This window comes from Schistocerca gregaria, chromosome 2 (genome assembly GCF_023897955.1).
Source record: "Schistocerca gregaria isolate iqSchGreg1 chromosome 2, iqSchGreg1.2, whole genome shotgun sequence".
In the NCBI taxonomy this organism is placed as follows: domain Eukaryota; kingdom Metazoa; phylum Arthropoda; class Insecta; order Orthoptera; family Acrididae; genus Schistocerca; species Schistocerca gregaria.
In genome coordinates this window covers 832008086-832152264 of record NC_064921.1, presented here as the reverse complement: position 1 = coordinate 832152264, position 144179 = coordinate 832008086, and the positions used below count along the sequence as shown (strand labels likewise).

The following is a 144179-nucleotide window of genomic DNA, read 5'->3' as shown; positions in this document are numbered from 1 at the left end:
AGAATCATAAATGATTGAACTAGGAAAGAACTTCAGATACGAAGTAGTACAAATGAGTATCATACCGAATTAACAACTGCAGGGAATGGCTACAGAAAAGAAATCTCAACACAGCAAGAACGATATGGAAAGTAACAAGCAATAAATGTCCTAATACGGAAAATGAAGAGGAATGACTTCGCTGTTTCAAGGAAAGTTTTTGCCGTCCTTTGCAAAAAAATGTTTCCCGTCCATTCCCAAGATTAAGTGCATTTTTCACAATCGGCTTCACTGATTGTTAATTATTACTGCGGAAGTAACATTTGTCAAGCTTGCGGCTTGTTCTGTATTTCTAGTCGCTGTGTGTTGAGCCGTCTGACCACGTCCAGCTTACGGCAGGAAATAAATAAAAACTCCAGGTCGCGCCTGTATCTCACTGCAGACGCTCCGCCGTTAAACAAACAGGTTCGTGGCTGCGCTTATAAATGTTCGCACAGATGTTTGATAACACGACGAAAGCACGGCACGTCGTTAGAAATATGGCCAGGCATACAGCAGGAATAGCGAGTCATCTGTTGGGGAGCTGTCGGTTTGCGGCATCGTAAATCTTTGGTGAGAAAAAGGATAGCCTTAGGTGTTCGTTTTACACCATCTGTGTTGAGGTAATACATCGGCACCTACTGAAAAAATACTTGCGTAAGGATATCCAAACGAATGAGGCTGAAGCAGTGTGTTTAATCACTTTCGTTGTCAGTTCAGTGTTTTCGTGTCAAACTTGCAAATGGCTCAAATGGCTCTGAGCACTATGGGACTCAACTTCTGAGGTCATTAGTCCCCTAGAACTTAGAACTAGTTAAAGCTAACTAACCTAAGAACATCACACACATCCATGCCCGAGGCAGGATTCGAACCTGCGACCGTAGCGGTCTCTCGGTTCCAGACTGCAGCGCCTAGAACCGCACGGCCGCTTCGGCCGGCTCAAACTTGCACAAAAGCGTTCCGGATAAGGAGATAGATTGTACTGGAATGCAGGCTGTCTCACTTTCACTCATGAAATCTTCTCGAGTTATTAGTTTGAGTAGCGGCGTCGTCCTACCGCAAGGTTTCGATGAGTTTCCTACTTGTCATCCTCAGGCAAAGTCTTCTTGTGAAGATGACGAGAAGGAAATCCATCGAAACATTCCTGCAGCACGACGCTACGACTCGGCTAATAACCCGAAATGACTTCGTTAGAGAGATGGCTGTTGAATAAAAAAAATACTTATTTGTGATGATAATTAATTTCGAATGGTCACTTAAGAGCATGACTCGGGTTCCATTGTACAAATACTCATTTATTATGGGTTGACACGGCAGTCTCTCCCTATTAGCTCATTTGTTATTGTTCCGTTCTGCCGCGTAGTTTGCAATGTCGCAAAGTGGCGCAATAGAACTGACACCACCTTCGAATGCGGTCATCTCTGACAGTTCAAAGGGTCACAAGACATTGATGATCTGCGACATATTCTAAGTACTGTTGCGGATATTACAAGATAGATCGAGGAGGAGAACCGCGTAGAATCTGTCCCTCTAAAATAGCAGCTGAGGTAACGAGACGATTAATATACATCTACATCCATATGCCGCAAATCACTGTGAAGTGCATGGCAGAGGGTACATCTTCACATTCCATTCACGTAGAGAGCGCGGGAAGAATGACAATTTAAATGTCTCTGTGCAGGCTGTATTTAATCTAATCTTCTCCTCACGATCCCTAGATAGGTAGATTCATAATTTAAAGCCTGAAACACTGAGTATTCTCGGGACACTTAACGTCTATAGTCGTGTGTTTGCCAGTCCTGTTTCGATAACATCTTTGTGAGACTCTCCCACAAGTCAACAAACGTGTGACTATTCGTACTACCCTTCTTTGCATACGCTCGATACCCCTGTTTCTTCTATTCTGATGGGTTCTCCACACCTGAGTAGTATTGTAGGATGGGTCGCACCAGTGATCGTAAGCAATCTCCTTTGTGGACTGATTGCATTTCCCCAGTATCCTACCAATGAATCGAACTCCCTCCCCCCCCCCCACCCCCCACCCCGCTTTACCTGCCATTGAGTGTGTGATCGTTCCATTTCATACCGCTTTAAAATATTTCAACCAGGTATTTCCATGATTTAAATGATTCCAAGTATGACTCCTGGGCACTGTAGTCATAGGATACTATGTTTTCTCTTGTTTCGTGAAGTGCACAGTTTTACATTTCTGAACATTTAAAGTAAGTTGCTAATCTTTGCACCCCTCTGAAATCTTATCAGGGCTCGACTGAATATTTGAGGACCTTTTTCGTACAGTACTTCGGTCACACAATACTACATTATCTGCCAAAAGTCTGAGGTTACTATTTGTACTGTCTGCATTAGTACTGAGCGTGAACACCAACGGCACCAACACACTTCTCTGTGGCACACCCGAAGTTACTTCTACATCTGGTAATGAGTCTCCGTCCCAGATAACAAGCTGCGTCTTCCGTACCAAGAAATTCTCAATCCAGTCTCGAATTTTGCTTTATACCCTAGAAATGTCGATCAAGTTAATCTAAAATTACAATACATATTCTGTAAAATAGTGGTAAGCAAGTAACTGAATCAGCCATCTGGAGGAGTTTCAGAGAAGAACGGCACGACTAAAGAGAGCCATTCTTATGCGAACAAAGTTCGCAAGGAACCAAGTTGTTAACTCGCCAGAAGGGCGGAATGATGTTAGTTTTCTGTTGAGGTCAAATTCAACGTCTTTTTGCCATATTGAAGAAGTATGGTGTGGCGCAAGACAAACGATTAGGTGAAGGCCACACAGTTTCAACGTACTGGGGGTGGGGGGGGGAGGGGGGAGGGGGGATTTAATTTTAATGTGTATTTCGGTATTTCGGCATCTGATGTGAAAGGGACTAATTTCATTGCCAGAACGTTAAACAGGGAGCTTAACACACGGCAGCAGCGTCTGTACAGAACTACAGGAAAGGTGACGATTAGATCTCGGTTAAAATACCTGCAAGAAATGCCCCAAAACTTACACTACATCTTGTAAAAGAGTCTGTTCCTTGCCACTGTTCTGAAAATACTCGACACACAGTCACTAACAACAGCTAAGAGCCAACAGAGAATTTTTCAATCCGAAACATAATCCGCGGCTTCACAATTAGTCAGTCCTGCTTTACTGGCTCGTTAAGTAAGATGATATTGGAGTCGACAAGAAAATAGGAAGGTGAACTTTAACTTCTGACAGGAGCAATCTGGGACTGGCTACCACGTAGTCGGAGGAAGCTGCAATTCTATGTATCGCCTGTCCCACAATTATCCGTGACTCTGGAGGCCGCTCGGGGTTCTCATCCAGCTGCAGCAACAACAGCGGCAGCTCGGCACTGTCGTCGGCTACATCCTTCGGCGTCCCGCACAGCTACAACGTCGTAACACTGTTAAGAGAAAAAATATATACTTACGAAGGCATTACCCAGCGACACTTCTTTCACAAAGTGTGACAAACTTGAATAATAACCTTCAGTAGTTAAAACTTGTAGGGCACCTGTGTTGTCACCGTCTCATTATTACCAGGCAGGGTCCCTTTCCTTTCCATGCCATCACCTAGTGTCGTAAAAATATGAAAATTGCTTAACTATTTACTGCCAGTTTTTTGTGTCTGCTAATGACCAGTTTCAGTCCAAATTTTCTGCCATTCACTTAAAATAACATAAAATTTCACTGGCAAAACTAATAACTAAAGACAAAGCACAAGTAAAGAGAGCGCAATTTCATTTATTCTGTGTTTAGCTTAGCGAGTGACTTCTGCTGGCTTGGTATGTATTGTATTGTTGTCATTTTAACAGTAAAACCAGTTGCTCCTTTGCTTAAAGTAACTTCAATCTTTCAGTAATCAAAAGTAAATTGCTCTCCTGTTTCTATAGTTGGCATGACGTTACACTGAGGTTACTGTAATTAATTTTCTTTACATAACAGAGTTTAAGTTAAGCCAGCTATTTATTTAACCACTAACTTCATTGAACTTCACTTTCAAAATTTAGTATTTCAGAATAAGTAACTGCAAACTCATTGCTTTCTTATTCATTTATTTTCTCGTAAACTATTGTGCAGTGAAAAAGCTTGACAACCTTCTGTTGGCACGCCAGTGATTATTTGCTTGAATTTCTTTACGCTTTCATTTATTAAGATTCTGGAGATTCATTGCCCTAGCGGGCTGGCGACCGTTTAATTATCCCCCTTGTTTTAGCTATTCAGTGTTTTATTGATATTATCAGTGAATTTTGTAGTAAATATTACGTGGTACCCTGGGACCGGACCGCAGCGACGCACGGATGCACGCCAAGACCGTAGGATCCTACGCAGTGCCACAGGGGACCGCACCGCCACTTCCCAGCAAATTAGGGACACTGTTGCTCCTGGGGTATCGGCGAGGACCATTTTCAACCGTCTCCATGAAGCTGGGCTACGGTCCCGCACACCGTCAGGCCGTCTTCCGCTCACGCCCCAACATCGTGCAGCCCGCCTCCAGTGATCAGGACTGCATACGACCGAGGCACACAGGGCCAACACCCGGCATCATGGTGTGGGGAGCGATCTCCTACACTGGCCGTACACCTCTGGTGATCGTCGAGGGGACACTGAATAGTGCACGGTACATCCAAACTGTCATCGAACCCATCGTTCTACCATTCCTAGACCGGCAAGGGAACTAGTTGTTCCAACAGGACAATGCACGTCCGCATGTATCCGGTGCCACCCAACGTGCTCTAGAAGGTGTAAGTCAACTACCCTGGCCAGCAAGATCTCCGGATCTGTCCCCCATTGAGCATGTTTGGGACTGGATGAAGCGTCGTCTCACGCGGTCTGCACATCCAGCACGAACGCTGGTCCAAATGAGGCGCCAGGTGGAAATGGCATGGCAAGCCGTTCCACAGGACTACATCCAGCATCTCTACGATCGTCTCCATGGGAGAATAGCAGCCTGCATTGCTGCGAAAGGTGGATATACACTGTACTAGTGCCGACATTGTGCATGCTCTGTTGTCTGTGTCTATGTGCCTGTGGTTCTGTCAGTGTGATCATGTGATGTATCTGACCCCAGGAATGTGTCAATAAAGTTTCCCCTTCCTGGGACAATGAATTCACGGAGTTCTTATTTCAATTTCCAGGAGTGTATTTTGCTACCGTCCATCTACATAGGGAGAAATTATCGTAACAATGTTCGAGATTGGAACGGCATAGAAATAGTGTAAGATTGGTTCGCTGAACCATCTGCCAGGCATTTAAGCATGAATAGCAAAGTAGTCACCCAGATGCAAATGTAAGGTGCTGTAGCGGCTACAGTGAGAATTTCTGAAAGAGCGGGTCGTTGCTTCGCAAGGAGAGGGGACAGTGCATAGCACACAGTGTCCCTAGCAATGCTGGATTGCGTACTGCCGGTCGCCAGTTCAAACCTGACCACTAGAAGTTAATTGTTATTTAGTTTTTATCATTTCTGAGAGGTTCTCGAAATATGTTTGTATACTCTGGAGTATTGGATGACTATAAATAGCAGCATTTTGGAAAACTCGATGTTTGCTTTTACTGTTAAATCTCGTAGTTCAGTGATTGTCGTGCGTCCGGATTTTGACTTGAGTGTGGGAGCGACGCGACAGTGTTCTGACCGGATAATATTTGTCTACCTGTTAAGACCAACAGTTGAGCTACCTCCGTCAGTTTCCTGTAAACTATCCCGACAGAAACCTAGGTAAATTCTAGGTAAACGGTGCAACAGAGGCTGCTCATTATTAAAATTAAAATTAATTTTCTGATGAAAGTTGATTCTGCCTCGGTGCCAGTGATGGCCGTACTTTTGTTAGGGGATGCGACTTGAGGACCTGCAAACTACAGGTATCTGTGTGGCTGGTTGGTTGGTTTATAAGGGAGGGGGGAGGGGGGAGGAACCAAAGTGCTAGGTCATCGGTCGCTCGTTCCGATTAAAATAATTCCACAAGGGTGGAAGTAAAATAATCGAGATATACAAAACACAGCTGGAAGAAAGGAGAAAACTACAAGAATGACAGAAGGGTAACAAACACTAAAATCGACAAAATCTGACAAGAAAACCTTAGAGAGATGCAAGAAACATGTAGAAGAGATCTAAACAAGAGAGCAGATTACCATGGCTGGCTGGCCATGAGAATAAAAAGGAGAAGCCAGCCACTCTGCAACACATTAAAACCTCCACCCTAATAGCACTAGGATGGAGGACACAGAGGTACAAAGGACATGCGCTAAAATTTAGATCAAATGATAAAACCCACCTTCACGAATATAACGTGAAACTAAAACTGCTGTTGACGCTTTGTCGCCCAACACCGAAGGTAGGTTGCTAGAAAAATTAGAAGTCAGGCGCAGAGCGGCTAAAAGTGGGCAGTCCAGCAGGAGGTGGACGACCGTCGTATGTGAGCCACAGCGACACCGAGGGGGGTCCTCTCGACGGAGGAGGTAACCATGCGTTAGCCAGGTATGGCCAATGCGGAGCCGCCAGAGGACGACTGATTCCCTGCGAGAGGACCGCATGGAAGACTTCCATACATTCGTAGTCTCCTTAATGACAGGCAGTTTTTTGTGCGTACAGTTATGCCATTCCATCTCCCAAAGCCGTAAAACACTGCAGCGTAAGATAGAACGCAGGTCAGTTTCGGAGATGCCCATCTCCAGAAGCGGTTTCCGCAAGTTAGTTGCCTGGGATTCCGACGTGTCCTAGGGTCCACACAAACGCCACTGAACAACGGGACCGGTCCAGGGCATAGATGGACTTCTGAATGGACGCTATCAAAGGATGGCGAGGGTAGCATTGGTCGACAGCTTGTAGGCTGCTCAAGGAATCAGTACACAGGAGAAATGACTCGCCAAAGCATGAGCGGATGTGCTCAAGACCACGAGATATGGCCACCAGTCCTGCAGTATGTGAGGCCTAGGTGTACACCATGGAGGTGTACGGGAACGCACCTCGAGGAGAGATGGTATCGGTAAAGACTCCAGTTCAGACAGAAGGGGCCGGATGCGAAACGCAATCGTAAGCCATTGGGGAGATGAACATCCATGGCTGGGAAAAGGAGACGGTAATTCGGATGCGCAGGAGAACTACGAACGTGTGCAACGTAAATGGCGAGGAGCTGTGCACGCCTAACTTTCAATGAAGGGACTCCGGCCTCCACTAGGACACTGGTCACCAGACTCATTCTAAAAGTTCTCATCGCTAGGCGAACGCCACAGTGGTGCACTGGGTCGAGTAAACGCAACGCTGAGGGCGCCGCCGAACCGTAAACCAGACTCCCATAGTCAAGGCTGGATTGAAAAGGGCTCTGTAGAGATTCAGCAGCGTAGAGCAATCAGCACGCCAGTTGGTGTTGCGCAGGCAGCGGAGGGTATCTGCCAGCACTTCCACTTAAACTGACGAAGGTGAGGTAGCCAAGTCAACTGGGAGTCGAAAACCAGTCCTAAGAATCGATATGTCTCCACTGCAGTGAGTGTATCGTCATTAAGGTAAAGTTCTGGTTCTGGATGAACGGTGCGACGCCAACAGAAATGCATGACACATGACTTCGCGTCTGAAAACCGGAAGCTGTGGGCTGGAGCCCATGACTGGGCCTTGAGAATGGCTCCCTGTAGGCGCCACTCAGTATCACCAGTACTGGAGGAGCACTACAAAATGCAGAAGTGATCTGGATACAGAGAAGGTGAGACCAATGGCCCTACAGCTGCTGCTAGACCGCCAATATTCACTAAGAATAGAGAGACTAGAGAGACACTCAGTACGGAGGCCTGCAGAAAGCTATTCTCCTGAATACAGAGGGAACTATGGGAGGCACCGAATTGGACACAGAAAGTATGGAGCGACAGAAGCTTTGGAGAAAACTCGAGAGCGGGACCCGGAGGCCCCACTCATACAATGTGCCTAGGATATGATGTCACCAGGTCGTGTCATATGCTTTACGTAAGTAAAAAAAGACGGCAACCAGATGTTTGCGTCTGGAAAAGGCTGTTCGTATGGCAGACTCGAGGGACACAAGATTATCAGTGGTAGAGCGACCCTGGTGGAAGACGCCGTGACATGGAGGCAGTAGGCCACATGACTCCAGCACCCAACCCAACCGCCGAGACACCATATGTTCCAGCAACTTACAAAGAAAGTTGGTGAAACTGATGGGCCGGTAGCTATCCACATCCCGCCACTGCGATGGAAAGACGCCATCGCACCAGATCCGGTTGAAGATGACGAGGAGATGTCGCTTTCAGTCAGACGAGAGATGTTTAATCATCTGACTGTGGATAGTATCTGGCCCAGGAGCTGTGCAAGGGCACTGAGGAACTCCAACTCTGTAAATGCGGCATTATAGGGTTCACAGTGGAACGTAGTGAACAAGAGGCCTTTCCTTTCCATTGAGGGTGCAAAAGGCTGGCGGGTAGCTCTCCGACGCACAGGCTCGAGCATAGTGCTCAGCAAAGTGCTCGGCAATCGCTTTTGCGTCGGTAGTTAACAGGCCGTTGATGTTAATGCCAGGGACACCTATTGGGGTATGGTACCCAAAACTACGTCTGATCTTTGTCCAGACTTGGGAAGGTGACTTATGGCACCCAATGGTCGACACGTACCTATTTCCGTCGTTTTGTAAGCTGGATAACGGGAGCACGGAGCCACTTAAAGGCTATTAGTTGCTCTAGGGAAGGGTGCCGCTCATGTCACTGTAGATCTCGCCGACTCTCTTTAATTGCGTCAGCGGCTTCTGGCAATCACCAACGGACTGTCTTTCGCCGGGGGCACCCTAAAGAACGAGGGATCGCGTTTTCCGCTGCAGAAACTATCGTTGTAGGACCTGCTCAACGACAACATCGATGGCACCATGTGGGGGAGATTCAGCGGTGACAGAAGAGGTAAAAGCTTCCCAGTCTGCCTTGTTTAAAGCCCATCTGGGTAGGCATCCTGTCACGCCAAGGGAGTGCCACGAAGATGGGGAAGTGGTCATTACCGCACAGGTCGTCATGTGCTCTCCAGTGCATAGATGGGAGAAGGCCAGGACTGCAAACTGAGAGATCAATGGCCAGATATGTGTCATGTGTCACACTGAAATGTGTGTGGGCACCTGTATTTAATAGGCAGAGGTCGATTTGTAACAAGTAATTTTCTCGGCCGGTAAGAATGGGGTTATGAGCATTAAAATCTTTCAAAAGCAGGAAAGGTTTGGGGAGTTGATCAGTCGGTGCAGCCAACACTTTCAGGGGTACCGCACCATCTGGAGGAAGATATACACTGCAGAGAGTTAGTTCCTGCGTCGTCCTGATCCTGACAGCCACAGCTTCAAGAGGGGTTTGAAGGGGCACAGGTTCACTACATCTGAGTTCAGGACACAGAAGCAAAAGCCACCTGACAACCTATTATAAGCGCTACGGTTCCTGTAATATCCCTTATAGCCGCGGAGGGCAGGGTCCGACTTGCGGGGAACCAGGTTTCCTGGAGGGCAATGCAGAAAGCAGATGTATAGCTTAACAGTTGCAGTAGCTCAGCCAGATGGTGGAAGAAACCGCCGGAATTCGACAGGAGAATTACGTGATCAAGAGACTGGGAAGGCATGAAACACTCACTGAGGCAGTCAACGCTTCAGGGTCACCTACTGACACCAGATGAGTACCTGTGCTACCGACATCCACTGTGTCTGAGGGTCCAGCGAGATCTAGGTCCTCAGTGGACGCCAGAATCTCCACTTCATCCTCAGACACAGAGCTTGTAGGTAGTGATGGTGTGGCTGCCACTGCAGTGTCTTGTTCTTGCGGATCTTTTTCTTTAGGCTTCTCTCGCTGCTCCTTAGGTTTGTCTCACTGAGAGAGCTTCACTGATTCAGTCTCAGGGACCGAGGAGGACCGTGAAGCACTACGACCAGTTACTAAAACATCCGAAAAAAGGTAATTTGCCATCATTTTCAATTTCAATCGATGTTGTAATACACAAAAAAGAAAATGGTACCTTGGGACATGGTCTATATAATAAACCCACACATACGGACCACTATCTTGATTCTATGAACTGTCATCCACCACATCAGTGCATTGGAGTTCTACGTACATTGGTCAAGAGAGCTTATGCGATTTCTGATTCAGAAAATTTGACACAGGAACTGGATCGGGTTGACGGAGGAGATAGAGAAGATCCAAAGAAGAGCGGCGCGTTTCGTCACAGGGTTATTTGGTAACCGTGACAGCGTTACGGAGATGTTTAGCAAACTCAAGTGGCAGACTCTGCAAGAGAGACGCTCTGCATCGCGGTGTAGCTTGCTCGCCATGTTTCGAGAGGGTGCGTTTCTGGATGAGGTATCGAATATACTGCTTCCCCCTACTTATACCTCCCGTGGAGATCACGAATGTAAAATTAGAGAGATTCGAGCGCGCACGGAGGCTTTCAGACAGTCGTTCTTCCCGCGAAGCATACGAGACTGGAACAGGAGAGAGAGGTAATGACAGTGGCACGTAAAGTGCCCTCCGCCACACACTGTTGGGTGGCTTGCGGAGTATGAATGTAGATGTAGATGTAGATGTAGATCTTAAGACTGTCTTAAAGCTCAACGGATATACTGATCAAATTAATCGTGCTTTTCAGTTTGGACCACCATGTGAAACAGCGCCGGATATTAGTAAATCAGTTGCTTTTCTATCCTTTGCTGGAAGTGTTTCTTCAAAAATATCTAGTAAGGCCTGTATTGGATAGACTATTCGTACTGCTAATGACCGATGTGTGGAACATCAGCGTCACATACCTTTGCTCCAGACTGAAAAATCTTCTGTCGCCAATGATTGTCTCAACGAAGGGCATAACATATCGTTTAAAGAAACGCAAATTGTTGCTCCGGCTTCTCGTTACTGGGATTATGTACTCAAGGAATCCATCAAAATTCGATTATCCGATGATATTATTAATAGAGCTTTTCCTTTAAGCAAGATATGGAACCCTATTTTATCTTATGTAAAACAACGGTCTGCTTTTCGACCCACTACATTTTAATTTGCGATTTATCACTTTCTCCCGTTTCTACCGCCGGCGGCGATGCAATTCTTCGCTTCGCAGAGGGCACCTCTTCCGCTTCTCTCGCAGGCGAGGTGGCCTGGACCCGGGCTATAAGAGAGTCGCCGTTTCTTAAGTTCATTTTCTAGCATGTCTTGTCTGAAGCCGTGGAGGCCCACGTCCCTACCGTCGTTATCCACCCTCACCGTCCCACTTTACCTCCACAGGCCGTTCTCCTCCTCTTTGAATCCCGCCGTCTCTACCGTGCTTTCTTTAAACGCGTGACTGGGACACACTACGACGCCACCGGCAACTCCAACGACACGTCTGAAACTTGCTCGCTGCTAATAAACGCCGGGACTGGCGACAGACATGCACCCCTCTAAATGCTACCCTTCCTATCAACTCGTCTAAGTACTGGTCAGCCTTCCGCCGCCTTACCGGATCTAAACCTCCCCCCCCCCCCCCTCTACTACCCTCTCCTTCATGATGACCACCCCTTTCCTGATAACCTCAGAAAGGCCAATCACTTTGCTTCCTACCTATCCGATATCTTTATCCTTCCTGACGTCGCCAGTTCGATTACTCCCTCTTCCCTGATGTCCGCGATCGAACTGACACCTCTGCCCCTCCACTCTGTCCTGGCTTCCAGTACTTGGACAACATTACACACAACGAACTCAGTGCCCCCATCACTACTCAGGATATCATCATTACACTCTGCACGAAATGCAACACCACTTCTGGTCACGACTGTGTTACCTATCACCACCTCCGTGAAGCTCCCGTCTCCTTCCTCTCCACCCTGGCCTGGCTATATAATGTGGTCTTGTCCACCGGCTTCTACCCCGACCTGTGGAAAACATCCCGGATCCTGATGTTCCTCAAACTCGATAAACCGCCATCCGCTGTCTCCTCCTACCATCCCATCAGCCTTACCTCAGTCTTCAGCAAGGTCCTGAAATCCATCCTCACCCGACACATCCACCAGCATCTCCTCCAGCACCACCTCCTTCCCTCTACCAAGAGTGGCTTTCGACCGTCCTTCTCTGCCGATGACCTTCTCCTTCACCTCACTCATCTCCTCTCTGAACAAATTAACTCCCCTTGCTCTGCCGTCTTCCTCTCCCTCGACCTTGAACATGCTTACGACCATGTAAGGCATTCCGATTTCTCTTCATGCTCCAAACCTTCGCCTTTCCTATCAACTAAGTCTGTCATATTGGGTCCTTTCTTTCCCAACGTCCTTCCTATGTCACCATCCATAACACGGATTCCTACACCTTCTATCCCTCCATCAGTGTGCCCCAAGGTTCCATCCTCTCCCCTCTTCTCTACCTTCTATATAGGGTGGACATGCTGGGGCTTCACCCCACCGGTTAACCTTCTCCAGTACGCTGATGACACCGCCTTCCTTGCCCTCGCCCACATCCTGCTACGCTCCCAACACCTTCTTCAATCCCATCTTGACCGGTTCACCACTTGGTGTAACCAGTGGTTGCTCAAGGTCAATCCTTCAAAGACCCAGGAGATCATTGTAGGCAAAACCCCTTCCTTCCATCTGCCAGCCGCCGGTGGCCAAGTGGTTCTAGGCGCTTCAGTCTGGAACCGCGTGACCGCTACGGCCGCGGGTTTGAATCCTGCCTCCTGCATGGATGTGTGTGATGTCCTTAGGTTAGTTAGGTATAAGTAGTTCTAGGGGACTGATGACCTAAGATGTTAAGTCCCATAGTGCTCACAGCCATTTGAACCAACCTTCTGTCTACTCGACTTCTATATCACTATCTATTACTGTCCTATTGCCCTCACCCCCAACCTCAAGTACCTTGGCATCACCCCTCACCGTCGCCTCTCCTGGTTCTCCATCTCCAGACAATCCAAGTCAAGGCACACTCCCAACTCCATCTCCTCAAACTCCTTTCTGGCTGCACATGGGGTCTGGACCCCTGCACCATCCTCCGCACCTACAAATCCCTCATCCACCCTATCATCTGCTATGCACTTCCTGCGTGGATCTCCGCCCCTCCTACCTTTTACAAATCACTTCAAATCCTTGAACGCCATGCACTCCGCCTCGCCTATCACATCCGCCTCCCTCCCCCATGCCGATCCTGTGTGACCTAATTCCATTCCCGCACCTCCTCCTTTTCCTCAAACAGATACAGATCTTCTACACCTCCTGTAAACTTGACCCCCCTCACCCACTTTTCTCTCCCATCCTTTCCCACCCCCGTCCACTGCTGCACCTGTTTTCCCATATCCCACCTGCTCTCAATCTCTCCACTCTCCATACCTTTGCTTCTGCCAACTCTCCCTCCCTGATGATGCCCTCATGCCCTCCATCTACCACTCCTACCAACTTTGATTCTCCCCTTCCACCCCTGTGTTTTTCCCAAGGGCACCCTCTTTCCCTTCTCTCCCTCCTCTCTCCCTCCCTCCTTCCTCTCCCCCCAGGCTTCACCTATCCCTGCCTTCTTTACTCCCCTCCCCACTCCCCTGCCACTGGCATCTACACCCTCCCCCTCTCCCACCTACCCCACCTTTTCCCCATTTGGCAGGTCCCCAAATTTGTACATGAACAGTGAACATCCGTGTGCCAGAGATCATCGCCAGTGTTTGTGTGTGCCTTCGTGTTAGTGTTTCATCGTTTATGCTCCATCGTTCACATGTGTCATTCCTGTCATCTCTGTTCGTGTCCAAGTTCTGAACGTTTTTTATTCGGACACTGCGCCTGTGAATGGCTCCATGTATTTTAATTTTGTCTGTCTACTGTTGTTTATCCACCATGTTTGTTTTTCGATGTCTCCTTATAAACCGATTGTCTTATCTGTTGCCGAAGAGCGGCGTAGTTTGCCGCTGCCGGCCTACCTGTATACTGTTTGAAAACAACAGTAAACGAACAAAAAACAAAACAAAAAAAGAAATCCATTCAATTCCGATGTGATTGTGTCTCAGCGATCGCACCTGAGGATGGCGGCCAGATGGATCGCCGAAATATCGTGTACTAAAGACGATCACATCCGGCATCATACCCGTGAAGTGCATAATTACATAAAACGACGTCGGCCGGTGTGGCCGAGCGGTTCTAGGCGCTTCGGTCTGCAACCGCTCGACAGCTACGGTCGCAGGTTCGAATCCTGCCACGGGCATGGATGTGTGTGATGTCCTTAGGTTAGATAAGTTTAAGTAGTTCTACGTTCTAGGGGACTGATGACCTCAGATGTTGAGTCCCATAGTGCTCAGAGCCATATAAAACGACGGGAATATCTACGGGATCACAGCGTTAACCGTGCCTGTATTGACCGACCAAGTACATCAGGCATGGAACTCCATCCCACAAACGGACAACCGGCACCTTTACAACGCAATGAGTGCACGTTTGCATATTTGCATTCAACATTGTGGCCGTATCTCTCTCTTACATTAACGTGCGATCTTGCAATGTTAGTGAGTTAAATACCGTATGTTACCTAGACAAATGTATTCCCGAAATGTCACCACTCTAACTTAATTATCTTTCGGTGTTGCAGCTTGTTCCCGTCAGTTTATCTTGCTGGCGTTCACCTTATAGAGAGTAACAACCATCATTTAAATATTCATTTTTCTCGCGCACAGTTAGAGAGTGGAGCGGTAGAGTAATAGTGCGATAATGGTTCGATGAACAATAAAATGTGAGCAGTCAACATTAACTGTTTTTTCAAATGGTGCTTATGACGTTGCTGTTTTAATTTCTATTGCTTGTACATTAAATTTTGCTTCTTGAAATTACATTTATTATTATGACTTTAATTTTTTTGAGACAAAGCTTCCTACTACTAAAACAGTTTTTAGCAGCTATAACCAAGGAGCTCAAATTTCTTTTTCTTCTTGACTTCTGCAGCCATGGCTCATACTCTAGTTTTTTCTTTGATTCATTCATCTGCTCTTGTTACTGCTGGTGCTAATTTCTTAATTTGTTTTAGTCCGGTTTAGATGTAGATATCGGTCGGCTCTAGTGAGAATTTCAGAAACAGAAGGATGCTGTTTCGCAGGGAGAGGGAGCACTACCATCGTCTGTGATGCAGGCAGTGAAGTGTAGTGGTTAACGTCGCCGGATTCTATATCTACATTTATACTCCGCAAGTCACCCAACGGTGTGTGGCGGAGGGCACTTTACGTGCCACTGTCATTACCTCTCTTTTCTGTTCCAGTCGCGTATGTTTCGCGGGAAGAACGACTGTCTGAAAGCCTCCGTGCGCGCTCGAATCTCTCTAATTTTACATTCGTGATCTCCTCGGGAGGTGTAAGTAGGGGGAAGCAATATATTCGATACCTCATCCAGGAACGCGCCATCTCGAAACCTAGCGAGCAAGCGACACCGCGATGCAGAGCACTTCTTTTGCACGGGTTCTCAGGCTACATCCATTTGCTAAACCACAGCAGAATACCAAATCCGTCATTTCACTTGTCGAGCAGTCTTTCATTGCTAACAAGTGGTAGAAAGAAGAAAAAGGAAATGCACTAAACCATTTTTAAGTACAAACAGCGCAATAACAGTAAATACATAAGTGAATCCGCATTTCGAAGAAGGTAAAACACTTTGATACATACCCAGGGTTGACAATACTGTACAAAAATGCACAGAAACACAACGGAAACTAACGTAGCCTATTACTCGACTCGAACCACACAACTGACTGCAGACAATCTAATGGTAGGTAGAGTATTGTAAGTTGTCGTTGTTGTTGTGGTCTTCAGTCCTGCGACTGGTTTGAAGCAGCTCTCCATGCTAATCTATCCTGTGCAAGCTTCTTCATCTCCCAGTACCTACTGCAACCTACATCCTTCTGAATCTGCTTAGTGCATTCTTCTCTTGGTCTCCCTCTACGATTTTTACCCTCCACGCTGCCCTCCAAAACTAAATTTGCGATCCCTTGATGCCTCAGGACATGTCCTACCAACTGTTCCCTTCTGGTCAAGTTGTTGTGAGTAAGACATCATAATACCCAGCCTGCATATTTGACGGAACGCCAATACAACAACTGTGCTAATACGCGGAACCAAGAGCCGCGCAGCCCTTACTATAAACAAGCGTTTACCTTGGAAAATGTGTTCCCGCACCCGTATTTATTGAACTTATTTTTCTTCTTCCGAAGAGGATTTTTATGTTTATGACTCGCAGTGAATACGAGATATTTTTTAAACAATACCCCCCCCCCCCCCCTCCTGTACAGTCCGTAGTAGGGGTGTGTATACATATACGAATGTCTTTCTATTCATGACCGGTAGTGAAATATTTTATGCAACTGGAAGAGGACGTAGATGAAGATGAAATGGGAGATATGATACTGCGTGAAGAGTTTGACAGAGCTCTCACAGACCTAAGCCGAAACAAGGCCCCGGGGGTAGACAACATTCCATTAGCACTATTGACAGCCTTGGGAGAGCCAGTCCTGAGAAAACTCTACCATCTGGTGAGCAAGATGTATGAGGCAGGCGAATTACCCTCAGACATCAAGAAGAATATAATAATTCCAATCCCAAGGAAAGTAGGTGTTGACAGATGTGAAACTTATCGAACTATCAGTATAATAAGCAACGGCTGCAAAATACTAACACGAATTCTGTAGAGACGAATGGAAAAACTGGTAGAAGCCGACGTCGGGGAAGATCAGTTTTGATTCCGTAGAAATGCTGGAACACGTGAGGCAATACTGACCCTATGACGTATCTTAGAAAATAGATTAAGGAAAGGCAAATCTACGTTTCTAGCATTTAGAGAAAGACTTAGAGAAAGCCTTTGACAACGTTGACTGGAATACTCTCTTTCAAATTCTGAAGGTGGCAAGGGTCAAATACAGGGACCGAAAGGCTATTTACAATTTGTACAGAAACCAGATGGCAGTTATAAGAGTCGAGGGGCGTGAAAGCGAAGCAGTGGTTGGGAAGGGAGTGAGACAGGGTTGTAGCCTCTGCCCGATGTTATTCAATCTGTATATTGAGCAAGCAGTAAAGGAAACAAAGGAAAAATTCGGAGTGGGTATTAAAATCCATGGAGAAGAAATAAAAACTTTTAGGTTCGCGGATGACATTGTAATTCTATCAGAGACAGCAAAGGAACTGGAAGAGCAGTTGAACGGAATGGACAGTGTCGTGAAAGGAGGATATAAGATGAACACCAACAAAAGCAAAACGAAGATAATGGAATGTAGTCCACTTAAATCAGGTGATGCTGAGGGAATTACATTAGGAAATGAGACACTTAAAGTAGTAGATGACTTTTGCTATTTGGGGAGCAAAATAACTGATGATGGTCGAAGTAGAGAGGATATAAAATGCAGACTGGCAATGGCAAGGAAAGCGTTTCTGAAGAAGAGAAATTTGTTAACATCGAGTATAGATTTAAGTGTCAGGAAGTCGTTCCTGAAAGTATTTGTATGGAGTGTAGCCATGTATGGAAGTGAAACATGGTCGATAAATAGTTTAAACAAGAAGAGAATAGAAACTTCCGAAATGTGTTGCTGCAGAAGAATGCTGAAGAGTAGATGGGTAGATCACACAATTAATGAGGAGGTATTGAATATAATTTGGGAGAAGAGGAGTTTGTAGCACACCTTGCCTAGAAGAAGGAATCGGTTGGTAGGACATGTTCTGAGGCATCAAAAGATCACCAATTTAGCATTGGAGGGCAGCGTGGTGGGTAAAAATCGTAGAGGGAGACCAATAGATGAATACACTAAGCAGATTCAGAAGGATGTAGGTTGCAATAGGTACTGGGAGATGAAGAAGCTCGCACAGCATAGAGTATCATGAAGAGCTGCGTCAAACCAGTCTCTGGAGTGAAGACTACAACAGCAACAACAACTGTGAATATCAGATATTTTTTAAACAATGCACCCCGCCGTGCTGTCCATAGTAGTTTTGTTACACTTACTCCTGCATTGCTCTTATTTGAGTTTATGTTGATAACCTGACCAGAAAACTTGTTCTTTCTGTTGTCGCACTTCAGTAATTCCCACTGTGTCTAACTGGAAGGCACTTGGTATTAGACTCTCCGACCCGCAGACCACCAAAGTTGTTTTTCCGTTGACATTATCCTCCTAGATAGTCCTTCCTGGGAACCATGCGGCTGGTGCCGGCGGAGGTTCGAGTCCTCCCTCGGGCATGGGTGTGTGTGTTTGCCCTTAGGACAATTTAGTCGTGTGTAAGCTTAGGGACTGATGACCTTAGCAGGTAAGTCCCATAAGATTTCACACACATTTGAACATTTTTTTTGGAAAGCCACATGGGGTCTATCATACTTTAGGAATGTTTTAACCAGGTAGATACTGTCATTATTAAGTCATAAATTAGAGCTGCATGCCATTACGAAACACGACGGCTGTAGGACCTTGCTTTCCACTGAGCTGTAGGATAAACACAACAAGGTCTTGCTGGGCTATGTTGCACTGTCACATAAGTTATATGTTAGTTTGGCTTTTTCACACACTACAAGGGAAGTTAATACTGGTTCCATTCCATCACTGGCTGTGTAGTACAACAATTTTTGTTAATAAAGGCAATCTCAGTTGCTATTTTTTTAAGTACCATTAGCCGTTTTGCTTTTCTGAGGCATCGTCACATTGTCTCAAGAGAAGAAAACAAAATATTTTTAATGTAACAAACGGTAACGTTATGAAGCATGGTTCTAAACTGTGTAGCCATGCATACAAGAATAGTAATATATGTCTAAACACATCTAAAAATTTAGCAGAAAAAAATTTATTCGTCAATTTCCTCAACGAAGCAAAAAATTAGAATAAAAATTATCTGGGTAAAGATCCACTCGTCAAAGGTCTTATCGACGACGAAAAGAACCTAATTGGAAATGTGAGTAATAAAGTAAAACAAATGGGAGGCAATAAGAGTGTAAAACGACTAAAATACTTGAACAAGTAGATAAATTACTAGTACATGTCTTAAGACCGGATTGGCATGGCGGACACAGCGTAGAAGCACTTGTGCATCAAGTACTCATATTCTGCAAGGTACACAGCGTTCAGGCGAAACGGGTCTGCCAACAACAGCAAAGGCTATTATGACGGATGTGACAAGAGGTACTGTACTGGAACCACCAGTGTGGGCTAGATGGCGCCAGTGTCAACCACAACTGAATACGCCAATACTTAACCACAAGCAAAATTAAAACTAATTAAAAAATATTTAATAACATTTTGCAAGGCCAAGAGACAACTTACGTTATTAACACTTCGCCGTCCGGCGACACCACAGTGGTGTCGTGCGCGAAATAGCGGTCGACGGCCGGCGACACCACAGTGGTGTCGTGTGCATAGAATCGCGCAGTGGCCGGTGACAGCACTTTAGTATCTTTTTCATTCTGTTGCTGTTTTGTTTAGGTAACAATAAGTTACACACGTCAAAAAGTTTCCTGTTTATATACGTACTTGTGCATTTCATCATGCACAATGGCAGACGAAAGAGACGATACGATTATGTAGCATGAATGCGTGGACTTCTTGTCTGACGTTCCGTACGAATTGGCCGATTGGGAAGAAGACAATGGAGATCAAAAAAATGGAAGTGAAGCAGAATCGTCGGAAGAATTCGGCGAACGCTTCGGTTGCCAACTGATTAGGATGAATCAGACCAAGAATACAGACTATGATTTACTGAGGACCAGTAATAATTTTCAAGGATCTGCGGGTCCACAAATTTCTGCCAAAGATACTCAGAGCGCCGTGGATATCGTAGAATTTTATGTTGGGAACGATCTATTTGAATATATTAGCAACGAAACCAAGAAGTATTACAGTCAAAATTGCAATAGAAGGAAACTGGATTTTAAAAAATGGCAAATTTGTCGTCGTTACGGGACACGAACTTAGAAAATGGTTTGGGCTTGCTATCCTTATGGGAACTGTAAAAAGAGCAACGATCGATCATTACTGGTCAACGAATCCGTCGATAGACACACCGATCTTTCGAAGGCGATGTCCCGCAATCGATCCAGACAAGTATTATCACTTTTACTCTTTTCCAACAGCAACGATAAACCGGATAGTGCCGACCGGCTTTTGTGCAATTCGTAATTGATTATTTTTCCAAATAGTTTAAAGAAACGTTTAATCCAAGTCAAAGCATCTCAATTGATGAAGGAATGATACCGTGGCGTGAACAGTTAAATTTTAAAGTTTACAATCATTCGAAATATGCCATACTCGTTCGGATGCTGTGTTATTCGAGTACGGGACACATTTCCTAATTCAGGATATATTCCAGCGCTGGATAACCTTTAGCAAAAACACTGATGGAACTATTGACACCTTCTTATGGAAAGTGGAATCACCTCCACATGGATAATTAGTATAACAGTGTAGAACATGCAGAGAAGTTCCTTGAAAGAAAATTCGATTTTGTGGAACGATAAGGCAAAACAGAACATTTTCTGCCGGCGCCAAGCAAATAATTTTGTACGAGACGTGCGGACGGCAAAGTGTTAAAATAATAAAAGGTTTATAAAAAATGGCTGAAAACATTTGAGAAAACATGAAGTGTGGCATCATTACCATTTACAAAACTGTTAAGAAGGGAAAATTTACAGATGATCCTGAGTATTAGCTAAGGCTATCAGAACCTAAGTGGAGTAAGTAGTACTGTTGTCAGAAAATTTTGAGGCTACCACATTGAAACACATGAAAGCGTCTGTCAATAACCAGTCATGGAAACAATTAAAGATTGCAGAAGTTGAAACGTCTCTGTTAGATTTGTTTAATACTATTTAACTGGTATTTCGTTCTGTCACGCTCAGTTATATGTTGTTCTGTACTTCGTGTTTCTCCCCACTCAGTGGAACACAGTTCAGTGGTACACAATCACATTATGTATATTGTCTACATTTTGTGCTCCCAAATTTCCTCTCTCTCTTTATCGTCTGCATGAATGAGTAATTGAGTGTGTATGTATGTTGAATTTGTCTTATATGTGGTAGCAGTACAGCATCTGGCTGCCTGCTGTGGTAGCAACAGTGTAGCCAACGTAACTCTTTCGTCAAGGCAAAGAGGTTTGTACCCTTTCGGTAGTCATCAGACAGTAGTTAAGTCGGTGGTGGAAGGACCCCTCTGGTCTCTTTCTGCTACCTGAGGGAAGTTCGCTTCAGGGAGAGCGTGCTCTCGGCATTCGGGACTAGTCCTTTGGTGACTGAAGACGGTACCCTTAAGTGCGACTTGGCGCTGGTGTGAGTTTTAATGTGGTGAGGGTGAGTAGCTATTGTATCTGATATTCACGTTTGATCTGCTAGTTCATTTGCAAGTTCGGTAGTCGGATTCTTATAATTCTCAGAGTGTAGTCACGAGTGTATATTCTGTGCTTAGTAGGTTTTTCCCATCCTTGCTTTGTGTAACCATAACACGAGGTGTAGGAAGTACGTTACTTCAGCATAGGTTTAAAATTCAGTTGTCTGACTTTTCTTTTCATTGGTATCTATGTGAGAACCATTCTCGTGTGTATGTTTTCTATTTAGTCTACTTTTCCAGTGTATATTCTGCGCTTAGTAAGTTTTTCCCCTCCTTGCTTTGTGTAACCAGAACACGAAGTGTAGGAAGTACGTTACTTCAGCATAGGTTTAAAATTCGATTGTCTGACTTTTCTTTTCATTGGAATGTATGTGAGAACCTTTCTCGTGTGTATGAGTTTTATTTAGTCTGCTTTTCATTTCGTGTTAGTTTTAAGATTCTGTATCTTTTTTCATACCATGTGGTGGTAATTTCAGTGCTATATTTCATGTGTTTTATTCTGAATTCCGCATGATATTTTATTGCTATTTGTTTCTATACGGTTTACATTTGTGTTTCTGAAGTTCTCGCGAGTCTTCCTTAGTATTCGTACTCATAATAATTCAATCATAGCGATAGGGATGAACCCCTGAGCGTTTGACTTATTGTGACAGGAAAAATTCTGTTTATCTCTATTCTTGTCTGTGTGAATCTAGCATGTTTGTGTGAACTTTCCCCATCCTCGCCTAAGATTTCCTTTACTTTTCAATTCTTATACTAAATTTTCTCAATTTTTATTAAATTGGGTGGCGACCCTGCAAAATTTTGTGGCACACGAAACTTACAGCAGACAGCAGAGTTCCATATTGGCTAATTTCCTACAGTTTCGGGTTTGCAAATCACTTTCTAGGTAACCATTCACTTATTAATAACCATTTAAAGTACGTATAATACACAGGAAAAGCTTTGCCATTCACAAAGCTGAAGCTAAAGCGTTTGAAATTACGCAATAGGATCTTAAGACAATCTACCTAGCGTAAGTGAAGCAGCTGTCAGGGGATTGCATAATAAAATAAATAAAATAATCTTTGAATGACCAACAGTACTTAAGATAAAACTAAGTAAAGAAATAAAAATAACTTCCTAATAAATATCCTCTGTACGTGCATATGTATTAAAAATATGAGAACAAAAACATGCAAGTAGCAGAAGCAAGAATGAATAAAGTATTTTGGCCCTATCCTAAAGGACACGATGTCACAGGAGAGACATTATGGTTGTAGCACTGTTATACCGTAAACATATGGTTTTTACTAATCAGCCGATCGTTCAGAAGCCTCTCATTACTATAATCAAGTGTTTTTCAGTCTCCATCTTTTCGAGCAAACTCAGCTCCCTCCCTTTGCGAGCGGTATGGGTAACGTGCGTGTTATTCTAAGTAGGAGGCTGATGGCCACTAGATTTCAGGCGTTCAACAAAGCCCAAATCATGGTTTACTTGTCCTCCCTTATTAAGTAAATGTTCATTAAGTGTGACTGAACTTCCTACCAGTCTGCCGAAAAAATGAAAATAATATGCAGGGTCGGAGGGCAATCGAAGAAGCTGCTGCAAGGAATCCTAAAAACAAAGACCACTGTAGCGTAAGTACTACAGAGGGGCCGAGCGGATGATGCCTCTGTACGATGTAAGGAATCGTCTGGAGGCGCTCGTGGCGCTACGAAAACATGATTATTCAGTGAATCGTTTATTGTGACAACTTTACGAAGGGTGGTGGACTGTTGGCCTTAGTTGCCTCCTGCCCTGGTCACGGACAGACTCTCCGTGTCGGACGCTGCGCCAGTCCTTGCGCCTGCGTCCTAGCCAGACGTCGTTCCCCTTGCGTCGATAGGGATGCTTAGCCCTGCCCGGTCCAGCATGGAGAGCTGCTACCGGCTCCGGGAGTGTACTAGAGCCCACTCCGTGACTCCTCTTCCCTGGACCTCCCCGTCCTCGGTGTGGAGCAGGCGACAGGCGTTGAACCCAGTACTCCCGGCGTGGTAGGACCCGCACCTGGATGCGCTTAGGCGTACCACACGGTTGTCCTCGAGGAACCCTGGTCGTCGACTTCCGTCCAACACTCATGGAGTACAGCACCTGGTACTGCACTGTTGCTGGTATTTCATCAGCTCTCCCATCAGTGATGGTTGGTGTGACACAGCATGAAGTTCGTCGGTGGAGTTCAGCTCTGAGGCACTCCTCGGCTGGCTGGTACTGCGCTGGTTGATCTGACACAAGACCTACTCAAACAACACGGTTATGGAACGTAAGGTTGTCGACACGGACTCCATCGTTCCTATTGACCTGAACCGTTCTCCTCTACTTGGAGCTGGGACTCCGGTATTTATACAGGGTGTTACAAAAAGGTACGGCCAAACTTTCAGGAAACATTCCTCACACACAAATAAAGAAAAGACGTTATATGGACATGTGTCCGGAAACGCTTAATTTCCATGTTGGAGCTCATTTTAGTTTCGTCAGTATGTACTGTGCTTCCTCGATTCACCGCCAGTTGGCCCAATTGAAGGAAGGTAATGTTGTCTTTGGTGCTTGTGTTGACATGCTGCTCATTGCTCTACAGTACTAGCATCAAGCACATCAGTACGTAGCATCAACAGGTTAGCGTTCATCACGAAAGTGGTTTTGCAGTCAGTGTAATGTTTATAAATGCGGAGTTGGCAGATGCCCATTTGATGTATGGATTAGCACGGGCAATAGTCGTGGCGCGGTACGTTTGTATAGCGACAGATTTCCAGAACGAAGGCGTCCTGACAGGAAGACGTTCGAAGCAACTGATCGGCGTCTTAGGGAGCACGGAACATTTCAGCCTGTGACTCGCGACTGGGGAAGATCTAAAACGACGAGGACATCCGCAATGGACGAGGCAATTCTTCGTGCAGTTGACGATAACCGTAATGTCAGCGTCATAGAAGTTGCTGCTGTTCAAGGTAACGTTGACCACGTCACTGTATGGAGAGTGCTACAGGAGAACCAGTTGTTTCCGTACCATGTACAGCGTGTGCAGGCACTATCAACAGCTGATTGGCCTCCACGGCTACACTTCTACGAATGGTTCATCCAACAATGTGTCAATCCTCATTTCAGTGCAAATGTTCTCTTTACGGGTGAGGCTTCATTCCAACGTGATCAAATTGTAAATTTTCAAAACCAACATGTGTGGGCTGACGAGAATCCGCACGCAATTGTGCAATCACGTCATCAACACAGATTTTCTGTGAACGTTTGGGCAGGCATTGTTGGTGATGTCTTGACTGGGCCCCATGTTCTTCCACCTACGCTCAATGCACTTCATACGGGATACTCTATCTGTGCTGCTACAACATGTGCCTTTACAAGTATGACACAACATGTGGTTCATGCTCGATGGAGCTCCTGCACATTTCAATCGAAGTGTTCGTACGCTTCTCAATAACAGATTCGGTGACCGATGGATTGGTCGAGGCGGACCAATTCCATGGGCTCCACGCTCTCCTGACCTCGACCATCTTGACTTTCATTTATGGGGGCATTTGAAAGCTCTTGTCTACGCTACCCCGGTAACAAATGTAGAGGCTCTTCGTGCTCGTATTGTGGACGGCTGTGATACAATACGCCATTCTCCAGGGCTGCATCATGCGCTTCAGGGATTCCATACGACGATGGGTGGATGCATATATCCTGGCTAACGGAGGACATTTTGAACATTTCCTGTAACAAAGTGTTTGAAGTCACGCTGGTACGTTCTGCTGCTGTGTTTTTCCATTCCATGATTAATGTGATTTGAAGAGAAGTAATAAAATGAGCTCTAACATGGAAAGTAAGTGTTTCCGGACACATGTCCACATAACATATTTTCTTTCTTTGTGTGTAAGGAATGTTTCCTGAAAGTTTAGCCGTACTTTTTTGTAACACCCTGTAGAGCTCTCCGTAGTTCTGTGACGTGCGATTTACTAGCGATGACCGCATGTGGCCTCTTTATTCTGCTAACCTTGCTATAATTCTCTCTAAGCAGCTAGTTAAATTGGTCTGTGAGTGTTTTCCCCAGCCGTGTCTATTGCTTCTTGCGGCATCCCGCCGTGCGAACGAGCGTGCTTGTTAGTTTGCTTAGCCGCTGTCCTTTTCTGTTTTCCCGCTGCGTGTGCTCTCTCTCACTCTGCTACTGCAGAGCTGCAGACTGCGCTGCCCATCTGTCTTGCATCACCGTGCTTCCTGGTCCGCCGCTAATCGTGGCGTAACCAGCCTGTCTGACGTCAAGGTGGTTGAACGCTGTTAAAAATTTTATGACTTAGTACCTGTATTACTCTGTGCCGTAACATATCTCTCCCCTTTCTTAAAATTCGTCCCAAAATTTTCAGCTCCACTTTTCCTTATTTAGTCTAAACATTCTTAAATATTAATGTACATTTCTCCTTGTGCTAAGTTACAATGGAATATTGAATCTTACTTAATTCTCCTGTGTTTATCTAATTACTGTGTCGTGTTTCCTGCTTCCATCTTATGACTAGGTGGTATCCATTTTACTGGCATCTGGTGGTTTGCTTTTTCACTTGAGTGTACCATCTTATGTTTCAGACAGAAGTAGATTGTACAACTAAATATCAGACCCAAGATTATGCTCATGGTTGACAAACTGTAAAAAATTGTCTTCTGCCTATGCTTTTCATGATACCGTTTCACATGCTGCAATATTTGGTTTACTGAACTTTGTTGATTTTCGGAATTTATCAAGTTGTTATCAACTGTAATAAAGTTGAATTATACGAGTTGTTGATAGAAGTAAGGTTTTGGTGGGATAGAATGTGCGGGGGTTTCTCTGGCCAATAGAACATTGGTCTGGACAAGTTAATAAGTGTTGTACTCATAATGGTAGCTGGAAAGTGAAACTGTCTTCCTGCTATTTCGCATCTAGTCCCATTTTTTAGCACTCCGTTACCTTGTAAATCTAATCGCGTAATTCCTGCAGGTTTTCCATTTTCGTAACGATTAATAATTACTGTTTCTCACGTAAATATAGAATAAATCCAGTGGTCTCCGGTTCTCTGGAATTCCGTTTGTGGAGCTAAAACTTTTTCTTATACTCTGCTGCTACTAGCTTCCCTAAAAACAGTTGCATTTCACATGACTTATGGTTGGTTTGTATCGCCCTTGCTTGAAAAATAACTCTTTCCTGAACAAAATAATTTAAATTCTCTACAGACATGTCAACATGAGCATCTCTTTTCTTAGAAACTAAAAATATTTATAGTGTTTGCAACTGTACCCATTTCTGAATTGTATCCCACTTCATTGGATATGGATGTACCGTGTAATATTGGCATTGTGCATTCATTCCTACAACCGGCAATTTAATTTTAACTTGTATCCTAGCTTGATGAGTGGTAATGTCTACAATAAATATACGATAAAATAAAGCTATATTCCTACTTGTTATTGGTACGATATGGCGCAGCCCCCAGGGAAAGTCTCTTTGTGCTTGCTGTAATGCTACGAGAATTTACAGTAAACTTACTAATGTTGAACTCAACTGCCCATGAGTAGCATGGTGTATTGCCTCATGCAATGTCTCCATCTCTACTCTTGCGTCGTCTAATGCTAGTGATGCGGCTACTAGCGTGTTATCATCTAAACTTCTCAAATGAATTTGTATAGTATCTAAATCATTATTCAAAACATTTCTGGTTCCACTTGCAGACTGCTCTAACTCAATTGTTATTTCTTACTGTTCGAGTCACATAGAATATTCCTCGCTCTAATTCCCTATTTGCATCGTGTAACATTCCACTTTTGTTCTCGTGTCCTCCTCTAATTCTTGTACACTATGAATCTGCTGTCCCAAGTACCGTTTCTAATAGCTTTTCTCCTGCATGTAACCAACCTCGCTTCCTTTGTACTGATGATCGTGATACAATTTTGGTTACCTGTAGCAAGTGAGCCCTCAGTTTTTCATATGAGCGTTTCAACTCCTGGTACTTACTTTTCATATCCTCCAACAGTTCTCCTCTATCTATCTCTTTCTGTAATGCTACAAACCTGTCTTGTAGTTTTCTTACTTCATTTCTCACTTCCCAAACATCAAATGCAAACTCAGTACTCTAATTGTGGCTTGTTAGTAGGACATCTGCTTTTCTAACAAGCAGGGTACCATTGTGCAGTGGTTGATTCTGCACTATATCTCTTTGCAACAATATAGCAGTGGTATGCACAGAAGCATTTTTTCTGGCCAGCATCTCGGCACATAACCTGAGAGAAAGATAAACGTCATCACTTCACTCACTTCTTTAAAGAACTAACTAAAGACAAAGCAGTATACTAGAAAAAAAAATTATTCTAATGTAATAACAACAATCATGATACTTGGATTCCACTGGAGAATCCTACTTTACTGACTCCTATATCTAAGTGAATGAGGTCTATGCTTCTTAGGAAGTTGCTTTTTCCGTTCTTCTGATCCTTCGGGATTGGTTGAAGAGATTTGTGGCAATGCGTCAATTACACCCTTAAGTGTTTTGACTTAACTGACACACTCTTGAAGTCCTTGTTGGTAACTGCAATTTTATGTGGACCAGTGAAGTCATTTCAACAAATTGGTACGTTCCTTGTTATTTACTCAAAAATTTCTTATTTTTGCCTGTCGAGTATAAGGATTAGTTAGCAATACCGATTGTCCTTTTCTGTGTTGTGGTAGTTTACTTGCTCTTTGCCCAATTCGCTCTTGTTTTTCTAAACAAGTGGCTCGTTCCTACGTTTTCCAGATTTCTTCTAAATTTTTCGCAAATTATTTCACTGGTTCACCTTGTAGGCCATTTACATTGAAGGACATCGAAATGTGATAGTACTTTCCTACCATATACAACTTCCTATGGCGAGACCCATTCCAGAATGAAGTTTTGCATTGTAGGCACAGACTACTAAGTTCAAATAGACATTCCAATTTAAATGTTGTGAGTCAACATAGTGGCTAACATCTTAGATAACGTATGATGAACTCGCTCATTTCGCCCGTTTTTGAAGATGAAATGGTCTGCTACCTAACTTCTTAATTTGCAATAACTGACAAAGATGTTTCAGTAGTTCAGATACAAAATTTTTACTCTGTTCTATAATAATATACTGTACTTCAATAGCCAATTGTTCACCATTGCTTGTGCTACTGTACTAGCCTTCTGATCAGGAATAGCTACCATAATCAAATAACATGGAAAAGGTCCAAAATTGTTACAACATAGTCGTTCCAAGCAGGTGTTTTGTTAAAAGGTCCCAGAATATCTAATCCTAAAAAGGAAAATGGTGCATCTGCTTCAGGTAGTCCTTATAAATCAATCTTTTGATGCCTTAAATCTGATCATTGCTTGCATGGAACACAATTTTTTACATACTGCGCTACATCATTGCAACACATCTTCCACCAGACTCTTTCAGCTACTCGTTGGTCTGTTGTACATTTACCTTCGTTACCTGATAAAACATGGTCATGAACCTGATGTAAAACTTCCTGTCTCAGCACCGCAGGAATGACAACACGTGATCCACACATTGTAATTATATGTAGCAAGCCTTCCTGTATTTCAAACTGTGGCTACATGTGAAACAATTCATACTCTCTGTCAGCTAGTTGTGCCTTTATCCAGTCCGTCCAATCAAAACCTATTACTTGTAAAGCTGCAGCCTTTATGCTTAACATGTCATCATTTTTATCTGAAGCTCCTGATTTATAAATCGCTTCATTATCGAATTAACTTAATTTCAGTGTCATTCTTGCCAGTTGGCTTGATAGATCCTTTAACCCTATAGTTCAATTCTTTTATCTTGGCGGTTCGCGCATGCCCGCCCAGAGAATGCTGCGTTGCCAGTTGTAAGCGCCAAGAGAAGCAGCGCCATAGTATAGTAAGCAAACTTACGTTTAGGGGAGAGCACGTAGTTTAGGAAGTAAAGCCCTTTCGCTGCTACAGAGACGTGCTCCCCGCATTCAGCGAAGTGCGCGATTTTCTCATCAATGCACTGCTCGCCTGTGCAAATACATGGTGTTTCGACTGCTTTGACACACTTTCTCATTCGATTTCACAAAAACTATTTGGCCCAAAAATTTGATTTTTACACATCTTCTTGACTGATACCTTCCCCCTATAAATGACTCAATTTTGTCTCAATGTTCAACGCAGTTATTGTGCAGCACTAGATACACGAAATTTTGAAGAGTTTGCAGAGGCTAAAGTCCATAGTGTATACTTTCCATATCGTCTATATTAGTTGCCACTAGAAATTTCAAAAAATTACATTCAAACGAATAAAATTCATGAAGTAAGACACTTCGATTTTGTTTTTAAATAAAGAAAATATTAAGCACAGATCAAGGGTTGAATTCAGGACCTTTCACTTAGCAGCCATATACATTAACCATTACGCTAACACAGCTCGTCTTTTGCTGTATCTCATGGAGGACTTTAAAATATCACGCAAAATACCGACAAACACTGTTGGTATGATTATTAATTACTTACGTTTCGTCGAAGTACAATAGGAAATAAACAATTACCGCTGTTCTTTATTGCGAAAAAGCGGTTAGTGAGAATGATACAAACACCTTTCCTTGCTATCGCCTGAAGTAGGAGGCTTGTTGCTTGTTTGGTTTAGTTAATTGATAGAATATGAAGCAATTGGTATAAGGAATGCTTGTTCCAAACTTTCTATAAAAGAAAGTCTGCTATCAAGACATAGCTTTTGTTCAATTACTTTATTTATGACTGAACATTTCTAAAACGTCGTTCTCTGTTCATTGGCTGACTGTGTTTTGTTACGTCAGATGCGCAGAACGATCCTAAACTCGTTCGCCGTCATAAATGACTCTCACTTTAGTAACCATCTGAGAGAAGCATGGTACATAAGGACTTTGAATTTCCTTCCATAGAAACAACAATAAATGTATGAAATTCCATATATGACAGCTAGCATTTGCTTCTCTGTTGTGGAATAATTTGTTTCTGCTTCATTCAACTACCTGGTGGCATACGCCACTGGTGTTCATTTCCATCTATATATTAATACACAATCCAACACGATATTAGATGTGTCACATGCCAATATGAATTCATGTTCAAAATCAGGAAACACTAACACAGGATCTGACACGAAAATTTTCTTAAGTTTCTCGACAGCTTCTTGACACTGTGGTGACTATTGGAAACCAACTCCTTTCTGAAGGATACAGGGTACTTCTCTGGCTCAATGTTATGTAAAGGCACTGTTTATAATGTACATGTTTACAGATTCAGGTAATTCAGCACACTTTCTAAACAGATTAGAAGTATTTTGAATATTTTTGAATCTGCATATGGTTATTAAAAAAATGATGAAGAAATTGATGAATTTTTTTCCAAAATGATTCCTCAAATTGAGGTACCATTTAATCCAATGTTATACATTTCAAGGAGACCAAATTTTTACCAGATATTTATAGCATGATGACTGAGGTACTAGACCTACTTAATTCCACCTATTATGTATATTACAAGGATAGCATGTATCGCACCTTACATTTTAATTTTTACAAATTTTTCCCTAATAAAAAGTTATTTTTTCTATAATTTAGTTGATTCTGCAATAAAGCTTAGGTCTACTACATAAGTATGTACTATTCCAAGTTACAGAAAAATATAAGAGCAATGCTTTATAAATTTTAGGAAATATTTGTACCTGAATTCTGAAAAATACAACTTACAGGAAACTGCAAATGAAGATATGAGTCCAATTAAACAGTGCCACAGAACATTCCTGAAGAATATTCTTCATCCTGAAGCGTTTCTACATCTTCAAGCTTCCTCTTGGCATCCCTTTTAGCACTTTTTGCTTCTTTGGTAACTTGAAGAGCGAGTCTTTCAGCTTCATGCACCCATTGTCTGCCACATGCTGGCAATCTTCCGTATTAGAGTCACATTTTATGCCTAAATTTCTCAGGACTTCCAACCTTCCTAACACTCCATCATTGAAACATATCACTGTGTCTAGTACACCAACTTTTTATGTATTTAGTCCTACAAAAATATTCCTGGGTTATCCTTCCCATATGCAATGGTTGAAACTTTCATTTGTCTTCTGAGTGCCCCATGAAGACATTTACTAAGCAGAACAGGTTCACTCAGGTCTCTAAAAATTTGTTTTACTTCATTCATAACAGTATCAGGAAGAGAATGCTTATAATAGTATATTTGACCACTTTCGTTTGCTTTTTGGTAACCACACCAACAATCTGCTGCTTTAGGGCAAAGTCCGTGAACAGGGTTGTCACCTGTGGACAACTTATGAAAGTAGGTGGCCCATACAGCTTTTCTCATTGCTGTAACATCATTCAGAGGTGCAGTTCGTCTAATGGGCAGTCAATTTTAACTCTGAAGAAGGTTTGTTTCAGTTTCTGTCAATTTTCCTCGGCCAGACAGAGATTTTTCATCAGACAGCAACTTTCCTTCCATTTCTCTTCGTAGCTTCCTCAATCTAGCACTCATCCTCTTTTGCACATGTCCACAACACTCTAGTTTTGTTACCAAGGTATCACCATAAACATTTAACTCATTAATTTTATTGAAAGCTATAGAGTCTCCATCACCTAGGTACTTCGTATATCAAATGTTATAAACGGGCACCGACTTATGAAATATTTGTAGAGCTCCATCATACTCCATACTCACTTCAACTGTAACCATCATAATTCTTAGAACATTGATGATTAAAACGTCCTTCAGTTTTCCCATGGCAAGTGTGGTAGTACTTAGATAAGCACTCAACATCAATAGCTTTTCCATTTTCCACAGAAGTTGCACTTACAACACCATTCAAGGAACGATGTCCTTGACATTGCTATGTACCATCAAGTGGAACAGCAATGTCCCTGGTTGCACTAATATTTACAGTTTCTTCCACTGCACGGTTCATAGATGCTTTAGACACGACCGTCAAGGCACCTAAAAGTATTTTTATGTACTGGCTGAACCTACTGGGAGGAGGAGGAAGGCCCATCAAACCACAAAACGTTTGAGCAGCCTTTCTTCCTTTTCCTGTTGAATGCATTGCATACACTAACTTCAAATTCACATCATATGAATTATGCACAATGTTCGAAGTCATTTTCAATGTAGATTTATTGCAAGATCTACACAGAACAAATAATTTTGACCTTAAACCCTTCCTGCTACTTTGTTGTTCAGTTATTTCCAGACAGCCTACACCATCACAATGTCTAAATTTCTCCACTTCCTTTATCAAAGAAGATGTCCACATCAACAACAACAAATCCGCTGCAAACAGCGTCATTACTAACACAAAACTTTGAATGACCAGGAGGCGTACCATACAGGAGTTTCTTCTCTCAAGAACTGATACATAGGTTACTTTCAATAGTGTGGCTTGCTTTATTTGTGAACTGGTTACCACAGAATTTCCTTTTATTGAATTTCTTGATACGTGGCGCAGTTCGTATTTATTGCACACCAAAGGATATGTACTTCCACAAATATAGGTAGCACTTGGGCAACAAACAATCACTAACACGTGAAGAAACTGCTTCAGCGGAACAAAAGTAAATACTAACAAAGACTATTCATTTACAGACACTAGAAACCTGCACTGTTACCAACATATACAACGTATCATATGTATTATCGCTGGAAACAGGAAGTTCACAGCGCTTTTCAAAATATTACTGCTTACTATAACAGAAATAAAGGAGGTGTGGCGGCATACATGACAGTAACTTAAAATTTTTGTTGATATAGCTCATTTTTCATACGAAGCCCTATAATGTAAATATCAATGTAAGAAGGAACGACTGTAATATTTAATAAAGTCATAAAAAATTAGATTTTTCCACCATTTATAAGTATCCTTAAGCAATATGGTTAATGTGTCGTAGCGGCCCCTTCTCAGTTAAAGGACCCGCACAACAGACAAACAAGATGGGCTGCCGACCTCTCTTCAAGAGCACAGAGCGAAATATCGCCAGTGGATGTAAACAATAACAGACTTTCCGAATAAATACGGAACTACTTCGCCAGAAGACATGGGACAGTGTTCCACCAGTTGGAACTCATGTGACCCATGTAGTACTCTGCCTACTTGGCGTTATAAGCACGCTTGGCCAGCCAGACCTGCAGTGTTTACCTACCACTAGGGACAGCTCCAACCCGTACTTACGCCGGCTCTAGCATAGTATACACTCGCCATAGGATTCAGTAGCACATTGTATCTTGTAATTGTTGGAGTGGATTTTGGTCATTATTTTCTTTTACTGTCTTGTATTCCTGTCTGGTTTTGCCACCATAAGAATTTTTTTCTTGTTGTTCTTGTGTTTGAATATTAGTGGATGCCAAGAACGCTTCTTTAAAAATTGTAATGAAGTGTATTCAAACTTGACTAATAGTTCTTTCCTGCCTACTGCAGGAGACTACAGTTATTGGCGACGAGGATAAAACTTTCATTTTCGAATGAAATAGCCTTCTCAGAAGAACTTCTTCAGCCCTTGATGGAAAGTCTACAGCAAATTCAGGCAGCGCCCACAAGATCAGAGCTTCGTCCTCACTCCCCAGTGTTGCAAGAGGTATCTTGTACAGTTGATTCCATTGCAGGTAAATTGAACATTTTGCATGTGGCTCCACCGACGTTTCTGGATTTCGATAGGTCTGTCGAACGATGCTCAAATGACGTCGAATGGTTGGAACAGCATTTACTGGCACATGGGATCCACCACGAAAATCAAAGTCTGTCCACAGGTGCATCGTTTAATTCAACTATGGAACTCTGAGTAGTCCCCTAACGATCTCCATTTACCCATATTAAGAGCTGCCTTTCTGAATACTTTGACGCACAAATACACATCACCTCCATCTGTCAGGCTTTCTTTTCTTGTCAAAAGACCCCAGGTCAGACGCATCGGGAATGAATTACAACACACCAGGGTATATTCCGCAATTGTAAATTCCCATGCCCAACGTTGCCTGCAAACAGTCTTCACAATATGGTGGTGTTTCATGAACCAGACGTGGGTCTTTCGGCTGATATTTTGAAGTTACAGGACCCGTCCCTCGCCACCTGTCTGCCGATCATTTGTGCACTTGACCAGTTTCACCAGCTACAACCTGCCAAGTCTTGATTTGGCTGTTTTCACGGCTCGCCAGTTACCTGGCGCTGAGCGGGAATCTCGTCGATCCATTGGTCAATTCCGTGACAGAAAGTCTTTCACCCGGTTCCCATGCTGTATGGACTGTTTCCAGACTCGCCAATGGTCGGAGTGACCCAACTGGCGAGCAAAGTGCATGGCCTGCTGCCAAATGCGTCAAATCGTCGTGGTGTGTCAGGCATCGCAAAAACATCACGTAGATGCCACGCTTCCTGCGCACACACAGGCTCATCACGAATCATCACCTCAGGACCTGGAAGCCTTGCATTCCATTGATGGCCAAATATTCTCCGTCATTCTGCAGTTGGGAGCCCATTTTCCCCTTACGTTGGAGGCCATGCATATTCTGGTGGTCTTCTAAATTGACACGGCATCATCCATTTCTATTGTGGATGGTGCCATGCTTGGGCTTGCTGGCTTTACCCCCATACACTCACGCCTTGTGCAGTTTCAGTAATCACCCTAAGTCAGTCGATGGCATTTTTTCCACACAAATCTCTTAAAATGGTCGTTCCTTCCCCGCTCAGTTTTTGGTGGTCGGCTCCCTCAGCGCTACTAACGTTCTGGGTGTGGACACTTTTGGTCGTCTGAGTTTATCAGAGCAGGACGCGGTACAGGCAGTTTCGATCCCATCAATTACCCTCCTCGCCGTGTTGCTCAGCAAATACAAAACGTTTTTCTCGTCCTCCACACCAGGGGTGAAGGGTTTCACTGCGCCTGTTCAGCTTCTTCCCTCTGCTGTCCCTCGTTTTTATTAAGGCCTGCCCGGTCCCCTTTGCTGTCTAAGACAGGCTCCAAGTGGAACTTCGCCGCTTACAAGATGAAAGCATCCTTTCTCCTGTCACGCACAGTCACTGGGCGACGCCTATCACCATAGTCGCGGAGCCAAACGCTGTTTTACGCATCTGTGGCTATTTTAAGGTCATAGTCCAATTCCCAGTCCACCATCGATGCATATCTTTTCCCATTGGCGGACGAAATACACATCTTGTGGACTCAACCATTTTTGCCAAAATAGATTTGCACAATGCTTATTTGCAGCTGCCATTGGACAAGGACTCACAGCAGATCCAAGTCGTCAATACCTCACGTGACCTTTTCCAGTACAACCGGCTCCCATTTGGCATTAAAAGGCACCCGCCATTTTCCAACGTTGTTGGAACGCCCCACAAGCCAGGTGCCTAGAGCGCAAACTATCTGGGCAATGTCATCATCAGTGGCTCATTCATGGTGGACCTCATGGACAAGCTGGATAGGGTGTTTCAGGTATTTTCCAAGGCTAACGTGCATTGCTGGAAAGAAAAGTGTGACTTTCTTGCGTGAGAGGTCAGTTACCTCTGGTCCACGATTGATGCCTTTGGCCTGCATGCCTCTAAGGAGTATGTGGAAGTGATTCAAAGCCTGCCCCTCCCACCAGTTTGAAGCAACTACAATCCATCCACAGTCAAATCAATTATTATGGGCCTTTTATACCCCACGCCGCTGAGATTTCAGCGCCTCTGACCAGGTTATTGCACAAGGGTGTGCACTGAGTTTGGGACATGACGTGTGAGTAGGTTTTCACATGTCTCAAGTCAGCTCTCTTACGACCTCATTGCCTGGCAGCTTACAATCCTTCCCTGCCTCTCACCGTCGCCGCCGATGCATTGGATTACTGCCTGGGTGTGGTCCTCTCGCAAGTGGTCTACAGCGTTAAGTGGTCAAATATACACTCCTGGAAATGGAAAAAAGAACACATTGACACCGGTGTGTCGGACCCACCATACTTGCTCCGGACACTGCGAGAGAGCTGTACAAGCAATGATCACACGCACGGCACAGCGGACACACCAGGAACCGCGGTGTTGGCCGTCGAATGGCGCTAGCTGCACAGCATTTGTGCACCGCCGCCGTCAGTGTCAGCCAGTTTGCCGTGGCATACGGAGCTCCATCGCAGTCTTTAACACTGATAGCATGCCCCGACAGCGTGGACGTGAACCGTATGTGCAGTTGACGGACTTTGAGCGAGGGCGTATAGTGGGCATGCGGGAGGCCGGGTGGACGTACCGCCGAATTGCTCAACACGTGGGGCGTGAGGTCTCCACAGTACATCGATGTTGTCGCCAGTGGTCGGTGGAAGGTGCACGTGCCCGTCGACCTGGGACCGGACCGCAGCGACGCACGGATGCACGCCAAGACCATAGGATCCTACGCAGTGCCGTAGGGGACCGCACCGCCACTTCCCAGCAAATTAGGGATACTGTTGCCCCTGGGGTATGGCGAGGACCATTCGCAACCGTCTCCATGAAGCTGGGCTACGGTCCCGCACACCGTTAGGCCGTCTTCCGCTCACGCCCCAACATCGTGCAGCCCGCCTCCAGTGGTGTCGCGACAGGCGTGAATGGAGGGACGAATGGAGACGTGTCGTCTTCAGCGATGAGAGTCGCTTCTGCCTTGGTGCCAATGATGGTCGTATGCGCATTTGGCGCCGTGCAGGTGAGCGCCACAATCAGGACTGCATACGACCGAGGCACACTGGGCCAACACCCGGCATCATGGTGTGGGGAGCGATCTCCTACACTGGCTGTACACCTCTGGTGATCGTCGAGGGGACACTGAATAGTGCACGGTACATCCAAACCGTCATCGAACCCATCGTTCTACCATTCCTAGACCGGCAAGGGAACTTGCTGTTCCAACAGGACAATGCACGTCCGCATGTATCCCGTGCCACCCAACGTGCTCTAGAAGGTGTAAGTCAACTACCCTGGCCAGCAAGATCTCCCCCATTGAGCATGTTTGGGACTGGATGAAGCGTCGTCTCACGCGGTCTGCACGTCCAGCACGAACGCTGGTCCAACTGAGGCGCCAGGTGGAAATGGCATGGCAAGCCGTTCCACAGGACTACATCCAGCATCTCTACGATCGTCTCCATGGGAGAATAGCAGCCTGCATTGCTGCGAAAGGTGGATATACACTGTACTAGTGCCGACATTGTGCATGCTCTGTTGCCTGTGTCTATGTGCCTGTGGTTCTGTCAGTGTGATCATGTGATGTATCTGACCCCAGGAATGTGTCAATAAAGTTTCCCCTTCCTGGGACAATGAATTCACGGTGTTCTTATTTCAATTTCCAGGAGTGTATAATGCTCACCACGTTACACTTTCTGTTGCGAAGTCTAGATTCTCGCTACAGTGATCTACTGCAAGCACTGAAGCGGAGCACGCCCGACGCCAAATTTCCAGAAAAAAATCGAGGAGTCGACACTTCTGACGCCAATTTACAGAGCGGCCGAGCGCATGACGCCTCTGCACTATGTCAGGAAATGTCTGGGAGCGGTCGTGACGCCAAGAAAACATGATTATTCAGTGAATCGTCTATTGCGACCACTTTTACAAAGGGTGGTGCGCTGCTGGCCTTAGCTGCCTCCTGCGCTGGTCTCGGACAGACTCTCCGTGTCGGACGCTGCGACAGTCCTTGCGCTTGTCCTAGCGAGACGTCGTTCTCCTGGCGTCGATACGGATGCTTAGCCCACCCTGGTACAGCATGGATGGATGCTACCGGCTGAGGGAGTGTACCCGATCCCACTCCGTGCCTCTTCTTCCCTGGACCACCCCATCCACGGTGTCATGTAGGTGGCAGGTGTTGAACCCAGTACTGCCAAACTGGTAGGCCCCGCACCCGGATGCACTTAGGCGTACTGGACGGTGGTCCTCCAGGAAGGCTGGTCGTCGTTCTCCGTCCCACGCGCAGAGAGTACAGACCCGGCTGCTGGTAGTTCATCGGCTCTCTCATCAGTAGAGATTGGTGTGACACTGCATGAAGTTTGTCGGTGGAGTTCAGCTCTGCGGCATTCCACGGCTGGTTGGTACTGCGCTGATTGGTCTGAGACAAGACTCACTAAAACAAGACGGTTATGGAACGGAAGGTCGTAGACACGGACTGCATGCTTCATGTTGACCTGAACCGTTCTCCTCTACTTGGAGCTGGGGCTCCGGTATTTAAAGAGCTCACCGTAATTCTGTACCGTGCGGTTTACTAGCGATGGCCGCGTCTGGCCTCTTTATTCTGCTAGCCTTGCTATAATTCTCTCTTACCAGGTACTTAAATTGGTCCATGAGTGTTTTCCCTAGCCCTGTTTATTGCTTCTTGCGGCATCCCGCCGCGCGAACGAGCGTCCGTGTTACTCGTATTCTGCTTTGCCGCTGTCCTTTTCTGTTTTCCCGCTGCGTGTGCTCTCTCTCACTCAGCTACTGCAGAGGTGCAGACTGTGCTGCCCGTCTGTCTTGCATCACCGTGCTTCCTGGTCAGCTACGAATCGTGGAGTAGCCACCCTGTCTTATGTGAAGGTGGATGAACTCTGTTAAAAAAAAATGGTGCAAATGGCTCTGAGCACTATGGGACCTAACTTCTGAGGTCATCAGTCCCCTAGAACTTAGAAATACTTAAACGTAACTAATCTAAGGACATCACACACATCCATGCCGAGGCAGTATTCGAAGCTGTGACCGTAGCGGTCGCGCGTTTCTAAACTGTGACGCCAAAAACCGCTCGGCCACACCGGCCGGAAACTCTGTTAAAAGTTTTATAACTTAGTACCCGTATTACTCTGTGCCGCAACAATACTATTAATCATAAAGTAATATCTGAAGATATCATAATAAACCGAGCTGATACGGGCAGCACATGAGTAGTACTCAACAAAAAAGGATTATATTTATACCACACTATCCTTCTCTTGAGGAGAATAATACTACACCACAACAAAGAGCTGTTGCATTTTGAATGATGCTCAATATTTTAGTTCCATACCTCGCCAACGAGATGAAAGTTATGAACCCTACGTGCTCAGATCAAGAAACACAAGCCAAGCTACCCAACAGGCCCAGTCTCTATTGGAACTTTACTGCGGAAACCTCAACATCCTCTGATAGCAGTACAGCTTACTCCACATAGGTTCTATGGCTTTACCTAAAAGTTAAGATCGTTTTACTTACCTGTAAATTTTCCCTGTTCAACAGTTTTGCAATTGGCAATGATTTTTCTCCCACTCTATATTTTGTAACCCCAAAATGTTATGAGCTTATTTTCAAAAACTTGTATTATTTTAATAATTTAAATTGTGTCTCCCCCTTTAAAAATGTGATTACATACATTTGAATTAGTTTTAATTTTCTGGTGTGTTGTTGCAGAAACTTAGGTGCACGGATGCAGTAAGGACTGCGGAAGTTCTTCGTAAAATCGACGAGGAAAGGAATGCATGGAAAACACTGACAAGGAGTAGTGACAGGATGATGGAGCATGTGCTAAGGCATCAGAGAATGACTTCCATGGTACTAGACGGAGGTGTGAAGGGTAAAACTGTAGAGGAACACAGAGACTGGAATACATCGAGCAAATAATTGAGGACGTAGGTTGCAAGTGCTACTCTGAGATGAAGAGGTTGGCACAGGTGTAGGATTTGTGAGGGGCCGCATTAAATCAAAGCAGTAATACATTTAGCGTTTTCAGCTGTGCTTGACACTTGCGCTGTCCAACCCACAGCGGTGGCAGTAATACTGTACATATTGTCGCAAATCTCATCGTAGCTTTCACTGTAGTGCTTAGCAGACCTGCTTCACTGGAACAATCACTACGTTGCAGCACGCATGTCGCACGCTTGTTTCTACAAAGTGTACACCACTTTCATCCCGCCTTAGCACACGTAGTGTATCTAACTGTTCACGTATTTTGTTCGTTTTACATTCTTCTTGCCTCCCATTAATTTTACTTTTTTCTTATCATTCCATTTTAGATTCTTTTCGGTTTCGATAAGGCTTTTAAATAGGGGATGTCTTATCCACATGATCTTCATTCTAACTTTAGGGCCCATTGTGGAAACTGACGAATGAAGTTCCTTCTGCTACATTTTTACGTTAGTTTATACATATATCAGTATACCTGTATGTATGGGTGCACAGTTTAGAATCATGCTTCATTATATTGTCGTTTATTACATTAAATTTGGTTGTTCTCTTCAGATAATGTGATGATACCTCCCAAGGGCGAAACAAGTAACTGGTACTAATAAAACCAATTTTGCAACCGAGGCTGCCTTTATTAAAAAATTGTAGGATAACCGTATAACGTTGAAGTCTTTCCTGGACAATTAAACGTAAAATACCTTTCTAGTTTAAGTTACTCATCAATTCGGTTAACCCCCAATACTTCCTTGATTAACCGCCCTGCAGCCAATTATCTGTCAATCGAACTAATTTGATTAAAAAGCAAGAAACAACTGTTAAAGGAAGAGTTGTATAAGAAGGTGAGGAACAGTTTTTAAAAAAGATCCATGTGGTAAAGCAAAGAACAGTTGTTAAAAAAGAGTATCGTTCAAGACAGCAGGGAACAGTTGTTAAAAAAAAGTCTTACAATATCGTTAGCTGTGAGACGCAGAGAGGTTGTGCAATCGCCTACTCGGAAAGGGTTCTCCTCCTCCACATGCAATGGCCCTTTTCCACGTGGTGTACGAGAGCTGTGTCTGCTGAGTATAGGTGTCTGTCATGGGTGTATACTTTGAGCGGTGTCATATTTGTGTTGTATGACGACAAAAGTGTCCAGTTACTTCCTGCCTTGCCAAGGCACGTCTGTTGACTTTCGTGACCTCGCTGCGACCTTCAGCTGCTACAGACGCACAAACCCTAGCAATGTTGAGCTTTAACTTTATTGTCGATTTCTTTTGAATGAAAGAAGAATTACGTTAACGGTCATAACTCCTGTACATTATCGGAAAGGCTATTGTCATTTTTGGAAGCGTCTAGTGAATGCTGTTAAATGTCATTTAATAATTAGAAGTAATAAATGCATATACACTTTTCATTAACACTACGCTTCTTAACTGAGTTATCTTTTCGGTAACTTTATCTTATCCGCAAAACAAGAGCGACAGTTTTCATAACTGTGACAGGAATTAGCATAACCCTACCTTGTGCCTTTTCCTGCTGAAAAATATACCATTAACTAAAGAAATTGGACGACAGACCTGAAGGGCATGAACTCAAATTTTTGTCACTCAAAATCATTGACTGAACTTTTCTCGTAATATTTGCAACTTGACTCTAGTGGTTTTTTCTTTTTCACACAATTTTTTTTTTCTTACTAACATTAACGTTACTGAACTTATTCAAAGAGAAATTATATCAGTTGTTAACCTTGTACATCGTAAACCTTGCAATATTCTAAAAATCAGATTAACCATTTAAAGTAGCAAAGCGAGCACTCCATTAATCCAATAACATTAAAAAAGACTGTTTCTGCAAACGGAATGCATCACATCAGCATTGCCCCACAAATAAATAATATGTCTTTGGAAAATGACATAGGAGGAAGGACATGATAAGCTTTGAAGTGATACTACGACATCTTACAAATGGTGATGATATATGGTCCAAAAGTAAATCACAAAAAGTGTCCTTAACGTAACCATTTCTCCTGTAACAATGCTAATGACAAAGTGAAAAATGTACAAACCTTTTCACAGACCCGTAGACATGTGAAAAGTAACCGTTTAATATCTGGCAGTAACTTCACGTCTCATGTCAAGCATGTAAATTCTGCTCTCCATACTGCGTTCCTTAGCCAAAAGGCTTGCTGGAATTGTGGCATGAGCATTTAAGCCGTACGCAGTATTTAGCCTCGAAGTAACTTGCATCTGAGAGAGTTACTAAAGGAGACCTGCTACTGCAAATGCTCCACACTGGGCAATATTTTACTGCACAACATTACTGCTTGTTGAACACTTTAGCCGTCGACTGGAATGCACTGCTCTCTAGATACGACTGACAGCCACGCACAATTATGCTCTTTACGCTTTACGAGCCAAGCCCAGAAAAAGGTGTAAAACTAACGATGAGACATTCCCAATAGTATATAAATGATCTTGATGAACCTTGGTGGGATTGTAGAGGGTGCAAAATAATGCTGTATATATTTCTTTGTTTGTGTTCAGTTTCATTTTTAAGAGGTCTAAGACATTCCAAAAAGTAGTTTGGCATATGAGGTTTGAAAGGAATATCTACTAAACGATGATATATAAAAATGTTTCTCCTATCAAAGTTGATATGTAATTAATGGTCTTGAAAACTTCATAATATAATTTTTTTAAATTTGAAATTTTGTAAAATAATCCATCACCATTAATTAATTTTGAAAAATGGAAACTTCTGTACATTATAAATTAAAAAAGCGTTCAAGCTACATACATCCATGTGTATAAAGCTGGTTTCTGAAATACCATTTTTGGAATATGCGCTGTACACAATATGCTGTCAGAGAATTTTCAACATACTTCACTGAGTATCTAAACGTTTATTATTAGTCCAGTTACTTATTTTACTTACATTTGTGTTATGTTTTAAATTGTTACTTTACGATTTACATTCATTTTTCTTTCTTTTAGTTTACCGTTTCACATAGTGTGTTTTTTGTTAATTGCAAATAATGATTGTGGTATAAAATCATTACGATAGTGGTCATCTGCAAATACATGCTTAAAACGTAACGATTTCTTACACTATGCACATAAAACGAACGAAATTCCTTCACATAATATTGAAGACAGAGTACACAATATAAAATAGAATTCAGCAGGATTTCAAATCTCAGGCGAAGATAAGTAGGGCCCGGATTTTAATGACAAATCATAATTTTTCGCCAATTTTAGGGTGCATTTTATAACAATTTATGCCTGAATTTAGGTACTGTAATGTAGAAAATTGTATTTGCACTGTGCATAAAAAGTTGTATTTACAGCTTTTCGGGAATAGATCATATTTTGTTCAACTTTTGCAAAATTTCATTTCTTTGTCGCTTCTAGAACGACACACAGATAAAAACATAAAAATGTTGCTCACATGAAAATGTTTCGGGCAATATTCTCACAAAGAAACACAACAAATCCTAGAGAGCTATATTTATCAGGATTATAGTAGACGAGCAGCGTAAAATAAAGTCGGTTCGCTGAAGTAAGACGTGTTGCGCGGGCTCGATAAAACGCTCTCGAAGCCAACAAAGGTGGCGTCCGCTGTGATGAACATAGCTTGTGAATACAAGCTCAGTCTGGTTCAACATGCCGGCTCTTTGAGGAGAAGTGCTGAAAATGACAGCAGACAAATGCTATTATTTGAGCAGACTCGTCCATCTGAATAAGTGCATTCGTTCTTCAACTACTTGTGGTAGATGACTGGTGTGTCACAACATCCCTTAGGAGAACCTGAAGAAGCAACGATTCAGGCAGTGCCTGGAGAAGCACACAACATATACTGTTGTGTGGTGCACAACCATACACAAATTATTGTTGGTGACGGAAAGGTGTGGATCTCCACAGATGAAACCAATGATGTGTGTGGGTGTTGTGTTGCAAATGATGTTGATCCTGTTGTAATAGTTGATGGGCCAAGAGAATTGTTCCTCCTAACATGTAAAGCTCTCGAGAGAGTAAACAACTCGACAACTGAGACTTTGATGACAACTCTATGATGCTGCTGTGTGAACAGTGACAATGTTTTGCTCCTAGTAACAGCTTGTGCTTCTTACAAGGCTACAGCAGCCAAGGTAGTGTATGTCACTTGCCTTGCACCTGCGTTACGTAGAGTTGCAGAAGAGGTGCGATCGAACTAACCTAACGTGGACAAATGAATTTCCTGTACCAAGAAAATCTATGTGAAAGATCCGCTACAGGTGCTGCAATTCTAGAAACAGGCACCTTCACTGCCAATCTGCGTTCTCGGTTTGTCCATACGCGATGGGGTTCTAGGCCTAATGTTGCTGAGTTTTACTGTGCCGCCCACAACAATTTAAAGATGATGTTTTGTGCGCTTGATAGCGAAGAATCAAGTGGTATCAAAACTGTGAAAGAGATCTTCACACATATATTGTTTGAAATCTTGGGATACATCAATGCCAACTTTTCAGTGGGAGTAAAAGCCATCACACGATTGGAAGCTGGTGGTACTCAAACGACTGACGCGATAGATGTTGTGCAAGATGTCAAGACTGAGTTAAGGCGAGTTAGTGCTCATGTGGCTGAGAGAGTGGACAAGAAATTGTAAAATGTTCTCCAGCGCAATGCTGGATATTCTAGATTGTACAGAATTAGTGAAATTCCCTCTGGGAGTGCCACAGCATTTGAAGACAATGAACCATACCTGACTCGCCGCTTTCGAAAACGATCCTGCGACTTCTTGCGATGTGAAGAGGAACTTTTCCAGGTACAAAAACTATCTTCAGTGACAATGGAAAACATGAAAATGCAAAAAAAAAAAGTAGTTCAAATGGCTCTGAGCATTATTGGACTTAACATCTGAGGTCTTCAGTCCCCTAGAACTTAGAACTACTTAAACCTAACTAACCTAAGGACATCACACACATCCATGCCCGAGGCAGGATTCGAACCTGCGACCGTAGTGGTCTCGCGATTCCAGAATGAAGCGCCTAGAACCGCTGGGCCACACCGGCCAGCCATGAAAATGCACCATGTGATCCAGTGCAACTCTTCAGAAAGTGAAGAATGACAGGACGTGTTAACTACCCTGAAATAATTTAAACATGTGATGAGCAATAGTAAAAACATGGTTTTATTGTTTGGAAAGATGTAGTTGTGTTCACAGTACTGCGTAATTTTTATTCAGACATATGTAGACATTTAAAACATTGGATACGCAAAAAAAAGAACGTTTTTTAATAAAGTCATATTTACGTACACTGAAGAACCAAAGAAACTGGTACACCTACCTAATATGCCGCGAGCACGCCGAAGTGCCGGAACAAGACGAGGGATGGATTCAACTAATATCTGAAGTAGCGCTGCAGGAAACTGACACCATGAATCCTGCAAGGCTGTCCATAAAAACGAAAGAGTTCGGGGGTGGAGAACTCTTTTGAGCCGCGCGGAGTGGCCGTGTGGTTAGAGGCGCCCTGTTCTGAACAGCATGTTGCAGGGCATCCCAGGTATTGTCAATAACGGTCTAGGAAGTTTGGTGATCAGACTGGATGCTCACGTACGTGTCATTTATCACAGTCGTATCTAGAAGTATCAGGGGTCCCGTATCACTCCAACTGCACACGCCCCACACCATTACAGAGCCTCCTCAAGCTTGAACAATCCCTTGCTGACATGCATGGTCCGTGGATTCACGAGGTTCTCCCCATACCCGTACATATCCATCCAACTGATACAACTTGAAACGGGACTCGTCCTACCAAGGAAAATGTTTCCAGTCATCAACAGTCCAACGTCGGTGTTGACGGGTCCAGGCGAGGCGTAACGCTTTGTCTTATGCAGGCATCGAGGGTACACCAGTGGGTCTTTGGCTAAGAAAGCCCGCATCTCTGATGTTTCGCTGAATCGTGCTGACGCTGACACTTGTTGATGGTCCAGCATTGAAATCTGCAGCAATTTGCGGAAGGACTGCATTTCTGTCACGTTGAACGATTCTCTTCAGTCGTCGTTGGTACCGTTCTTGCAGGATCTCTTCCCTGCCGCAGTGATGTTCGAGATCTGAAGTTTTACCGAATTCCTAATATTCACGGTACACTTGTGAAATTGTCTTACTGGAAACTCTCCACGTCATCGCTACCTCGGAGATGCTGTGTCCCATCGCTCGTGGTCCGATTATAACAACACGTTTTAACTCACTTAAATCTTGATAACCTGCCATTGTGGCAGCAGTAACCCATGTAACAAGTGCGCCAGACATTTTTTTTTCTCATATAGGCGTTACCGACCACAGCGGCATATTCTACCTGTTTACATATCTACGTACCCTCCTGGAAATTGAAATAAGAACACCGTGAATTCATGGTCCCAGGAAGGGGAAACTTTATTGACACATTCCTGGGGTCAGATACATCACATGATCACACTGACAGAACCACAGGCACATAGACACAGGCAACAGAGCATGCACAATGTCGGCACTAGTACAGTGTATATCCACCTTTCGCAGCAATGCAGGCTGCTATTCTCCCATGGAGACGATCGTAGAGATGCTGGATGTAGTCCTGTGGAACGGCTTGCCATGCCATTTCCACCTGGCGCCTCAGTTGGACCAGCGTTCGTGCTGGACGTGCAGACCGCGTGAGACGACGCTTCATCCAGTCCCAAACATGCTCAATGGGGGAGATCTTGCTGGCCAGGGTAGTTGACTTACACCTTCTAGAGCACGTTGGGTGGCACGGGATACATGCAGACGTGCATTGTCCTGTGGAACAGCAAGTTCCCTTGCCGGTCTAGGAATGGTAGAACGATGGGTTCGATGACGGTTTGGATGTACCGTGCACTATTCAGTGTCCCCTCGACGATCACCAGAGGTGTACGGCCAGTGTAGGAGATCGCTCCCCACACCATGATGCCGGGTGTTGGCCCTGTGTGCCTCGGTCGTATGCAGTCCTGATTGTGGCGCTCACCTGCACGGCGCCAAACACGCATACGACCATCATTGGCACCAAGGCAGAAGCGACTCTCATCGCTGAAGACGACACGTCTCCATTCGTCCCTCCATTCACGCCTGTCGCGACACCACTGGAGGCGGGCTGCACGATGTTGGGGCGTGAGCGGAAGACGGCCTAACGGTGTGCAGGACCGTAGCCCAGCTTCATGGAGACGGTTGCGAATGGTCCTCGCCGATACCCCAGGAGCAACAGTGTCCCTAATTTGCTGGGAAGTGGCGGTGCGGTCCCCTACGGCACTGCGTAGGATCCTACGGTCTTGGCGTGCATCCGTGCGTCGCTGCGGTCCGGTCCCAGGTCGACGGGCACGTGCACCTTCCGCCGACCACTGGCGACAACATCGATGTACTGTGGAGACCTCACGCCCCACGCGTTGAGCAATTCGGCGGTACGTCCACCCGGCCTCCCGCATGCCCACTATACGCCCTCGCTCAAAGTCCGTCAACTGCACATACGGTTCACGTCCACGCTGTCGCGGCATGCTACCAGTGTTAAAGACTGCGATGGAGCTCCGTATGCCACGGCATACACTGACGGCGGCGGTGCACAAATGCTGCGCAGCTAGCGCCATTCGACGGCCAACGCCGCGGTTCCTGGTGTGTCCGCTGTGCCGTGCGTGTGATCATTGCTTGTACAGCCCTCGTGCAGTGTCCGGAGCAAGTATGGTGGGTCTGACACACCGGTCAATGTGTTCTTTTTTCCATTTCCAGGAGTGTATTTCGTTAGGCATGCCTCTACCAGTTTCTTTGACGCTTCAGTGTGTTTATGTATGTTTTAGGTCATAAATGCATGCTTATTTCGCTGTGTTTTAGGTCACTAAAATCAAGGACCTTAATGTCATTGAACGGAATGGTCGTTGCCTTAACAAATATTGTTTCCAACAGACATTTGCAGAACTTTTGTTGCACTAGAGGGCAAAGGGGAGCTTAAGATGACAATGGTAGTGGTAGTAGTAGTAGTAGTAGTAGTAGTGGTGGTGGTGGTGGTGGTGGTGGTGGTGGTGAATATGATTATGATGATGATGATGATGATGATTGTAATGTGCTCCGCAGTTTGATTATCAACGCCTTTGCAATGATCTCGCCATTTGGAGTGCAAACTGGTGCCATAGTTGCTAAATGGAGTTGGTGAAAATGGAAGGGATTCTTAACGCTTGAAAAATTGTTGATTCTACACGCCTGTCAGGTAGAAGCACCTTCAGACTACACACGACATCATTGTAACTGTATAGTATATGTAGCCTGTAGAGGAGGCAGCAAGGGTTCTTCCCTATGACTACTTATTTCTAACAACAAACAATAATATATGTGTCGCTCAGTTATGGTCTGTCCAAACCTCGTTGGTTCCTGCAAGGGGACTGGTTGACCTCGAACCCTCAGAACAGCACATAACGCGTTTAGAATGCACTGATAAAAAGTGCCCGGGCACTCTTGTGTAATATGGAACCGACCACTAGACGTCGCGAGAGACGGATTCACCAGCATGAATGGAGGCCGGCGCTGTTATGACGTCAGCAGAAAAGCGGTAACAGTAGTATGGGTCGATAAGAACGCTTCGGTGACTGCTCATTGGATGTTTAACAAATCCATCAGGGACATTGCATGGTTCTAAAGGTGCCGGAGTTGACTGTTGGTGAAATAACTGTGAACTGGAAACGCGGAGGAGCAACCACAACTAAACCGAGACTAGGCAGACCTGATGTACAGGCGGGCAGTGACCGGCGAGCGTTCCGGATGGGGGGTGTTGTAACGTTCTTTCTTTTTTAAATATATTTGTGTTTCTTAGTGGATATGCAATGCGTGATCTTCGTCTTACGGAAATTTGCTGTGTACTGTGTTGCTGAGAAAATGGTGTGCTTAATCAGTTTTACTGTAATCCGAAGAAAAATTAAACAACTTAATCTGGGTAACGAGTATGTAATGCCTACAATGAAATCAATCCCTCTGAAATTTTCTCAATCTCGTGAGCACCGAGTTCTATGGCCCTGTGCAATAAACTGATAAAATTCCCTAAGCAAATAAACAGTCAAAAAATGTTCCTTAGCTCTAGAGTCGTAACGAATGTAATCCTGATATTCTGATCTTTCCACACTAGGCATAGAAAATATTCAATCTTGGCACAGCGATGTGCAGTGCCGGCCGTAAAATAGTTTCATACAAATAATGTCAGTAAATTGACTGAGAAATGAATAACTTTGCAAACGTTCAATGAAAATACTGGATATTGGCTCAATGCTCCGCAATGCTGCCCACATTGAAACTGTTACAGACATTAATACTTTTCTGCTTCTGGCACATTAATATTTTTCTGATTGTGATTGAAAAAATCACCCTTTTTTTAAAAAATACTCATTGGATTTAAGCAAACACGACATGGAACAGGATAAAGTACTTATAACCGGATATAATAAGACCGAATGCTTCAGTTCGAAAATCCTATTCAAAATAAAGTCTCTCCTTCACAAAATCTAATATGAAACATTTTACATTGACTTCAAAATCAGTGAACTCCTCAATTGTTCTACAATTCTCATTTACTGACGTAATTAAACACACTTTGACTGTTACATGACAAAAAGTCTAGCATCGTTTAACAAAACAGATTCCACAATTTAACTTGTCTGTACCAGGATCATAAAACACACAAAATATTACAAATCGGGCATACCTAGTCAAGCTATACGTTAAATCTGATGGAAAATACTTGTTCCTACATTCAAGGGTGAGTACTGCAAAATTTGCAAGATCCACATTGCGTTGCCGCATCCTTCAAACTAATTATACAAAGTTTCCTTACGTCACAAAAGTGTATTATGCTGCGTCCGTAGGCCAACAGCTAAATTCTCACAGCTAGCCACTAGCTTGAAGTCTTAGTTACATCCTACCTTTTAACAGAGCAACTGCCTCTGCGCTTCGCGCGCCCCTACTTACAGTCTATCCTGCCACTCAGCCAACATCTTTGGTTCAGTGGTGTCAAAGATGCAATGTCTTCTACATGTGATAACCATTTCATGTCATTTTTCATTAAATGTAGTACAAAATCGGGCTCCACGTACAAGTGGACCCCTGACAGTGTGAAGAATCTCAAGAAATCAGCGGAAGGAAAGACTCGTGAGTTCCAAAAAGCTGCCAGCAGTCCAGCTCGCACAGTGGCCGTGCGTAGGGAGTTGAAAAAGACTGCGCCACAACTCGCGAGCAGCTCCCCCAGAACAGCACATTCCTCAAGTCAGTGCTTAGCGACGCTTGAGGTGGCGTGGAGAGCAATGCCACTGGACACTGCATGGCTGGAAACGAGTGATCTGGGGCGATGAGCCACGCTACAACCTGTGGCAAGCCGACGGAAGGGCTTGGGTATGGCGAACGTCTGGAAAACATTACATGCCATCACGCATACAGCCAACAGTGAAGTAGGGGTATGTTACGGTATCGGGACGTTTTCGATGCTTAGTAAGAGGTCCCCTTATTACGCTCAAGAAACCGCTAAATGCGCTGTGTACTGCGTGCAGTAGGGGAACATTTCAGAAGCGGTGATCGTATCAGCATGACAATGCACTGTGTCCTTAAGCAACCTAAAATAGGACCGTTTGTGGATAACAGCATGCCTGAAATGGAACCTCGTGCCCAGAGTCTCTACTTGAAGCCGGTGGAACACTTTTGGAATAATTTATAACGTCGACATCATTTCAGACCCAGCGTTCAATATCACTACCTTCCCTGGTTTCGGTTCTTGGGGAGGAATGGGCTGGTATTGCTCCACAGACATTTACAGACTCCACTGAAAATAATCCCAGTAGATTTAAAGCCGTTACAAAAGTGAGGGGTGGCCACGCCTTATATTGATGACCACAAATAGTTCAAAAATATTCATATGTGTGTGTGAAATCTTATGGGACTTAACTGCTAAGGTCATCAGTGCCTAAGCTTTCACACTACTTAACCTAAATGATCCTAAGGACAAACACACGCATCCATGCCCGAGGGAGGACTCGAACCTCCGCCAGGACCAGCCGCACAGTCCAAGACTGCAGACCACAAATAGGTGTCAAGATACTCTTCATTAGATAGTGTATGAATCGCTCGTCTCAATGGCCATTCGCACGCAAAATTATGCTTCTCACCATGAGAGACATTTGAATGGTTACCTATCCAGGATCTAGGAGCGGAAATTTGGTTACTCCAAGAAAGAAAATATCGATATAGTGGGTCCACTGTCGTGACTTTTTGCTATACTTATCTCTGCTTAAAATAATTACACTCCCTAAACAACAAGCTTTTCTGCTGACCTGCACGCCTATTGAGTCTTGCAAAGTGCGGGAGTGAGATTTCAATTAAGTGGCCAGAGCATAGTGGAACCGAGCAAAAAGACGCTTCTTCACATTCAGTATCACTTTTGCATTCAAGCACTCCAATACCAAATTCCACACTGATTATATTTTCAATCAATGATATTGGTATGTGAGTGTCATAACCTGTCTTTTGACACGTATATTGTAGCATGGGCTCATATTTTTGTGTGGGATGTTGATTGTATAGCACAGAGCTTGTAGTTTTACACTCAGAAGTCTTACGAATGAGTGCTTAATACAAAGAATAGGCACGTTTCAGTACCTTGAACGTGGGTGTGTGAAAGCTCGAGATCAGACATGAAACGAGATGTAAGAGAGAAGTAACGAGACTGGCAACACTGCGAGAAATGTGGCAACGCTGTGTATTCATCCCTTCCAGATGCTGAGTCCGAATTTCAGCTCCACATAGCTGTCACGTGGTTTTTGAGAGCTCCACCAGTGAACTTGTGTTCTTTTTGTGTGTCACAAATATGCGATAGCGGACTTTAGGGCAACGTTATGCCATTAAGTTCCGTGTTAAGCTTGGGGAATCCGCTAGTGTGACCTTCGCAAAAAGTGCAAGTTTTTCGCTGGGGAAAGTCAGTTCTGCAAGGCCGAGGACACAATGAAGATGAACCTCCCTATTGGAGATCTACAGTTTCAGATACCGCCGAAAATGTCTAACATGTGCGTGCTCTTGTGAGTTTGTTCCTCCTGGACAAACTGTCAACCAAATCGTTGTTGCTTCGGAATCAGAGAGTCTGGGGTTCAAATCCCGGCCGGGCTGCGAATTTTTCGCTGTCCGGGGACTGGGTGTTTGTGTTGTCCTGATCATTCCATCATCATCATCACCATCATCATCGTTAGTGACAGTGGCTAGTGTAAAAATTGGACTGTGTAAAAATTGGGACTTTGTATGGGCGGTGATGACCGTGCAGTTCAGTGCCGTACAAATCAGACATCATCGTCATCATTATCGTCCTTTAAAGGCTCATGGAAAAGGTAGCTCGAGTGGGAGCATCATGACCCCCCCCCCATGTCACACGGCCACTTGCTTCACGGAATTTTTTATATCAAAAGGCATTCCTGTTGCTCCACAGTGCTCCGTATTCACCTGATATGAGTCCTTGTGACGTTTTTCTTTTCCCGAAATCGAAAAATGTGTTAAAAGACGTCATTTCAATGTTTCCACTTACCACTGGGAACAACGTCTCCACCTGTGCATAGCTGCCGAAGGGGCTATTTTTAAGAGGACACTACTGTTGTCTGGAAAAAAAATAAAAAACTTTTGTAGATAAAAATCAGTTCTATTACTTTTCCCACACACCTCATAAAATGTTGCATAGAGAAATTCAAGAAAAATCTCACAAGTCCAAACCTAAACTTTAGAATCCTGGAAATGTCAACAGGAGCTAAGATCAAGGCCTTAGAAATGTACACTTACCGCAGAATACTTAAAATACCATAGACAGCAAGAATAAGTAATAGCGTACTATTGTGAAGAATACACGAACAGTGAGAGCTGTTAACAACGTTTGAAAGAAGAAAAACTTCATACATAGGACATGTCTTACGGAACCCCAAATGTGAGCATACAGCTGAACAGCGAATAATAGAAGGGAAGATTGAGGGTAAAAGAACAAAAGGGGGGGGGGGGGAGAAGAATATCGTGATTAGATAACGTAAATCTTTGGGCAGGATTACAAAGTACAGACAATCTACTACGTAGTGCGGTTCACAGAATAGAGATGCATGGTATGGTCGCCAGGATCCACAATGAATAAGCAGGAGAAGAAGATAAAGTCTTCCAGAACTTTCTCGTGTACAGTTTATATACTGCGTAAAGAAGTACGCATCAAGAAGCTGGCAATATTTTGTTATCTTTGGTCTTTTTGGGCCTACTATATCGATATTTTGTTTCTTCACGTCACCCGAGTGACTTATATTCTAAGCTCTTTTTCGTGCGTTCGAAGTCGCACATTTCCCTTGGTAGTGTAATGCGTGCATGAGGATGCCTTAGCAAGACACTAAGGGAGAATGTCTGTTATATTATATACAGGCCGGCCAGAGTGGCCGAGCGGTTCTAGGCGCTACACTGTGGAACCGCGCGTCCGCTGTTTCGAATCCTGCCTCGGGCATGTATGTATGTGATGTCCTTAGGTTAGTTAGGTTTAAGTAGTTTTAAATTTTTTGGTGGACTGATGACCTCAGAAATTAATCTCATAGTGGTCAGAGCCATTTGAACCATATTAGACATACAAAGGTGTAAAGATTTTGGTTTTCCCAGCGTCTCTTCTCGGTATCCTCGACGGCCTACGGCACTAGGAAGAGACCTGAAGTGTTCCGCGTAACCTGTCGTGGGCACTACAGGATATTACGGAGGGAAGCGGTGGTCAGCTAATGAGGGACGTCCTTCCGAGACGAAAGGCGTGTCCCCATTTCCTCGGGACGCGATGCGCGCGCACGGCTGGAGCCGCCTAACGGGAGCTGCACGGAGCAGACCGGCGTCCCTCGTCGTCAGTCTGTGTCGCGCATGCGCCGGGTTTGTACCTAGCCCGCCCGCTGCGTCGCGCATGCGCCGTGGCTGCGCCGAGGCGCCAGTCGGCGATGCGCATGCGCGGCGGGCGCGCGCCGCCCGCGGCGCTGCTCTGCCTGGCGCTGGCGCTGCTGTCCGCGGCTGCCGCCTCCTGGCTGCTGGCGTCGCGCGCCGCGGCGCCGCCTCCGCTGCCGCCCCCGACGCCGCCGACGCCGCCGGTGCGCACCATCGTAGCGTACTCGCAGCGTCGCCTCCACGAGCTGGCTCGCCGGCCGCCCCTCACCTGCGACTCCGACATAGGGGCGCCGCCCCCAGTCGATCGAGTCGGCGACGCGTACAGCGCGGAAGGGTGGGAAGAGCTGCTGGCGCCCGGGTTCAGCGACGACGGGTGGCCACCAGAGGCGTTCGGCCTCTCTGCGGCTGCACGGCCACTCTCCGGCGCTGGCGGACGCTCCACCGTCACCGAAGGGCACGTCTATGACACAGCTACATCCGCAGTCGCTGAAAATGTCATCGAACGGGTGGAACGAACAATGGAGCTGGGAGAAGTGCTGCAAGGTACTGTGTACGATTACAGTGGTTTTCCAATCAAAGACGGCGATAATCAGTCCACAGCGGATGCCGACTTCGAGGTACGTCAGCAGCTGCCCAGAAGAGACAGCCTTGACGACAAGGGTGGCCTCGCCGACTATGGTGGTGAGTACCACGAAACCCAACATTTTGTTCAATAAATAATAAATGTCGTGCGACTAGGGCAAGCCGTCAGGTAGACCGTTCGCCGGGTGCAAGTCTTTCGATTTGACGCCACTTCGGCGACTTGCGCGTCAATGGGGATGAAAGGATGATAATCAGGACAACACAACAGCCAGTCCCTGAGCGGATAAAATGTCCGACCTAGCCGGGAATCGAACCCGCGCCCTTAGAATTGACATTCTGTAGCGCTGACGACTCAGCTACCGGGGCGGACATTTTGTTCAATGCCAGGTGGATAATCTAAAAGTCGCCTTCCAATACAGCTTGTTAGGAATGTCTTCGCTTATCTTACATCCACAACAAATGTGGATTTCAATCTCAAGTGATTATCGGAAATTAGTAATTATGATAACCATCGTTGCGATCGAGATTGTCGATAACCTACATACAGTGATATTAAAAGAAATAAAGTCATATGGCACTGTTGCTTGAAGGTTCCCAAAGTTTCGACAGCCGAATCGGAAAGGCATTCTTTCTGTCACACACAATGGTTTTTTTTTTATATGACAAATTTCCTCCACTTGATTGCTAACTGTTCATTTGTTTTACAGAATAATGATTTCGGCTTTATACCCATTCTGAAGTGCATGTCGAAATGTTAAAATATGTCTGGCCTATCACTGATATGTCGAAAAAATATATTCCCGGTCTCATAGACCAGTTGACACATTATAAGATAGCAGTACATATGAGATATACAAAAATATGGCTGGTATTGCGCACAGTATGACGTATCTAATAGCTAATATATTCCTGTGGCCAGCATTCGTCACTTCTGTTCATCAACTGACTTTAACATATGTCCTTTTATGAACAGAAGTGTGCGTTAATGTTTTTTTCGCTGTTCACAATGGCAGCGAAATCATGTACTGCCGGCCGCGGTGGTCTCGCGGTTCTAGGCGCGCAGTACGGAACCGTGCGACTGCTACGGTCGCAGGTTCGAATCCTGCCTCGGGCATGGATGTGTGTGATCTCCTTAGGTTAGTTAGGTTTAAGTAGTTCTAAGTTCTAGGGGACTGATGACCACAGCAGTTGAGTCCCATAGTGCTCAGAGCCATTTGAACCATTTGAATCATGTACTCGTATCCTGTCATATGGCAACTGGTCAGAATTTTTTTTTTTTTCTCCATTACGTGTCACGGACAGGTCAGACATTATTTAACATTTCCATAGGCGCTTGAGAATAACTGTTTTAAGGCCGAGATGGGGATTGTGTAAAATAAATGAACAATTAGCAGTCAAATGGAGGAAATTTCTTTCGAAAAATTCTATATGACTGTGGTCCCCCACGAAGGAAAGATCAGTGACTCCTTTTCTTGCAGATATGCGAGGGAGGTGCTTTATACAAATTTGTGAAATGTAGGTGAGTGTATTGTACCCGTGTATAGTGTGAAGTTTTGTCTGTGCTGACAGTGACAGAAAGGAAGTGGTGAAATCCGGTGCCGGCACATAGGCAACATTCGCGGATAGCACCAGCTGGGCCGCGATATGCGTGAGGTTGAAGAATATTCCTTATTTCTGCGCTGAAATTCAGTAACTGAAGTTTTTTAAGGAAGTTCACGCGCGATGCATGGCGTATTTCTTCGAGTGAGTGCCAGTTAGTTTCTTCAGGGTTTCTGGTGCACCCAAAGATATCTGCGTACGTGATAGAACTGCTGTTAGTCTAGTCCGACCTCGTATGAGTCCCATATGGTATCAGTGAGGACGTGCGCTATAATTGCTATTCAAAGTAGGTGCCGTTTGTTCGAATCTCACATCGGGTACGACTTGCGAAAGTGTCTTTAATTTCTGCGTTCTCCAAAACAATCTTTTCTTTTTAACTGTCTGCAAACTGTCACAAAGTCTCAGCTATACATAGGTTGCCAATCTAAGGGCTACCAGGACCAAAAAAAAAGATTGTTGCGCATCTTTTCGTATAATTATTGGTCTCACTCAGTAATTTTAAATGTTGTCATAATCTGCTTAGTAAGAACTATAAGCCGGCCCCTGTGGCCGAGTGGTTCTAGGCGCTTCAGTTTGGAACCGCGCTGCTGCTACGGACGCAGGTTCGAATCCAGCCTCGGGCATGGATGTGTGTGGTGTGCTTAGGTTAGTTAGGTTTAAGTAGTTCTAAGTCTAGGGGACTGATGACCTCAGATGTTAAGTCCCATAGTGATCAGAGCCATTTCAAACATTTTTAAAGAACTATAACCTTAAGTTGAAGGCTTAACACAACAAGTCAAGTATCAAAGCTATAAACTGTGTATATGTCTTGAGGAAGCAGAAACATATTACCCTGACTGTATAGGGTGAACATTAACGACGAATTGCAGGTACGGATTCTTCACTTTAAATGGAGAGAAAAAGGTCCTACGAACATGTTTCCGGAAATGCACCGTTGCCACGGTGGATGGCGCTGCCGAATGAAAGTTCTTCTGGCCAGGTGCCGTGTGTTCCTTTTGTGTTGCAGGCTGTGTGATTCACGCAGTGCACGACAAGCTGCAGAATGGTCCGGTATTTATGTCGGGAACAAGCCGAGATGGTGTCTACGTACGGCTAAGCAGATCAAAACGGCCCAGAGGCAGCACGGCTGTACCAAAACAAATAACTAATAGACACCAACCACATCGTACTACATTTCAAGCCCCGTTTTGAGCGTTTGTGTGATAGTGAGTCCTTTCAGACAGACGAACGTGCAGGGAGGCGGCGCACTGTGTCTAGATCTGTGGTATCAACGTTCGACACGACACTTGTTAGGGGCTGCAATTATCGACCCCGGTCCGTACTGGTATCGCTGGAACCGCGAGTCGAGACTGGCGACGCTCCGCGGCTTGCAACAGGTCTCTAGCGAGCGTTCGGCCACTCATGCTCGGGACGTCACGTAGGAACCTGGTACAGCCTTCAGCTGATAGGAAGCAGCCGCTAACAAGGCGCTTAGTTAAAGTACGGCCTATGTGGTGCCTCTGTAGCTCTCTGTTTGTAATTATATTCCTCCTGACTATGAAGACTCTGCACCACCAGTTAAGTACAATATATTATTTTTTTACCAACGACTACTAATTATTTTAGTCGTGGTAGACCCATCCACCACTGCCAGCTCCTTATTGACTTCACTGACAAACCTGCTGTGTATGCAAAGAAGAGATCTGTATGTTTCTATTTAGCATTGGCCACCAGCCATTCACACTGGCGACGATTCGTTCGTCGTCACCATAACAAGATCAGACGTGCAGGACCGACTCCCGCACGATATTGAGACGAACCGTAGTACAAGCACCAGGCAAGCGGCCCGCCACCACGCTGTAAGCCGAAGTAGGATTATACACTACTGGCCGTTAAAATTGCTACACCACGAAGATGACGTGCTACAGACGCGAAATTTAATCGACAGGAAGAAGATACTGTGATATGCATATGATTAGCTTTTCGGAGCATTCACACAAGGTTGGCGCCGGTGGCGACACCTACAACGTGCTGACATGAGGAAAGTTTCCGACCGATTTCTCGTACACAAACAGCAGTTGACCGGCGTCGCCTGGTGAAACGTTGTTGTGATGCCTCGTGTAAGGAGGAGAAATGCGTACCATCACGTTTCCGACTTTGATAAAGGTCGGATTGTAGCCTATCACGATAGCGGTTTATCGTATCGCGAATCGGTGGGTTCAGGAGGGTAATACGGAACGCCGTGCTGGATCCCAACGGCCTCGTATCACTAGTAGTCGAGATGACCGGCATCTTATCCGCATGGCTGTAACGGATCGTGCAGCCACGTCTCGATCCCTGAGTCAACACATGGGGACGTTTGCAAGACAACAATCATGTGCACGAACATTTCGATGACGTTTGCAGCAGCATGGACTATAAGCTCGGAGACCTTGGCTGCGGTTATCCTTGGCGCTGCATCACAGACAGGAGCGTCTGCGATGGTGTACTCAACGACGAACCTGGGTGCACGAATGGCAAAACGTCATTTTCTTGGATGAATCCAGGTTCTGTTTACAGCATCATGATGGTCGCATCCGTGTTTGGCGACATCGCGGTGAACGCACATTGGAAGCGTGTATTCGTCATCGCGATACTGGCGTATCACCCGGCGTGATGGTATGGGGTGTCATTGGTTATCGTCTTGTTCGCATTGACGTCACTTTGAACAGTGGACGTTACATTTCAGATGTGTTATGGGCCTTGGCTCTACCTCTTTCCTCGTATCAGCACGTTGTAGGTGTCGCCACCGGCGCCAACCTTGTGTGAATGCTCTGAAAACCTAATCATTTACATATCACATCATCTTCTTCCTGTCGGTTATATTTCGCGTCTGTAACACGTCATCTTCGTGGTGTAGCAATTTCAATATCCAGTAGTCTACATTTATTAAACGTATATCGATCAAGGCAGTTAAAACACTAGGTTTCCTCCACGTTGATTAGAAGGACTGAGCCGTCCGGAGTGGCTGTGCGGTTCTAGGCGCTACAGTCTGGAACCGCGCGACCGCTACGGTGCAGGTTCAAATCCTGCCTCGAACATGGATGTGTGTGATGTCATTAGATTAGTTAGGTTTATGTAGTTCAGAGTTTTGGGGGATGATGACCTCAGATGTTAAGTCCCATAGTGCTCAGAGCCATTTATTTTTAGAAGGACTGACACAATACGAGTCTCAAATATAGAGTAATGGAAGTGTGTGTCACATCAAATCACAAAAGCAATGCTTTGATTTAATACAATTATGAAAGAAAGTTATTCAAAAGGTTAACACGTGCGTGAGTAACTAGTGTTCTTGACATTTGCTTGAAGAAAATCACTGAAAACGTTACTGGTCAAAATAAGTTATCGAGCTTAGCAAAGGACTTAGCAAGAACAGAGAAGTACGTATATAAGTAAACTCTGCTTGCGAGTAAGCCACTCAGATGACCAAACCCTAGCCCAAACTTTCGGGTCGTCTCACAAAAAGGTCGCTGCCAGAACACAGGCTCCGCCTCTCTAAAACATAAATACCAACAGATCACATACCTGAGCATTTACAGCCAATGCGGCACCCACCCCGAAAAAAATGGTTCAAATGGCTCTGAGCACTATGGGACTTAACGTCTGAGGTCATCAGTCCCCTAGAACTTAGAACTACTTAAACCTAAGTAACCTAAGGACATCACACACATCCATTCCCGAGGCAGGATTCGAACCTGAGACCGTAGTGGTCGCGCGGTTCCAGACTGAAGCGCCTAGAACCGCTCGGCCAACGCAGCCGACGTACCCGCCCCGGGGTCCAATTAGCCTTAACCGACAACACGTTATGAAATTCCAATGGCCAGCTACTTTTCTTAAGCTCCAGACGGGAATAAAACAATTAGTTCCGACCTGATTAAATATGTCGAAGATATTTATAACGATAAGGCTTCGACTCTAAACATTACGGGACACGTAACACTCGCACATGATAAAGGCAAAACGGAATTTAAAGATCGGCGCCACATGCACCCAAAATGTGAGATCACGCCATTACTAATTTACCTAAGCCTCGGGAGGGAACAGTTTGTTTCGCAATTTCATCAGCCGAGAATGGCACTGCAGGCCAGAAACTTATTAATTCTTGTCAGTGTTTACAGTCTTAAGTGGCGACGCAGGAAGGCAACACAAGAAAATGTTTCACTCATAGGCTTCTAGCATCTGTTAACTACTTTGTGTACATCAAAGTAAGGCGGCAGGCATGACAACCAAACAGTTACAAAACTTGGGCCCCGGCGTGGACGAACAGAACTCGAGTGCAACGGGCAAGCAAGAAGAAATCGTGTATACCATATCATAATAGTCAGCAGGGTCTGACAAAACTGGAGATACACAGGGAACACCTCATGAGATCAAACAGTCCGTCAAAATACACAATCCGCGTATCAGCGGTTCCCTTTTTAAAAAAGGGAACCCTAAAACTAACACTCTGCAAATACGTACATCAGTATCAGTTCGTTAGGAAGGCTGAGCGGTGACTGCAATTCGACCTTTGATATTGTTACTCTGAAACTCTGGATAACACGGAATCAACAGTTCCAAAATTAAACGGAAGATGGCCGTGTTGACGGTGCCGCAAGCGATCACTTGCGAAGGAATACATACACTCGCACAACGATACCGTGTCAGACGGCTTAACGCAGAACATGAATACCCGGCGTAATGCACGAAGGTGGCGGTGGAGACGAAGAAGCCCGCAGATGCCAAACGTGTTACCACTTATTATTTGAAAAACAAAATGATCAAAATCGAGCCACTAGGTAATACCTCACAGTTTCTACACAAAGTGAATGATTTTATACGATATTACAGTTTTATGTAGTCATCGAGATGCTGTAATGTCGGCGTAGGCAATAGCGGACCAACAACTCCAACTTTGGCTAGCGCACTTGCTCTACTCAGAGCAGATTCTGGGGCCGTATCTTGATGTAATAGGTGTTTCCTTCATCTGCCCATACTTACCACGGAACAGTGCCTCCCAATATGTCTATATTAAGTAGTGTGACACAAACACACCCACACAGTTCGCGCTGCTTGCGGGTCCAACCACTTCAATCACACAGTCACGTTCCACTGACCAGAGAGTATAGTCTCTACCTAGGTGTTACTCTTTTATCGTTGGCGATTACCCAGTATCATTACAAGGTTTCACATAATTATTTCTACATCACGTATCACGACATTTGACGTATTTAAATTACAAATAAATAGAAAATTTCTACAATTTCATATAATACCGATTACACAGTACTGGTGAAAAAATTACACTACTGGCTATTAAAATTGCTACAGCATGAAGATGACGTGCTACAGACGCGAAATTTAACCGACAGGAAGAAGATGATGTGATATGCAAATGATTAGCTTTTCAGAGCATTCACACAAGGTTGGCGCCGGTGTCGACACCTACAACGTGCTCACATGAGGAAAGTTTCCAACTGATTTCTCATACACGAACAGCAGTTGACCGCCGTTCCCTGGTGAAACGTTGTTGTGATGCCTCGTGTAAGGAGGAGAAATGCGGACCATCACGTTTCCGGCTTTGATAAAGGTCGGATAGTAGCCTAACGCGATTGCGATTTATCGTATCGCGACATTGCTGCTCGCGTTGGTCGAGATCCAATGACTGTTAGCAGAATACGGAATCGGTGGGTTCAGGAGGGTAATACGGAACGCCGTGCTGGATCCCAACGGCCTCGTATCACTAGCAGTCGAGATGACAGGCATCTTATCCGCATGGCTGTAACGGATCGTGCAGCCACGTCTCGATCCCTGAGTCAACAGATGGGGACGTTTGCGAGACAACAACCATGTGCACGAACAGTTCGACGACGTTTGCAGTAGCATGGAGTATCAGCTCGGAGACCATGGCTGTAGTTACCCTTGACTCCGCATGACAGACAGAAGCGCCTGCGATGGTGTACTCGACGACGAACCTGGGTGCACGAATGGAAAAACGTCATTTTTTCGGATGAATCCAGGTTCTGTTTACAGCATCATGATGGTCGCATCCGTGTTTGGCGACATCGCGGTGAACGCACATAGGAATCGTGTATTCGTCATCGCCATACTGGCGTATCACCGGGTGTGATGGTATGGGGTGCCACTGGTTACACGTCTCAGTCACCTCTTGTTCGCATTGACGGCACTTTGAACAGTGGACGTTACATTTCAGATGTGTTACGACCCGTGGCTCTACCCTTCATTCGATGCCAGTGAAACCAAATATTTCAGCAGGTTAATGCACGACCGCATGTTGCATGTCCTGTACGGGCCTTTATGGATACAGAAGATGTTCGACTCCTGCCCTGGCCAGCACATTCTCTAGATCGCTCACCAATTGAAAACGTTTGGTCAATGATGGCCGAGCAACTGGATCGTCAGAATACGCCAGTCACTACTCTTGATGAACTGTGGCATCGTGTTGAAGCTGCACAGGCAGCTGTACCTGTACACGCCATCCAAGCCCTGTTTGACTCGATGCTCAGACATATCAAGGCCGTTATTACGGCCAGAGGTGGTTGTTATGGGCACTCATTTCTCATGATCTACGCACCCAGATCTCGTGAAAGTGTAATCACATGTCAGTTATAGTATAATATATTTGTCCAATGAATACCCGTTTATCATCTGCATTTCTTCTTGGTGTAGCAATTTTAATGGCCAGTAGTGTAGGTGTCACTCTGTATTATATACGTCACAAGAGCACCAGAAGGAGTTTACTTAGTCCTCCGGCCACCAAACTCACCTTATTTAAACTCAATGGAGAAGCTGTGGAACCACCTGGATCGGTCTGTACCCGCGGCAGATCCTCATTCGACCACAGCGCTGGATGGGGCGTGGCTCCGCATCCCTGTGGCTACCTCCCAGAACATAACTGACTGTCTTCCTGCACGTTTCGCAGCAGTCCTCCCTGTAAAAGCTGATTATTCAGGCTTCACACAGGTGATCACATTAATGTCAATGGACATTGTATATAAATTGGAAACAATAACGTGCTATCCTAATACAGATTTTGTTAAAGCACCTTTGCATGTTAATTCTTGGATAGATTCAGAATCTTCAGTGGTGTTCTCGAAGAGTGTCCGCAGAAACGAAGCGGATTATACAGAAAGTATGTAATCATTGAGAACGCTTAATAAGTCATGCAGGATAGCAGGAAACGCAAAGGTTTCACTCTCTGACGTGTCGACGTTTGAGAACGATCTTGCCAAAAGTACCTCACATAGTTCGGAACTCCATGTCACTATGCAACCCAGCAGCCATCTGCGTAACGTGGACGCACGTACTGCGCCTGACACATGGTCGGCAGACATTTTACGAGCGAAAGCTGAATACTTTTATCTGACATAGAGCTGGCGTTCATTTTAGTGATATATGATTTTTGTTATGGTGGTACCTGTGGTGCAACGACGCGAGACAATTGTCAATTTAATCTGTGAGGAATAGAACTGCCGATTTTTAAAGTGTCTGTTTCTATGGATTAGGTCGAAAAGCAGGCACAGGCACTCATAAAGTTCTTTGTTTCCGATTGTTGATAACCGACGGAAATTCGTCCAATGACGATGTAGCTATAAATCATGGAAGCGATTTACGTGTCAAAATTGGGCAATTGGAATTTCTTCTATACGGGGTGAGTCACGAGGTTTTCCCCTGGTTGCTGGAGGTTATTCCTTAGGTTATTTGGAACAAATAATGTAAATACAGTAATGTGATCAGATCCATAATTAAGGGGCTACGACAGAGTTCCGAAACATGCCACGGTATATGGACCGCTACACTTGTGTTCACAGGACACACGATCAGTCTTTGGTAGACAAATGCAGCGAGTGGTACGTTTGCATAACAACAACGTGATTGATACTGTAGTCACTGTTTACTGCTATTGTCTCCAGTGTGCAGTACACTTTGCGATGCCGTACAAGTTTTCATCGCGGAGTATGGGGAGATGCTGTACATTTTGGACTCCTGTGATGGTAAAGCGTAAGCTGCCGTTGCCGAATACCATCGTCGGTATCGTAAATGTAGGATTCCGAGTGCCAAAACATTTAGTGGAACATATCGAACATTGCTAGAAATGGGAACTCTTCCAAGTATTCGTATTCACTCCGAAAGCAATCGTGATGTTCAAGAAGAGGAAAACATTCTTAATTCATTAGAGCGCAGACCTCGTCCAAGTACAAGACACTTAGCTACCCGACTGAATGTTGCGCAAGCTAAGGTATGTAGGATTCTTCATGAGACTGGACTGCATCCTTTTCATGTGCAGAAACTTCACCATTTAGAGCCACATGATTGTGCCAACCGTTTGCACTTTTGTAACTGGTTAATTGGTAATCGGCAGCTTTAACGCTTCATAATGTTCAGTGACGAGGCAACCTTTACAAGAGATGGCATCAACAACATGGATATCAGCCGGTCCCGCATCTCGTGGTCGTGCGGTACTGTTCTCGCTTCCCACGCCCGGGTTCCCGGGTTCAATTCCCGGCGGAGTCAGGGATTTTCTCTGCCTCGTGATGGCTGGGTGTTGTGTGATGTCCTTAGGTTAGTTAGGTTTAAGTAGTACTAAGTTCTAGGGGACTGATGACCATAGATGTTAAGTCCCATAGTGCTCAGAGCCATTTGAACCATTTGAACAATGTCAGCCGGCCACTGTGGCCGAACGGTTCTAGACGCTTCAGTCCGGAACCGCGCTGCTGCTATTGTCGCAGGTTCGAATCCTGCCTCGGGCGTGGATGTGTGTGATGTCCTTAGGTCAGTTAAGTTTAAGTAGTTCCAAGTCTAGGGGACTGATGGCCTCAGATGTTAGGGCCCATAGTGCTTAGAGCCATTTGAACCATGCATGTCGGCAGACGAAAATCCCCATGTCACGGTAGTATCTCAATTTCAATGCAGCTTCAGTGTCAGTGTCTGGTATGGTGTTGTGTGTGGCAAGTTACTGGAGCCGTTATATGGTCAAATGTACGGTAACTTTTTGCGAGAAGACTTACCGTAGCTTCTTGAAGATGTTCCTCTGGAAACAAGACGCCACATGTACGTCCAACATGACGGGGCACCTGCACACTTCCACCATGTGGTAACAGCTTATCTTAATCAGCAACTCCCGCATCAATGGATAGGTCACGGGGGCCATATCAACTGGTCTGCCAATTCCCCAGATTTAACACTGCTACATTACTGCATCAGGGGGGGGATGAAAGACATCGCGTACGAAGTTAAGGTGGAAACACGACATAGATGTATACAACGCATTTTCGATGCCGCAATGTCAGTAAGAAACGATCATGTGAAATTACGAAATGCTACTCGCGCGGTTCACTCCCGTGCGAATCTTTGCCTTCAAATGCAGGGAGGAAATTTTGAACACTTGTTTTAAATCCACTCTGAATGCAAGAGACTGCTACAAAATTGTTTAAATTAATTATTACATGCATTTTTGACAGTGAAATTTTACAATAAAAGTTTTTTGTGCCATTTTCCTGAGTTTTTCAATTACTGTTGCTGCTTAATTATGGATCTGATCCCTTTACTTTATTTACGTTTTTTGTTCCAAATAACGTAAGGAATACGCTCCAGAAACCGGGGGAAAACCTCGTGACTCACCCTTTTTAGTCGCCTACGCACTGAGCCAATGCAGAGCTACTTGATTCAAGTGGAAACTCATGTTCTTTGCAACCCCTGTCGCGACAACTGATTTTTTCCACTATGTCCGTAAGAAACTCCACACCAGATAGATGGTGTCGCATCAGTACTGCTAGCCTTTGAGTGAAATATGTGACTCACTGCAATACATTCTGCTGCTCTTTTAGTTTATTGTTTCACTGATATTCTGTCGAGGCCATCAGCTAAACATAAAATGGGAAGGAGAAGCAGAGTAAGAAACTGCGTCGTAAGTCAAATGTCTGTGGGAACTTTGGCACGAAGTGAATAACCAACAATAAGAAAGTAGCAAAATAAGCGGCAGCAAACGAAGTTACATACAGTGCGGGGACAAAAGCCACGGGCTACCGCCTAACATCGTATCCAAGCTTCCTCTTCCCCGGCTTACTGCAACAACTAGACGTGACATGGACTCAACAACTCGTTGAAAGTCCCCTACAGAAATACAGAGCCATGCTGCCTCTATGGCCGTCCACAATTGTGAAAGTGTTGCCGGTACAGGACTTTCTGCACGGAATGACCTCTCGATTATATTTCATAAATGTCCGATGGAATTCATGTCCAGCCATCCAGTTGGCCAAATCATTCGCCCCAACTGTCCAGAATGTTCTTCAGACCAATAGTCAATGGTAGGTTTAGATGGACCGTAGGAGCCAGTGCATTCCACGTAAAAACATCCCACATCATTATGGAGCCACTACCATCTTCCACACTGCCTTGTTGACAACCTGGGACCATGGCTTTGTGAGGTCAGCGCCACACTGAAACCCTGCCATCAGCTCTTGCCAGCTGAAATGTGGACTCCTCTGACGTAACAATGATTTTCCAGTCGTATAGGGTCCAATCGAAATGTTCACGAGTCGTGAGGCGATGTCGTACTCGTAGCAAAGCCACTCGCGTCGATCTCTGCTGCCATGGCCCATTAACGCCAAATTTCGCCGCGCCGCGCCGCACAGTCCTACGTTCATCGTACGTCCTACACTGATTTCTGGGATTATTTCAGGTTGTATTGCTTGTCTGTTCGGACTGACAATTCTACCCAGACGCTGCTGCTCTTGGTCGTTAAGTGAAGGCCACCGGCCACTGCCCCGTCCGTGGTGAGCGGTAATGCCTGAAATGTGGAATTCTCAGCACACTCTTGACGCTGTGTAACTCGGAATACTGATTTCCCCAACGATTCCCGAATTCGAATGTCCAATCCGTCTGTCTTCAGCTACTATTCATTGTTCAAAGTCTGTTAATTCCCGTCGTGCGGCCTTAATCATGTCGGACAGCTTTTCACATAAAGCACCTGGGTATTATTGGCAGCTCCGCCAATGCACAATATTGTGGGGGCGATACTAACGCCATCTGTATATGTGCATATCGCTACCCCATGACTTTTGTCACCTCAGTGTACATTTCTATTACTGCTTTTAGCCCTCCCGGTTAGCCGTGCGGTCTAACACACAGCTTTCCGGATTGGGGAGGAGCGCCTGGTCCCCGGCACGAATCCGCCCGGCCGACTTGTGTCGAGGTCCTGTGAGCCGGCCAGTCTGCGGATGGGTTTTAGGCGGTTTTCCATCTGCCTCAGAGAATGCGGGCTGGTTCCTCTTATTCCGCCTCAGCTACACTATGTCGGCGATTGCTGCTCAAACAAGTTCTCCACGTACGCGCACACCACCATTACACTACCACGCAAACATAGAGGTTACACTCGTCTGGTGTGAGACAGTTCCTGAAGGGGGAGGGGGGGAGCGAAACGCACAGTAACGTTGAAAGAGTGGTTCGGTTCGGTGTGGAGCGGCGGAGGGGTGAAGTGGACTGTGGTAATCGTCGTGGGTTGCGGACCACTGCGGCTGCAGCGGGGATTGAGCCTCTCTGTCGTTTCTAAGCCCCTGGTTAATATACAATATAATACAACACAATTACTGCTTTTGATTACGTTTTACTTAAAAAATGGCAGGAAAAATCTTCTTCTATTTTGAGACTGAAAATACATAGACCTACGAGACTTATTAACTATACTTCGTGGCTGTGGGTCACGAAACGAGATAGAGGAGTCGTTTATTAAAACCTACGGTGACCTCTTTCCCTGGCAGAACAAGTTTATTCTGAAACGGGAAACCACTGTCCAGCAGAAGAATTTTCATGCTCGCCTTTTGAATGACCTGTGAGTGAAAGAAAAAGTGCTACGACTGAATTTTCGACAGGGGGAAATAAACAATTTTATGACAGCATTCTGACTGCCTAACATTTTCTGTAATAACAGACCACAATGCACAGCACGACATACAACATACGAACGCTATTCGGAAAGTAAGGTCCGATGGGTCACGAAGTGGAAACCACAGTTAAAATCAAAAAACGTTTTATTTCCAACAGTTTGTTTCACCTTGCTGCTACTTCTCTACATAGACGCCACTCCGACTTCCATATCAGTCGTAGCGTTGTAGCAACTTTCCAGTATTCTCGTCAAAGAAGGCAGTCAACAGTGCTTTTCGCCACTTCTCTGCCCTGCTCAGCAGTTCGTCGTCTGTGCGAAAATGTCGTATGCATAACCAGCGGTTCATTTGTGAAGATGTTAGCGTCAGAAGGAACCACTTCCCACCGAAAACGCTGGAGGGGCGTCCTCATTGCCCATGCCGTGAGCCGCCGATCTGTCACGAAGGAGGAAATGCATGACAGGTACGTCATGTGGGGTTGCATGGAATCAGGCGAAATCTCGCAGCAGGCACCCACACTTGGCGGGACACACTATACCTTTTTCTTGCCATCTTTGCGTGCTCAGTGTGTGCTCAGAACTGAAAAGAGCGACGTGGTGCGACCGACAGGCACTCTAGGGACACTGCCCAAAACGTCTGTGCAAAGCTTCATCGGAATTTAGCTCTCGTCTCCATTCCACAACCTATCGCACCTTACTTTTCAAATAGCCCTCATATATATTTTCTGAGTTCAAAAATTGTAAAAAAGTTCTCTCTGAACTGTTTTTCTCAAATGTGTTTCTATACACGTAGATATACGTCGTATTCAACATTTTTATAAAAGAATAAATAAAAAACTGTTTTAGCTCTTAGAGCCACATAATTTTCTCACTCTTGTGGAAAAAAAACTATTTTTGACCTTACAACAATTAGCTTTTGAATTCTACCACTTGCAGTGTGCAAACCCTTCCTCATCATTTTCTTTTTTCGCTAATAACAATAGTCCACTTGTTGTTAAAATGTTTGTTTACGCGTTTCAGGCATACTCCATCATCAGAACATAATAAAAGTATTGCACACTAATACAAACTTAGCATTGAGTGTTAGTTCGTACGCATGTGACACAACACCATGTACCAGGTCCTTAACTTCTGATATGAGCTATATAAAAAAAAAGGATATATTCAACGACAAGTGAACTGTTGTCATTAGCGACGAAATGAGGCAATTAAACAAAGGTGTGCTTATTGTTCACTCCTGCTCGACTTAATCCCTCAAGTTTGTATAAAGTCCATTTCTTCACATCCAACTGTTAGAAAGAAAGTGCTTGAGTTAGAAAGCGGCCTTACTTCCATTAAAGATGCTCCACTTGAAAGACGGCCTAAGACTGCAGTCACAGATGAAAACATCTCGAAAATGCACAATATGGTACACACGCTTGAAACAGCTGCCGTATAGTCATATCAGAAAAAAGTATGCTGTATAAACTATGATGAAGTACAGAAAAAATTCGGGTTTGTATTTTTCGTTGTACTCAATGCTGGATATGACTACTTGCAAGGAAATTACATGAAGTTTCTTCTAGGAGCAGGAACCATTTCGTTAAAAAATTTACCCTTGCCTTGAAAGTTCCTGGTAGATTGAAACTGTGTGCCGGACCGACAGTCGAACTGGGGACCTTTGCCTTTCGCGGGCAAGTGCTCTGCCATCTGAGCTACCTGAGCACGACTCACGCCCCTTGCTTACAGCTTTACTTCCGCTAGCACCTCGTCTCCTACTTTCCGAACTTCACAGAAGCTTTCCTGCGAACCTACCATAACTAGCACTCCTGGAAGAAATGGCTAAGTCACAGCCTGGGGGATGTTCCCAGAATGAGAAGTTCTCATTCTACACTTACCTTGACCAATTGGAAGTGTCCTTCGTTGTAGTTTTACCTATGATCGCTGACTTTGGCTTATAGTTTCTTTGATCAACTATTGTGTGATAGCCCACGTAGTCTTGCTGTGCCTGAGCAACGGTTCTTACCGCTCTTACAGGTATTCATGTTGTGAACGTCATTTTCTGCTTCGTTAACACTATATTATGTCGGCAAGTATCAATTTTCTTAAGTTTTCATGTCAGCAATGACGTCTCCGTTCCTAGTTAAATAGTATGTATGCCATGTGAAGTTGGTGCACTAGATATTTTTCGTAAGCATAGTTAACTTTTTCCGACGAATAATTCTCATGAAAATTTAGTGTTTTGAGATTCGCAGTTTTCAGTTTACTTTAATTTTTGTGCTGGTTCTGTGATGATCGTTCATAATCGAAACGGCAAGCGATAAATGTATTGTAATTTATGTTTATAGACTGGAGCGGTGAGTAAAAATTTGTACTGAGGCCGGGAATCGAACCTAAGTCTCCTGTTCACTAGCCACTTTGGCGCAGCCGTTCGCACACCCGCACGGATTACTCTGCCACGAACAGAATTGCCGAGGCTCTCCATGTTCTGGAATAGAACCCCAGCGTCGAACGTAAATGGGGGATCCAGAATGAAATCCAGATGCAGGTATTTATGCAAATGAAACTGGCACAATTTCAGACACTTTACTGGTCTCACACAGGTATGATTTTATGATGTAGACTGAAGCGGCGAGTGAAAATTTGTACCAAGGCCGTAAGTTGAACCCGGGTCTCTTATTTACTAGGCTTGCTTAGTGAGTAATGCACCTGCCCAGTAAGCTGGAGACCCAGGTTCAACTTCCGACCTTGGTACAAATTTTCACTCGCCGCTTCAGTCTATAAAAATAAATTACAATACATTTATCGCTTGCCTGTGTGAGACCAGTAAAGCGTCTGAAATTGTCATCTCAAATGTATTGTGAGGTGTGTAGCATGCATATCTCCAAGGATATCGATGTTATTGACTGCTGCCTTAAAAATTTTTTTTGGTTCGCTCGTCAAAACATACGGAGTATGTCCCGTCAGTCTAGAACCATGAAATTTTTCAAGGAGAAATGTCTTACAATACAACCAAGTGAAAAAAACCCGCAAATTGTCAGTTTGTGTCTTGAAAGAAAACTGTTTCTCTCATGATTTGTCATCAGACTGACTGTCAGTTTGTCCGTCTGTTAAATCCGCTTTTTCTCAGGAACTGGTAAAGTTGATGTTTATGTCACGTACTGAGGTCTAGAGTCGTTTGGCAGTGTAAAAATGTCAAGCTTCTAAGTCAGTGCAATAAAAATTTACGACCACTAATGTTACATATTTTGATATATGCGAACTCACTCATTAAAACATGTAGAGTACTCCCACCGACGTAGAGTCAAAAAAAAAGGCAAGATGAAAGATTTCACGGTAGAAGTAAAAGGAAGGAAAACATAAGAAATTCGTAATTATATCACACAAAATATTTCTTTTGTGATTTGTTTTCTGACGTCAAACTTGAAATTAAAACAGCCTCAAAAGTCTAGGAATCCCTGAGGCCGATATCTTCCCAGTATTAGTATCGACAACAGCCAAAACCTCGATTCAAGGAATGGATGATCTGTCCATATACATGATTAAGTTTGTATATAGATAATAAAGTTTTTACATAGATAAATACGTTTGTATGGAATGCTCAGTGAGCGAGTCATACTCGCATCTGGCCGCTTTTTCTGTATGTCTTGTAATTTTTGAGTAGGCTTCTTCTGAACAACAGGAGGTAATAGGGGTACAGGAAATTAACATCGTTTCTGCGCACGTGAATAATCGTTTTCATTTATCAGCTCACTGTGTACTTCAAAGTCATTCCAAAGACTTTTTAAGGTTAAAATGACTTGTTTGCTGGCAAATAATAAAATCTCAAAACATTTTTTTTTTTTTTTGCAAATTGTGGTGAAATGGCCAGCCAAATACCAAAAGAGGTAAACATTCGACACTTCATGCTTTTTGAGTTTCGCAAGGGTATTGTGTTATATTGTATGTTAACCGGGCACCTAGAAACGACGGAGAGGCTCCGTCCCCGCCACAGCCGCAGTGGTCCACAACCCACGACGACTACCGCAGTCCACTTCACCCCTCTGCCGTCCCAAACCGAACCACTCTTTCAGGGTAACTGTGCGGTTGGGCCCTCGGTGCCCCCCCCCCCTCCCCCCCCTCCCCCCCCCCCCCTCCGTGGAATGTCTCACACCAGACGAGTGAAACCTCTATGTTTGCGTGGTAGAGTAATGGTGGTGTACGCGTACGTGGAGAACATGTTTGAGCAGCAATCGCCGACATAGTGTAGCTAAGGCGGAATAAGAGGAACCAGCCCGCATTCGCCGAAGCAGATGGAAAACCGCCTAAAATCCATCCACAGACTGGCCGGCTCACCGGACCTCGACACAAGTTCGCCGGGCGAATTCGTGCCGGGGACCAGGTGCTCCTTCCCAATCCGGAAAACCGTGCGTTAGACCGAACAGGCTAACCGTGCGGGCTTCTCAAGGGTAGTAAGGCGACAGTTGCTACTAAAGACATTTGCGATGTTCATCCAAGAACATTAGAAACTCGTAAATGCCAAAGGTAGTTTTATGAGCTAAAATCCGTTAATTTTGATCTTTCCGACTCGTATTGATGAGGAAAATCAATAACTTTAGAGAAAGACTTCCTTAGGGCGGAAGTGGAAGCATATCCGTGTCATAGAATCGATGAACTGTCAGGCACTCTCGATTAACCTCGGTCGACCATCCAAGAACATTTGCAGCAGATTGGTAAAGTTAGCAGAGCAGGGGTTTGGATGCCTCATAATCTGTACGAGAAAAGCAAAGCACTTGTTGACTCCTTGGTCAGTGAAGATGAAAAATGGATCCTTTATGATAATGACAATGGCCCTCTCCGAAGGAGTCGCCACGAATTACAGCTAAGACAGGTTTACACTCCAGAAAGGCGATCTTGTTTGTTTGGTGTAGTATTCGCGGAGTCGTTCATTTTGGAGCGCTGCAACCTGGACAAGCTGTGAATGCAGACCTTTTTCGTGAGCCATTGGATCGAGCAAATCAATTGAAAAGTGCCCAGCGACATTCAACAGAAAAGGAGTTACTGTGCAACGGACAATGCAAGACCGCACTGCACAAGACGAACCCTGTAAAAAAAGTGATAAATTGTGGTGGGAGGTATTGCCTCACCTACCATACTTGGCCGATATTGGGCCATCGGATTTCCATTTATTCCCTTCACAAACATTTTCTAAGTAGCAAAAACTCGAACATCTCGATGATTTCCAACATGCTATCTACACATACTGCGCACAAAAACAAGCAGAATTTTTTTTATCAATTCAGCGTTTAAAATTTGCTCACTCTATAGCAAAACGGGGGTGATAAAATAAAAACTTGATAATGTTTAATGTAAAAAAACTACATTCGTTTCCGGTCCCCCTAATTCTTATGAATAACCCTGTATTGCAGTTCAATTACAGCACCACGAGCATAAATCAGAAATAAAATATCCCTCTCAAAGCCAAGTCGATCCTCTTGAGGTTACAGACTCGCACGTCGCATTCATCTAATGGGCAGCAACGAGGATTGTCTGTGATTTGGGTCGGTAGGACATCGGTCGGCTGAGCAGTTGTTGGTTGGTTGTTTTTGGGGAAGGACACCACACAGCGAGGTCATCGGTCTCATTGTATTAGGGAAGGACGGGGAAGGAAGTCGGCCGTGCCCTTTGAAAGGAACCATCCCGGCATTTGCCTGGAGCGATTTAGGGAAATCACGGAAAACCTAAATCAGGATGGCCGGACGCGGGATTGAACCGTCGTCCTCCCGAATGCGAGTCCAGTGTCTAACCATTGCGCCACCTCGCTCGCTGGTCGGCTGAGTAGTTCGTTGAGGCGTGAAACATAAAAAACTACAAAATGAGAGAACCGTTCTTCAGCTATGAAAATTAATAACCATACAAATAAACAGTGTTCACTGTCGTTACATTCTGTACCTTCATCTGGCCTCCACTGTGAATTCCTCAGGAATAAACTACTTTGTTTCGGAGCACGCAAATACACAGGGCAGCTCATACCATATCCAGCCAATTCGACGTACAAATAGACAATCTTTAGATCGACGAACGATGCTCATCTGAAGACTGGAAAGTTGAACAAGTTACACTAATACACATGAAAATGAATAGAAGCAATCCACTGAATTAACACCCATGTCAGCTGATATGACTTTTCAGTACGATTTTGGAACATGAACTGTGCTCGATTATTATGAAATACCTCGAAGAAAACAATCTATTGTCAGAAAGCCGACAGCGATTCAGTAACTATCGTTCATGTGAAACTCAAATAGGTCTTCACTCGAACGAAGTAAAGTGTGCAATCGAGAGTCATACTTTTTACATATTTATAAATTTCGAGGAGGATTTTGACACCGTTTCTCACAAGCGTCTTCTGATCAAAACGCTTGCGACGGGATTCATGATATTCCATCAGCAAAGGTACAGTTTGTAGTAACAGATGAGAAGTCATTTGGGAAAACGGAAGTGATATCTAGGGTTTCCCAAGAACCTCTTATAGGGCCTCTTCTGTTTTGTACTATCGCGAAGAAGGGGAGATAGTGCCACAGACATGATACATGAATTGGAGTGGCAATCATAAAAACAAAGGCGTTTTTCGTTGCAACGGGAACTTCTTACGAAATTTCAATCACCAATTTTCTCCTCCGATTGAGAAAACATTCTGTTGGCACCCACCTACATAGGAATAAATGATAATCACGATAAAATAAATCAGAACTCGCACAGAAAAATTTAAGTGCTGGTTTTTCTCGCGACCTGTTCGAGAGTGGAACGTTAGAGAGACAGCTTGAAGGTGGTTCATTGAACCCTATGCCAGGCACTTTATTGTGAAAACCAGAGTAATCACGAAGATGTAGATGTAATCTGTATAAACCATTTAGGAGGAAATCCGAGCAACCTTCTTAGATTGTTTGAAGATAATAATGTAGTAGGGGAGTAATCAGAAGATTAAAAAGAATCGTAAAATTACTTAGACAAGATACCTGCATGGTATGAAAAGTGACGATTGACCTTAAATAAGAGACTTTGAGGTCCTCATAATCAGTTTAAAAAAATTACATTAAATTTAGGTTACAAGAAAAGTCGCATAAATTTGAAGGATTCGTATAAAAACACTCCTGGAAATTGAAATAAGAACACCGTGAATTCTTTGTCCCAGGAAGGGGAAACTTTATTGGCACATTCCTGGGGTCAGATACATCACATGATCACACTGACAGAACCACAGGCACATAGACACAGGCCACAGAGCATGCACAATGTCGGCACTAGTACAGTGTATTTCCAACTTTCGCAGCAATGCAGGCTGCTATTCTCCCATGGAGACGATCGTAGAGATGCTGGATGTAGTCCTGTGGAACGGCTTGCCATGCCATTTCCACCTGGCGCCTCAGTTGGACCAGCGTTCGTGCTGGACGTGCAGACCGCGTGAGACGACGCTTCATCCAGTCCCAAACATGCTCAATGGGGGACAGATCCGGAGATCTTGCTGGCCAGGGTAGTTGACTTACACCTTCTAGAGCACGTTGGGTGGCACGGGATACATGCGGACGTGCATTGTCCTGTTGGAACAGCAAGTTCCCTTGCCGGTCTAGGAATGGTAGAACGATGGGTTCGATGACGGTTTGGATGTACCGTGCACTATTCAGTGTCCCCTCGACGATCACCAGAGGTGTACGGCCAGTGTAGGAGATCGCTCCCCACACCATGATGCCGGGTGTTGGCCCTGTGTGCCTCGGTCGTATGCAGTCATGATTGTGGCGCTCACCTGCACGGCGTCAAACACGCATACGACCATCATTGGCACCAAGGCAGAAGCGATTCTCATCGCTGAAGACGACACGTCTCCATTCGTCTCTCCATTCATGCCTGTCGCGACACCACTGGAGGCGGGCTGCACGATGTTGGGGCGTGAGCGGAAGACGGCCTAACGGTGTGCGGGACCGTAGCCCAGCTTCATGGAGACGGTTGCGAATGGTCCTCGCCGATACCCCAGGAGCAACAGTGTCCCTAATTTTCTGGGAAGTTGCGGTGCGGTTCCCTACGGCACTGCGTAGGATCCTACGGTCTTGGCGTGCATCCGTGCGTCGCTGCGGTCCGGTCCCAGGTCGACGGGCACGTGCACCTTCCGCCGACCACTGGCGACAACATCGATGTACTGCGGAGACCTCACGCCCGACGTGTTGAGCAATTCGGCGGTACGTCCACCCGGCCTCCCGCATGCCCACTATACGCCCTCGCTCAAAGTCCGTCAACTGCACATACGGTTCACGTCCACGCTGTCGCGGCATGCTACCAGTGTTAAAGACTGCGATGGAGCTCCGTATGCCACGGCAAACTGGCTGACACTGACGGCGGCGGTGCACAAATGCTGTGCAGCTAGCGCCATTCGACGGCCAACACCGCGGTTCCTGGTGTGTCCGCTGTGCCGTGCGTGTGATCATTGCTTGTACAGCCCTCTCGCAGTGTCCGGAGCAAGTATGGTGGGTCTGACACACCGGTGTCAATGTGTTCTTTTTTCCGTTTCCAGGAGTGTATTAAGGGATTAATTACGAACAATTTAAGATAGGAGCACTACAATGAAAATGTTGTGAGGAAGGCGAACCGAAGACTGCGTTTTATTGGCAGTAGATCTAATGAAGAAGCTGCCTGCAGTATGCTTGTCCGTCCTGTTCTGCAGTACTGCTACGCGGTATGGGATCCTTAAAAGATGTGACTGAAATTCCCCATGTTGAGAAATGAGAATCGCAGATCTGTTTCACATCTTAAAAAAAAAAAAAAAGAGTTCTGTAGCCAAGATCGCAAAAATACATATTTATTATGGACAAATGGACAACCGTTTTCGACAGACTTTGCTATCATCTTCTGGACTTCAAAAATATTTGTTACAATACGTGTTCATGAGAGTTGGAACCTCGTGCCAAGCTGTCATATTAGGGGTTAAAATTCAGCACATTATGCAAAGGTTTGTCAGAAATAGAATATTTACAATCAAAAAGCACCTTGTGAATATGGCGATGTCCGTACATGTTGTATTGAAAGATGATTGTTTAGTCTTTAAAAAAAACACAATATACTGGCAATATACCATCCCGTTGTACCCTATACGCAGTCTAAGGTGGTTTGTCAGTGAACATGTCAAGTTAACGTAAACAGACATGATGTTGTGCATTTTACTATATATTGTGTTTTTTTAATATTTAGCAATCATCTCTGAGCACTACATGTACGAACATGGCCATGTGCACACGGTGGTTTTCGGTTCATCTAGATTGAAGCTACCTCAAAATAATCAAAATAGAATAATCAATAATGAGAGCGACGGGCGATGTGTGCCGCAGACGTCCATTTCTGACAATCCTCTGCACCAATGTGCTACATTATATCCAAGAATGTGACTGCTTAGCATGAGGTTCCAACTCACAATTAACAGGTATAGTAACAAATATCTTTGAAGACCAAAAGATGACAGAAAATCCTGTCGAAACCGGTTGTCGAAAACGAATTTGCATTTATGAGGTTTTGGCTGTAGAACCTTTTTTACTTAGCAGATATGATTGACAGAGGACACTGAAAATGTTCAAAGAAGGAAGATCACTATTTGTAATAGAGAAGTAGGGGAGATAGTATCGCAGTTTGCGCCAATGCTTGCTAGCCTTCAAACTATATCATCTCCATATCTCGTTTCGCGATGGGATCAGTTCAGTGTAACAGAGAGGTGGTAATCACACAGTTCCACATCAGGACTGTGGGATGGCTGCTTCAAAGTTGTCCACCGAGTTTACTGGTCTCGGAAAACACCGAGCTAAAACCTTTTTCACCTTTGATTGTCTCAATATTATACACGCATCCGCTTCTCCTCTTACCAGTCGGACTGACAGTTCGGTCACTGTTTTAGCCTAAATGTGAATAAGATTCACACTGTCAGGGTTCCATCAGCCGCTGTGAGGGATATCCTTAGTATCGGCGCGCCCACTTTCACCACACAGTCTGCTTGTCCGACGACTAACTGTACTGCGATCAACAGCGACTTCCCTATTTTTATTTATTTATTTATGTTGAGTCATCAGTCTTCTGACTTGCCTGATGCGGCCCGCTACGAACTGCTCTCCTCCACAACTTGTTCATCTCTGAGTAGCACTTCCAACCAACGTCCTCAATTATTTGCTGGATGTATTCAAATATCTGTCTTCCCCTACAGTTTTCAGTCTCTACTGCTCCCTCTAGTACCATGAAAATTATACCCTGATGCCTTAGCACATGTCCTACTATACTGTCCCTTCTTCTTGACAACGTTTTCAACGTGTTCGTTTCTCCTTGCCAGTGTTTTCCAATGTTACTTTCTTCACCGATTCTACGAGGAACCTTCTCATTCCTTATCATGTCAGTCCACATGATCTTCTACTTTCTGCTATATCACCACATTTCAAACGCTTCGATTCTTTCTGATCGGGTTTTCCAACTCTCGGTGATTCATAACCATGCAATGGTGTCTTCCAATCGCACATTCTTAGAAACTTCTTCCTCAAACCAAGGTACATGTTTAATACTATTAAATTCTTTTAGATCGACCTCTTTGCCAATGCTCTTCTGCTTTTTATATCTTTCTTGCTTCGTCCGTCGTAGGCTATTTAGCTTATAAGGTAGTTAAATTCCGATCACTAATTTTGCCGTTAAGTTTCTCGATACTCTCATCTCTGCTGCTTTGATTACTTTGTTCTTTTTCTGGTTTACTCTCAGTCCATATTCAGTACTGATTAGATTGTTGATTCTATTCAACAGATCCTGTAATTCTGCTTCACTTTCACAGGGGGTAGCGACGATATCTTATCGATATCCTTTCATCCTGAGTTTTCATCCCACCATATTTTCGTCATTACTTCTTCTATGTATAGACTCATCGCATCCTGTCTTCCATCCTTTTTAATCTCGTTCCTGGCCATCCAATGTTATTTTTCTTTTTGGCTCTTGTATACTTGTTTCCTATAGCTTACTCTTATTTTTTTCAGAATTTCTAACATCTCGCACCATTATATGGTGTCGAACGCTTTTTCTTCAGTCTTCCTTCTACCATCAATCGCAACATCAGAACTGCCTCTCTGTTGCCTTTACCTTTCCTACACCCGAAGAGATCTATCAGATCCTCATTTTTTTTAAAAAAAAATTGTATGTTAATCAGCTTCTTGGATGCCTGATGTGTTAAGCTGATTTTGCGATAGTTTTCCCAATTGTCGGCTCTTGCGATCTTCGGAATTTTGTGGATAATGTTTTTTCTGAAAGTCTGATGGTACATCCCTGGTCACATATACTCTACACAACTTGAATAGTTGTTTGGTTGCCACGTCCTCCAATGATTTCAGGAATTCCAATGGAATATTATCTATCCCTTTCGCTTTATTTGATCTCAAGTCTTCCAGAGCTCTTTTGAATACTGATTTTAATAATGGATCCCCTAACTCTTCCATATCGACTCCAATTACTTCTTCAGGCACGTCATTAGACAATTCCTCTTCCACATAGAGGTCTTCAGAGTAACCTCATTACCTATACGCTCTCTCCTCAGTGTTTAAAGTCAAATTTCTATTCCATTATTAATGTTAGCACCTTTTCCGTAAATATTACCGAAGGCTATTTTGACTTCTCTGTATGATGACTCAATCCTTGCAACGATCATTTCATTTTCAATTTCTTCTCATTTTTCCTGAGGCCATTATCTTTCGCTTCCCTGTTTTTACTTCATTCCTAAGGATGGTATGTTGCTGTATTCCTGTCTTTCCCTCAGCGCTTCTGTGCTTCTTTTTTCCGTCGATCAATTGAAGTATTTCTTCAGTCTACTCTCATCATTACTAAATAGTGATCAGCGCCTATATTTACTCTTAAGTATGCATTATCTAGTTTGAAAATCTCCTTCTGATCATGATGTAATGGAGCTGGTAATTTCCCGTGTCTCCGGGTCCTTTACAAGTCTACCTCCTCCTCTTGTGAGTATTCGCTATTACCATCTAAAATTTGTTACAGAGCACAATTTGTGTTTCCCTTGCCTCATCCCTTCGGTGTCAAGCCCATATTCTTCCGTAATCTTTTCTGATACTGCCCACCCTACAACCACGTTCCATTCTCGCCTGCCTATTACACTGAAGAGCCAAAGAAACTGGTACACCCGCCTAATAACGAGTAGAACCCCCACGAACACGCAGAAGTGCAGCAACACGACGTGACATGGACTCGACTAGCGTCTGAAGTAGTGCTGTAGGGAACTGACACCAAGAATCCACCTGGGCTATCCATAGATCAATAAGAGTGCAGGGTGGAGTTCTTTTCTGAATAGCGTGTTGCAAGGAGTCCCAGATATGCCCAATATTGTTCATGCCTGGGGAAATCGGAAGTGTTTAACCTCATAAAAGTGTTCCTGGAGCTACTTCGTAGCAATTCTGGAAGTGTGGGTGTCGCATTGTCCTGCTGGAATTTTTCACCTTCGTCGGAATGTACAATGGACCTGAATGGATGCAGGTGATCCAATGTCGGTGTTGACGGACCAGGCGAGGCGAAAAGCCTTGTGTCATGCACTCGGCTCCGAAAGCCCATACATATGACGTTTCGTTGAATGGTTCGCACGCTGACACTTGTTGATGGCCCAGCACTGAAATCTGTAGGGTTGCTCTTCTGTCACGCTGAACGATTCTCTTCAGTCGTCGTTGGTCCCTTTCTTACAGGGATTTTTCCGGCCGCAGCGATGTTGGAGATATGATGTTTTATCGGATTCCTGATATTCTCGGTTCATTCGTGAAATGGTCGTATTGGAAAACCCCCACCTCATCGCTACCTCGGAGCAGACTATAACACCACGTTGAAACTCACTTAAATCTTGATAACCTGTCATTGTGGCAGCAGTAACTGATCTAAAAACTTCGCCAGACACTTCTACAGGCGTTGCCGATCGCAGCGCCGTATTCTGCCTGTTTTTGAATCAGCGTGCCTATACCAGTTTCTTCGGGACTTCAGCGTAGGTTTTCATCTCTCTTTACGTAGGGAATTACCCGTTTATCATCCTCATACTTTCTTTATCTCTTAATCTTCTGCTTGCGACGTCGTCATGCATACCTGAATTTTGTTGTCGGTGTTTGTTTGCCGTCGAATCTGACGAGAGCAACCCTATCTCTAAACTATTCACAGTAACTCCCTCTCTGCCCCATAACGAATCATTCTCCCTTTATACTGCTGCTGTTGATATTACCCTGTACGCATTTAACAGGTAATCCTTGTCTTCTTTCAGTTTCACTTCACTGACCCCCATTATGTCTAGACTGAGCCTTGGTATTTCCGTTTTCAGATTTTCTAGCTTCCCTACTATGTTCAAATTTGTGACATTTTACTCCCCAACTCTTAGAACGTTATCCTTTCGCTGGATAATCAATCTTTTTGTCGTCTCCCCCTTGGCTGTCCCCTCCTGGAGATCCGAATGAGGGACTATTCCGGCATCTTTAGCCAATGGAGAGATCACATGACACTTTTCAAGTACATTCCGCATGCCGCACGGATACACATTATGTTTCTTTAATGCAGATGTTTCCATTGCCGCCTGCATCCTCATGGAGTTGATCATTGCTACGGCCTTTTAGAGGCAGCTTCCTACCCCAAGGACAAGAGAATGCCCTGAACCTCTGTTCGCCCCTCAGCCCTCTTTGACACGGTCGTTGACAGAATGATGGTGACTTCTTATGCCGGAAGTTTTCGGTCGTTATCGCTGATGATTTTTATTCAAGATGTAAGCAGTGGCTCGATTCGAACCCGGGACCGAGGACGTTTTGATTATCAGTCAAAGACTCTACACATTTACTTTCTTTTGTCAGTGTTTTTTCTTGTCATTTGGTCTGGACGGACGTCATATGACATCCCTTCAAAGTCATCGACGAATATTTCACTCAATTTTGTAATTACAGGTTGCAGTCAGCCTCTGACCGAACACGCTGAGCCGTGCCTTTATAAACAGTGCTCTAGATCAGGTGTCTTATAAAACCCCATATACCTCCTCAATCTCTTCTGTACATTTGTCACTGTCTCGTTCTCATGAGACAGAACTCCACAACAGAACGTTGCTTCAGGTCAACATCAAGTGTAGCAGCCATGTTGACGAAGTGTTGTGCCCTGGACTTGTGGTAACAGGTTGTTTCTGTGATATCCGTGAGTAGCATTGATGTAGAACAAAAATTCGAATTAAAAAAAAAAAATGTTCTGCGTTTCATTTGGGGTGACTGTCGTGCAAAGACTCTATTTGGGAGGGCTCTCCGCAGTTGTGCTCACCACAGCTATAATTACGCACAATAACCGTCTGCTTTGTTGGAGCTTAGCGACCTGTAACCTGCAAAACTGACAAGTGTATCTTTCCCTACACGTTCTCCTCCGACATTTCGCTTCCGCTTGGGTCACATCCGCATGCTTCGACTTAAATAAGGAACCAGGGAGGAGTTTGGTTGGCCAGTAAGTAAGTACCAAACTCGTCTGGTAAAGAGAGACTACCTTGTTGAGACCCTGTAACCTCTAATTAGATTTTTTTACATAAGGTTACACAGTACCTTAATTGGTATTGTCAAGAGAAATAGATGAAATCGCGGAGGTTGTGAATTTTGAATAGTGAACAAATGTTTGTTTTTTCTGATGACAATACTTCGAGGCCCGGACGTGGTTATACGACGACTAACAAAGATTTCGCCACTCCATTGCATCACTATTCCGCGCTGTAATGGTGAGCAGGGCTACCGTTTCGATCAAATTGTTATCTCCATAACACTAGAGTTGAAGGAGCCTTCACGCGAGACATCATTCAGAGTAATCGCCTTTCCAACGTACTCTCTACGAAGTCGCGAAACCCATGGGAAGCGACCACTAACCACAAACATTTAACGAAGCCACGCAGTGCCTTACTGATTAGATGACGGGGGGTTTAGATACTGCTTAGGACCGTACAACAAACAATTCTCCACTTATGTCGCATTTACACACTCAATCGCAGCGGCCATCAATGATTATCTAAACAGCACTGAGAATATCGCGCAGCAGTATAGCTAGCGTAGCTCTACTTACCGGTACAGTCGAGAGCGATGACAAAGTGGAGCAGCTAAAGCTTTGTTCACCATTGTCTAATTACGACTAAGCCTGGAAGTATTGTCATCGTAAAAATCAAGCATTTGTTCACCATCCAAAATTCACATCCTAGGTGATTTTACCTATTTCAGTTGACAATACCAATTTAAGCACTATTTAACCTTGTTACGCCTCTGACATTCGACCACCATCGGCGACATGGCTTGTGCTCGGCCACGACCCTCTCCAAGCAATGGACGTCTAACCCTGTGAATAACTCTGCCCAGCGATGCCCACGAGAAAGAGAGGCCGCGTCGCGTTCTCACGAAAGCTGACCGAGTTCGCTCGCTCGCTCAACTCAACAGAAGAACTGCGTTCCTAGACCTCTTAACTCGTAACTGGGTGCGTATGTACAAACGAGAACTGCATCTTTAGAATCCATTATTATGAAATCTCACAGTTATTAGTCCTACAATGGTAGAAAGTGTATTGGCCTATTAATAATTTGTTATTGTTGTTGTGCGCTACAATAAAACTAAAATCATGTCAAAAAATGATTATCAGTTGCATAATGCACCACATCTTGTATGAAATGGGAACTGTTACGCAGAAGAGACTAAATGCCATAAACAAGCCGTTATACCATTTATGTCGAGAATTCAGCTTAAGTGAGGCTTCATAATACTAGATTTCAGTAAAAGATGCAATTCATGCAATTCTAGTTAGTACGTACACTCTCAGTTGCGAGTTAACAAGCTTAGAAACCCATTTTGTCTTCTGAGTTAAGCGAACGAGCGTCCTTCATGATGAACGCGCCGCGGCCTGTCTTTCTCGTGGGCCTCGCTTTCCGGTCTGTTTTATTAGGTAACGATATCAAAATACTTTTATCAGTGCAGAATGTAGCTAATACTTATTCCCACGCTCTTCAACCGTTACGGGAATTTTACTATGTACATTTATCTTGGAAATAGTACAATTATTGACGAACTATTTTGCGTCTTCCTTTCTTCAGGGATATACACTAGTCCATTCCCGCAGACCAAACGGGTATCCCTTCACTCAGATTGCCTCTTTTCTTTTCACCAGAACTGTATCTACAGTGCGTCCCAAAAAGAAAATCGTCAATCTTTAGGGACAGGTTACTTTATCAAAAAAAAATCTAGTAAACATGAGCTCTAAAATGTATACCTTAAGAACTGTGTGCCCTTGTTCATGTTCAGTACAATGAAACAAATATCTTCTGATGCAAGGACTCCCCTTTCCATATTTGGGAGGACCCAGTATGGATCAAAACAAAAAAATACTCTAGTAAACATTGGCTCTAATATCTTACCTTAAGAGCTACGAGTACTTGTTCAGAAGAAGATTGTGTTAGACACTAGCGAAGGTGAACAAGTTTTCATAGCTCCTAAGATATGCATTTTAGGCCCCATGTTTACTGGACATTTTTTCTTTGTTTGTCCCATACGATCTTCTCCCAAAATACGGAAGGCAACGTCCTTGCCGTAGAAGAGATCTGTTTCACAGTATCGAAGCTCACAGCGTTTAAGGTATGAATTTTTGAGCCCATATTTACTATATTTTCTTTCCTTGTTTTGGTGTAAGGCACCTATCACTAAGATGGGGTTGGGGTAGGCTGTATGTGTCAACCATCTAGAAGATTCGAGAAGTCACGCTGGAACCGCCACGTGATACAGCTACCGCACACACCAGCTTACCGCTGTTCGTAAGGCTATTTTCTCTTACGCGCTCTCGAGCAATAGCAAATATGGCAAATTTGTTCGACTTTGAATACTGCTTCGCAATCTTCAAAACTAAAAGAAATCAAACTATAGGTGCTATTTCTATATGGATTTTTCCAATCAACTGGAAAATTTCCAATGCGTATTTTCAATATAACTCACTCTTTAACTGAGCTTACATTATTACGTAATATTACAGTCGCTAATGAGCAACGTCTGGGAAATGAATTATCACTGACACATCCCACAAATTCTTTAATGTACAGCGTGAACAACTTGGCTCCCAACACCCTTCTCTGTGACACACCTGAACCTACATTTATATCCAATGAATGTAACTCCATCTTCTGTCTGCCGTTTGGGACTACGGCTGGTCAATATCCAATAAAACGATAAAAATCGCCGTTATTTATGTTTTATGTTTAGGCTACCAGTTTCGACGAAACACTACCTCATTTTCAGGCCTGCTTCAAACGAGTAACTTTCATGTTACAAAATACAGCAGCAGTTTTAACTGGTCTCGTAACAGTTATTACGGTCATGCGTGTTCCTTGGATAACTAGAGTTGCTGACAGTTGTCCAAGGAGCCCGCATGCCCTTAATAATCATCAAGAGACCAGTTAAAAGTGCTGCTGTATTTTGTAACACGAAGGTTACTCGTTTGAAGCATGCCTGAAGATGACGTAGTGTTTCGTCGAAACAGGTAGCCTAAAAATAAAACCTAAATAACGGCGATTGGTATTGTTTTATTGGGTACGTTTATATCTGTCGATGGCTCTCCATCCGAGACAACAGCCTCCGTTCCCCCTACCAAGAAATCGTTACTCCAGCCACGAATCGCGTTTGATGCTACGATCATGATTTCGATAATAAGCGTGCCACTGAGTAAAATGGTTTTCAAAAGTCAAGAAATCTGCTTCTGCGTGACTGTGTTGATCCACGGCTTTCAGGAAGTCATATGAAACAATCGGGTGTTAGGTTTGAGATGATCGATGTTTTCGGAATCGATGGTTGGCGGCATGGAGGTCAATGTGTTCGACATACCTCATCCCAGAACATGTTCTACGTTTCTGCAACAAATGGATGTCAAGGTAGTTTTGAGGATCACGTCTACTACCCTTCTTGTAGAGGAGTGTACTTACGGACTCTTCTAATCAGTAGGCGCTGTTGTTTGTTTGAGGATCTGTGGTATATCACGGTCAAAACAGGGCTAACTCTCCTGGAAGAGGTCGAACGACAGGTACAACAACTACCAAGTATCACCAAGAACTGAAGTGCTCCTTCAGTTGGTAGACACTTGCAAAAATATAAGTCTAATAGCGAAGAGATGAACGGGCGGAAGAGCGGCTGCCGTCGAAGACGGGTTGTAAGCTCTGGAAGTAGACCTGCAGCTTGGCTCTAGTTGAATCTGGTTGCCGGGACGTGCAGCCCACATAAAACACCCGACAGGAGTAATGTTACCTAGCAAGACTTAATTTCTGCCGCGTGACAAGAGACGCAAAGTAAGGAGGCAAAGCTCTCGTGCATTGTGGGTCAGGCCAGAACTACTGCTCTAGCCATACTGTACGTTGGCTCGCCGCTTAACGCCTGCTATGCAGGCAACACAAATAGCACTACTGTACCGCGTCGGGCCTCTGTACCCCGTGGAATACAGCAGCGTCGAAGTTCCCTTTTACGAGGATAATTTTTTTCCTCCAGGCTCAGATCTGACGCGGAATGTAAACCATAGTGAAAATATTTTCTTTTTAGCAACATTTATCTACACCTTCTCGCTACTTCTCTAGGTAGTCTCTGCTCCAACTTACATAATTTCCGTAGCGTGGTACCAACTTTCCAATATCGTTGTCACAGAAGGCTGCTTTCTGACAATTTCCTGCCCTGGCCTTCAGCTCGTTGTCTGTGCCAAAATGCTGTCCTCGCAGCGAGCGGTTCATGTGAGCGAAGAGGTGAAAACCGGAGTCGTACATGTCCGGGATGAATGGTGGGTGATCAAACACTTCCCGTCGAAAAAGCTGCAGGAGCGTCTTTGTTGCATCTGCAGTGTGATTCTGAGAATTACCATGAAGATGGACATGCAACACTGTTACGTGGGCTGCACGAAATCTGGATAACTCCTCCAGCATCCACTTCACACTTGTCTAGAGACAGTATTGTTTTAGGCATATCTACGTAGTCACTGTGCGCTCAGAGCTGAAAAGTGTGGCGCGACGCAGAGGCAATTGACGGGCACACACATCTACACAAAACTACATCGCTTTTTCACTGTGGTTTTAATTTAGTGAACGATCGGACGCTGTAAAAAAGGTATCGGGTAGGTGCATAAGTTCGTAGTGTTTTTTCATAAGTTTCATAAACACAGCAGTTACACATAACAGAGACTTTCATAATCAATATTGTACTTTCTTTCACTATTTACAACAATCTACCAATGCTGGCGTAACTTTTTGATTACGTGTTCGGAGGGCAATCTGGTCCTGAAAGCGACTTGTAAGACGCCTCCTCGCTTTTTCGTATCTACCACTGCCAATTTTATCTCTAAAAGCAGCTGTTTTGAGTAACCACGGCGGTTCGGACCAATATTTATGGGACACAGCTTAGCTTGGGCGTCCTACTCCCTAGGAACATGCAGCTGAAGACTGAAAATGGGACCATGTGCCTGTCGGTACATGCCCTATCAAAGGCAACACATTTGTCATTAAAAAATCTTCTCACTCAGTTATTTCTAACAGATATGAAAAGGATTCGAAAGGAACACCGACTGTATAGAACTGAAAAGATTTACTGTCTCTAGTACAATGCATGGTACACGTTCTTAACGTTTCTATACACACGTACTGTCGTTCCCTCTCACTTCAGCTTGTTATTTCTTTCATGAGGTACCCAATGCTTCTACCTATCTTTGCTAATGACTCGCTTAATACTGATGAGTTCTCAATCCCATCCCCGAACACTACAACGTTTAATGGGCTTATCGCACCTGTCACGCAACCCGGCCATGTATCGTCCAACCACGTTGCGACTCCCCATTGCTTTCCGCTCCACCCGTAACGGTTGGTGCCAAACCGAGCTTACCGATCAGTGGGTGTTCACAGGGTGGCAGTGCCGTTGCCTTAGTCACTAAGTGTAAGGTACAGATATAGATACTCAAGGACTAAGTATACCCGTAGCGTTACAAGTTTCCTAGCAGGTTGCTCGATAGAGACCGAAAAAGGTCTCAGGGCGCTAGAACACGTAAATAAGATGGATGCAGAATACTTTCCAACCCAACTCCTGTACAATGTTTTTTGTCAGACTAGCACATTGTGAGCGGGCGTTATCGTAGAGTTGCATCACTTCATGCAGTCTTCCTGGACGTTCTTTTGGGACTGTGTCTGTAAGACGCCTCATTTGTAGACAACAAATCGGTGAAGCAATTCATAGTACAAAACAACGTCGCTGTTCCACCGGATGCATAATATTATCTGTTGTCAATGTGCGCAGATCTTACGGGGAGCTGCTGCTTTGCTTGGGCTCAACCATTCCTTTCTTTTCCTTATGTTAGCATAAAGACATTGTTTCTCATCAGCAGTAACGCTACAGGATAGGAATTGTCGGTGTTGTTCACGAACCAACTGATGATGAGAAAGCAGAGATGCACACATGGCCACCTTCTGATTTGTGTGAATTGTCCCTCGATGAGGGAATGATCACAGTTCATCACATTTGCCAGTTCTCGTGTAAGCTGACTTGGATCATTGTGGATTAATGCGTTTAAACGATCTTCATCAAACCCTGAAGTTCTTCCAGAAAATGGATAGTCACTGACATCAAAACGATCCTGCTTAAAACGAGAAAATCATTTTGTTGCCGTGCTTTGTCCAATGGCGCTATGCCACCTCCGCCTCCGCCTCCGCTGCTGTTACCCCTCTATTCAACTCAGAAGACCTTGTCGAATGTTCCGATTTCTCCACTTCGCACTCCATTTTCTATTGCTCACAGTTCTACTCACTATCCCCAAATAAGAGAATGACAGTATGTAAACTCAAACACTGGAAAATTTAGAATGGAGTGAAAAGGGTAGTTGCTACTAACCACACACACACACACACACACACACACACACACACACACGACCACAGTCTCTGACAACTGGAGCGTTCCGTTTGCATGTGTATGTGTTGTCTATTTTCGGCAAAGGCCTTGCTGCCTGAAAGCTCACTTGATCGCTCTGTTGTGCCTATCTGCGACTCTGCATCTCCGCTGTATGGTGAGTAGCAACTATCCTTTTTATACTATGTAAACTCGAATAGCGAAAGTGAACTAGAGATAAAGAGTGTTTGGCGACAGATAAACCCATTGCAACCAGAATACCAACATAAAAAAACAAAAACGCTACGAACTTGTGCTCCCAGTTAACATAGCCTATCGCTACAATGTCAGGAACGTTCATTTGAAAAGACAAGGCCCATCCTTCAGCAATCCTCGCGCGCTCTGTTCCGCTAATGACATCATCGTCTAAAGTAAACTCTAAACTAAACTCCGTCAGAACAGGCCTTGGAAGGCCCAACGGCACCGACCGGCCGCCGCGTCATCCTCAGCCCACAGGCGTCACTGGATGCGGGTACGGAGTGACATATGATCAGCACACCGCATTTCTCAGTCAAGTAGCTCCTCAGTTTGCCTTACAAGGGCTGAGTGCACCCCGCTTTCCAACGTCGCTCGGCAGGCCAGATGGTCACCCATCCAGTATCGCTTAACTTCGGTGAGCTGACAGGAACCGGTATTACTACTACCCAAGGCCGTTGGCTGACTAAACTCTGCCAGAAAAGGCCAAGGGTACAGACCGGCCGCCATATCATCCTCAGCCCACAGGCGTCACTGGATGCCAATGTAGAGAGGCATGTGGTCAGCACACCACTCTCCCAGCCGTATGTCACTCTACGAAATCGAAGTCGCTACTTCTCAATCAAGTAGTTGCTCAGTTTGCCTCACAATGGCTGAGTGCATCCCGCTTGCCAACATCGCTCGACAGCCCGGATGGTTACCCACCCAAGTGGTAGCCCAGCCCGACAGCGCTTAACTTCGGTGATCTGAGGGAACCGGTGTTACTACTACGGCAAGGCCGTTGGCGACACGATCATCTACTCGTCGCTAAACCCTAAACAGTAGATTTAGCTATTTTCTCTGTACTTAGCATGTGTTTCATCTTTCCTTGGAGCAGTAAATTTCATTACAACAGCAATTAATACACGATCAGAAAGAATGGCTGTAGATGAAAGATGTGGTGGTCCAGGTTGGCTGCCGCCTGACGTGGGGACGGCTGTGTGGCCGGTGGCTCGCCAGTGGGCCAGGGTGCCGGGCGGCGGGGCGTGGCTGCTCTCCGCGCACGGCGACCGCCGGCTGCGCGACTTCCAGTACGTGCGGCTGCTGGCGGTGGGCGGCCGCCCGCGGCAGCGCCTCTTCTGCCGGCTGCGGCTGACCGGGGACTCGGCCTCCGTGCTGCTGGAGGCGCAGCCCACGGCGCTCTGGCCCGCACAGTGGGGTGACGGCGATCCCGCTTCCCAGCCCTACTTGCTCTCCTGCTCGCTGCCTGCAAACCTCACCGTCGACCAGGTGCGTCTGCGCGTTAACTGCACATTTACAGTAAACAAGCGCCACCCGTACTGTAGTTAGCTACTTAACGTAGCTACACTCCTCAAATGAATTAGAGGACGCGTACACTGAGGTGACAGAAGTCGTGGGATACCTCCTAATATCGTGTCGGACCTGCTTTTGCCTGGCGCAGTGCACCAACACGACGTGGCATGGTTTCAACAAGTCATTAAAAGTCCCCTGCAGAAATGCCATGCTGCCTCTATAGCCGTCCATAATCACAAAAGTTGCAAAACGTTCGCACGAACCGACCTCTCGATTATGTCCCATAAATGTTCGATGGGATTCGAGTCGGACTGTCTGGTTGGTCAAATCATTCGCTCGAATTGCCCAGAATATCTTCAAACCAAGTCCAGTAGCATGGCGCCTTGCATCCATAAGAATTCCATCGTCCTTTGGGAACATGAAGTCCATGAATCGCTCCAAATGGTCTCCAAGTTGCCGGTCGTAACCATTTCCAGTCATTGATCGGTTCAGCTGGACCTGAGGACACAGTACATTCCATGTAAAAACTGTTTCCACACCATTATGGAGCCACCGCTAGTATGCAGAATGCGTTGTTGACAACTTGGGTCGATAGCTTCGTCAGACCTGCGCTACCTTCGAACCCTGCCATCATCTCTTACGAGCTGAAATCGGAACTTATCCCACCAAATCACGGTTTTCCAATCGTCTAGGGTCGAACCGATGTGGTCAGGACCCCTGGAGAGGAGCTGCAGACGATATCGTGCTGTTAGAAAAGTCACCCGCGTCGATTTCTGCTACCATAGCCCATTAACGACAAATTTTGCCACATTGTCCTACGTTATACGTTTGTGAGACGTCCCACATTGATTTCTGTTATTATTTCACACGGTGTTGCTCGTCTATTAGCACTGACAACTCTACGCAAACACGGCTACATGAGCGGGTATACAGAGTAAAAGGCATATTACTATAAACAAAACTAGGTCTACTTTGGGTCTTCGGGTCGATTCCACAATGCCAGGTCTTGCAGGCGATGACATCTCGGTCGGCAAATGATTCTAATCCTGCTAGCGATGCGTTCTCACAGCGGACAATTGGGAGTGTAAACCACCCACTGGCAGCTGCTCCAGTTGCGACATCGAGTGAAAAATTAACTCGTGGTCGTTACGTGGAGTCCATCAACCACTGCGTTGTTGGTGGTAAGAGGTAATACCTGAATTTGTTGTTCTCGGCACACTCTTGACACTGCAGATCTCGGAATATTGTATTTCCTAACATTTCCGAAATGGAATGCCCCTTGCCTCAAGCTCCAACTGCCATTCCGCATTCAAAGTCTGTTAGCTCCCGTTCTGTGGCCATAAACATGTCGTAAACCTTTTCACATGAATCGTATCAGTACAAATCACAGCTCCGCCAATGCACTGCCCTACTTTGCGTAAGCGACACTACCGTCGTCCGTATATCTACATAGTGCCATCCGTGACCTTTGTCACCTCAATATACACTAACGCCCAGTATGTTCAATGTACTCGTATTTTTGTGCATACGGTACCTGTGGTCTTATTGCATAGCTCGAAATCTTCGCATTTTAATGTATTCAACAACAAAAGTCTTTCGCCAGCTGTGCTTTGCATTACGGTTACGGTATCAGGTGTCCCCCACACCCCCGAAGGAACTGAGTAGTTTTGTCCCAGTGTTTTCTGTTGAGATACTCAGAGGGCAGTTGTCATTTCTGGACTTTGTATTCAACAAAGCACTCGCAATGCGACGTCTTAATGCAGCGCAAGTTGCAGGGGTTTTCTGTTTGAGCCAATAAGGATGGACTTACCATCGTGCTGCTGCAGATACCAATGTGTCCCCATCTCTCATCCATAGGTTGCGGACATATTACCGGGAGTCAGTATCTTACACAAGGCGAGTTGGACAAGGTCACCGGAGCATTACAACTCCATACTGCCATCCCTGCATCGTATTGCTTCGCCATAACATTGAAAGACGATCTAGAACGGGCACTGGAACGGTTGTTTGCTGTCAGACTGTAAGGGACAGATTACAAGAAAAGGCCTTACAAGTCCTGTCCGAAATCACGCTCCACATGACAACTTGTCGCAACTCGCCTTTACTTTTCTGTTCCCATACCAACTGTCAACTCCATCATTGGTGAAGTTCGTTACCCATAGACGAGTCCAAATTTCCTCTGATGCATGGTGATGACGGTGTTTGTGTGGAAGTAGCCGAGTGAGCGGCACATGCCAAATGCTGTTCACGAAGTCGACGGATTCGGCACGAATCTGTGATGGTGTCAGGTGGCAACAGTGCTGACGGCCGTACGGATCTTGTCGTTGTCCATGGTCGCCTTACTGTCAGGCAGTCCAGCGAACAGATCTGGTAGCTGCTGCATACGTTGGTGGTTCTGGGTTCCTTATAATGCGGGCGGCACTAGGGATGTTTTGCGAAGCCTGGACATAAAAGTAATGGAATGACCGGCAGTGAGTCCCGACTTAAGCCCCCTCGTTTGTATGTGGGACATGCCTGACAGACGTGTTCGTGGTCGTCCTGTTCCACCATAGACTCGCCAAGAACTCTCTTGGTCTCTCATTGAAGATTGAGAACGAATACCGCAGCGTGACCTCCATAGACGTATAAGGAGCAAACTTCGTAGGTGTCAGACGCTGATAAATGCCCACCGGGGGAAAAAGCGTTTCTGAAGCTCTTAAAGTCCAATGAAAATCACCCAGAATGCCAGGATAAATTATTGTTTACACTTTGTTTTGGACACCTGTTGAACATTTCAGTTCTTGTTATGTAAATGAACGAGGATCTCAATATGGCTACGAAGTTTTTGTAATGATTAGTAGTGTACTTGTGAAAGATAAAGAGATAATTTGGTAACATTGTGCAATGGTGAATGGCATATGCCCAAAGTCATGTTCCCCCAATTCTTTTGAGCAGTGTATATTAGCAACGACACTAGCGACTCGGAAGTGTAGGTCACTTCTCGCACGCCTTATCTTCCCTTAGTTTCTTAGTACCGGTAGATTCATTAATGGAGTGCTTCCAGGTGTTCTGCTGAGCTGTTGTTTCCGTTTTAAGTGCAATATATCGACGATCGAACCAACCGTCTTCTTCAGGTGCTGTTTATATTTTACTGTTATGTGCACTCTATGTCTGGCAGTAAACTGCGAACGATTATTGGTCTCGCGCCTTTTTCTAAAGCTGAGTTCGATTTCCTCCCTGGGAACGAGATACAGTCATCCTAAGAAGCCTGAGTACGACTTTTCCTCCAAATCGATACTCTGGCTGGGCAGTGAATTCGAATCACTGTCGGATACTAAAAGAACGTATCAAGTATGTAGATGAATACAACGTCAGGGCACCGGCGCGATCGGCGCGGCCTAGTACCAAACGTCGTCCGAAAGATTTCGATAATCGCACGCCAAGGTCACCCACAGTGTGTAGCTGAACGATTCGATGCAGAGTCCAACACTTATTCACTGTCACAACGTTCCAGGATCCTTGTTTACCCAGTAGTGTGTGTGAGAGCGCCAAGTTCTTTGAGGAGACGTACGTTCGTTCATCTCGCGAATGCGAGTTTTTTTTTTTTTTTTTGGAGCTAAGCGTCTGCGCGTTTTCAAGTAGCCAGTATAAGTTAAAAATTAGCAGCTCAGGGTCGAATATGGTAATTAGGCGCCATAGCAGATATATAGAATGTCAAGTGAAACGTGATAGAAAAGTTATCAGAAGCTACGAAGTGGAAGTGCGATTAAGAGAAAAATGTTCATGAACTGGTGTAAGTAAAAGTGAAGTAATGAGTTATGAACGAAACGTAGCGGTAGTTTAGTGGCTCATTTGTTTAACATTAACAATCGCAAGTGCATAATAAGAAATGGTACTTCTCTGAAATAGTATTTGGTTTAAGGTTAAGTAAATATCCCAGAGCGTCGATGGGCAGACTGAAACTACACTCCTGGAAATTGAAACAAGAACACCGTGAATTCATTGTCCCAGGAAGGGGAAACTTTATTGACACATTCCAGGGGTCAGATACATCACATGATCACACTGACAGAACCACAGGCACATAGACACAGGCAATAGAGCATGCACAATGTCGGCACTAGTACAGTGTATATCCACCTTTCGCAGCAATGCAGGCTGCTATTCTCCCATGGAGACGATCGTAGAGATGCTGGATGTAGTCCTGTGGAACGGCTTGCCATGCCATTTCCACCTGGCACCTCAGTTGGACCAGCGTTCGTGCTGGACGTGCAGACCGCGTGAGACGACGCTTCATGCAGTCCCAAACATGCTCAATGGGGGACAGATCCGCAGATCTTTCTGGCCAGGGTAGTTGACTTACACATTCTAGAGCACGTTGGGTGGCACGGGATACATGCGGACGTGCATTGTCCTGTTGGAGCAGCAAGTTCCCTTGCCGGTCTAGGAATGGTAGAACGATGGGTTCGATGACGGTTTGGATGTACCGTGCACTATTCAGTGTCCCCTCGACGATCACCAGAGGTGTACGGCCAGTGTAGGAGATCGCTCCCCACACCATGATGCCGGGTGTTGGCCCTGTGTGCCTCGGTCGTATGCAGTCCTGATTGTGGCGCTCACCTGCACGGCGCCAAACACGCATACGACCATCATTGGCACCAAGGCAGAAGCGACTCTCATCGCTGAAGACGACACGTCTCCATTCGTCCCTCCATTCACGCCTGTCGCGACACCACTGGAGGCGGGCTGCACGATGTTGGGGCGTGAGCGGAAGACGGCCTAACGGTGTGCGGGACCGTAGCCCAGCTTCATGGAGACGGTTGCGAATGGTCCTCGCCGATACCCCAGGAGCAACAGTGTCCCTAATTTGCTGGGAAGTGGCGGTGCGGTCCCCTACGGCACTGCGTAGGATCCTACGGTCTTAGCGTGCATCCGTGCGTCGCTGCGGTCCGGTCCCAGGTCGACGGGCACGTGCACCTTCCGCCGACCACTGGCGACAACATCGATGTACTGTGGAGACTCACGCTCCACGTGTTGAGCAATTCGGCGGTACGTCCACCCGGCCTCCCGCATGCCCACTATACGCCCTCGCTCAAAGTCCGTCAACTGCACGTACGGTTCACGTCCACGCTGTCGAGGCATCCTACCAGTGTTAAAGACTGCGATGGAGCTCCGTATGCCACGGCAAACTGGCTGACACTGACGGCGGCGGTGCACAAATGCTGCGCAGCTAGCGCCATTCGACGGCCAACATCGCGGTTCCTGGTGTGTCCGCTGTGCCGTGCATGTGATCCTTGCTTGTACTGCCCTCTCTCAGTGTCCGGAGCAAGTATGGTGGGTCTGACACACCGGTGTCAATGTGTTCTTTTTTCCATTTCCAGGAGTGTAGTATTATAAAGACAATGACGGATGTGGGTGTGAATTCAAGCAAAGCTGAAGCTATGCGGTTAAGATGAAATTATCTAACAGTGACTTTAATTGCAAATATTATTTCTTAATTGTCCGCATCTGTAGATTAGCGGTAGCGTTTCCGCTTACCACGCAGAGGGCCTGGGTTCGATTCCCGGCAGGGGACTGGGTGTTGTGTCTATCATCATTTTCATCATTGACCGGCAAGTCGCCGAGGTGGCGTCGACTAAAAAGAACTTGCAATGCGGCAGCCGAACTCCCCCGCATGGGGCCTCCCGGCCAACAATGCCATACGCTCATTTCATTTCATATTCATTTGTTAATTGTTAGTTATAACTTTGTGATGGTGGTGGTAGGTTCGTATGAGACTAAACTGCTATTCAATCTAATTTACGCTAACGACAACACACACACCCATGCCCGAGAGAGGGCTCGAACCTCCGACGGGGGTAGCCGCACGAGCCGTAGCAACGCGCCCCAGACCGCACGGCTACCCCGCGCGGGCTGTTATAACTAAGCACATTATACACCCTGTGAGAGGTTTTCAATACACTCAAGATTTGTTGTTCCAACTGTGCATACGGAGCACATGAAATGATTACGTTTACAGATGAATAGCACAAGCAGTTCTGAGGTACCGGGTATCGACTCATGATGAAGCACCCACATTAATGCGTGGTAAAGTCTCCACAGGCGGCAATGCAGGAGCTGACTCTGGCGTCCAGTCGATCGTACAGATGGCGAATACTGTCCTGGGATACGTTGTGCTACGCCTGCTCGACCTTTTCAAGTAGTTCTGTAAGAGTTGTAGGTTGACGTGGCACACGAGTCGTTTCTCGTCCCATCATATCTCATACGTGCTCGGTTGGAGACTAGTCTAGAGATTGTGCTATCCAAGGAAGCTGCTGCACATCTTACGGAGCACTTCGAGTTTCACGGGCAGTGTGTGGGCGAACATTATCCTGTTGGAAAAACACACCAGCTTCCTGTTGCAAGACCGGCAAAAGATCAGGGCTAACAATATTCAGCACGTACTGAGCGCTGGTTAGCGACCCCTCCAGGAATACCAAATGTGAATGGCATTTGCAGCTTATCGCACTCCAGGCCACTGGGGTGGGGACGGCGTGTCTTGAACGAATGCTCTCTATGAGACACTGCTCGACAGGTCTACATTCTTCGCACAAACGACAATCACTTGCATGTAGTCAGAAGGTGCTTTCATCGCTGAAGACCATCTGCCAAGAGGTCTTCTGACGTCACCAGCGGAGCCGTGCACGTCGATGGTGTGAGTGGAAATCGGGCTAAAGGTATGCGTGCTCTAGCTCCACTGCTAACAACCGATCCTCAACAGTTCGCGTTGATACGCCTGGGTTCACAAGCCCTCTTACCTGTGCTGAGGAAGCTGTACGATCTGCCACCTCTGCCCTTACAATACGACGATCCTGGTGGACGTCTGTGCTGCGTGGAAGTCCAGAACCGTATCTACAGGTTGCGACTGTACATGAAGGTTACTGCTGAGTAGCTGCTGTTCCAAACAGCATCCGATAAGAGCTAACCAGTTGCTCCATCACTTGATATTGCTCACATTTTACGTACTCTGGCTATGCATAGCTGTTTTTAAAGAAAGAAGAGCTTATTGTAGTCGTATTGTAGGTCGAGCTGCACACCACTGCTTTCATGTCCCGCAGCTAATACACTGCACATAAACTGTGATCCTGAAGTTTGTAATTGATGTAGACGGCTGACAATTATGCTGAATAATGTTTATTCAAGGAACGACATCTCAAATAAATGGGAAGTGGTCCTACGATATTCAGTTAAAATACAGACAGGAAATAATCTTACCAAATGCAGTAAATTTACGTTGAGAGCGTCATGAGAATAGGAGCAAAATCCCCACACTAAATTGTATTCAAAGATACACGAAAACTACGCTCATTTCGTAATCACAATACATGAAATATTCAGTTCAGAGTTCAACATGATGATTTACGAATTATCACACGCGTTACAAAGAATACAACCCATACCCTGTCTAGTCCTAGTTCCATAAATCGAGTGGCAAAAGTTAGGATCCTACTATGGAGCACATTCAAGACATCTCGAAATACAAATTACGTTGAGAAATTGAAGTATGGTAACGGCCGTTCACCGCCCAGAATCTACCATCCACTCCATCAAAAACTCCTTCTTCCAGAACGAACATTGAGGATTTAACAGGAAGTGTCCTCAGTGGTTAAAGTCTCACAGTGGCTGCTCACCGCCCAGAGTCTGTCATCTACACGCCCGAATGCCGCACGTTACCACAGGCAGGTCTGTCGTCTCACAGCACAAACGTGAAAGTGTCAGAATCGCTTCCTGAACACTCCACTCTAAAAGTACCAGCCTCCACTTCACTCCCGTGGTGTTACACTACTGTGCTTTTCCATTCGCTGAAGGCTATCCCCACCAAACATTCGTCGTTTTACATGCTTAAGACATGATTTGACTCATTTTGACCACTTTCCAAACCAAGCAAATATATTATAACAATATTTAAGTAAAGAAATGTTATATACTTCCAGTTAAATTCAGATAATTTACAATAAATATAAGTACTCTTGGTTCTTGAACAAATCAATATTCTTGCTCAAGTGCGCTCATGTTAAGTGAGTACAGATTATCGCTAAATGTTATGTAAACGATTGTATGCACGAAACTGCAGCATGCTGCAGGTGAAAAATAGGTCGGCAACGTGTTTCATATTTGAAATATAACTCCGCTATACCATACTGTGAGAAGTATCTATTTTTATTTCTTGATTATGACTAGTTTTGGACTCCTTCGTCCATTTTCAAACCATCCGTATTGTGTGAAAAATACAGGTGTAGCAAAGTCAGTTCTCTAATGGCTGTGCTATGTGGTGTTGTTGTGTCGGCGACAGTGCCGCTTTGATCAGCACTTCAGGTGCAGTTTTTATAGATAGGCTGTCGCCTGTATTTGGCACACGATACGGATGGTTTGCAAATGGACACAAGTTTCCGAAACTAATCACGATGAAGAAATAGAAAAAAGATACTTCTCAATGCGCGGTATGGTGGATCTATATTCATTTCTTTCAGTTATTTATGGCTTCTTGACAGAAACGTCTTTTGGTTCTCACTACATTTGTGGCGCCCGCTAACACATGCGATTAACCACTTTTAAATTATCACAGTTTTTTAATAGTACTTTACATCAACATCTGAATAAAGTTACTTACAAAATAGTAAACTGTACATTAAATATATACACGAGTATGACAGGATATGGGGTATTCATGCAATATTCATTTGCTTGTGACTGTGGAGGATACGATGTTGTCACAAACATTTGCATAATCAAAACGATATAAAAGACGTCATAATCAATAAATAAAATAGATACAGCTACGTAACTTTCAGTAACGACAGTTATAGTGCATCTGAGATATCGTATGTTGAAATCGCATATGACGTTTAAAAGTTGTTAATTCAGAGGTTCATTTTGAAAAATGTTTATTCGCTGTGAAATTTTAACTTCCATAGTTTTAAAGATTTTGAAATACTGTTGTCATTGGATGTGCTTCACTTTTCTGAGATAACAGATACATTCAGATTCGCTTTAATGTGTAACTGATGACTGTCGAAGTTCAGAGAGCTCCAATTTAAACATCTTTAAGATTATCTGACGCTCCGCCATTTCTTGAAACAATGTCTGTCCCAAGCGACCGCCTGTCGACAAATTTCCCCGCGCTGGTATTTAACCACAACCAGTCGGTTGCTGACGCATCTGGCTCGCCAGGAGCGGTCGCGGTGGCCTGTCCCACTCCAAAGCACTCTAGGCCGTAGGGCCGTACGGCTTGGCAAACAAATTCCTCTTACCTTGTACCAATTATAGGCGGCCAATTAGCTCTCCTACACATCCGTAACGTTACAGGGTGCGAGAATGAACACGTGACCACAGATACCAGCGTCGTTGCACAACCGACGCAGAATATCCAACTTGTGTGGCCATTCTCCGGAAGAACCAACCCGCCACTCGAAAAGCCGCAATTTGACCCCTTTCAGACTCGCTCAGTTGACTGTAGGAACGAGTGCGTCTCCGTGGCTTGAGTGCCTGCTTGCTTCACACTTCTGCACCACACTGAGCCCTCTGGCTGTGAGAGTTCCGTACCAAAACTGAGAGACATATTACGTTCTGGTAGCTATGCCACTACGCTAACTCTTGGCGGACGACTTTGAAATCATTATCAGTACATCTAGTATCCCATACGGCATATTGCGTCATGGGATCAAAATCGATGCTGTCTTTCCTGATGTACTAATCTTTTTGCAGCAGTGTGTTATCTATTTAATTTCAAATTAAAAGGTTGCCAACTATACAGGTATTAAAAGACGGAAAAATAGCTATGGTATTGGCAACAGGCACAAAGTAACAGCTCTTAATCTTTCTTTGTTCAGTTATATGTCACTTCGTCACCCCAGCAATAACATCTAATGTCTTTTATTAACATTCGACCGTTAAATAAACATAATTAAATACACTGACGAGCCAAACCATTACGGCGGCAGTCCATAGCAAGATTCTATGCCAACAGGATAGGAAGCGATCTGTGGCAGATCTGACGACAGAACACAGTACTGGTGGAGACTCGAAGCGGTTGAGAGCACATCATTCAGCGTGGGGCTTCGAAGCAGATGACTACCATCTCTTCCCATGTTCACACAATGACACAGTAAATCATTATTCCAAGGGGCACGAGATCAATAACATCGGTCCGTGAATCGATGAAAACGTATCACCTGGGCAAATGAATTACGTTTCTTGTTTCACCAGGCCGATGGTCGTCTTGGGGGAAGCCATCAACCAGGCGGACAGCTTCTCGAAAGATGCACTATGCCACGAACGTAGGGCGGTACAGCAGTATTGTGTTATGGGGCCATTCACTTGTGTTTGCGTGGAACGTGTGGTAGTAATCGACGGCACCATGACAACAGTGCATTAAAGTGAACATTACTGCGCACCACCTGCGTCCTTGCACGCTTGATGTCTTCTGTAACTGCGATGACATCTTCCAGCAGGATAACTGTCCATGTCAAAAAGACGGAATCGTGCTTGTAACAACGAAATTTCAGGATGCATAGCACATGCTACCGATATATAACTTTTTTCCTGAATTGTGTGTAAATATTTGTAATTTAAATGCTTTCTTTTAATTAGTTCACTGTATGTGTAAATTTAACTAGAAGTCTCTTGACATTTCATTGCACACTACTGCCCATTAAAATTGCTACACCAAGAAGAAATGCACATGATAAACGTGTATTCATTGGACAAATATATTATACTGGAAATGACATGTGATTACATTTTCACGCAATTTGTTTGTATAGATCCTGAGAAATCAGTACCCAGAACAATCACCTCTGGCTGTAATAACAGCCTTGATACGCCTGGGCATTGAGTCAAACAGAGCTTGGATGGCATGTACAGGTACAGTTGCCCATGCAGCTTCAACACGATACCACAGTTCATCAAGAGTAGTGACTGGCGTATTGTGACGAGCCAGTTGCTCGGCCACCATTGACCAGACGTTTTGAATTGGTGAGAGATCTGGAGAATGTGCTGGCCAGGGCAGCAGTAGAACATTTTCTGTATCCAGACAGGCCCGTACAGGACCTGCAACACTCGGTCGTGCATTATCCTGCTGAAATGAGGGTTTCGAAGGGATCGAATGAAGGGTAGAGCCACGGGTCGGAACACATCTGAAACGTTATGTCCATTGTTCAAAGTGCCGTCAATGCGAACAAGAGGTGACCGATACGTGTAACCAGTGGCACCCCATACCATCACGCCGGGTGATACGCCAGTATTGTATGGCGATGACGAATACACGCTTCCAATGTGCGTTCACCGCAATGTCGCCAAACACGGAAGCGACCATCACGATGCTGTAAACAGAACCTGGATTCATCCGAAAAAATTACGTTCTGACATTCGTGCACCCAGGTTCGTCGTTGAGTACAGCATCGCCGGCGCACCTCTCTCTGATGCAGCGTCAAAGGTAACCGCAGCCATGGTCTCGAGCTGATAGTCCATGCTGCTGCAAACGTCGTCAAACTCTTCGTGCAGATGGTTGTTGCCTTGCAAACGTCCCCATCTGTTGACTCAGGGATCGAGACGTGGCTGCACGATCGGTTACAGCCATGCGGATAAGATGCCTGTCATCTCGACTGCTAGCGATACGAGGCCGTTGGGATCCAGCACGGCGGTCCGTATTACCCTCCTGAACCCACCGATTCCGTATTCTGCTAACAGTCATTGGATCTCGACCAACGCGAGCAGCTATGTCGCGATACGATAAACCACAATCGCGATAGGCTACAGTCAGACCTTTATCAAAGTCGGAAACCTGATGGTACGCATTTCTCCTCCTTACACGGGGCATCACTACAACGTTTCACCAGGCAACGCCGGTCGACTGCTGTTTGTGTATGAGAGATGTCATCACGTTGTAGGTGTCGCCACCGGCGCCAACCTTAAAAGCTAATCATTTGCATATCACAGCATCTTCTTCCTGTCGGTTAAATGTCGCGTCTGCAGCACGTCATCTTCGTGGTGTAGAAATTTTAATGGCCAGTAGTGTATTTATCTTTGTTCTACTGTGAAACTTATAAGCTCTGGGGAAAAGCCAAAAGAATTGTTATTTGCATCGACTAGCAACGATAATAGCAGTGCTCGTGCATTGTAAAATCTTTGAGTAAGTAGTTGTTGCACGGAGCGTGCGGAGATAAAGGGAGACAGGTTGCAGTGCTTGCAGTGTGCGGAAGTGTGGTATTAACGCTCTCGCAGTAGAGAGCACCATTTTTGGCGGCATCACGAGCGCGCGCCGGCCAGATGTCTAGAGCAGGAGTACGGACAGCGGACGGGCGGAAGAGGCGGTATTAATTGCAATTGCCCGTTCCTAAAATTAGCCGTGGCTGCACAAGATGCAGTTCCAGCAACACAGATTCGTCATCGGCTCCGAGTTTCGACGTATGCGCAGCACTGAAGTACGACTGTCCATTGGTAGAAAGTATTAACGGCTAACCCAGCAGCATAACTGAATGTGATTGATTGATAACATTTATTTAAAAAATAATCAGTTAAACTCAGGGCGATTGTGTCCTCATTGTCCTCAGACATTGTTACCAATCATGGTCCTGGTTCCTTTTCTTCCTTATATGCTAACCCGATGTCATAAGAAACAAATTGAGTAGTTACAGCCAGTTTATTAATAATTTTACTTTTAAGAATTTAAGGCACGGTCTGCTTTCAATTAACTGTTATAGAACAGAGGCTTCAGTATATCAGTAAAAAAAGGCTCAGTTCTTCAGACAATAATTTGAAATCCAATTTGCAGAATAAGTAAGTGCAAAGTAAAAAGTGCTTGCTTTTTTTCTAAATTCCTTTGATGACGTTACACTGAGGTCACTGAAGTCATTGTTCACGTAACGAAGTTCAATACTAACACACAGTTTAGTTACATATTTTCAAATAATTACTCCATTGCTTTTTTCAAAATTTAATGACAAACATAGTGTAAGAGTGACTTCTCAATTTTCGTTATCATTATATACTCACTTAAAATTAGTGTCAAGAAACGTGACAACCTTCAGTTGCCACGTCAGTGTTTAATAATACATGTTTTTCTTTCCCATCATCTTGTACAGGATTTTGGATGTAAATTGCCCTAGTGGCCTGGCGGCCGTTAATTACTTCCTTTTCGTTTATTAGAGTAACTTTTGGATTCATGATCAGTGGTACCCCTCTCCTATCCAGTGTTGTTCGTGAGTGAATGCACAAAATAACTTTCATTTTTCTAAATTATAGTCCTGTTCGGTTTAATTACTTTTTATTTTTAGTAGACTTTTCCATCAGAAGTGTCAGTTGTACACTTTCCTCCTACTTATCGGTATTATTTCTTCGGGAAAGATGACCTTATCCACTTAGTAAAAATCTATTAGCCATACAGGCGATGCACCGTTATATTTTATATCGCAAGCAGGATAGGCCGATTAGTAAGTGGGAAGTTAGATGCTTCAGTGTTTCTTAGTGCGTGGTAGTGAACTGATTTTGATGTCTTGCCCATCAAATTCGTCTGATCTGAACCGACGAAAATGCCTTGGGCTCTACCTGATGCCACCTCGCACCCACGTACCGCCAGGAATTACGTAATCTGTGCGTAGATGGTGTGGTTCCACATACCTCCAGAAATCTACCAATCCATGCCGCACTGAAATCTTTGCTGTATTAAGCCCCACGGGAGGACCAACATGCTACTAAACGGGCGGTTATAGTGTTGTGGCTCATCATTTACAACAAGAGTGGGAGAAGTGTTACATCTGGTATTGAAACAAATGCTACGTACTGATCTAGCTTGAAACGTTCCTAAAAGAGATTTCTTTCCAGCCTTCGAGGACTGTGCTGCTTATTCTTTCATAATCTTATACAGTGAGGAAGGCACAAAGATCCAAACATATGTAGAGATGGTTTCATAGTATAAGCCATGTATCTGGCTGGCTTTTCTATCGCTTTGTCGTCACGACGCCGCCATTAGCTCTGAGTGAGGTGGTGCTGGTACTCTGGTGCAGGTGGCGTCGGTGTCGGTGGCTGCTGACCACCCCTGCGCACCCCCCAGCCAAGAGCTTCACCTGGAGCCACCGCTCGTCCCAGAAGACCGCCCAGGAGCCAACAGGAGGGACTTCGCTGTCTGCCTCAAGGCTCTGCACTTCCCAGGTGAGATGGACACTGTGTCATGTTTCCGTTAGGGGCCACACTTCCTTCTCTGGTCATTTTTAGGGTTCCGACCGCAGTCGATAAAAATGGAAGCTTTGTAGGGTGACATATGTGATGTCGGTTCTTTCGGACACGTCCAAAAGAACAGACACCACGTATGATGTCGGCCAATGAACCCTTCATTGGAGATGCACACCAAGCTTGAACCTTTACGAGAATCGGTGAGATGCCGCGAATAATGAGGTTATACCCATGCCTGGAACATCCGCCTGTGAGGCGGTATAGACCTGGAATGAAAGCAAGTTTTCGTGGGTAAATGGACACCACACTACAACAGAATACCAAATACGGCTCTCACAGCTGGCTAGAACCTTAGGGCGATTTTCAATGTCTCCAACGGATCAAACATATCCGACTCTCAGATAAATGTTGCATTCTAAGTGTTAATGTCGCAGTGGTCCGCGTTTCTGCCTGGTAAGCAGGAGACCCGGTTTCGAATCTCGGTCCTCCACACGTTTCCAACTTGCCCCATTGATATAGATCAATGTTCACAGACAGTTAATGCCTTTAACTGCTTTATACCTTACAGAACCATTTTATTGTCCTTCTGTACAATTGTAAGACCGCTTTTTCTCAGGAACGAATAGAGGGTCAAATTAAAATTTATGTCACATATTGACGTTTACGACCCCTTGGAGGTGTACAAAATTTAAGCTTGTAAATGTAATCAAAAGATACTACCATTTTTTGATACTCGCAAACTCATTCATCAAAGCCTGTACGGTAATCACCGTTGACCTAGTGTCACGAAAATTGTCAAGAAGCAAGATTTCATAGTACAAGCAAAAAAAAAAAAAGAATACTGAAAAGCGCTAATTTGTAATTATACAATAAAAAATATTCTGCCATTACAGGCTTACATTATGTGCGTAATCCGTCAAAAGCGTCGGGAACTATGGTAGGAATGTTGATCTGGTTTTCAGTAAAAAGTAGAGTGATTTACGAGGCGGGTTTGTGTATATAATTAACAAAATTTCGTGCTAGTTGGCTGATCAACGATAAAATGGAGTCCACTGCGGCCGTGGAAACTATGCCTTTGCCATCTAATGGTAACGGGCGCGTAAAGCCGCCCGATTACTGCCTCGCGCCGGCGCTAGGTCCTTTACGAACTACTCGTTCTGCATACAGACACTCCATGACAGTCTATGCCTACAACACGGACTGCACCTGTAGCGATTCAGAGTAAAGTTATTCTGGTAATTGGTGCAGGATTGCACTTCATTTGTTTCGGATGAGGTTCTGATGTCTTACTAAATGTCCGTTGAAGAATTCCATAGAAAATTTCACCATCTGTGTAACAAGGATAGCCCTATGGCTGGCTGTACCGTTTTCTTCTCCGGATACTTCCGTCATATGTTACCAGTAATCACTACAGGGAAACAAGGACAAGACCAGACAAAGCCAACGCGTCTGCGATTGCCAATCGGCACAGCATGTTAATATACCACCAAATTTAATAAAAATAAATGCAAAATTACACGACCGATTGCGATATTACACAAAAAATTATACTTAAAACATTGATAAGTCTTGGAATTCCCGGCTATGACATCTAGTCCATATCGATATCGATACGTGAAAATACACTGCCAGTGAACTTGTACCTGGTGACGGAATGAAAAATTCATTAAATAACCACTGAGAATACAGACCAACAGCGTTGATTATGAGACTTCTAATTGCAACAGTACACGAACGGTTTCGCCCGAACTACGCAGAAAATAGAACAACTACCAAGAAACTAATTTCACGGCTTTGTCTCTACTGAGATTGAAAATCGTTTGAAAAACGAACGCCTACCAGAATCGAGACAACCAAACCGATAAACAACTACTAAATCCAGGAAACGAACAGTCCTTGGCCGATATACGAATCGACAAACAACGTTCACGAATTGCGACTAACACCGCTGAATACTGGCTGCACACAACAAAATAAGGACGAGTGCACTACCCCATCAAGAGAATACACTACCCCTTCAAGACAAAGTAACATGTCCGCAGATCGTGGTCTAGTGGGTAGCGTTGCGGCCTCTGGATCACGGGGTCCCAGGTTCGATTCCCGGCTGGGTTGGGGACTCTCTCTGCCCAGGGGACTGAGTGTTTGTGTTGTCATCATTATTTCATTATCATCATCATCATTCGTGACAGTGGCTAGATTGGACTGTGAAAAAATAGGGACTATGTACGCTGCGCTGATGACCGCGCAGTTGAGCGCCCCACAAACCAAACATCATCATCAAACAAAGTAACACACAAGCGGAAAACCACAGCAAAAATATACAAAAATGAAATGCTGCTCCAACAAACGAGCTAATACACATCGAAAACGACTAAAACACAAGAATAGCCTGGTCGCCACTATTCTGTCCTTCGGCGAGTTATACAACAGACAAAACTAAAATACACATGTGAAGTGACAACTGTTTAGCAACCATGAAATAAACTCAGTGCAGCTTCTAAGGACGGATGGCTACACATCTTGATTACAACTGAAATTTGAGTTCTTGACGATGCCTAGCAGGTGCTCCCTAAGACGAAGTCGGTGATCGTCGAAGTGGTGAGGAGCAGGGAGGTGCCGTGGGTTAGTAACAACACGATCCCACGATGCGGTGGCTCGTGGGCAGTCCAGACGCAGGTGTAGCGGAAAGGGCCGCTAGGGAGGGACTCACAGCGAGAACTAGACCTTACTCTCACCTCTCACACGGACAGCAGCAGTGGCAGGCACTGTGGTCCGTTGGCGGAGGCTCGAGGCGCCTGTGATCGCTCTGGAACCCGGAGCGTAACTACGATATTGCAGTGCCTGTGTTATTCCGGATTACGATACGGAGTTCCTTCGGACATGCGTGAATTTCGAAAGGAACAGCCACTGCGGTGACTACAGGCTTTATGAAGGACATGAAATGTATTCGGAATTGTGAATACGGGCTACCATCAGCTATATAATGGAATGACGACAATGAAAATTTGTGCCGGAGCGGGACTCGAACCAGGATTTCCCGATTATCGCGAGTGGTCGCCTTATCATTTGGCTATTTATGCGTGTCCGAGGAAACTTTGCATCGTAATTCGGAAGAACACGGGCACTTCAATGCGGTATTTATCCGCTGACAAGGGGCAGGCGACTTCTAAGCGAACTGTCGAGTTCACGTTGTGGACATACGGATGACGACATGTGGAAGTTTGAGTCTGACGGTGAGTCGAGCCCAGATGCCTAATGACAAGGCGACCGCTGGCGGTGATCACTAAATCCAGGTTCGAGTCCCGGTCCGGCACAAATTTTCAGTGTCGTCATTCCACTATACATTTCGCAATTCCAAATACACTACTGGCCATTACAATTGCTACACCACGAACATGACGTGCTACAGACGCGAAATTTAACCGACAGGAAGAAGATGCTGCGATACGCAAATAATTAGCTTTTCAGAGCATTCGCACAAGGTTCGCGCCGGTGCCGACACCTACAACGTGCTGACATGAGGAAAGTTTCCAACCAATTTCTCATACACAAACAGCAGTTGACCTGCGTTGCCTGGTGAAACGTTGTTGTGTTGCCTCGTTTAAGGAGGAGAAATGCGTACCATCACGTTTCCGACTTTGATGAAGGTGCCGGCCGCGGTGGTCTCGCGGCTCTAGGCGCGCAGTCCGGAACCGCGCGACTGCTACGGTCGCAGGTTCGAATCCTGCCTCGGGCATGGATGTGTGTGATGTCCTTAGGTTAGTTAGGTTTAACTAGTTCTAAGTTCTAGGGGACTGATGACCTAAGATGTTAAGTCCCATAGTGCTCAGAGCCATCAGAGCCATTTTGATGAAGGTCGGATTGTAGCCTATCGCGATTGCGGTTTATCGTATCGCGACATTGCTTCTGGCATTGGTCGAGGTCCAATAACTGTTAGCAGAGTATGGAATCGGTGGGTTCAGGAGTGTAATACGGAACGCCGTGCTGACCCCAACGGCCTCGTATCACTAGCAGTCGAGATGACAGGCACGTTATCCGCATGGCTGTAACGGATCGTGCAGCCACGCCTCGATCCCTGAGTCAACAGATGGGGACGTTTGCAAAACAACAACCATCTCCACGAACAGTTAGACGACGTTTGCAACAGCATGGACTATCTGCTCGGACACCATGGTTGCGGTTACCCTTGACGCTGCATCACAGACAGGAATGCCTGCGATGGTGTACTCAACGACGAACCTGGGTGCACGAAAGGCAAAACGTCATTTTTTCGGATGAATCCAGGTTCTGTTAACAGTATCATGATGGTCGCATTCGTGTTTGGCGAAATAGCGGTAAACGCACATTGGAAGCGTGTATTCGTCATCGCCACACTGGCGTATCACCCGGCGTGATGGTATGGGGTGCCATTGATTACACGTCTCGGTCACCTCTTTTTCGCATTGACGGCCCTTTGAACAGTGTACGTTACATTTCAGATGGGTTACGACCCGTAGATCTAGGCTTCATTCGATCCCTTCGAAACCCTACATTTCAGCAGGATAATGCACTACCCCGTACGGGCCTTTCTGGATGTTCGACTGCTGCCCTGGCCAGCACATTCCCCAGATCTCTCACCAATTGAAAACGTCTGGTCTGTGGTGGCCGAGCAACTGGCTGTGGTATAGTGTTGAATCTGCGTGGGCAGCTGTACCTGTACACGCCATCCAAACTCTGTTTGACTCAATGCCCAGGCGTATCAAGGCCGTTATTACGGCCAGAGGTGGTTGTTCAGGGTAATGATTTCTCAGGATCTACGCACCCAAATTGCGTGAAAATGTAATCACATGTCAGTTCTAGTATAATATATTTGTCCAAAGAATACCCGTTTATCATCTGCATTTCTTCTTGGTACAGCAATCCGAATGGCCAGTAGTGTACATTTCACGTCGGAGCGTAACTGGTCCGCGAGCGGCTGAACGGCGACCTAAGTACCCCCCGGCGAAAGACACATGCGCGGTGTCACGTCGACTCGTGACCGCAGGGATGCAAATAGGTGCCAGCAAAGGTAGCGCCGCTTACCGCGACCTGCACGCTTCGTACAGGCGCGGCTTGCGTCTCTCGACTCTTTGGCGGCTGCAGAAGGCTTGGCAGTAAACAGTTCACTGTCTTTTCTATCGCCAAACAAGCCTTCTCCCTCTCCGCTCCCCGCGCCCCCTCTCCCCACCCCCTCTCCCCTACACCAAGGCGAGGCTGGAGTTTTAGCGGTTAGTATAGTTTGGGAATTGCTAAGGACCAACTGCCAACTGCTACGGAACAACCGTCAGTTGCTATGGAACAGGAGAGGGCAGGACATGTTGACTGCACCGATGTCTGTACACAAACGCTCTGTATGCTTTCAACAGTTCAAGCAATTTCGTGTTTGACGAAGGATGTTGTGGAACCGATTACTGCGACATGTCTAGACTCCGTCGGAACAGGCCTTGGAAGGCCCAACGGTACCGACCGGCCGCCGAGCCACCCTCAGCCCACAGGCGTCAGTGGAAGCGTGTATGGAAGGACATGTGGTCAGCATGGTCAGCACATCGCTCTACCGGCCGACGAGAGTTTGCGAGACAGCAGACGCTACTTTTCAATCAAGTAGCTGCTCAGTTTGCCTCACAAGGGCTGAGTGCACCCCGCTTGCCAACAGCGCTCGGCAGGCCGGATGGTCTCTCATCCAAGCGCTAGCCCAGCCCGACAGCGCTTAACTTCGGTGATCTGACGGGAACCGGCTTTACCACTGCGGCAAGGCCGTTGGCGCGACACATCTACAAGACGTCATTACAGCGCTTAATATCTTGAGCGAGCAATTGGAAGGCTTGAAGCCACAGTAATGGGTGTGTCCTAAAGTTTCATCTCGCGATTTAAAAAATGCCAATGAAGATCGAAATGCTATACGTATGCATGCCGGATCGTTATGTTAGCACTAATGCCGAAAAGTAACAGACATCTCACTCCCAGGCTACAGATTTTGCAACCGCTACGTATCACGTGTCTCCGTCAAAACCATTTGGCCGCGATTAAATCAGGCTGGTTTTCTGTGCTCTGAAGCCTGTTACATGCATCCCACTTCAACCATGTCATCGTCGAGAAAGGCTTCATATGTCCATATGTGTGTGAAATCTTATGGGACTTAACTGCTAAGGTCATCAGTCCCTAAGCTTACACACTACTTAACTTAAATTACCCTAAGGACAAACACACACACCCATGCCCGAGGGAGGACTCGAACCTCCGCCGAGACCAGCCGCCCAGTCCATGACTGCAGCGCCCTAGACCGCTCGGCTAATCCCGCGCGGCAGAAAGACTTCGTTGATGTAGGTAGCATATTGGTTGGGATCAGAGATCAAGAGTAATGTTCTTCGACCTCCAATTAGGGTGAAAAAAGAGAACACTTTACACACCACAGAAAGTTCATGAACATCATGGGTAAGACCTAGGCATACGGTTGTGGGCAGATGTTATGCACAATGGCCGAACACCGCTGCATGTTTTTTGTACGAGGCACCGTTATAGCACAGTGATACTGAAGAGAGATTATTGTGGATCACGTCCCTCTGTTTAGGGGTTGCGGTAAGTCCTGACTTTCTTTTTATGGACGAAAATGCCTGCCGTCACAGGACCTCTAGACGTGTCGGACACACTGGAGACTGACGACATTGAACCTATGGAATGATCTGCTTACTTCTCGGACCTACAATCCATAGGCGTAGTATACCTGGGATGCTCTTGGCAAACCTGTTCCTCAACACATGCCCCCTTCCCAAACCGTACACGAACTGAAAACCGCTTCGATAGGGGGAATAGGACAATATCCCCAAATGACTCCTCAACATTTTGGTAGCCACATGAATAAAAGGTGCAAAATGCTCATTAGTGCCCGAAGAGGGCATATTCCTCTGGAGTCCGTATCGACCTTCATGCTGGAAGTCTGACCTGAGTCAAACATGAAGGTTATTTCCGTCTCTTGTCGTACTTTTCCATTTTGTGAAAACAGTACCATTTTTCGTTAAAATTATACCACTCCACTTCTATTACGGGTGTACTATGTTTTATGTTGTCCAACATTGGCTGTGATTACTCCTGTCCAACAATGTCTGATCGTGAACAGTTGTCAAGCAGTGTATGCGCATCGATAATAGGCAAAAATCATCGAGATTCTCGATTCCCGGGATGAATGAACTGTCTATACAGAGGGAACGTTAATAAAGCCGACAAACTGCAGGGAGGACTGGAAATGGAGGAAAAAAAGGTCCTATGAACATGTGGCCGGATATGTATCGTTGCCACGGTAGGTGGCGCTGACGAATGACAGTTCCTCTGATCACAAGTCATGTATTCCATGTGAGTTGCAGACTGTGTGATTGACGTAGTATTCAGTAAGTAGCAGAATGGTTCTTTGTTCCTGTCGGGAAGAAGCCGAAATGGTGTCTGTGTACGGCCAGGTAGGTGGAAATGGCCCTGAGGCAGCATGGCTATATTAAAACAGGCACCTTCACAAACACCAACCACATCACACAACATTTAAGCCCTCTTTGGGCGTTAGTGTGGTCTTGGGCCCTTTCAGACAGACGAACGTGCATGGAGACGGCGGACTGTGAGTACATCAGATTTGGAGGTCCGGGTTCTTCAGGATATTGAGACGAACTGTAGTACCAGCTGCAGGCAAGATGTCCGCCAACGTGGTGTAAGCCCGTGTAGGATTATGTGTATGCTGCATGATATCCGCTACTATCTCTATCACCTATTATCCCATGGAGGCCACTTCGAATATTTGTTGTGATGTGGATGCGATGCAGCTCTGTGTTGTGTTCCGGTACGATTTGTTGTCGTTGCATGAACACTGTCCATTTTCACGCATATGTTCACTGCACCTTTTTCCTCCATTTGCAGTCAGGCATCCGTCCCAGCGGTTAGTCGGTTTTACTAATGTTCACCCTGTATATATATCCGTTTGTACGGAATCCTCGGAGCACGATTCCTACTGGCACTTGCCGGTTTTTTCAGTCATTAGTTTTTTCAGTCATTTGTTTTTTTTTCAGTCATTAGTTTTTTCAGTCATTAGTTTTTTTCAGTCATTAGTTTTTTTCAGTCATTAGTTTTTTTCAGTCATTCGTTTCTTTTTCAGTCATTCGTTTTCTTTCAATTATTAGTATTTTTTGAGTTATTAGTTTTTTTTGAGACAATAGTTTTTTTGAGTCATTAGTCTTCTGACTGATTCTATGTGGCCCGCTACAAATTCCTCTCTTGTGACAACCACTTCATCTCAGAGTAGCATCTGCATCCTTCGGTCTCAGTTATTTTCTGGATTTATTCCAATCTCTGTCATTTCCTACAGTTTCTATCCTCTGCAGAATGGAAGTAAAAAGAGGTCACATTGATATAAAAACAATATCAAATACAGATTTCTAAGGAACAACCGATAGGTGCTTCAGCCTTCTTGGCAGGCGCTGTACTTACAATTTATTATTATATCACCGTTTTTTGCAATCAAATGTTGAAGAAGAGCAACCTGTGACAGACTGTGTAACAATCATAACCTAAGTGTTCGCAGGTACGGTGGCAACAACTGACCGCACTATAATGAAGTTCTTTATTTGACAACATAATGAAACGTTATCCCCTATCAGCATAACTCACTGATATCTAAAGTGCAGTTTGATGCCGGACGGGGTGGCCGAGCGGTTCTAGGCGCTGCAGTCTGGAACCGCGCGACCGCTACGGTCGCAGGTTTGAATCCTGCCTCGGGCATGGATATGTGTGATGTCCTTAGGTTAGTTAGGTTTAAGTAGTTCTAAGTTCTAGGGGACTGATGATCTAAGATGTTAAGTCCCACAGTGCTCAGAGCCATTTGAACCATTTGCAGTTTGATATCAAACAACAGCTTCCTGCAACTAGTCTACATGAATTCATTGCCGGATATCCTGGACAACATGAACTGCCACCTAGCAAAGTTAGAGATAAGTATCACTTTTACGATATACTGAAAATTTAGTGCATCATAGCAGTTTAACTGTTTTTCAACCATGATACAAAGATGATGATAGGTTCTCAGTCAGCAACAGTGATTCATGCCTTCTTCCTACACGGAATCATCGCGAGTGGCCGCTCCCAAAAGGAATTTTTGGTGTAACATTGCTGTGTCTTTTGTGTAGTTTTGTAAAATTTCTGTAGCTAGTCGATGGGTTTAGAATGAATCTTCGACTTCCCACGCTTTCAGTGCTTAAATATTTTTGTAGTCAGTGGCCTAAATGTTCCGAAAGAGAGAGAGAGAGAGAGAGAGAGAGAGAGAGAGAGAGAGAGGAGTAGAGAAGTGTACACAGCAAGGACTCTCGGAAATGAATATTGTTCTAAGATGGTGTGACATTTGCTGTTTGGGTGCGAAATTCTGTTTGGCGACTGGTGAACAATAGAGAACTTGAGCTGAATTCAAAAATTGGGCTTGATTATTCAATTACGTGTCAAGTGCAGAGGGAATGATGAACACTAAAATAATACTGGAAGGTGAGTAAGCTAGATTCAGTATTGATTGGCTACTTTACAGTAGGACGGACTGAAAATATTTTAGATTAAGCCAGTGGAGTTGAGGAATTGTCTGATAAGCTCTTGTACTCCACGGTAAATTGTAGTTCGTAACAAAGTCCAGACTCAAATCTGATACATCAGCATAGCGATGAGGTGATCGGTACCCTAATAGAGGGTCATACTCCTCTTGTTAAGAAATTAACGCCTTCATCAACACGATGAAGTGTTTAACATCTTATTTCTTCGCTATTCGTGGACCTCTTGAAAATTATATACCTTTTAACTTTCTCCAGAATTGGAAATACATTGCAGAAACGCAAACTAAAATCCAAAGGACATAGTTGTAACTATACAATGTAATTGTATGTTTTCCTTGACCACAAATATTTTATTGATTTCCGGTTGCGTTTTCAGCCACTGGCCACCTTCAAAAAGGCGTGAAACAGACTGATAGAAAGTATATCGTCAATGTTGTCGGTACAAATCACAAGTGCAAACTCGTTCCTCCGCAATGTTAACTGAATCAGCTACGCACATAAAAGGCAACCTACATTTCGACAAAATATCTGTAACACGATGAATCTTCATTGTTTGTCGTTCACTAAACGCTGCTGTAGTCGAAAATCGTGTAAATTATCATACAAAAAATATGTACAATTAGTCAGGAATGCTACAAGGATCAGTGTACCTTAGACGCTCACTCGGGCAACCATCAGGTATAAACACTCTCTTTTTACCTGCAGTAAATTCCAGTTGAATGTAACTATTGGCTGCCAACCTCCAATTTAGATAAGTGATACCTGCGAGAAGCGATGAAACACCGTGTAACACGTGGCCACAGCATCACTTGCTCGTTTGTAGAATCAGTCGATTACAGCTGGGGTACAATCAACGGCTTCCTATGGCGTGTCTTTTACCTGCCGTATATAATAACTCGTGCAGCAATTTTCACCTGACGGCAAATGCGGCGTGTAATATTCACACCGGAAAAATTACGAAAATAACCATAGGCTGCAGATGCGGATAATTTATTCTTCCAACAAAATTGCTGCTAATAATGTGTCTCAGATAGCATTACAGTCGGTGATGTACATTATTAGTAGAAAGAAAAGCGGCCATAAAGATCTTCTTAAATGTTTATTGTTCTACGACGCCTGATATCGCATTGTATAGCTCTTTAATCAAGTGTGTGATTTTACATGTAGCGGAAGCTAAATAAGCGACTTTCGTGATGATATCCGTTATTCATTGCAAGTGAACTGATTGTGAATGATTTGTGTCTCGTGTTCTCTTCTCACCCTCTCTCTCTCTCTCTCTCTCTCTCTCTCTCTCTCTCTCTCTCTCTCTCTCTGTGGGTGTGTGTGTGTGTGTGTGTGTGTGTGTGTGTGCGTGCGTGTGTGCGTGTGCGCGTGCGGCGCTCGCTCTTGCTATATGATTCCGTATGGATGTGCGGTGTCTGATGCCAATTTCCCGATAAGGATGCACAATTTGAAACAATCATTTTCTCGACTGGCAAGCGATAGAATATAAATTCCAAACGCTGAGAGTCTATTCCGTATCATAATATTTGAAGAAAATCCCCACATACTTATTCTGGTACAATTTATATAAGTCTCAGTTCCTCATGTAAAAGTTAATATTTATCTCTTACGTTTGTTCGCTGAGGTTAACGTCTTTCAGGGTGTCAGATATGTAATACATCTAGACCTGGATAGTTTAAAATTTCTGCTTGAAATAAATTTTTACTTTAAATGAAGGTTTTTTTATTTATTTTCGCAGCACAACAGAACACCGTGATTTACTGTAATATAAGTATTTCAAGAGTCGGATTAAGCAAGCAGATTAAATATGGATGTTAACAAGTGTATATAAATGCCACCAAAAAATTGGAGCATAAATAATACCAAAAACCCACAGAAGTGCCAGTAGGACTTTTGCTCTGAGGATTTTATAGAAACTTAATTATGACTGTCGACAGCATATGTGCAGGTTTTGATGAGTGAGTTTGCGAGTATCAAATCACGTTACATAAATGGCCGTATTTTTTACTTTTCTGACTTAGAAACTTAACATTCTTACTACACCAAGAGACCACAGACCTTAGTATTTGACAGAGAGGTCACAGTTCGTAGTAACTGACGGAAAGTCATCGAGTAAAACAGAAGTGATTTCTGGCGTTCCCCAAGGTAGTGTTATAGGCCCTTTGCTGTTCCTTATCTACACTCCTGGAAATTGAAATAAGAACACCGTGAATTCATTGTCCCAGGAAGGGGAAACTTTATTGACACATTCCTGGGGTTAGATACATCACATGATCACACTGACAGAACCATAGGCACATAGACATAGGCAACAGAGCATGCACAATGTCGGCACTAGTACAGTGTATATACACCTTTCGCAGCAATGCAGGCTGCTATTCTCCCATGGAGACGATCGTAGAGATGCTGGATGTAGTCCTGTGGAACGGCTTGCCATGCCATTTCCACCTGGCGCCTCAGTTGGACCAGCGTTCGTGCTGGACGTGCAGACCGCGTGAGACGACGCTTCATCCAGTCCCAAACATGCTCAATGGGGGACAGATCCGGAGATCTTGCTGCCCAGGGTAGTTGACTTACACCTTCTAGAGCACGTTGGGTGGCACGGGATACATGCGGACGTGCATTGTCCTGTTGGAACAGCAAGTTCCCTTGCCGGTCTAGGAATGGTAGAACAATGGGTTCGATGACGGTTTGGATGTACCATGCACTATTCAGTGTCCCCTCGACGATCACCAGAGGTGTACGGCCAGTGTAGGAGATCGCTCCCCACACCATGATGCCGGGTGTTGGCCCTGTGTGTCTCGGTCGTATGCAGTCCTGATTGTGGCGCTCACCTGCACGGCGCCAAACACGCATACGACCATCATTGGCACCAAGGCAGAAGCGACTCTCATCGCTGAAGACGACACGTCTCCATTCGTCCCTCCATTCACGCCTGTCGCGACACCACTGGAGGCGGGCTGCACGATGTTGGGGCGTGAGTGGAAGACGGCCTAACGGTGTGCGGGACCGTAGCCCATCTTCATGGAGACGGTTGCGAATGGTCCTCGCCGATACCCCAGGAGCAACAGTGTCCCTAATTTGCTGGGAAGTGGCGGTGCGGTCCCCTACGGCACTGCGTAGGATCCTACGGTCTTGGCGTGCATCCGTGCGTCGCTGCGGTCCGGTCCCAGGTTGACGGGCACGTGCACCTTCCGCCGACCACTGGCGACAACATCGATGTACTGTGGAGACCTCACGCCCACGTGTTGAGGAATTCGGTGGTACGTCCACCCGGCCTCCCGCATGACCAATATACGCCCTCGCTCAAAGTCCGTCAACTGCACATACGGTTCACGTCCACGCTGTCGCGGCATGCTACCAGTGTTAAAGACTGCGATGGAGCAAACTGGCTGACACTGACGGCGGCGGTGCACAAATGCTGCGCAGCTAGCTCCATTCGACGGCCAACACCGCGGTTCCTGGTGTGTCCGCTGTGCCGTGCGTGTGATCATTGCTTGTACAGCCCTCTCGCAGTGTCTGGAGCAAGTATGGTGGGTCTGACACACCGGTGTCAATGTGTTCTTTTTTCCATTTCCAGGAGTGTATATAAACGATTTGGGAGATAATCTGAGCACCCGTCTTAGGTTGTTTGCAGATGACGCTGTCGTTTATCGACTAATAAAATCATGAGAAGATCAAAACAAATTGCAAAATGATTTAGAAAAGATATCTGAATGGTGCGAAAATTGACAGTTGACCCTAAATAGCGGAAAGTTTGCTAAAAGGAATTCATTAAACTTCGGTTACACGATAAATCAATCTAATCTGAAAGCCGTAAATTCAACTAAATACGTAGGTATTACAATTACGAACAACTTAAATTGGAAGGAACACATATAAAATGTTGTACAAAAAAAAAAATGGTTCAAATGGCTCTGAGCACTATGGGACTCTACTGCTGTGGTCATTAGTCCCCTAGAACTTAGAACTACTTAAACCTAACTAACCTAAGGACATCAAACACATCCATGCCCAAGGCAGGATTCGAACCTGCGACCTTAGCAGTCGCACGGTTCCAGACTGCGCGCGTAGAACCGCGAGACTACCGCGGCCGGCTATAAAATGTTGTGGGGAAGGGTAACCACATACTGCGTTTGATTGGCAGGACACTTGGAAAATGTAACAGACCTACTAAGGAGACTGCCTACATTAAGCTTCTCTGTCTTCTTTTAGAATATTGCTGCGCGGTGTGGGACTCTTACCAGATAGGACTGACGGAATACATAGAAAACGTTCAAAGAAGGGCAGCACGTTTCGTATTATCGCGAAATATGGCAGAGAGTGTCACAGAAATGATACAGGATTTGGGATGAACATCATTAAAAGAAAGGCGTTTTTCGTTGCGATGGAATCTTCTCATGAAATTCCAATCACCAACTTTCCCCTCCGAATGTGAAAATATTTTGTTGACACCGACCTTTATAGGGAGAAACGATCACCACGATAAGATAAGGGAAATCAGAGCTCTTACGTAAAGATATAGCTGTTCGTTCTTTCCGCGCGCTATACGAGATTGGAATAATATAGAATTGTGAAGGTGGTTCGATGAACCCTGTGCCAGGCACTTAAATGTGATTTGCAGAGTATCCATGTAGATATAGATGCAGATTAGACATAAATTATACCCGTTCCTGATAAAACGAGTTCTTAACAGACGGACAGACAGACAGATGGACGGACTGACAGCAATGTGGTACTGTATAAGGGTTCAGTAATACAACAAGCGCAACGTCAGAATTGCCTCGCTCGTGCTCTAAAGACAAACTGAACGTCCCTAACAGACCCTCAATAAACCGCCCGTGGAGTAACCCTCCACGTGATGCTAAGAGTTGTCGTATCGTCTTCGACATGCGTACATTCTTTGAGGTCATAGGAACAAATCGCCGTATACCCTCATCCTCCGTTTTCCGTGAGACGGATCGTATCTCAACAATGGAATAAGGAACAACAGCAAAGATTAGACTCCGTGCTGCATTCTGTCTTGGAACGAGAGTTGGTACAGTCTCGCGTCCATTACATTTCCTATGATCCTGCCTAAAATTCTCATTTTCCTACTCACAAAATTACGTCCTTCCGTACTGTAAAGAACACTCACTGTTACTACACATGTGCAAGGCAAACAGGCCTCAAGCGTACGTAAATGTCATATGTAAACTCCCTTCTTATAGATATGCATCGTTCTCCTGGATACATTGAGCGCATTAGAATATTGTATCTCTATTATAAGAAAGTTAAAGTTTATTGTTAAACTTGAGCTTATGACTGTCGAAATCAGCACTGTAAACGTCTGATGTTTCGTTTTAAGCCTGCTGGCCGAATCATTTGTCTGGCCACAGTTATTCTGTAGACTTTCCTGTTGTTTGCCAACGTCTGTTTTTGACAACTTTAAGCACAAAATGCCACACATGTATACCTAGCACTGGCAAAAAGGCCATTCCTGGCCAGAGAAGTCTGCTAGCATCAAATGTCGTATTGGAAAAGAAATTTCTGAGAATGTACGTTTGGAGCAGAGCATTTTATGGTGGTGAAACATGGGCTCTGGGAAAACCAGAACAGAAGAGAATCGAAGCACTTGAACTGTGGTGATACAGACGAATGTAGGAAATTAGGTGGACTGATAAGGGACGGAATGAGGGAGTTCGGAGAGGAAAGGATTATGAAGAAAACACTGACAAGGAGAAGGGACAGGATGATAGGACGTCTGTTAGTACATAGGGAACGACTTCCATGGTACTAGAGGGAGCTGTAGAGGGCAAAAACTGTAGAGGAATACAGAGATTGCAATACATCCAGCAAGTAATTGAGGACACAGATTGCAAGTGCTACTCTGAGATGTAGAGGTTGGCGGAGGGGAGAAATTCGTGGCGGGCCGCATCAAACCAGTCAGAAGACTAACGACTCGACTCGGAAAAAAAAAATCCATCATAGAAATGTGAATGCCTTACTGCGGCTGATCAGTGACTCGATGGAAAAGGACACCAACAGCCGTAATTCTTCCTAAAATATTTATTATTTAAGCAGCCAGTTTCGATGCATCATTGGCTTCATCTTCAGGCCCCTCTGCGAAAAACGAATGGAGACATCCAAACATTGCAGCACAGAGAACATGTACTATATACATTAATCTAGAAATCGTGGAGTTCCATTTATTTGAAGTGTGCGTTCTAAACATACAACAACCATAGCGTGTGTCTTCCTTTGGCAGCACTAGATCGAGTGTCAGAACCACCAGGTCTAGTAGCGACACATAAACCATCGGCTGGCTGATGTCGGTTCTAGATGTGATAGAAGTTGCTTGGTCCACAAGGGTTTAATAGCCGCTGTGATGTCATGGCGTCAACAGAATCGAACAAAAAGAGCTGCTTGGGCGTTTGTGGCGAGTATTTACACACTGCCCGAAAAAAATGCAGCACCCTCAACGACAAGGCCATTTTATTGACATGTGAAAAGACATGTAGTTGATCATTGTAGGAATGAATGGTAACAAATCCAGACCAAATGAGGCACACATCCCATTGCAAAGGGTGACCAAACAGGCCCATTTACACTCACTATACTCCGCTCTGGCGCCAACTAGGCATGTATTCTCGCATGCAGACGATCATAAAGGTGTGTGGCGTTCTGAGATAGACTGTCCCACCCATCTTTCGCCTTTTGTTGCAAGTTGGCAATGGTTCTTGCAGATCCTGGAGGACGAGTTAGTTCCCCCTTCGTTGCACCCCAAACTTGTTCAGCTAGATCTGGTGATGCTGCTGACCAAAGCAGTTGTTGGACACCACGAACAGCACATTGCATCACAACAACCATATGTGGACATGCATTGTATTGCTGGAAGAACACGTCGCCTGACAGTAGCACGAGGATTACAGCCTTTGCAATTTAGTATGCACTGGTTGCTTTATCCTGCAGTAACACTATGACCACAAGTTGTTACTGATGCCGCCCCACCCCGTCCCACACAATGAAGCCTGCAGAATGACCTGCGCGTAGTGGGCGAAAGCACTCTGCAAGAGGCAGCTCACCAGTTCTATGCAACACGCATGACAGAGTCTACTCTCGTCACTGAGGACATCAGCGTGCCATTCCACTCTCCAGTCAACTCTTTCACTACACTGGTAGTGGTAGTGTGACCAGAGGCACATGTAATGCTAATCCTGCTGCATGCAGACATTGGAACAACCGTCCCTGACTACACGATAGGTGCGACATGTGCCAAGTTTTGTCCCTGGACAATGAATGTCAGGCCATTGCTGCTAGCTCAATGCGCAGCGCAATGTTGGACCACAACATGCGAAAATTTAGCTCTGCACTGCGGTGGATGGGGTCTTAGACCGCGTTGTGCCAGCGGTACTCTGGTACCTGGCGGAAGATTTCCATAGGCAGCTCGCCTGCCAGTCTCTTAATAGGTTAGGAAGTCTGGAATGAGAGTGTTGCCACAACAGTACAATTTCCAGCAAATTAAAGAACTCAGTTCACTGTCAGCTGCAGAGATTCTTTTGTGTATCATTAGATTAGATTAATTATTCATTCCATAGACCCACAAAAGAGGGGATCGTCCTGGGTGTGGAACATGTCAGATAAATACATTACAAAAATGTAATTAAAAAAACCTGAGTTTCATTAATTTTAATGATCCTTAGTCAATAAACAGTAAAATTATGTACATGAATTAAAATTAAACTTCTAATATTTGCAGGTTTAATCTGCTTTCATTAAATCCATTTTTCACACAGTAGCTAGTCACTTGGCTATTACAACCAACTATTGTCAAAAATTAAACTAAATTAGTCATTTCAATGATCCTCAGTTAAGAACAGTCAAATTATGTACAAGATTTAAAATTAAACTTCCACTATTTCCAGACTTAAGACTTACATCTGCTCTCCATACATCCATCATTCACACAGTAGACAGTTACTCGGCTGTTACAACCAAGTATTGTCAAAAATTAAAGTATAATAAATTTTCATTAAAATGGTCTACTGCACTTGTTGAGAAACTCATGGATGGAATAGAACGAGTTGTCCACCAAAAATTCTTTTAAATTATGTTTAAATTGTGTCTTGTCTGAAACTAAACTCTTAATGGTTGCTGGTAACTTATTGAAAATATGTGTTGCTGAATACTGGACTCCTTTCTGGGCAAGAGTAAGTGATTTTAAATATTTATGTATATTGTTTTTATTCCTAGTATTGATACTGTGTACTAAGCACTTAGTTGGAAAAAGAGATGTATTATGTAGCACAAACTTCGTTAAGGAATAATTTTACTGGGAAGCTGTGGTTAGTATGCCCAATTCTTTGAATAGGTTTCGACATGGTGTTCTTGGATTTACACTACACATTACTCTTATTATACGCTTCTGTACTCTAAAAATTTTTTCTCGGTTTGTGGAGTTACCCCAAAATATTATACCACATGTCATAATGGAGTGAAAATAAGCAAAATATGCCGATTTTTTAAATATTTATATCTCCTATGTCTGACATCATTCGCATTGCAGACACAGACTAGTTTAGGCGCTTTAGCAGTTGGTTAGTATGTCGCTCCCAACTGAATTTATTATCAAGTTGTAATACCAAGAATTTTACGCTCTCAACTTCTCCTATTTCCCTGTCGTCATATTTTATACACACATTAGAAGGAAATCTCTTGGAAGTTCTGAACTGCAAGTAGTGGGTCTTTTCGAAATTTAATGACAGTGAACTGGCTATGAACCAATTATTAATGTCAGTAAACATTTGATTAGCTGCCCTTTCTAAATTTATATTTGATTCACTATTTATTGCAATGTTTGTACCATCTGCAAATAAGACAAACCTGGCATCTGGTAATGTAACAGGTGACAGGTCATTAATATACACAAGAAAAAGTAGTGGACCTAGTGTGGAACCTTGGGGAACACCACATGTAATTTCTTCCCAGTCAGATGATGTCTGATTGCCTGCTGCTGAAGTGTTACGTAATGACACCCTTTGTTTTCTATTAGTAAGATATGACTGAAACCACTTTGCAGCACTACCAGTGATGTCATAATATTTTAATTTACTTACAGTATATAGTGAAAACGAACCACAACAGCTATGTTAGTGGCCGTAATTGTCGCCTTGCAGAGCGATACGACAATGGCAAACAAAACAGATAGCTGTCAATCACTTCTCCATTCTGACCCAGATATAGCAATACGTCATATACTACTCTCGTATGGTACTATTCAGCCGGCTATACCTTTCCGCCTTGACGCACTTCTGCCCTCGCTGCGCAGACAGGGAGGTGTCGGGCCGGCTGGCGTGGTGGGTGGAGGTGCTGCGTCTGCTGGGCGCGCAGCACGTGGTCGCGCACGTGTCGGCAGTGGGCGTGGCCGCGCAGCGCGTGCTGCGCCACTACCAGGCTCGCGGTCTACTGACAGCGCAGCGCCTCGTTCTGCCCGGCGACGCCAGGGGCGCCACATCCGCCACGGCGACGCTCCTACGCAAGCGCCGCATGGAGGTCCTCGCCTACAACCACTGCCTCTACTCCAACCTCGAGCGCTTCCGGTTCGTCCTGCCGCTCGACATCGATGAAGTACGTCACGCCAAGTAACAGCACGGCATTCACATTACTCATATTTAAAACTGATACCTACAGAGTGGCGCACGAAATGTATCACCAGTTGTTTCTTTCACAATTTACAACTCACATTAGATATCCCGCTGGGATCTCTACAGCAGTACCAGCAGAGCTTGGAAAAACAAATTAGCTACGAAATGACGTGTAATTCACGATACTGCCGCTAGGAGCCTAGTAAGTAGCAATGGCTGACAATGGAAAACTGAGGACACTGCAACGATCGGCAATTGTGTTACTTTTTCATGAAACGAGAAGCCTTGTTTTGACTCAGAGGCGTTTTCGACAATAGTTTAACACACGATGGGTCCTTTGTAAGAAGACTATCCACAGGGTGTAAGATAAACTTGTACAGGAAGGAACAGTATTGGAAGCGAAGCGACCTCGGCCTAAGCCTGTTTGTTCGCCGGAGAATACTGAAGCGGTACTTCTCTGAAGTCCCCCGAAATCGTATAGAAAGGCAGCAGTGCAACTGGGAATATCCAGACGCTCCGTTCAACGAATTCTTAAAAGTGACCTCCATATGTACCCATACAAGATGACCTGTGCACAGAAGCTCACTGAAGAACACAAGCAGCAGAGACTACTGTTTGCTCATTGGGCGGAGGATAGGGAAGAAACTCTCAACTACGTTTGGTTTTCAGACCACGCACATATTAATTTAGACGGTGTGGTTAACAAACAAAATGTACGCTTTTGGGGCACTGATAACCCACAAGTGCTTCATGAACGACAACATTAAGCTCCGAGGATTACAGCGTGGGCTGCAATTTCCAGTCACGGACTTATTGGACCCTTTTTCTTTGAAGAAACTGTGAACAGCGAGCGTTATTTGAGCATGCTTCGTAATAGCTTCATTCCACGGCTTCTTGCTACTGCCTTGCCCCTCAACATGCAATGGTTTGTGCAAGATTGAGCAAGGCCACATAATGCAAATACTGTGTTGGAGTTTTCACACGAGCATTTCGACATGCGAATCATTTTACTCAGGTTTACAAGTCGCTTCAATGACGGACAAAATTTGCCCCCCAATAGCCCAGACCTCAACCCATGTGCTTTTTTCTTTGGGGGTACCTAAAGGAAAAAATTTTCCCGAAACGTCCACGTGATTTAATGACGCTCATAAGACTTACTCTTCAAGCTTGCAGTGAAATTACGGAAGACATGTGCCGTAGGGTAATCACTAACTTCAGTGTTCGTTTGAAGGAAGCTAAGAAACGAGATGGTGGACACACTGAGCACGTGCTGAGTTAGAACAAATCTCCACGGACGGCTCTTAATTGTGGTATATGTTCCTTTCAGATGGTATTGACAATAAAGTTTATATTCAAAAACAAAATATTAACACATTTCGTGCGCCACCCTGTAGGTATTGATATACAGAATATCGTGTCACTGCCTGCTGAATGACTGATAGAACCCGCTAAACCACAGTGCACAGGGAATATTCGACAGAACCGAAAGTAACGTAACGTGTATTCTAAGAACGTGTAATAGGACCCTTAATGTTTTTAGTATATATTGATCTTTCTTTTTGTCATCAGTCTTCTGACTGGTTTGATGCGGCCCGCCACGAATTCCTCTCCCGTGCTAAACCTCTTCATCTCAGAGTAACACTTGCAACCTACGTCCTCAATTATTTGCTAAATATGTTCTAATCTCTGTCTTCCTCTACAGTTTTTGTCCTCTACAGCTCCCTCTAGTACCATGGAAGTCGCTCCCTGATGTCATAACATATGTCCTCTCATTGTGTCCCTTCTCCTTATCTGTGTTTTCCTCTCCGATTCTGTGAAGAACTTTCTCATTTCTTACATTATCAGTCCACCTAATTTTCAACATTCGTCTGTACCACCACGTCTCAAATGTGTCGACTCTCTTCCGGGCCGGTTTTCCAATAGTCTATGTTTCACTACCAGACAATGCTGAGCTCCAAATGTGCATTCTCAGGAATTTCTTCCTCAAATTAAGGCCTATGTTTGATACTAGTAGACTTCTCTTGGCCAGGGAAGCCCTTTTTGCTATCGCTAGCCTGCTTTAGATGTTCACCTTGATCCGCCCGTCATTGGTTATTTTATCAGTCCACCTAATTTTCAACATTCGTCTGTACCACCACGTCTCAAATGTGTCGACTCTCTTCCGGGCCGGTTTTCCAATAGTCTATGTTTCACTACCAGACAATGCTGAGCTCCAAATGTGCATTCTCAGGAATTTCTTCCTCAAATTAAGGCCTATGTTTGATACTAGTAGACTTCTCTTGGCCAGGGAAGCCCTTTTTGCTATCGCTAGCCTGCTTTAGATGTTCACCTTGATCCGCCCGTCATTGGTTATTTTACTGCCTAGGTAGCTAAATTCTTTAACTCCATTTACTTCGTGACCAGCAATCCTGATGTTACGCTATTCTCACTTCTGCTACATCTCATTACTTTCGTGTTTCTTCGATTTACTCTCAATGCATATTCTGTACTCATTAGACTGTTTATTCCACTGAGAAGGTCAGGTAATTCTTACTCACTTTCACTCAGTATAGCAATGTCACCAGCAAATCGTAACATTGACACCCTTCCACCTTAAATTTTAATTCCATTCCTGAACATTTCTTGTGTTTCCATCATTACTTCTTCGATGTATAGACTGAACAATACGGGCGAAAGACTACATCCCTGTTTTACACCCTTTTTAATCCGATCTCTTCATTCTCCGTCGTTCACCCTTATTATTACCTCTTGTCTCATATATGTGTATTGTATATTTCCCTTCTCTTCCTATTTCTTACCTTAGTTTTTCGGAATTTAGAGCATCTTGAGTCATTTCACATTGTCTAACGGTTTTTCCAGGTCGACAAATCCTATGAACGTGTTTGAATTTTCTTTAGGCTTGTTTCCACAATTAGCCGCAAACCAGGTAGGATTGAGGTAGGACATCGAAAAAGTGCAAAGAAGGGCAGCTCGTTTTGTGTTATCGCGCAATAGGGGTGAGAGTGTCACTGTTATGATACGCGAGTTGGGGTGGCAGTCACTGAAACAAAGGCGGTTTTCTTTGCGGCGAGATCTATTTACGAAATTTCAATCACCAACTTTCTCTTCCGAATGCCAAAATATTTTGTTGAGACCCATCTACGTAGGGAGAAATGATCATCATAATAAAATAAGGGAAATCAGAGCTCGAACGGAAAGATTTAGGTGTTCCTTTTTCCCACGCGCCATTCCAGAGTGGAATGGAAGAGAAGTAGTATGAAAATGGTTCGATGGACCGTCTGCCAGGCACTTAAGTGTGAATTGCAGAGTAACCATGTGGACGTTGATGTAAAATTGCCTCTCTGGTGCCTTTACTTTTCCTAAAGCCAAACTGGTCGTCATATAACAGATCCCCAATTTTCTTTTCCATTCTTCTTATATTAGAGTCATTCGGCAAGAAACGAGCCGGAGGCTGTAAAATGAAAACTCTTGAACAGATGATAATGCCATTCTTCCATGGAAGAAGGTGTAGTCCCTATGAGAGCGCTGAAGTCCCAAACTAGGCGCTAAAGGGCACACCGATGCGACCAGAGGGTGAGCAGGTGCAACGTGCAGTCGTCCACAGTCCACCGCACTCAGTTGTGCTGAAAACACAGAAATGGAGCCTCTTACGGGAATTCAGCCAGATAATATTTACAGCGACCCCGTCATTTGCATGGCATAAACTGCAACGGACAAGCGATGTACAGGCAAATTTAAAATCCCGGTTCTTGGAGTAATTCAGGATAGAAAACACACTCACACTGAATATTAGGGCCATCAAAGATGACCAAAGTCAGAGGTATCGATAGTGAAAGACTACGAACTAGCAAGTGAGGTAACATTTACTCTGTCAAACTGTTTCTGACAAGGGAGAGAGCAGGATTTCAAGCAGAGCTTAAACGAAACACTCCATCCCTATTTACAAGATTGCTCACTAATTTAATCTCAACAGCCTGTCCCAATAGCTGAACGTCCATGCCAATGTCTCGGTATTGTTCTATAACATAGGGTGACCAGTATCCAAACAATGTTCGGCAATGGCAGATCTATTTGGCTGCTGTAATCGTGTGTGCCATTAATGCTCAGTGCATCGTTCCTCCACGGTCCTGATAAAAAAAAAGCAATCCGTCTTCATGCTACGAGTGGCCTACCGGGACCATCCGACTGCCGTATCGTCCTCAGGGGAGGATGCGGATAGGAGGGGCGTGTGGTCACCACACCGCTATCCCGGTCGTTATGATGGCATTCTTGACCGTAGCCGCTACTACCCGGTCGAGTAGCTCCTCAATTGGCATCACGAGGCTGAGTGCATCCCGAAAAATGGCAACAGCGCATGGCGGCCTGGATGGTCACCCATCCAAGCGCCGACCACGCCCGACAGTGCTTAACTTCGGTGATCTCACAGGAACCGGTGTAGCAACTGCGGCAAGGCCGTTGTCCCACGGTCCTGATAGTCTGAAAAATGTATGCCGTGCCACACCTACAATGAATGCGATGTATTCCCTCCTTACTCAAACCTAGATCATCCTTAACACAACCCAAAACCACTCTAATTTTAGATGGAGTTCGGAAAACACATTTCACGTCGTATGTCCGTAAAATACGACCGATCTTTGTGTAAGTGCTTCCTACGTAAGTTAAAAAGGAAGTAGACTTAGGTGTTGCCTGAGTGTCATCATCAATCACCCGATGCACAGTTGGTCGATAGCGCAACGCACGTTCAATCTGTCTTTCACTGTAACCATTTTGACGAAATGTAGCTTTGGGCCAACTGAGCTGGCAAAGACTCTGTGTCAGAAATGACATGTGCCCTGTGTACCAAGGTACGAAGTACCCATTCACGCTGAGCAGGATGGTGACAACTATCAGCCTGCAAATAAAAGTCAGTGTTGAGTACGTGAGTACTGCACGTCCCAATGATCCATCAAGCTTCCTCCCACCAAAACGTCAAGAAAGGGAGGGCAACCATCCTCTTCCACCTCCATCGTAAAACCAATGTTCTACATCTACATCTACATCCAAACTCCGCAATCCACCTGGCGGTGTGTGGCGGAGGGTACTCTCAGTACCTCTATCGGTTCTCCCTTCTATTCCAAACTCGTATTGTTCGTGGAAAGAAGGATTGTCGGTATGCTTCTGATTTTATCCTCATGGTCTCATCGCGCGATATACGTAGGAGGGAGCAATATACTGCTTGACTCTACGATGAATGTATGTTCTTGAAACTTCAACAAAAGCCCGTACCGAGCTACTGAGCGTCTCTCCTACAGAGTCTTCCACTGAAGTTTATCTATCATCTCCTAACGCTTGTTCGAATGGATCGAGTTCACATGTCGTAAAAGGCATTCAAATTCTCCCTACCATGAGGCCAAACAACAAAAGTATCATCAACATATCTGAAGAAACAGATGGTTTCCAAAGGCGCCGACTCGAATGCACTCTCTACGAAATCTTCCATAAACAAATTTGCAAACACAGGTCACAACGGGCTACCCACCGCAACTCCATCTGTCTGCTCTGCTGATATTGGCGTGCACGTCCAGCTTTTGGGACTGTTTTATTAAGGAGTCTGTCGAAATTAAATTAGGAGAGCAATCTTGTAAACATGGATGGAATCCTGCTCTCTCCTTTGTCAAAAACAGAGGGAAGGAGTCAATGTTACCTCACTTGCTAGTCTTTCACTATCGATACCTCTGCCTTTGGGCACCTTTGGTGGCACTAGTGTTCAGTGTGAGTGTGTTACCTTTCCTGAATAACCCCAAGAACTGAGGTTCTAAATTTGGCTGTACATGACCTGTCCGTTGCAGTTTGTGCCTTGAAAATGGGGTGTGGGTGTGTGGGTGGGGGAGGGGGGGAGAGGGGGCGAGGGGGAGGGGGGGAGGGGGGGGGGGAAGAGTGTACTCCCGCCGAAATATCGGCGGGCGATGTAAATATTACCTGGCTGTAATCCCGTAAGTTGTTTGAAAATCGTATACGCCAGGAGAAACTCGGGTCTCACAGAGAAATGGAGGTTTCAAAGAAAGCGAAAAGGGATGGTGTGCTTTATATTACAGCGGAACGAGTGAGGGGAACGGAAATTCGTCCAAGAATGACACAACTATACCGAAAGCACTGAATGTTGGTTGTAATTCCCATGCTCAGTCCGACCTCTGAGGCAATGGCTGTCTCCTAACTCGCCGGTCTTCAATAATGAGTGCATCCACCTGCTGGACAATGTTATCGCTAACGCCGTGTGACGTGTCACATCGTGCACCATCGGTCAAAATCCGTCCTTTGTTGAATCGTTTGTGGCACAATAAGTGCTCTCCCTGCATTCCTGCCGTTCTTCGATGAATTCCCGTTCCCCGCACTCCTTCCCCTGTCAGGAGACGCACTACACTCCAGTGCTGTTCTTTTGAAGCCTTCAGTTCCCTGTTTCCAGTGGGCAGAGGGCGCGTGCGCGTGCTCGCTCTATCGTCTCGGGCACGTGCGTCCGCGTCCCAGGAACTGCGATTCTGGAGCCACTTCGCTCTTAAACGAACCACATTTTCTTCCGTAAAAAACGGCATTACGATACGTTTAGCGGCTTTCATTCTAGAGCCTCCGGTTCGTTTTTATTTGAATGACCCTAATACACTGCTGGCCATTAAAATTGCTACACCACGAAGATGACGTGCTACAGAAGCGAAATTTAACCGACAGGAGGAAGATGCTGTGATATGCAAGTGATTAGCTTTTCAGAGCATTCACACAAGGTTGGCGCCGGTGGCGACACCTACAACGTGCTGACATGAGGAAAGTTTCCAACCTATTTCTCATACACAAACAGCAGTTGACCAGCGTCGCCTAGTGAAACGTTGTTGTGATGCCTCGTGCAAGGAGGAGAAATGCGTACCATCACGTTTCCGACTTTGATAAAGGTCGGATTGTAGCCTATCGCGATTGCGGTTTATCGTATCGCGACACTGCTGCTCGCGTTGGTCGAGATCCAATGACTTTTAGCAGAATATGGAATCGGTGGGTTCAGCAGGTTTAATACGGAACGCCGTGCTGGATCCCAACGGCCTTGTATCACTAGCAGTCGAGATGACAGGCATCTTATTCGCATGGCTGTAACGGATCGTGCAGCCACGCCTCGATCCCTGAGTCAACAGTTGCAAAACAACATCCATCTGCACGAACAGTTCGACGACGTTTGCAGCAGCATGGACTATCAGCTCCGAGACCATGGCTGCGGTTACCCTTGACGCTGCATCACAGACAGGAGCGCCTGCGATGGTGTACTCAACGGTGAACCTGGGTGCACGAATGGCAAAACGTAATTTTTTCGGATGAATCCAGGTTCTGTTTACAGCATCATAATGGTCGCATCCGTGTTCGGCGACATCGCGGTGAACGCACATTGGAAGCGTGTATTCGTCATGGCTATACTGGCGTATCACCCGGCGTGATGGTATGGGGTGCCATTGGTTACACGTCTCGGTCACTTCTTGTTCGCACTGACGACACTTTGAACAGTGGACGTTACATTTCGGATGTGCTACGACCCGTGGCTCTACCCTTCATTCGATCCCTGCAAAACCCCACATTTCAGCAGGATAATGCACGACCGCATTTTGCAGGTCCTGTACAGGCCTTTCTGCATACAGAAAATGTTCGACTGCTGCCTTGGCCACCACATTCTCCAGATCTCTCACCAATTGAAAACGTCCCGTCAATGGTGTCCGAGCGACTGGCTCGTTACAACACGCCAGTCACTACTCTTGGTGAACTGTGGTATCGTGTTGAAGCTGCACGGGCAGCTGTACCTGTACACGCCATCCAAGCTATGTTTGATTCAATGTCCAAGCGTATAAAGGCCGTTATTACGACCAGAGGTGGTTGTTCCGGGTACTGACTTCTCAGGATCCATGCACCCAAATTGCGTGAAAATTTAATCACATGTCAGTTCTAGTATAATATATTTGTACAATAAATACCCATTATTACTTGCATTTCTTCTTGGTGTAGCAATTTTAATGGCCAGTAGTGTACATATACGATTTATCACACAGAATTGCCACCAGTATAAGATTTTTCACCGGCAATATTGTCATCGGCAGCAAAACATCATCACTGGATGGTCGTATGAAAAGCAGAAATACTTGGCCAAAAGTAAGTCGAAGAACTTTTCTTCGTGAATTTCGTATTTTGCACTGTCTTCTATTGCCACACGAAACCATTATGGATTCAGTAGAGGAGATAGATTACTATCCTCCAAGTCAAGACAAGACGTCTCAGAAAACTGTAACCACTTGTAATTATAATGAAGGAAGACAACGTCTTGGTTTCTTATTATGTTTTATTGGGAAAACGAATTGGACTTTTGATACAGGTTATCGTCAAATACGTATATGTATGTAAATTTAAGGTAAAAGGGGGAGAAAGGATAGGAAGGGGATCATTGCTGTCGGCTGTCCGAAAGAACAGACACCAAGCATTCGTATATAAATGTACATGTAATTACTTTAAAACCCAACTTATCAGTAGGATGAAGATCCAGTTAAAATTATGGAAGTTGTGTTATTTTCAAAGCCTCCAACCTGCGTCTCACAGTAAAGCGATATACATAAGTGACGATGACCTTTATCAAAAGACGAAACTGATTAGCCTAATAAAATATACCAAGTCTCTTCATTCTCTTTGTTAGTGACTGAATCATCCAGGATGAACCTTAAACGGTGAACTGAAGATAAACACTACTGGGTGGTTTGGCTGAGCCATGCTTCTTGTCAAACTACTTCTTCGACATTCCACATATCCACTTTCCTGATAAGATCTTCCTCTAAATCTTCAGGTGTCCCCTGCTGGCTTAACTCTGGGCTCCAGATGACTCTTAAAGTAGATCCCACACCAGAGGGGGACGTTAACTTCAATGACAATGCTCATGAAATCCTTCACTCTTATATAAGGTGGCGAATGTTGATGCCAGCAGGTATGGTTGCCGACACGCAACTGGTCGTGGCGCGGACTGCTGGCCCAGCTGGTGTCCGAACAGAGGGACGTGTTGGTGCGCCACGCGTCGCTGTCGGCTCGCAACGTCTACCTGGTGGGGGGCGGAGCCTTCTGGTCTGCGGGGGCGGCGGCCGCCAAGAGCCTGGTGCGCACCGCCGCCGCGCTGGCCGTGGCGCACCACGCCGCCTCCCGGCCCGCCTCCAGACTGCTGCTGCCACCGCACCGCGCCGCACTCGCGCACTTCCGCGCCGCCTGCCCCCAACAGGAGGCTCCGGAGTGTCGATCACCACCAGCGCAGCTCCAGCAACCCCTGACACCCAGCCTCTCTCGCTGGCAGCCCAGACTCCGTCGCGCCGTTAGGAGAACACTACAGCATGTATTTCCCCTCGACCTGATCCAAACCTAACCTAAAGGTCTCACCGCATGCTAAACTCCAGAATCAGCTGATGTCCGGTGTCACTCGTTGGCAGGCCAGGCACTGATGCACTGTCAGGAGAATGGTGCACCATTTTCTTTCCTCAGAACCTAATGCATCCCTAAACACAATCAGTGATACAAAGATAAGAGTGTTTCTCATCTCATTCCTAAATTCCACATGAGATGATACCAGTTTCGCTTTCTGGCAGACCAGGTTCCGGTGTACCAACAGGAGAACGTTCCAGCATGTAATGTCTCAGTCTTTATGGCAACCAGTAAAGCTCTCAGGCCCAGGATATCGCCCCTCCAGCATAACATCACGTCCATCCTCAATCACTTGCTGACAGCCCAGGCTGCTGTTGTGTGGTGGTGGGAGAACGTTGCAGTATGCACTTTCCCCAAGACCTGCTCCATCTCTGAGCACAGCCAGTGTCGTAAGGGTATCAGAGGCCCCAGAGTATCGCTCACCTCACCCTCCACTCCAGACTCAGAAAACATCATTGTTCCATCCCTGCTCAGAGCCAGTGAGGTGTGGGTCTCAGAGGACTCAGAACGTTGCTCTTACAGTAACTCTCATCCTCACCCACAAGTTATCTGGCACCCAAATTCACCCACTGCAACCTCAAGTTGTGATATGAAGGTCTGATGGGTTCCATTCACCGTCAGAACTAGCTGACACAAAGCCTCACTTTACCATATGTTTTGAGAAGTTATTTTATTTGTCTTTTGACAGCCATTTTCGGTATTTCAGTATGACGTCTTCAGGCTCCAAATGCAATTCATGTATAGACATTCAGATATATCGATTTTTGGATACTCAGCCATCAGTATCTGGATACTCTGAATTCGTTATTCGAGTGCTTCCTTCGAAGGCTTGACAACAAACCGCACTTGTTGGCAGTCCAGGCTCTGATGACCCATTAGTAGAATACTGCAGCAAGTAATTTCTCCTGACACGCTCCAGCCTTCATCACAATTAATGGTGATGCATGTCTTAGAGCTTCCAGAGTGTCGCTCATCACTGAGTCAGCCCTAGAACTCAGTCTTGCTCACTTGAAGCCCAGGCTTCAAAGTACCATCGTCTGGACACAGTGGCATCTACTTCTTTCAAGACTTTGTCCACGCCTGATTACAGCCAGTAAGATGAACATCTGAGAGACTTCAAAGTGCTGCTCACCACCAGGACCAAATGGTATTTATCCATGTTGCAGCCACCTAAAAAGAGCACAGGATAACATCTATCCTTGCCTTATAGAAGCCCAGGCTCCAACGAGCCATCAGGAGGACGTTGCAACACTCCCTCTCCTCTCTGCTCTGGTCATTAACTCCACGTCTCAGAAGCCCCATAGTGTCTCTCACCAGAACTTCCAGTCGAGTACCAGGTGACGCCTTCCATTACACAGGGACGCTCCACGCTGTGAAGTGCTTTTGAGAGGCTGTTTCACCCTATTCTCTACCAAGAGCTGCTTCAGCTATAGTCACTCTCACGCATTTTAAAGCCTCGTTACAAGCTGTTGACGGAGTGAGATGGCGCAGTGGTTAGCACACTGGACTCGTGTTCGGGAGGACGACGTTTCAAATCCGCATCCGGCCATCCAGATTTACGTTTTCCGTGATTTCACTAAATCAAGCAAATGCCGGGATGGTTCCTTTGAAACGGCATGGCGACTTCCTCCTCGATCCTTCCCTAGTGCCGGCCGGGGTGGCCAAGCGGTTCTACGCGCTACAGTCTGAAACCGCGAGACCGTTACGGTCGCAGGTTCGAATCCTGCCTCGGGCATTGATGTGTGTGATGTCCTTAGGTCAGTTAGGTTTAAGTAGTTCTAAGTTCTACGGGACTGATGACCTCAGAAGTTAAGTCCCATAGTGCTCAGAGCCATTTGGACCATTTGAGCGTTCCCTAGTCCAATGGGACTGATTACCTCACGTTCCAACGCACCATTAGGAGAAAACTGAAACATGCCATCTGTCAGGATGTTTTCAAATTCTAAACACATGCAGCCTTCTACCGCTCGGAGGTCGCAGGGTGCCGAACTTTACAACTCACCACCAACATTAGCACATGCTGGGTTCACCACCTGGCACCTAATGCTCTAACGTTACGTCGTTTTCTATAGGAACCATTTCAGCATTGTTCCACAGCTGTTTAAGAAAACCGAAGCCCAATTAATTGGACAAGGACTTCAATTTCAGTCCTCAAACATGAGAGTCCAATGTTTTAATTATTGCATTATCTCCCTCTGTAGTAATGGCAGCGATGGACGCACTGTGAGAGTATCCCAGACCTATAAGTGGACCTGGTTCACAAACACCACACTATTCAATAACCTCCATTCATTTCTACAAGGTGCCAATGAATGTCAAATCGCCGCATGTGTTTCGTCATTGAGTAAGCAACTGACAACATGTATTCGGATATGATTGGTTTCTTGGTTGGTTACATATGTAGGTCGCTCAATTGTGGAATTACGAAGCTAATTTGAGAGGAATGTTACTAATATGTTAAAATTGTGTTTGAAAAGATGAAATACGGAACTTAAGTTTGATAACTCTGCTCTCCTCTTACAGTCTCAATCTACTGGCAGTTGGTAAAATCCATTATTGAAATACACAGACTAAAACTACACAATAGCTAAAATAATATAACAAGGAGTTGTGACTTGCTGATCACTGGGTAAAACAGATGAAGCAGTCTTTCTGAAACGGCATTAAAATCTTCTATCTAATATCTAATAACATAAGTAGGTCAGAACCTACACAGAATCTTAGACAGAAAACCACATTCGTTTCATCGTCAGCTGAAGTAGAGGGCAGATCAGCTGGTAAGCCGGTTACAGCTCTATTATATCTTCATATGAAACACAGTCTGTTTGAATGTCGTGTACAGGGATCTGTACACAGCAAGCGCTGCACACTGGTGGGTCCTGTCGCTGGCGAAGGATTCCATGCATCAGAAGACAGAGCCCTATCAGAGGACCTGTTAAAAGTATTTCCACACACCTCATTAGTCGGTAAGGGAAACGTCATGTTGTTTGTTTCGCTTGCTGCAGTTTGTTGTTCCTCAAATACAACTAGTCCCACAAACACATGATCCTGTTTCATGTATAGGAACAAAAAAATGGCAACTTGTATTTTCCATATAGTCTTGCTTAGCTGCTTCATTGCCCTGAATTTTTATATGCCCTGGTATCCGACAGAAGTTACGTCATTGCCGTGCCTCAGTATGTAAAAAAGAGGGCCGTAAATCAGTTGGTGTTGTCTAACCATTTGTGTCTCAGGCTGGGAAAGCAATATACCATTCGTTGGGATGATTCTGAGTAGGAGTACTATATTGGTGAAAGATGTAGCGTGCAACTCGTTTACCCCATGATTGACTATCGCTACACTGGCTAGAACCCTTGCCATGCTTCAATAGCAAAAAAAAAAAAAAAAAAAAAAAAAAAAAAAAAAAAAAAAAAAAAAAAAAAAAAAAAAGTCAAATGTTTGTGTTAAATAAAGGTTTAAAACTGATCGGGGAAACATTTGACGAACCTAATGATTTCGAGCGGCATTTAAAAGTGCGAAAAATATTTCTGTAATCTATTTTAGTTCTTACTCTTCGACAAATAATTACACGAAACATTTAACTGATCGCCTTTTCAATTTTTTTATTTCCAACTTTTTGTTCAAAACGCATGATACTACTGACACATCATTTGCCTTCCTAGCTTCTCCTCGAAATGTGCTGAATTTAGTGCTTGTCTCTAAGGAAACCACGTTGATGGTTAAATATCACACCAATGCAACTTTGTATGTGCAAAATATCTTGGTCTTAAAGGTGAAGTTTTGACATCTCATTTGTCCTCCTAGAGTCTGTCGTTCTCAAAATATCTTATATTTAGTACTTGATTCGAAGGAAGTCATTTTAAAGATCAAATATCACTCCAAAGCAACTTTTTTACGCAAGATAGCTACACCTTGAACAGATGAAATTTTTGACTCATCATTTGCCTTCTTAGTGCCTATTGTTCTTGAAATGTCCAAAATTTAGAATTTGGTTCGAAGGAAGCCTTTTTGACAGCTGAATATCACACCAATTTAACTTTTTATGCACACAATCGCTAAGGCCTTGAAGAAATGAATTTCTTGATATTTTATTCACGTAGCTAGCTGGCAGCGTTCGTGAAATATTTCACTTTTCCCTCACTTTTGCTTAATTACCCTGAGTACTTCAAAGCAATTAAATATTTTTTTGCGAAACTAGACCATACGCTGCTCAGTTTGATTCCTTCTTTTTCTATTTTCCACTCTTCGTTTGGCTATGAAATTGCAGTGGAAGATCGAAAACATAACAAAATAAATTTTTTTACGTGTGAAATTTCATCATTCTTTCACTTACTAATGGCTGCGTTTGTTGCTATAGGTACACTTTTCTTCATAAGTTAGAGAGATTCTTCGATGAATTTTGCACAGCATACAAACCATACTTACTAGTGTATGAAACTCTAGAAATTATTTAATTTATGAAAAAACGAATGAGCTGTTATATTTTAAACTTCATGTTTAGAAAAAACACAAATTTTCTAGTTAATTACCTCAATTTTTACCACAGTTTTTAATAGATTTGTAAAATTCTAGAGTTTCATACACCTTTGAGTATGGTTTGTTAGTAAGTGAAAAAAATGATGAAATTTCACATGTAAAAAAAATTATTTTGTTATGTTTTCGAACTTCCACAGCTGTGAGTGTAAATTCTGAATCTTTCTTGGTCATGATGACAAAGTTTTATGAATTTATTTGTAAAAGTATAGACAGTGGAAATTAAAATGTCCTGTGATGCCTCTCCTGACGTCCTACCCCTCTTAAATGGCCAGTTCTTATTCAAGCAAATAAACCCTTAATAAAGAAAAATTCGGGCTCACGTTGGTCTACTTAACACCCCGTTTCTCCGTTTTCCGCTCTTTGATTGGCTATGAAAATAAGGACAAAAATCCGTTGTATAATTTATTGTTTTCGTTCTGTTGAAACATTTGACCAAACATATTCCAAGAAGTGCTGCAGTATCGGAAGTGTGTCAATGAAAAGTCGAAGTGTTCGTGACGAGCTCGGAAGGTTCAGTGAGAAGAGCGTAGCGCCCGATAGTCGTAATAGAAGCACAAGGTTGGTACGCAGCTCTGTTACGAATGATCAAGAAATGCGCAGTCTGTGCTGGCTCAGTGTGACTTATAGGTCACCATTACCGAAATACTCCACTCCTTCAAATGGGTAATCTAACAATGAAGTCGTCGGGCACTGCAAGCTCTTCATTTTATTGAATCGTATTTAAAGATTATTCAAACAATTTATTATTTTTCCTAACATATGCATGGCACAGACACAACACAGACAAAGAGAAATAGTTTACAAGTAAATCAGCTTTTCAGAACAAGTTCGTCGCTCGCAGCAACAGTCAACTGAAAAGTTGTGTGAAGAAAAGGAAAATTAGAGCTTAAAGTCCAGAAAAATAACGACAGATGACATGCAGAACAACGTGCAGTTTATTGGCCTGGCACAGAGATGGGGTTGGCATGCATGAAAAATTCTTTTAGTGCTCTTGAGACGCGTTGTACAATATTATAAATCGAGTGTCCCCCTTGAACTCTGATATAGTATTGTTTATACGACTGATTGTAGTAGTCAGATTTGCCTGTTTAGATCAAATGAATATACAGAAATACAGCGCAGGCAAAAATTAGTTTTTCTCCAGCGTTTTATTCCCAGTGGTAATCCAGTCAAAGTCGGTGAAGTTTTATAAGAAGTGTATTTCTTCATTTTCAGTGAGGGAATTTCAGTGTGGCCATACTTGGCGTTCATTCATTTGAAAGGATTACAACCACAGATGCAAACACCGTGAAAGTGTACAGCGTTGTTTTGGTGAGTCAGCTTTTAAAGACGTATGACATAGCTGACACCATCGACACACATAAAAGAAGAGCACGCTTCAGTATGCGTGAATTTACTATGTGAAAATTTTGTGCGAGTTGGCTGCCGAAATTGTCAAAGGTTGAGTAAAAAACTGCAGATGTGAAAACGGATCTGTGAGTGATATATGCGACAGTTAAAAGGGTCTAACTTTGTACGCTAATTTAATACCGCGAGTGAGACGTTGGTCCATCATCTCACACTGAACACGAGACGGAAATCAAGACAGTGGACGGAAGCCGGTGGATCTACAGAGAAATATAAGTCGATTGCATCTGACAGGAAGGTTATGGTCATATTTTTCTGGGGTGTAGAAGGGATTCTTATAATTCATTGCTTTTCAAAGATACATCCATAACTGGCGATTAGTGTGTAAGTCTGCTGGGACAACTGAGTGATTAAATACGTGCAAAGATAAATAAGTTACAAAATAAAACAAAAGAATCATCTACTAACAAGGAGAATGTATCGGTTGGGGAAGGTACTTTCTCAGTATGGAACATATAGGATTAACGCGCGTTTTGTCGCCCTCGTGACTACTCCCAGATAATTTAGTTGCAACAGGGTTCACAACCACGATAAACTTTTGAAATAAATGCGCAATGCAGGAGACTTATTGCTTTCAAAATCTGCTCCCATAACTGAAGGACTTTGTAGCTGGTAAACATATTGCGTCCGATGAAGAGGATATGGCGTCGAATATGTGTATTTTGAACACTTTCCAGAATCGCACTTTTGGGACGAAATCCACTGAATGTAAAAGTAAGGGACGAAGATTGTTCGCATAAATTGGGCTGCGTAGATCAATAAATGTGTGCACTTTTTTTTTTTTTTTTACTTAAAAGGCAACGTCTTTCGGAAGGCACTTGAGCCAGCCTTTGCTAAAATTCATATCAAACACCCTTATGGCTCGTAGATTGTACGTATGGACGTATGTATCGATATACATAACCACGGAATCCACACGAAACGTACGGTGCCATATTCTTGCAGAATAGTTAGACTTCTGAGAGGGTGAAAACTGAGGTCACCAGTTTCGGAAAGTCACACAAAAACCACCCATAAATTTGCAAATCATTTTGTATGTGTTACCATGAATCACGTTTAGTGATATTCATAGAGCACGTTATGCTTGTAAACTTACAGGGGACGGGCAAAACAATTTGAACACCTGCCCTTACTTGGGAATGGTTTATTAATAGGGGGTTGGACCCCCTTTTGCCCGTAATACAGCAACGATTCTTCTTGGAATAATGGCCTATAATGACTGAATAGTCTCCACTGGAATGTTACGCCATTCTTCGATCAGAACATCTTCTAGCTCCTGCAGTGATGAGGGAGGAGGAAATTTGCTCCTGAGTCTGCGCTCCAATACCGCCACAAGGGTTGGATAACGTTCTAATCTGTCGACTGTGCTGGACAGGAAAGGTGCTGCAGTTCAGTTGCATGCCCCTCATGCCACCATTGTACTGTCCTGGCTGTGTGAATACGTGCATTATCCTGGTGAAATTTGCCTTCATTGTTGGGGAACAACATTTGAATCATCGGGTGCACCTGATCACCTAAAATGTTCACATAATCGTTGGTTGCAACACGGCCTTTGAGAGTAATGATGGAACCAGCAGAATACCATTATATGGCTGACCACACCATCACACTTCCACCTCCATGCTTAACCGTTGGAATCAAGCAGTCAGGATTATAGGCTTCTTTTCGCGTTCTCCAGAGTAAACCCGGCCCGATGTTGGAAATAACGAAAACGTTGACTCGTCGGACCATACGACGAGTTTACACTGATCAGCGGCCCAGGATTTATGCTCCTGACACCATGCTTTACGCTTCTTTGCATTGGTTGTCGTTACTAATGGTTTCGGTATAGAAGCTTGTCCATGAAAGCTCGCCTTATGTTAATAGATACACGATCTCGAAGATGGCTATTGAGCTCTGCAGTTACTTTAGCCTCCATAGTTTAGTATTGTTTTGACACAATAGGTGTTAGCGTATGACGATCTCCGCCATTTAGTTTTGATTTCGCCCACTATTACATTTACACAATGATGTTTTTCCATGTTTTGTGTAGTTTGTCATGACTGTTGAAGTAGTTGCTCTTGAAACGTTCAGTAAATCCGCTGTCTTGGTTACTGCTGTTCCAGCTAATCAGGCCCCCGCAACCTGCCCTCTTTGGAACTCTGTTAGGTCTTTCACCGCCCGTCGCCTTGACCTCTGAATGCAAATACGACGTGTGCACTATTCGTAAACAACCTGTACTGATGCCTAGTCCGTACTGAACACTCGCAGTCCAGCGCGATAGGTGCCTTACCTGCAGTGTTGACCGTCGAACACAACCGTCCCATTACTACCACTGTTCGCATTATTTTGCCTATCCCCTGTATATGCCACAGCCAAACAATACGCTGCTGCGAAAACTGTGCATTCTGTGAGAATGCCACTTGAACCACACCGCCAACTCCCTCATCGTTTTGTGGTTTGGAGGAATTTACTGGTATATCATGAACTTTACTGAAAATATGACTACTCTGTGTGATACAGGAAAGATAAGAGGAGATTACGTAATCAGCAAGTACTGACCGTATGTGTGGCCCATCCATGGTTCACACTAGCTGGTATATGATTTTCTAATGTGCAACGAAGTATCTGATTCTCAGTATTCGCTCAGTGGGACAATGTAATATCTCCTGGACAAAATGATCACTATAGAGGAAAATTTCACTTGACAGACACAGAAGAGGAAGTGCACATGAATAATCTACCTGCATTCTTCTGATTATCACGAAAACCACACTGAACCCTACCAGGGTGATTTACTGACAAACTCCACTTTTTTTTTAAAAAAAAAAAAAAGTCCCTCCCTGTAATAATTACACCTCCTCACCAGAAGGATCTATTACGCTTCACTTTTCGATATGTGTAGCATTTCATTTCTAACCCATTTCAGTGACTAGCGTTACTGATGTTGCACCAGTCTTAAAGTTACTGACAATAGGCCAACATTGTTCTTTAATCGATTTTTTTTCTTCTCGCTATTTTTGAAAATTGTACGCTGCCACTGTATTCTAATTTCTTAAGGTGCATATTTAATGACATTAAAGTGGCGGAATGCCTTATGGATTTTGTAAATAATTATTCATAAGAGACCTCTGTATTTGCTAAGCAAATGGCTCTACATAATTAAAAATGAATTCAAACATTTTCTGTTTTGAGAAAATCGTGTTCTGTATAATAAAAAAAGAACCATTTTAAATGAAAACATGTTCTCATTTCATCAAGTGCTTTTCACAGGTATTACTCGTCGTAGCCATTGCCGCTGTATCTAACGATCTCTGCTCTTCCCTTGCTTCGCACGGCGCCATGTAAGGATCGCGAGGAGCCTGCGGTAATAATCGTAAAGGGAAACTTGTACGTCGTCTGTTATTCTTAGAAAGTAAAGTGGGGTTCTACAGAAATTTCAAAAGTCGTAAGACTAAAGACAGAGTTCATACTTCTGAAAGAAAAATCTTATTACTACTAATATTGTCTATAAAATATTACATGCCATTTTACTATTCATCGCCCACCTAAGATTACGGTAAACATTGCTATAAGCAAGTATAGCGAGCGAGACGAGTAGCAAAGCTCCAGCAACACATAAACTTTCGGACACATATTTATAAAATCTCGATGCAAAAATGTCTGGTCGGCAGTCCAAAGTAATGGACAATTAAGTTTGACAGCTATTCTGAAATTATCGTAATATTGTTAAAGACCAACTTCGGTGTGCGTAAATACACGTTAAACAACAGCAATACCGCGTTACTGACACGAAAAGGAAGAAAATTTCCAGATAAACAAAATATTCTTTCTGTCCTTACAATTCTTCAAAGCTTGTGATCACACTGTCACTACATGAAATTCTCCGACATTTCGGCCACAGTTTCATATCGTCTTCCTCAGGATGTTTTGTTTACTTATTTCATTAGTTTCGAATAAGCGGGTAATTCTGTAACGGAACGTTCTAATGAATTAGACGGCACTCTTAGTAACCTATACTGTTTGCAGACAGCTAGACCCCCTTTTGTACGAACCGGCGCGCGGGGTAGCTGCGCGGTCTCGGGTGCCTTGCCACGGTTCGCGCTGCTCCCTCCGTCGGAGGTTCGAGTCCTCGCTCGGGCATGGACGTGCGTGTGTTGTCCTTAGGGTAAGATAGTTTAAGTTAGCTTAAGTAGTGTGTAAGCCTAGGGCCGATGACTTCAGCAGTTTGGTCCCATGGGAACTTACCACAACAATCACCATTTGTACGAACCACATTCAGCAATAGCTATTTTCATTCAGTTCTGATGACATCAACAATAAACAATATCGATACAATTGCATTTCACATCACACAAGAAAAACATGACAAACGTACATTTACTGTTAATGAATTCTGTAACTATCGGTTTGTTAGAGATTCACTTAGAAGGTTGAGCAGCAAAGTAGCAATTACTGTAGTTGTTAAGTTGTTTGAAACAGGTATCTTTCATAGTAATCTATGCTAGATTCTCAGTACATTTATGGACCAGTTAACGACGTTCCCAATTTCGCTGTTTCACATATGTGAAGTGTATGTACCCCGCTGCAGTATGGAGAAGAAAACATTCGTGACGTCTGCAAACAGATGCGTAGGGAAAGCACATTTATTCTGGCGCGAATCGAGTATTGTTAATAATAAATATTTGCTAACAAAAATCGCGTTTTGCCACTCAGACATTAGGAGGAGTCAACTGGTCATAAATACTAGCTATCAATAATTTTGCAATGCCAGGAAGCGTTGATATTAATAAATAAATGAATAAGTTTAGCATAACCGAAGATGTACGGTTTTATACGAACTATACCGATTGTACTACCAAGTTAAGACAGTGCGCCGTAGTCCGGAGTCTTCTATAGGATGCCTTTCAATCTAGTCGTGCGGTAGACCATGCTCTGGTACCGTTAGTAGTTAGCTTGTAATCAGCGTGAACAATTTCGATTTTCTCTGTTTTTTTAAATAAACGCATCATAATGGCATCCCCTGTAAAAATTATTTGTACAGAAAAGAAAATTCCTTCGCTCT

At 44.7% G+C, this 144179-nt stretch overlaps 1 protein-coding gene across 3 annotated transcripts; it reads left to right on the top strand.

Moving 5' to 3' along the window:
- Positions 1-53800: 53800 nt before the first annotated feature.
- LOC126335186 (uncharacterized) lies at positions 53801-142298 on the top strand. Of its 3 annotated transcripts, none has more exons than XM_049998181.1 (5): positions 53801-54507; positions 89996-90315; positions 104361-104505; positions 123421-123719; positions 132711-142298. In XM_049998181.1, the coding sequence occupies exons 1-5, from the start codon at positions 53883-53885 to the stop codon at positions 133134-133136; spliced, it is 1815 nt and encodes a 604-aa protein (XP_049854138.1). In that variant the 5' UTR covers positions 53801-53882; the 3' UTR covers positions 133137-142298. The 3 variants fall into 3 exon arrangements, with proteins under 3 accessions (XP_049854138.1, XP_049854137.1, XP_049854140.1); XM_049998180.1 differs by having other exon boundaries at positions 53874-54507; positions 132708-142298; XM_049998183.1 differs by lacking the exon at positions 123421-123719 and having other exon boundaries at positions 53874-54507.
- Positions 142299-144179: the final 1881 nt, after the last annotated feature.

What these genes read in the sequence shown, in the direction of transcription:
- LOC126335186 (XM_049998180.1), top strand. Translation starts at nt 53,883, where the DNA reads ATGCGCATGCGCGGCGGGCGCGCGCCGCCCGCGGCGCTGCTCTGCCTG. An exon ending in CAAACCTCACCGTCGACCAG is followed by an intron (nt 90,316 to 104,360) that starts GTGCGTCTGCGC and finishes ACTCTGGTGCAG; the next exon opens with GTGGCGTCGGTGTCGGTGGC. An exon ending in CAAGGCTCTGCACTTCCCAG is followed by an intron (nt 104,506 to 123,420) that starts GTGAGATGGACA and finishes CTCGCTGCGCAG; the next exon opens with ACAGGGAGGTGTCGGGCCGG.